Here is a 117957-nt window from a genome sequence, read left to right on the forward strand (position 1 = left end):
TAGTTTTAACACTTCTTTTTTAGATTTGGGAGGGCATTGCCTTTCTTTCTTATCTTTTATATTAAGATTTAAGGCGGTATTGTTCCTCATCTTTTGGATTTAGGAGGCCATTTCTCTTCCTTCTTTAGTTTTGGTGATGGAGTTGCCCATCCTTATTTAATGCTAGAATAATGTTGTAGAAGGAGGGTGTTGCTGCACCTTCTGTAGTTTTGGTGGGGGGGGGGGGTCTACTTTATTTAGGGTTAAGGTCCAACTGACCACACACTCCCACAGTATATGTGGTGATACATGTGAACCATGTAAACTGATTATGCCTAGGTTTTCAGACCTTGATCATGACTGTAAAAAATATATATATAAAACTCTTACCTCTACATTATTGCCAATTTCTACTACCCCCCTCCCCTCTGTGTCTAATAGGTTTCTCAGTAGTGGTTTTCTAGTGCTACCAGCTGTAGTGAAACAATCATGGCGTGATCCCAGGCATAGACAGAAAAAGCTCATAAATAACATTTATTATACATGTGTTATTATTTATCAAAACATCTATTAGTGGAGCTCAGCTTCATGAGGCAAGCAGGTGCTGTTTCTCTCTGAAAAATGGCTAGGAGGGAAAAAGAGGCTTGTTGGAAGTGTTGTGCACCTTAATATGACTCATCCTACCACAGACTACCAGCCTACCAGTATGAATTGCTTCTGCAGAGCAAGCTACACATCTTCTCTAATAAAAGCCATTTTGTTGATTAGGAGAAATGTGTCAGAAGAAGATGGAACACGTGCACCCAACACATATACCTCACACACACACACACACACACACACAGATGCACAACAGAGAACCAGGGTACAGAAAGAAGCATGTTTATCTCAGTCAGTTCCAAAAACTGCACAACAACATCTACAGAATATTTCGTTCATTGGTGGAAAACATGCCACAAAATTTACTCCGAAATGGAAAAATATAAAAACTGATTTGTTTCAATATTTAATATCTCAGATCATCCAGGCCATGTGTGAGTCCAGCACACAGCCTGCATCAGGACCTGCAGTTACAACATGCTTTTCACACAAAGGTAGTCGAGCACAAAAACGTAAAACACATGTCTGAACCCGCTAAACCTCAGCAAGACGAATCATCACTCTTCCCCAGAACAGATCTCCCCATGAGGGTTCTCTGGAACGATTTTGTGCTCTGAAGAATCTGACTCACTGCATGTTCTTGATTTATCCCTTTTCTGTCCAGTAACTAGATTTAGCTCTGAATTTCTGATTCATATAAAACTAATGAGATTTAAAACTTATGTAAAAAATGTGCCTTTTTCTTATTTTTTTCCTACTTCTTACTATTTATTACATATATGTATTTACTCACTTTTAAAATAACTCCACCCTAAGAGGATTGATTTTTTTTTATGTACAGTACAAATGTTTGAACACACCTTCTTATTCAATGTTTTTCTCTATTTCTTTATTTATTATATTTTAAACATTGTACATTAACATTAAAGACATAAAAACAATTTAGGAACACATATAGAATTACTTCTTTTTTTTTTTACAGTAAAAAAAGTGTTCGTCCTCCACAATCCCCTGATCTAAACCTGATCAGCTGAGATGGGGGTTCCTATATAACTTTAATATAGTCTTCAATAATAAATTTACAATGTAAAACATAAAAAGAAAGAAAGCACATTAAATAAGAAGGGGTGTCCAAACTTTTGCCTGGTAAGAGAGAGAGATAGAGAAAGAGAGAGTGGCCAATTGTTTTCTCTCGGACCCAAGTTTTAAACTGGCTTTGGAACACATTAAGAACCCATGCTGTCTCTTAAATTTATCAGGATATGTAAAAAGTGTTTGTAAATGAGAGTTTTTTTCCTATAAAATGTGGCATACTATGTAAAAATAATGACATTTTTACTATAACTTTGAGTTAGTGTCTTGAGTTGGTAAAACAATAATGTGCTCATTTAATTTGCCAAGTATAAATCATGATAAAATAAATTAAAATAAATGATCTTAAGACGCTATGGGTTGGATTTTATAGATTTTTTTTTTAATAGATTTTACTTCCCTTCAATGGAAAATCTCTATTTAGAGTGCGGTGCAGTCCTAGACCAGGCTTATGAAATTAAGTGAAATTAACTTGAAATCAAATTTTAAAATTTCTGCTGCCAGAAAAAAAGGATAATCAATATTTCTTAAAAGAAAATATGGAAAAAGCTTTGAGCTTCAGGTTTTTAGATATGGATACTTGTTACTTGTTTAAATGTATCAAATTTTAACATATAAAAATTGAAATGATGCACACGTCCAAATCAAGCCACAGTAAGTCTATGCATCATCTTTTAATCTTTTTATACTATAGAAAAAAACAGTTTTAGTTCCAGTTGAATAGAGAGATGTTTCTTTTACAGCATCGCTCCAAAGAACCCATGCTGGCACCATTTTTGTATGTGATAAAACAAACCTTCTCGGATTGTATTTTTTTTTGTGCTAAATGATTCAGTCAGGTCAGCTCATAGCAGCAGTAGCCCTTGTGTACCTTGTGTGTCCTTATTTTCTTTAAAGGTGTCGAGCTTCAGATTGTCTGAAGGTTCGTGTGCAGTAAACTGTAGAAGTCCATTCTGTCCTGGATTCAGCTCAGTTACGCCATAAAAAACACCTTCTCACAAAATCTCATCTTGGCAGTAAAACAATTCCAAGATCCTGAAACATCTGCAGCCCTGCTCTTCTGTGCAGAATGGATTTAAGTTGGCCAGACAGTCTGTCCGGTCCTTATGAAGGCATCTGTCCGTGTTTTTACTGACAAGGATGCATGGTCAACAGCCCTTTTTTAGCGCTACACTGTTGTGCTTAATGTTCTCCTCCAAGTGTGTTGAGTCAAAAGCTCAAACAGGTTTAACTTGTTTTAACAGAAAAAAAATTATATTATTTTAAACACTTTTTTATCCTTCAGGAAACCCCCCTTTTGTCCTTTGTCTTTCTTTTATAACACAAATAACAGTAAATATGACAGTAATAAACATTGCTAAATGTTTAATAAATGTCTCAGCTAATTATTACACAATAGTACAATCCTAGGAATGTTCGGAATAACACATTGTGAAAAAAAAAAAATTTGCAAAGTGTAATGAACAAATATCTAATTTTCAAGTAAAAACAAAATAAAAGTTAGGGTATTAATACATATTTATTACTACTTAAATGTCAAGGCAACTGTAGTAATCATAAGGTTAGATGTAGGGTTTTGTACATTCAATAGAGAATCATTAACGTCATTCAACTAAGTGTTCATTTGCATTTAATTTGCACTTAGTTGAATGTTACTTGAGCATCTATGAGGCATCAACAATGGACCATCCAAGTAAAGCGTGAGCCTATTTAGTAATGTCTAATAGTGTCCTAAATAGTGTAAAACAGTGGCGATATCATTTAACCATTTAACAATGTTTATAACTGTCATAATTACTGTTAATTGTGTTCTGTAAAGTATTACCTAATTTTTACCCAAATTATCTAATAAAACTGCAAATTTTAAATGTCAAAACCTGAGTTTGAAAATGTACTATATTGTAAGTAATTTGTGTTTTATTGGAACGTTTCAAGATATTAAGTATTTCAATATATCCAAGGTGGACTGTTATACTGTAAACATTTGATTCAGCTAGTTTTGGTTTCACATTGTAGCGCACTGAGCTTTGTGTGGTGTAATGCCATTGCAAACCTTGCCTGAAACCTTTTGAGACTCATTTCTCATTTTTTTTTACACTTTTTAAATGAAGTACTGAAGATTTAGAGGGGGAGAACAGTACTCTCTGACTCATATTTTTTCTCAAACTAGTCCCTGGTTTTTCTTAAAGATCCCACTTAAAGGTCAGAATTGTCACAGTAGACAAATAACACTTCACAGCTTTCTTTAAAGGGGTCCAAGCACGAGTCTATTCAGCTCAGTCCAGTCCTTTTCACATTCTTTAAGTGGTTCCACGCCGCCCTGCTTATCTACAGGGTCTCCTCATCATCCTCTGGGCCGCTGCTGGGCAGCGCAGGCAGCGACTCTTTCAGCAGGATATCGTCCACCTGCTTTGCACTTTCCTCTGACTCCTCTGGTATGGAGGGGGGCAGGCTGTCCACGTCTGAAGTACTTAGCACGTAGCCCGGCAGAGCGGCGTGAGCACTGATAGAGGGCGCCCCGGTGCTGCGGTACACCCTGCTGGAGTACAGTGTGGTGGAGCGAGTGGCTGGTCCTCCAGCCGCCAGTTGGGAGTGGCTGCTAGTGCTGTTGTTGAGGCCGGTCAGCACGGAGCCGTAACGGTAACTACCGCACACCACCGGACCCTTCCAGTCGAAGGCCAGGTTCCAGCGAGTCCACGTCTTCTTAATTTCTGTCTGGACCTTAGTGAGTTAGAGAGACAGAGGGCATCACAAAACCAAAAGTCAGACAGTATTAATCAAGGATTTTATTACAAATATGATTAAACGATTCAGTCGTGGTTTTTCAATTTAGCCAAAATTGTATTCACAGGGGTCTGGTTGCAGGTTAAGAATGCATTGCAAGTACATATTGTACATAATGCTAATTATACCACAGCTAGATCCGACCCTGCAATGTGATTGGCTGAGTGACGTTATAAGCCGGTAATGCACTGTAACCGAAGCTCTTCCTGTATTAATCCGCCACATACAGGTAACCTAGCAACGATGCAGCGCTTACAAGCCAAACAGCGCAGCTACAAACAGAGCAGCAATGGAACTATTTTAACTCGTGGAGTGTTTATAACCAAACAGATAGTATTTTCTCGTCCTCTTTAACGCCATGTCTTTCAATAAACAGCAATAATAGAACTGTGGTATAAAAGCAATAAGACACTCTAGTTTTATGCTATAACATGTAATATATATATAAAAAAAAGATAAACACTACTTAGCCAACTGGCTAAATTGGCCTAGTTTTCACAACCACTGCTACTTAAAGCTCATGAACCAAATCCTTATATCCTAAAGGATTAAATGCCTGGAAAAAGTATCTTTAAATTAAGTTTCTCAGAGCTATACTACCTGTAACTATGCGGTCTACAACATAGCATAGCTTACTGCATAATACACATTCTACATTTTAATAACACTTAATGAAATGTTTTATTACTGTAAATACAAACAGTCTGCTTAACAATAACATTAAAAACTGGCCTAATTTACTCTTGCTCTGTTATTACAGAAGAAAATAAATGATTTGTGAAGTATGTGGCTCTGTGAATCTACATTGTGAGTTGGAGCGAGACAAATGCTGCTGATTTTTGGTGGGAGCGTGGAGGAGCAGGACGAATTCTAGCTGAAACTGGTTCGAGCAGAACTCAAAAATCTATTTCATGCAGACCTCTAGCCCCAGGCCACCCCATAAGTCTGCCCCGGAATGCCTTTAACTTCCAACCTTTAGCCCAAAGGAGACAAAACTCGTACAAAAACTCCTTCTTCCTCTATAAACTCACCTCTCCATTACAGAAACAGTAGATTATAGACACGAAGAAGCCCTGAAAAAGAAAAGAAGAAAAAGAGTTTTAGAGAAGTGAAATTAGATGTTTAGAGACTCTTCTATGATTTTTTTTTTATGTAAAAATACAATGGCAAGGAAAAGTATGTGAATCCTTTGGAACAGCATGGTTTTCTATATAAATTTAATCTGATCTTAATCCAAGTTAATGGTATTGACAAATATAATGTGCCTAAAACAATACATTAAAAATAATTCAATTATGATCTTGCAGGTCTTTAATAAAGTCGCTCATTCAACACTCTCATTTGTTTACCCTGTGCAAGTCGCGTCACAATGCTCGTTGCTATCTTACACCCTTTCAATAGTCTATTTTTCCAGCCTTGCACCCATGCCTTTAAAATAGTGTTGGAAATCAACAATAAACAGATAAAGAAGAAAGAATAAAATAACATTGCTGCTCCTTTAAATAAGCTGCTGGCATACATTCACAGCGTGAACTCACAGGTCAGTTTCCTCTGCTGAGACACGCAAAGCCCTGCGCTGTTAAGATACCAACGTGCCAAAGTCAGAGCACACCTGCCTCTTAAAGGGAAGGTGAGGCAAGTGAAACGTTGATTGGTTTATTTCATGTTACACCCAAAACACACTCATGAACAATTAAGAGAATTAGTACATGTCTTCCTGTGCCCTCCTGATACCAAAGGCATCTCCGACACGCCCTAAGGTATGCTAACATTTGAATCTAATTAGCTTTTTTGAAGGTCATTAACACAAGAGTTCACATACCTTTTCCACTAAAACTTCTTGACACAGTACATACCAGACCAGATTACTAAAACAGTTCAGCTTATGTACGGTTATGTAAAAAGCGAAACATATTTTCTCATTCAATACAAATAACGACACTAATTAAGGTTAGTTTAATGATATTCAAACATGCAAAATGAACTAACGCCAACACTGTGTTAATTAATGCATGATTTGATCTCCATAGATTTATAAGGTATAAGAGTTCCATACCATTAAGCAGTTTTAAAAGAAAAAGTCCTTCAGTAGTATTGAAAAAATGCAAAATATGTGCTGCATTTATGAAGCAGTTTGTATTTAAAAAAGAGAAGCTTTTCTGTCCTTATTCATATGCAGTACCAAGATTTAATTGCAAGCTATTTCAGACCTTTTTTTTTTTTTGGTCCAAGCATCAGGAAATGTAAATGGTTGCCAGATCACATAGGATTTTAAAGCACTTTTAAAGTTCTCGCTCAGTGATTCTGCAGAGAAGCAGGATTTCTCTCTGAGCTCCAGCCCCCCTGCTGCACTGTACGCTGATAAGGGAACTACTGATCACAGAGCTTTTCTCTACTGAACTCAACTTAGTTTAGTGAAACGTTCTGCTAACTCAGATTCTTCACTGCTGCATCTCAGTCAACAATATGTATAGTAAGCTGAGCCATAAAAAACATTAGTAAATGAGCTGTAGCTGAATTAATTACTGTGTAATTACATATTGTGTAAGAAGTTTAGTGCCTGTGGTTCATGCTGTTTATTCCAATCTGATGTATAGGACTTCACCTATTGTATGTGTAACAAATATTTGTAATAATATGTGACAGAAAAGTATCCTCTCTCCGAAATGTTAAACTCCACAGAAGAAGAAAAAAACATTGGTAACACTTTCTATGAATCAGGTATCTATAAAGCATTATAAATGCAATCATAATGCTCCATAAACCATTCATAATGCTTTATAACACTTGTCATAAGCCTGTCTAACTACACATAAATGTTTTTAATCTCAAACATAAAATGTTATAACACCCCAGTATAAAGCTTTATATCACAAAGCGATATAATGCATTATAATATATTGGCATTTGCTGTTTTTAACATTATTTGTGAGACCTGTTTCATAAAGCTTAATAGATGTTGAGTTCACTCACATAATGCTTTACCAAAACCCACAGCAATGCCTTCCCTGTAACTGCCCTATGTTATGATGAAAATTGTTCTGTAAATGCACATAGCATCTAATTAACACTTATAAACGCTTTTCACAGACTTTAGGTAAAGTGATGAGTTTTTCCACATTACTGAACAATTTTCATTATAAAATATAGCAGTTAGAGGGAGGGCATCGCTGTGGATCTTGGTAAAGCATTATGTAAATGAACTCAACATCTATTAAGCTTTATGAAACAGGTCTCACCTATAATGTTAAGAACAGTAAATGAAAATATATTATAATGCATTATATCGCTTTGTGATATAAAGCTTTATACTGGGGTGTTATAACGTTTTGTGTTTGAGATTATAAACATTTTTGTATAGTTAGAAAGGCTTATGTCAAGTGTTATATACTGTAGCTTTATGAATGTTTTTTAAAGCTTTTTGAATGCATTTATAATGCTTTATAGATACCTGATTCATAGAAAGTGTTACCAAAACATTTAATTGGAAGTCAATGCATGAGATTTGAGATTTTATTCCATAGAACTGCCAGACTCATATTACTGAATTATGATTATGAGATTAATATAGATGCATAGTTAGAGAGTACAGAGTATGTAAAGGCTGTGAACTAAAAAAAAATGCCCATCATCCTACACTTAATACTCAGAATTAGAATTTAATTTAATAATTTTAGATTTTCTTGTTTTTTGAAAAAGTAAAAACTGAAATGTTGCATCAACATAAGTGTTAAGACTCTTTGCTGTGACACTTTCATCTTTGGGGTGTTACTGCACCTTGACTGAAATCTAGTTGTTTGTTAAACATGGCTGTGTTTTGGGTGTAACGGGAAATAAACCAATCAGTGTGTCAGTTGCCATTTCCTTTAAGATGCAGTAGCGCTCTGACTTTGGCGCCTTTGTATTTTAACAGTGTGGTACTTTTGCACATCTCAGCAGAGGATACTGACCTGCTCGTTCACGCTGTGAAGGTACGTAAGCAGCGCATTTAAGGGAGCGGCAATTTTATTTTATTCTTTGTTTTGTTTATTGGTGATGTAAAAGCTGGATTTGCAGCTGCAGTGCATTTATTTGTGCGTGTAACAAGTGGGAATTACATGCACTGAGCACATACAACGTGCACAGCGGTCCTGCATGGATAGGACAGGATTGTGCGACTGACTGTTGACTGTTGTCAGGGTTTTAATCAGTCAGTGGCGCCCCTGTATTTTCCACTGCCAAGATAGAAAGGCGTGGACGCAAGGCATGAAAATAGACTGTTTACAGGGTTTAAGGTAGCAACAAGCATGAGTGTTGGCTAGGGCCCCATATGTTATCGGGAACTGTATTAAATTAAACTCTTTAGAAGATAGTTTATGTCTGTGTGGAAGCAAAGCTCTGGAGAAGCTAATAAAAAATCTGCTGCACTAAAAGTTCCCAAGTGCACAGTGGCATTTAGTGGCATTTAACCAGTCAAAGAACAATTTGGGCACTCAGATGGTTCTTTGAGGTATCATGGTTCTGCAGTAACATGAATAGAATAGTTTGTGCAGTAATTTGCTTACTTGGCAGTGCTTCGTTCCAACATTTGTGACTTTTGTGTCTCTTGTCAGACTCCTGGAGGGATTAAAATGCCACAGAACTTTTGCGACAGTGCGTCTCTCCAAGTTCAGAGAAATCCTGCAGTCTGAGCCAATTCTGCAGAGTTTAATGTGAGCCTGAATCTTTTTCAGTCTGCGTTTGCTGCTGAAGAAGCACATGCAGGGTGAGATCTGAGGATATGAGAAGAGGATCTGCCAGAAGGCGTGAGACATTCAAACTGCTCATCATGTAGATTTCCAGCTGGGTGAAAGCACCAGCACTAGTGCTGCCTGTGGTCCACTGCCAGCAACAGCAGACTGGTTGGAGTTCCCTGATTCAGATGACTGTATTTTTTTTAATAGCGCTTGGCGAAGCATCAGGCAGACATAAAATAAATAAATAGTTTTATAAAACATTGCATTATGGTTATTCTTCAGAAATATGCATTTTTTTTAATTACAAAATGTTTTATTTTTTCCAACATGTAAACTAGGCTATGTTATTACATATTTAATACATTTAATGGTTTTACAAATACATACAATCATACCCCTTGATCTTTTTCACATTCTGTCACCTTACAACACCAAAGTTAAGTGTTATCGAGATTTTAAGTGATAGACCAAATCAATTTTGGTTGAATTCTGTGGCCTAAATGCAAAGCGCTATGTGTGACAAAAAAAAGCAACACTGCTCATCACCCTGAACACACCATCCTGTGGGGATGCTTTTACTTCAGCAGGGAGAGGGAAGATGGTCAGAGTTAATGGGAAAATAGATGGAGATAAATACAAGGCAATCCTGCCTTGTTTGAAGCTGCAAAAGACTTGAGACTGGGAGGACCTTCCAGCAAGACAATGATCCTAAATATACAGCCAGAGCTACAGTGGAATGGTTTAGATCTAATAAAATGTGTGTGTTAGAATGGCCCAGTTAAAGTTCTGACCTAAATTCTGACCAAAAGTATCTGTGGCAAGACATGAAAAATGCTGTTTACAGAAAATATCAATCCAACATGGCTGAGCTTGAGCTATTTTGTAAAGAAGAATGGGCTTAAAAAACTCAAAAGACAAAAGAAGGCAGCTGTAATTGTAGTGAAAGGTTTTCTCTACTAAGTATACATTCTTGGTTGTTTTTTTTTGCCTCAATTTTCTTAAGTTTCTCAAGTTTTATTGCTTTAAATGCTTCCAAGTTCATAAAATTGTCCTTATTTCTAATAATTTCACTGCACTGCAACAGTAGCAAGGCCTTAATTAAACATGGCACTTTGGTGACGTTTATTATATATTTTCCAATTTCCAAGAAAGGAAGAAGAAAGGTCATGAGGAGAAGAAAAAATGGCTGTTGACAGAAAAATGGATGACCACAGTGAGTGAGGGTTTAATTATCAGAATAATGAGGTATCAAAGCTCATAGATATTTGAACTGATATCACAGTTTCAATTAAATTAATAGGCTCGACCACAACAGTTTTGTGTTTCTAATAAAGTGGCCGAACACAGCCACAGGACATGGCTGCAGGAAAGAGTTGGTAGGGCACTGTCTGTATGCAAGGCACTGCTGAATCATTAATAAATCATGCAGAGCTCGTTACCCAGTGCAATCAATTCAAATTCCTGATGAAAAAGTAGCTCAATGATCTTTTTAGAACTTTAATGGAGATCTTGACTTGGTCTGGTACCTGATTGCATTAGCTATGCAAGTGTAATTAGCCCGAACCTGGAAGGAGTTGAAGAAGAGCTCGCAGTACATCCGCACCTCCCAGCCCAGACCCTCGATGGTGTGCGGCATCCCCACGAACACGATGTAGTGCACCCCGAACACCAGCACCAGCACCAGCGTGGACTTTGCCAGCTTCCTGCACACACACAAACAGACACACACATAGGGAATAAACTTACACACTCTTTACAATCATTAAAGAAAGACATACTGCACATAATTGTCCTAAACAAAGCAATTCTTAGCTTTTTTTTAATCTCTGAGTGGGTAGCATTAATATTATATAATGAAAAGCATAAACTCAGCTTACTTCATTAGGCACTAATGAAACAGCTGTTATACTGTTAGAATGATAGCATGGTTGTTTGGGGATGGATGTGTGGGTAGCATTGTTGGTTTAGCTTTATATTACAGTTTTTTTATGTTATACTTCAGGAAGGTCCATGAGAGAATTTTTTTTTGTCTTACTTTAGAAATATTAATATCAACTAATAAAACAAAAACAAAGAAAAATCATACAATTCCTTTAAGAAATATGGCAATATTAGATTTGAAATATGATAAATATTAGAAATAAAAAAAATAGAAATGATAAAAATCATAAAAAAAACATCAATAAACCTGTCAAAGTATATTTATAAACTAAGTATTAAGAACCATTAGACTAACTCTTAAAAATAAATAAATAAATAAATAAATAAATAATAGTAGTAACAATACTATCAGTATTCTTGATTTAATAATTGTATAAATAAATGAATTAATTAATAAAGAAAAAAAGAAAGAAAGAACAATAATTATCAAGCAAGCAATAAAATAAACAAACCTTTGAAAACTGTATAATATACAGTATTCTTGATTAAATAATTGTTGGATTATGTTAAGTAATAGTATAAAAAATAATAATACATACATTGTATTTATTTTGTAACTCCTCGCAAAGAAAATATTTAAGAAAATACTTGGACTATCTCTTAAAAACTAAAATCAATCAAACAGTTTAATTGGATTTAATAATGGATTAAACAGTGGTACAAATAAATACATAAACAAACAAATAAATGAATAAAATAATAATAATAATAATAATAATAAGTAAATAAATAAATAATGGAATTGAAATAAGTAAATTAATTTCTTGATGGAAAAGAATTAAGGTAAATATATTTGTATTTTATGATGCTGTATAACAGGTCAAATAGGTAGAGTTGTAAATAGATCAGTTTAATATTAAAATCACTATAAACTGCTAAAAATAGCAGCCCGTATTCTATATTTTGCTTGGCTAATACTTGCTGTAAGTCAAAGTGGAGCTCTGTCTCTGCTGGGATAATAAAACGATGACATTTCCAGGCTCTTGTGGGACTGCATATATGATATAAACGTGGGCCACGGTTCATAAAATGTCTTATATTTGGATCTAGGACTGAATAAAGAACTTCCTGTGCCCCTCCCACACGCTTCCACAGAGAATAACGGAGCACAAAAATCAGCACCCACAACGTTATAATAACAGAGGAAAGGGGGATCTGAGGGATTATACTTACACAGAAAAGTAATAAAGGAGGAGTGAGGGCAGATGTGTTGGTGGGTGTTAAGTGGGAAGTTTGGAATTATACTTTATTTCATGCTAACTCGATTAAACTTGATCAAATCAATACTTTTTTTAAATGAAAATCCTAACAATAGGTGATACATCATTATAGACCATTTTCACTTTACCTTTGGCTATAGTGTAACCCCACCCATTTATGCTGAAGTTATAAGATCAATAAGGCACAGTGCAACCAATTAAATCTATATAGCCATCTTCATTGCACAGTAACAGAGTCAGTCTATTTTATTAATTAATGGATAATGAGAGAAATGAACAGTATGTGCCTACCTTATTAAAAGAACAATTACAGCTGCTGCTTCTAGCTTACATCATGAAACAAGGTTTTGTTTATTAAATCATTACATATGTTTTTCTTCATAATTGAATTAATATACAATGCAGAAAATGTTAAAATAAGGAAAACGCCAAATTTAAGGTGGTCAAACTTTTGACTGGTACACTGATGCAGATATTTTGAGGCTCTTGTACTGGGCTTTTGTCTCACATCCAAAGGGTCTGTCATGCTTTCTGGCTTTCTTCCTGTCTCCATCTACTCTATTTGCGACATTGCACATAATATATCTATTTCTGAGGTCCCTGTTATGTGCCTGCCTTCAGTCAATCATGGACAATTTTCACAGTCTTTGTCATCTGAGTTTTAGGGCCCTGTTTAGCTATCTATAGTGCATTGGTCGATTGCGTATTGTGCAGCGGGATTTAGGGCATGACAGTGCGTCTTTAGTGTCGTAAAGGCACAAAAAAATAAGCCTTGCACGGCTCGAAACATCCAGAAGGCATAAACTAATTCTCTTAATTATTATAGGTGTTTTTTAGGCATAAGATGAAATAAACCAATCAGCTCAGCTTTTCATGCATCTCAGCAGTGGATACTGACCTGCGCGTTCTCGCCGTGAAGGTACGCCAGCAGCTCATTTTCGGGAACAGCAATGTTATTTTATTCTTTATTCGTGTCCGTGTGTTTGTTTAACAAGCAGGGGTGTTCGCACACTGGGTGCATCTATAGGAATGGACATTGACGATTGACTGTTGTCTAGGTTTATTTCAGTCAGTGGTGCACCTGTGTTTTCAGCCGCCATAATAAAAACACACCAGAAATTTACCTGAACACACCTCACTTCCAGGTCACCACACCCATCAGTGTAGATTTATTCATAAACTCCTACACTATTTTAATGGCATGGGAGCAAAGCATAAAAAATAGGCTGTTGACGAGATGTAAGATAGCAAAGAGCATTTTAACGCACCTTGTGCAGGGTGTACAATAGAGCCCTTAGAGTCTCTCTTGATTACCTGTTTGTAATTAAGTCTATTAATTCAGTATCAGTCTTTTTGCAGTCTCTCTTTGTGAAGTATTGCCATCCTTTCCATTTTGTATTGAATGTTATTTACAATGTTTTGTCAGCTGGTTATTGAACTCTACTGAACTCTAGTTACCATTTCTTCATGGTGGACTTGTCATTGTGTTGTCGGTTTGGTTGGTTACTTCTCTGTTTTTTGTCTTTATTGTGTGCGTGTGCCTGGCCTAAATCTGCCATTTCTCTGTTACTCAACTGATGATGAATGAACCAGTTCATCCCTTTTATATTTGCAAGTGTTTGACCAGAGCTTTACACCTGACTGGGTCCAAATTCCTAAAGGCTGAGGCACAGGTGTGATCTGACACGCTTTGTCCTAACCAGCCTGTTTCCAACCAATGGCTGTAAACTTGTATTGTGATGGACTGCTGATAGCTGAGAGTGACACCTGGGCTCAACAAGCTGGCAGTGCGGACCATCACACTGATTCCTGTTATTAAGGCTGCAGAATTACACGTCTCCACATCGTGTTTGCTCCCCAACTGTCCGCTAAGTTAGTGGGGGGCATGGTGCCATCAGTGGCCTTGTATCATCCCAAAAACCCAAGCCTGTGATTATCACGGCTTTGTGCTGCATGATCCGTGTTGGGCTCCTCTCCACTCCCTTCCTCCACCGTCTGAATGTGAAATGGAGGGAAAACAATTCCTCTCATCACACTGACTGAGTCATGATTCAGTCGGTAAACACGCAGCGAGGCTGACAGAAGAACAAAACGGAATGGCCATGCTGTGATCAGAATGCTTTACAGAGGCATTTCTTTCCGCTTTGGTTTCTGTTATCCACAGGCGGCTACACCTGTGGATTAAGGCGAGCCACAACTACATAAAAAGCATGAATGTAGTAAAGAGTCTCTCACCACACTGGTAATATCTAGAAGTAATGCCAATGCTGCCAGTGCTGCAATCTCTAACATATAGATCGATCATTTACACACGCTAATATAACCTAGTCTAAGTGGAAACACATTCATAATTGATTATTTCAGCAAGCCAATACATTTCCCTAAATAACTGACTGATTGATTTTAACCAATAATGGCATACTTTAATGAGTGCGTGAAAGATATATTATTATTTGCAATTTCAATGCAGCACATCTAAGTGTCGCTAACTGACAAAAACACATTACTTACGCCTGAAATGAATCTTCTCACGCACAAGTCACATTTAGTAGCTCTGACCGTGAGTGTGAAATATGGTCTATGCACATACATAAACAATATGTCCACAACCAAATACAAATACCATTTACATCGTTTTTTTTTTTTCTTTTTTTAATCATCACCAATGTACTTTTTGTGTTTGTGTTGATGATTAAAAGAGATTAAAAAATGATCATTAAAACATTTGGTAATTAAATACAGTGCACTTGTACTGTTGCTTTTGTTCTCTAAACTGCACTGTAAACAAGCTTGTTCTGGGACAAGGGGGTGGGCCTAAAAAATGTGTAATGATTAAATGAGTCTGTCTATGCTTCTGTTTTTTTAAATGCACAGGCTCTGATTAGTTGAACATTCAAGATGGACATTTCACTGAGGAAAGAGTGCTACTCAGAGAGAGCAAGGCCAATTGTGCTTTATCAGTGCTCTCAGCTCCATGAATTCTAAATCCAATCGGACAGCTCTTCAAATACAAATCATTCCACTGTCCAGTGTAAACCCCCCTCCCCCCCCCCTACAGAAGCAATCCTCTCCAGGCTGTGAAGAATGTGTGATCACATGGCTAATAATTCCTCTGCAAGCTGTGTGCTGTAGTGCGATTACAGCAGACAATGTCTTTTTAAACAACATAACAATCAAAGCATGTTCACTGATCAAATCAACGTTCATAATAATGTGGTGCATTCAACTGAATTGTGCTCTTATCAAACTTTTACAACAGCTGTAGAAGTGACTCAGCTCAATTAGTCATAAAAGATCAGGGCGATATTAGCAAGCGGTTTGTCCCATGTAGCTTGTTTTAACACGGCAAACACGCAGGTTACAGTCTGATATACTCACCTCTGAACGACGTAAAAGCTAGCATGGTTTGCGGTTAATGTGAATGCCCAATAATACACTCCTCTGAAAGAGGAAAAACTGGTTAGCCTTGTTGCTGGAGAAACTTCACTGAAATTCTTTTATAACCTGGTACTTCTACAGAGTGGCTTTACTGCTCCTTACAACCTGACTGGTAAAATTCATACATAAGGTGCACCAGATTATACAGTAAGACGCATTAAAGGTTTTTGGGAAAATTAAAGGATTTTAATACGAAAAATACGGCTACACCACAGGGTCCTATAGTGCACTAACCCCCTCCTCAAAACACATTTTTCTAAAAGCCATAATGACTATAATGTTATATTAAAATGTTAATGTTGATAAATTTGGGATGCACTAGTGTGCCTGCATTATTTGGAAATATAAATAATATGCAATAAATGATCAATAAGTCATTAATTTACTGTTAAAACAACGGTAATAAACAGTTCTTCCACCAAGCAGTGTGTATTTCCCAGAAAACTAGCAGCAGGTAAAATCAGGACATCTTTAATTATTAAAACACAATTTCAATGTCAGAGAAACTCTGACATCCTGAATCGGTTCTTTCATGACTGGATTCATGCTGTGCAGCCAATCAGCCAGACAGTTAAAAAAGTGCCCTCCATAACATTGGGGTCAAAAACTCACTTCACCTTAGTGTGCTCCTCTGCTTCACAGTTTACCCTTTTAAATAAACCAATTACAAGTGATTAAAGTACAGATTCAAATTGTTAATTTCCATACATCTTTTCTTTTTACTGTGTCCAAAACACTTTGTACATAGCTCCCTTTATTTAGGAACATCATATTGTGTTTATGATTATGTAAGTGTGCACCAGTGCTTCATTAGTGCAGACATGCAGTAAGATACATAGCCTGGCTTCTAAACTTTTAAATAGCTTCGAAATACAGAGTTCAACTTAAGAACAAGAGCTCCACTGGCAAGTATCTGTGCAGAATCTATTATGTGGCTGAAACGCAGAAATAAAAACATTATTTGACATTGATCAAACATTGGGACTACCAAAATCAAATGTGTCTTATATACTTACAAAGAAACAAGGCACTAGTGAGCTAGGGACTGGTAGCCCAAGGAAGACCTCCACTACTAATATTTGGCTACAGTGCAAGATACCAACCTCTAGCTACTCACAAAAACAAATGTACAGATTATAACAAAAACCCACATTCTTTAAAATATCTTGTGGGCAGATTAGATCAAGCTTAAAGGAGAAATCTGCTGTAAAATAAACTTGAGGTGTAGTGAAGCATGATAACGAGTACAAAATTTTGTCAAATAGCCCTCCTCCATGCAGCCCCAGCATTCTGAAATATAGGACCAGTAGCCGATGCTCCCAACAGGCTTACAATGCTCATGATAGAGGCATAGCATTGCCCACGCAAAGAAATCTCTATTTTTACAACATTAACAAGCTCAAAGTAGCTCCACACTTCATTGATAAAATTCAGATGGCCCTGACATTTAATGCGAGGCACTGAAAACTTTAAAAGATTGTAAAATTAAATCTTTTAAATGAAATGAATTAAATGAATTCCAGCTGTTGCTGAAAATGTATCTAGAGTATTATTAATGCATTTACATATAAATAATTTTGCAATCTGTTTCTCTATCCTAGCTATAAGTTTGTGCTCATTAGTCAACTTATCTTGACTTAATTTCAAAAGTTCTCATTGCCATCAGAATTCTACCAATAATGTGTGGAGCTACTTTGAACTTGTTATTGGTGTAAAAATAGTGATTTCTTTGCCTGGAATGCTAGGAAAGAATAGAGGTGGACTATTCAACTAAAGTTCATACTCATTATCATTTTTCACAACACCCCAAGTCCATGTCACACTGGAATTCTCCTTTAACCTGTATCAGAGTGATGGCAGGAGCAAAGGATGACATCTGTGAAACATGGTGGTGGGGGTGTCGTACTGTGTCGGTGTTGGTTACATACTGTATGTCTGTTACAGATAGTGGTGTTCTAGATGTTCTTCAGTGAAATAACTGCTGATGGTAGTAACAGAATGAAACTAAATGAGTAGTATAATTTATGTAAATCCCAATTTTCCACCACGAAACAGAATGGCATATCATGGAAACATGTGCCTTTGGTCCCAGACGTTATAGAAAATGCTGTAAAAAAGAAAATAAGTGAACCAGAGATTAATAATGTAAAAAGAAGGTGACGCCTGAACGAAACCACACTAACCTGTACTGTTTCCGTGTGTCGTATCTTCCAGCGTTGGTCTCCCGGATTTTGGTTGCCAGAACCCGAACAATGTTCACAAACAGGATGAAGTTGAGCTGTGAAAGACAGAACTGAGGAATCAGTGGGTTGTTAAATTGCTTACAGAAGCAGTGTGTGATATCTAATCTGCAGTTTAGCGCAGAGTTTCTTGTCTCATTTCGTTTTATCTGCAGTATTCCTTCCCAGCATCCCTACACCACAGGCTTCCATCACATATCCATCAAAAGGAACATCTCACGTCTCTCAGATGCACAGATAAATGGGCTCGAGCCATGAGCTGCTGGCTCTGGAAGTGCCAGAATCAGTGAGGAGACCTGTTCTGTCGGGGTCAGGCTGGAGAGAAAATGTGATGAATTCATTAGAGTTTGACGTTCCTAATCAAATCTCAGTCAGTCGCTCATTACAGATTGTTTGAAGATGAAAGCCTGTCTCAACGGGCCGCCGGAAAAAGACTTGGATAGTCTGAGACACAAGGGCTTGGCGTAACAGCTGGATTTAGATGAATGAGTTGTGCCACATCCGTGGAGAAGTGATCAGAAAGCAGCAAATTGCTTGTTACTTGTCCACGGACAATCAGTCCGTCAGTCACGGGTTCTGTGAGGCAGATCAGTAATGGGGTTTACACAAAGAGCTCTGAATGGCTTTTAAGTTTCATTATTTCATAAACAAAAAAGCAATTATTAAAAAAAAATACTGGAGTCTGATAAGAAGGTGGACGTTCCACTGAAGTCATGTTCAGATTTTAGGAGACAAAGGACATTCTGATCTTCAGTAGATGTTAATTGAAATTTTGCTCTGGATCAGCTTTGGTAAATTTCTCAAATCATTATAAACATTTGCACAACATAGTTTTTTGTTTCCAATAATTAATACAAACCATATAATCATTTATATAACCAATAATCCATATGGTGGATTGGTATAACTCCTGTTACACAATGTTCCAAAACTGTGTACGTATGTTAACAAACGTAATTACTTACATCCCACAAAAATGAGTACATCCCACTTTTGCTAATATTTTATTATATCTCTATAGAAATAATTACAACCCTATTACAACTCTATAGAAATAAAACTTGGATATCATTTAGAAAACGTCTGAAAATAACTCAACAAACAACCATTCATGTTTATGTAGCTGGTAACAAACACAAGTGAGTACATCTCATAGTGAACATATCCAATTGTGTTGTCCCTCCCTGGTGTCATGTGATTCATTGGTACTTTTAGGTACATTTGCCTAAAACTGACCACTGGATATTTAACATGGCACCTCATGGCAAATAACTCTCTGAAAATGAGAAAGTGAGAAATAGAATAGTTGTACATCTCATAGTGAACATATCCAATTGTGTTGTCTCTCCTTGGTGTCATGTGACTCATTGGTACTTTTAGGTACATTTGCCTAAAACTGACCACTGGATATTTAACATGGCACCTCATGGCAAATAACTCTCTGAAAATGAGAGGGTATAAAAATGGAATAGTTGTTCTCCACAAAGATGGCCTAGGCTTACCATTTTCTAACATCCTGAATCTAAGCTAAAGCATAGTGGCCAAGGTCATACAGTGGTTTTCCAGTATGGGTTTCACTCACAAAAGACTTCTCCAGAGTCGACCATAGAAACAGAATCATATCTAGAGGATGGCTTCAAAGAATAGACACATTAGTGCTGACAGCATTGCTGCAGAGGTTGAAGAAGTGGGAGGAGCATGCAGTTGTTTGTGTGTTGTATGTTTTTTTCAAAAGGCTGTGTCTCTTGCCAGGCTGCCATTGTAAATAAGAAGTTGTTCTTAAAGATTTGCCTGGTAAAATAAAGGTTTAAAAAAAACCTACATGTGAGCTTTACTATACTTTTGGTTCTCCAAACATATTTTTGCTAACTGCAGTCAAAACCTTCTATTTTACCTCCCTCAGTCCACAGAAACTATTTTCCAAAGCAAGCTTTAAAAATCATCAGCTTGGCATTTCACTCTGGAATGATCTGGAAGGGAAAGAAGCACCCCCCCCCCTCGATGCAACCTGTGAGTTTTTCACTCTGAGGGTCTAATCCTGTGCTTGTGTGTGACACCCAGATAAATCGGGTTTTACATCTTCTGTTCCGGTGCGAGCGCGCCTCGCGGCTACAGATAGTACCACGATTAGCTACAGTAATTAGTGCAAAACAAATCCTATCAATAATCTCCACATCGGTGCCTCCGAGTCGAGGTGTGTGATGTTGTTAAATACACTCTATAAGCCAGCGTGGCTTGAGTGCTGTGGAATATGATTTAAGTGAGAAGAAGCTGATGAGTTTATCTGTGTTTATATTGACGCAGCTCCTCGTTGAATCTCAAACTGCCTGTGTTTACCCGGTCTAATGAAGCGAATGAGAAAAAAAAATATATATATATATATATATAAATAAATAAAAACAGCACTAGCTGAGGGGGTTCCCCCGCTGCGTCCCCTCAGTGTCTTTACACAGCCTGAACGGTGCTGAATGTTCCATGCAGTATTACACAAGGGTGCACACATTAATGGGGGGATACCACACAAAATGGCACGCCCCAACACACAGCAATTATGCTAATGTATTTGCTACTCGGGGACTGACACCCGCCTCACGCTCCGCAGGGGCCTGGAGTCAGTGCTGTGTGATGAAGAGAGGGAAATGAAATAAATAAATAAATAAAGTTTTGGGGAAAGTCTGGGTGATTTTCTCTCCTCCTCTGGCGTGACGGCCTCAGTCTTTGAACTAGGCTTCAGGCTCCCTCGGCTCCTTAAGCACAGTTTACTGAACAGAGTCTGACGGTTTACAGTTATACAGAAATATACATATATTTTTTACCCACTTACCCCAATGGCTGTCAGAATGGGGACCTGATAGATCCATTTGATGTTCCCTGCACTCAGTTCCCAGCATCTACACACACAACCACACACACACAGTTAGAGAGAAAGAGAGCAGTAAAGAGGGGAACGGAGAGCAGCAGAGGAGGAAAACAGATAATGTGAAAGTAGAGAGAGAGGGAGGCGGGTTGAGAGCCGCAGAGGAGGCAAAGAGATAATGTGAAAGAAAGTAAAGAGAGAGAGAGAGAGAGAGAGAGAGGGGACAACATGCAGGGAAATACAAAACCAAAGAGAACAGACTGAGAGAGAAAGAGAGAGAGAGAGAGAGAGAGAGAGAGTGTGACAACATACAGGGAATTACAAAACCAAAGAGAACAGAGAGAGAGAAAGCGAAGGAGAAAGAGAGAGAGAGAGACACATAGGTTGATTGACTGACACAGACAAATATATAGATAGACAGACAAATAGACAGATGGACTGACAGACGGACAGACAGACAGAGAATGAAGAATGGGTAGATACATAGATACACAGACAAACAGGCAAATAGGAATAGTGAAAGACAGACAGACAAGGAATCGATCGATAGATAGACAGACAGAACAATATATAAATAGATCAAAATAATGCAAAACACAGACATACAGACAGACAGTTGGATGGACAGACACATAGATAGACAGGTAAATAGATTTGTCTTAAATGAGTAGACCCAGGTTTTATTATCTGCTGTGCAGGTCAGCAGTTGACTGTATCCGGATGCATTCTGGCTCAGTGTCAGCACTGCTTTAGGTATTCTCCAGCTCCCATTTGCATTTGTTTACCCCTCAATTTGTTCCGGTGTTGATAATCCGGTTAGAGATGTTTACTGTGTTGAGCGCCGTGCAGCTCTGAGGATAAGTGTCTGTTCAGATCATCATATCACCCATTAGTGGAATATTTCGAAAGGGCTGTTCAATGTACGTGAATCATTAGGTCTAATTCAGACAAGCAGACTCACATAATTAATAATTCAAGTGGCAGACGTACTTGTTTTGGTCCTGAATTACTTGCTGTCCAAATGTAGCTTCTTTAAAGTTGTGGAAAAGCATGGCTCAGGCTTAAAAGATCAGTAATATTAATTAGTAGTTTGCACGATGCTAACTGAGGATAAGGTTGCCAGATGTTCATTTTAAAGTAGGGCGTCTTAAGCAGAGAGTCCTGGTATTGCCAGACCAATATTTTGCATTTAAACACCAGATTGTCTAGATAATTGGTTCCAGCCCTTCTCCTAGAGAGCTACTCACTTCCTGCAGGTTTCAACTCTAATCCAAATCTTAATTCCCCAATTCAGACAGCCAAGGATCTCTGACTGTAGTAATTAATTGGATTAGGTTGGATGGATTAATGTTCGATACAAAATCTTTGGGTAATCAGTTCTCCAGGAGCAGGGCCCTCCCCACAGAATTTAAATCAAACTCTAATTCATCCCAGGGGGTCCACCATGTTCAGGTTTGGAAACCACCCAGCCTAGACTTAGACTGGTCTCCAAACTTGTTCCAGGAGTCTAGAGCAGTGGTCTCTAACCCTGCTCCAGGGTTTTCTTGCTCTAACACACCAACTTCAACTTAAAAAATCTTTGGGAGTAGGGTAAATACTAAAATATGCAGGCACAAGTTGAATAAACCTCTAAAATGTGTAGGACAGGGGGTCCACACATTTTAGTGGTTTCTTGATCTAAAACATCAACTTCAACTAGACCAGTGGTCTCCAACCCTGCTTCTGGAGCTTAGCCAAGTGATCTCCAACACTATTCCAGGAGTCTAGACCAATTGGCTTTATCCCTGGTCCTGCAGGTCCTTTGTCCTGCACATTTTATTGGTTTCCAAGTAAGGAAGTCATTTTTGGAGAGCAGGAGATCCTCTAGATAGTTGATTCAGGTTGGATAGATTTGGGTTCCATCCAAAGTCTGTTGGAAGGCACTTCTCTACATAATTTGGATCAAACCGTATTCTTCAGCATTAAGGTTAGAGACTTTAGAGATTTTACCCAGTGGTTCCCAAAGTTGGAAACATGTAGGATCAAACCCTTAACCATCCCACCAACAGAAAACAAGTGTGTAGCTTTTTCAGGGGGGTTTTCATATCCAGGTTTGAGAGCCACTAGTAGTCTTTAAGACCAGTAGTCTTCAATCATGAAGAATCCCCTGTCCTAACACATCAAATGTTTCCTGTTGGTGGGGTGGTTAAGGGTGTGATCCTACACGTTTTCAAGTTTGGGAACTGCTGGGTAAAATCTGGTCTTCAACCTGCCCCACACAATCTAGTAGTTTCTTGATCTAACACATCATCTTCTTCTGGAGACGGAGGATGTTTGAGGGTTCAATCCTACAAATTTCCTGCCTTCAACACACCACCTTCAAGTCCTTTTTTGAGCATTTTTGAAGCAGAATAACAATTAAAATACACAGGGCAGGAGATCCTCCAGGATCAGGGTTAGGAACGACACTCAAGGCTATTCTTACTTTAATTACTGTCAATCAGGTGACAGCTACTGGTCATTAGCAACAACGTTCCATTAGATCTGCCACCACTGACAGCTAGAAGGCACTCCTGGCAAGCTGCTTCGTCTTTGCTTTCAGAAGAAACTCAGCTTGGGTGACAGAGTGTGAAAGAAGCTCTGCTGGAGGAAGGTGGCGTGTAATCTAACAAAATGAATGAGGAGCAGAGCATGATGGCAGAGAGTCTTTTTAAGAGAAGGTAAGCTACACAAAGTGAAGATCATCTAATGTAATTACAGATATAAGTAGGACTAATGGTCTGGACACATTAAAGTGATGAAGAAATTGACAAATTTGGTACTTCTGAAGGACACAAGAAACGCTGGGAAGATGATAGTAGCAGGAAAATGGTTTAAAAGCTTGAATAGATGAAACACATATTAAATTAATATCTGCACTATTTTTACCCTTTATGTGTACACACTTGATGCACAACATTACATCCACCTATATTACACAGACAGGTCAAATATATACAGCTCTGGAAAAAAGTAAAAATAAGAGACAACTACAGTTTCTGAATCAGTTTCTCTGATTTTGCTATATTAAAGTAAAATGATTTTTTTTGTTTTATTCTCTAAACTATGGACAACACTTCTCCCAAATTCCAAATAAAATATTGTCATTTAGAGCATTTGTTTGCAGAAAATGAGAAATGGCTGAAATAACCAAAAAAGATCATGCAAATAATGCAAAGAAAACAAGTCCATATTCATAAAGTTTTAAGAGATCAGAAATTAATATTTGGTGAAATAACCCTGGTTTTTAATCACAGTTTTCATGCATCTTAGCATGTTCTCCTTCACCAGTCTTACACACTGCTTTTGGATAACTTTATGCCACTCCTGGTGCAAAATAATTCAAGCAGTTCAGTTTGGTTTGATGGCTTGTGATCCTCCTTTTTCCTCTTGATTATGTTTCAGAGGTTTTCAATTTGGTAAAATCAAAGAAACTCATAATTTTAAGTGGTCTCTTATTTTTTCAGAGCTGTGTATAAATATATGGATATAATGTGTCAACTATATCCTACTGAAATGTCTCATTCATCAGACATCTGCTATCAGGCCTCACTCAAATTCCAATAATTCCTGTCGCATTGCCACTGGCCATGGTTCATCCAATTCGCTGGATGTATAGGTGGAGGTGTTTATTCATAGACAAAAAGGAAACCAATGGAAGATAATGTGCGTATTTGTATTCATGCCTGTTTCCGCTTCATCAGACGCCAGTGGTCATAATTATGAAGCTGACAGCGAATTAAAGCCTTGAGCTGTCTAACTCTGCATGCTCTCGGGGCTGAGATTCAATTAGCAGGGTAACCTTTGATGTCAGGCTGCTATCATGTCGAATATGCAAATGACAGACAGACTTGGGCTCATTACAATGAAACAGATCTGCAATCTAACAGCTTGATTTAGCTGCATTTGTGCTGGACGTGTCTTGAAAAGTGACATAAGCTCAAAGTACGCGTCATGGATTCTGAACAGTCAGGAAGATAGAATGAAAGTAGGTCATATTTGGAATATATAATCATATCATGTCTTTTAGAAGTAGGTGATGAACAATAGCAATGATGCAATTAGTTTCCTAATAAAGAATGAAGGTTACGTTATGATTGAGGTGTTTTCTCATTAAAACGAATGAGATGCTAACATGGTGGCTTGTTTAGAACTGGAGAAACTCAAAGTCATTCCAGGTAACATTATGCACTTTTCTGGATTTAGTGACATCGCTGATGAGGATCATAAGAAGTAGTAACACAGAGCATGTGAAAAAGTACTTTTAAAACTTGTACAGGGGTGCATTCCCTTTTTAGAGCGGATAAATCGGGCAATTTTAGCAATTATTCTCTTGTGTATTCTATGTATAAATGAGTATATACTATGTATAAAACTATGTATAAACTGAGTTTGCCATTCTCCATGTTTGCAGTAGATCCTGTATCAGCACCATTAGCAGCAGTGCTGCATTTGCCCAGATAACCAGCAAAATCTGTTGTGGCCCGTAAAAAACACCATTGAAAACCTAGCAGACCACAGTGTTTTAAGAATGAACATATTTGGCATGCAGGAATCGTTGCGAAAGGCCAATGATGTCAATTATTATAATATTCTGTTCCTTCCTTACATTTAGGACTAGTACATATAATAATACATAGGCAGTCGGAGGAATGGAGGAAAATGAATAATAGCAGAAAAGAACAACTGGTTCAAATGTACTGGAGGATTCTGGAAACAAAGAATTGGGGAAATGCGGTGATGGAAAATGTAGAAATATGACATTATCTACAACATTTATTCACACAGATAGGATAAAGGAATGAGACTTAGTGGATGGTTCACTGGATACATTGATTAATTCTGTAAAGCTGTTTTTTTGTTTTACTTGTTTGCATGTGTAGAGACATGAAAGCTGTGACTAAAAATCATTCCAACAATTTCAAATAATTTCCTGTATCAGCACCATTAGTAGCAGTGCTGCATTTGCCCAGATAACTAGCAAAACCTAAAAAACCTTGTGGCCCAAAAAAACACCATGGGAATCCTACCAGACCACAGTGTTTTTTTAGAATAAACATATTTGGCATGCAGGAATGATTGTGAAAATCCAATGATGTAATTTATTATAATATTCATTTCCTTTCTCACATTTAGGAATACTAGTGCTTTTAATTTGTAATAAACATATATATATATACTGTATATATTAGGCACTGCTGCTTTAAACCAGTTGTGGTGTGTGTGTAAGTGTATGCTTTGCTGGTATGAGTTGAGTTGATACAGCAGTGCTGCTTGAGTTTTTAAACACTTTTAAACACTTAACTTCCGGACTGAGAATAGTCTACTACCTAGAAATATTTCAGCCAATAGCATCCTATAGGTAGGAGTGTCTAATGGAGTGGAGGACAGTGAGTGTTTAAATACAGTGTTTAAAAACTCCAGCAGCACTGCTGTCTCTGCCCTTTTAACACAAGCACAATACACACACTGCTAAGAATGATCCACCACGCAAATAAAAGCTGCTCTGTGGTGGTCTATCCTGTGGGGTCCTGAACATTGAAGAACAGAGTGAAAAGAGGACAATAAAGCATGCAGAGAAACAGATACATGACAAGACTGCATGCTCATATATGCTCAGTGCAGCATATAAAATGCATACTGGGTGTAGAAAAAATTATGTGGTGGCAGAGTGTGCACAAAATATACGTTTTTAAAAGGTGGGTTGGGGCATGACCCTCCACAGTTATTACTGCACCCACGGTATGCAAGCATTTAATTTATTTTTTTTTATCAGATAATATTTGCTCATTATGAGTCATTCTGTATGGTTCTAAATCATATTTAGCAAGTCATTACATTTATACAATCATACAGTTCATACTTTCCATGTATTTAAGCGAAGGTCACAGTAAATTTGTTGAACAATGTAACTTGATTAATCTATGTTTCATGATCAGAATGAACTCTAATGCTCTATGGAAGCGTAGATGTCACCTTGAATCCGCCACAGTTGCTCTGACGATCGCCCAGGTCGCCACGAAGACTGCTGGAACTCCTGAAATCAGAGAGGGAGCAGAGGAACATTACAGTAAATAAGTGGCTTGTGTTCTTGCCAGTAGGGCTCCTATAATTACTATTTAGTTTTGTCTTGGAAAGACCTACTGTGCTAATTGGTCACCAAATGGTTTTTCAAACCATTGAGAGGCACTAAGTGTTGCATGGTGGCAGCTGAGGTCGTGGGGTGTAATTGCAGAACACAAACTGGAAATGAATAATAAAATGGAAAAAAGGAAAATGAATAATAGCAGTACAGAAAAGAACAACTTGTTCTAATGTACTGGGGGATTCTGGATACAAGGAATTGGGGAAATGTGGTGATGGGGAATGTAGAAATTGGACTTTATCCACAACATTTATTCACAAAAATGGGATAAACAAATGAGGCTTAGCGGAGGGTTTACTGGATATGTTGATAAATTCTGTGAAAGCTGTTCTTTTTACTTGTTTGCATGCAGAGACATGAAAGCTGAGACTTAAAATCAAGGTTATTCCACCAAATATTAATTTCTGAACCTTTATACATTAGGATATATTGTGGCAATGCTGTCCAATGAAAAACATGTATCTCCAAAACAGCAAATTTGCAGGAGAAAAGCTTGATAAAACCTTCATTACTTTTTATTGGAGGTCAATGTAAAAAAGATTTGTTTCATTAATTTAGGAAATTTTCTATTTGTCAATTCATCTAGAAATGTTGAGACAGTGTAAGGGATGGTTTGTGTGTTCAAATTATGTAGTAAACTAAAAATCGACAAAAATATTTTTTTCTAAATTAATATGAACTTGTTTTGCTTGCATGCAGAGACATGAAAGCTGAGACTTAAAATCAAGGTTATATCACCAAATATTAATTTCTGAACCTTTAATACATTAGGATATATTGTCGCTGTCCAATGAAAAACATGTATCTCCAAAACAGCAAATTTGCAGGAAAAAAGCCAGATAAAACCTTCATTACTTTTAATGGAAAAAAATAATAATAATTTCATTTAGGAGATTTTCTATTCTTCCATTGACATCAACAATAGTAGTTTTTTCTAAATTAATATGAACTTGTTTCTTTGCATTATCTGTGGTCTTTTTTCATTATTTTGACTATTAAATGCTCTAAATTACAATATTTTTATTTGGAATTTGGGAGAAATGTCTGTAGTTTATAGAACAAAACAACAATGTTCAATTTACTCAAACATATTTGTATCTATATATTTTTAAATTATATTTAAAATCATTAAATTAATTTTATAAGAGCTGTTTAAAAACTTTAATTAAAAAATTAGATTATCTGAAGTTACTGAATAAAACAGTGTTACACTCCAACAGGTAACAGATTTTAATTAATGAATTAACATTTTTATATTTTAATAAATGTGACCTGGTGATTATAGATCTGTGTATTTCACATTTTTTTTGAAGTTTTAAATTATTGACAGACAGGGTGAGATGCGAGAGTGCAGTGGCAATGTGCTGTGCTGTTTTTCAAATATACGAAATAGAGAAAAAAGAGAATTTCAGTTAAATAGTGAGAGAGAATGAGCATCTGTTAAATTCTCAAACAGAAGAATGCCTATATCTGTTAATTATTATTATTAAGTCTGTGAACATAAAATAATTACTTATAAAAGTCAGAAATAAATTCTAAGACTAATAATATCTTACTGTTATAATGTTACTGTGCACATTGATGGGGTGTAAGATAGCAACGAGCATCGTGCCGCGCCTTGTGCAGGGTGTACACTATAGGGCCCTAAATCATCAGTTCATTCTTCCTCTGTTTGAAGTATCTTCTATGTTAAAGTTACCTCAGTACAATTACAACCCAATCACAAGTTGAGGCGAGTTACATAACATCCCGCTCTGATCAGGCTGCTCATTAAATGCACTGGGAGAGGTCAGTACAGTAACGAGGAGCTGCATAGTAGAGCATCATTAACACCACACTTCTGATTTGACTTGCAAATTGCATATTTTCTTCCGTGTGATTGTAGTTACAACACCGGGGCGATTCACGTCATCTTTTGTACAGCACTTTTACACACGTTTTTACTACCAAAGGCTCTGATTAAGCCCACACATACATTGAGGGAAAAACAGAAACACACACACACACACTTATATAAATATATAGTTTGTTATGCTGCAGCTCAGGAACTTTTCAAAAACTGAATCTGCATATCAAAGCTATCCCCATCTCTGCCCTACCCGAAGAAGCGCATCAGACCTCGAATGACAAACAAATAAAGCGCTCTTCACCATGACGGCACTTAAAAGAGAGGCAAGCTATCAAAACAAATGGAGGTACTCCATACCTGTGTGTTCTCCAGAGTTCTCCAGTGTGCTCTCTCTCTGGTTTTTACTTACAGTGGTTTGCAACAACAAACTTAAGCGTATTTTTTTATGGAGATGTTAAGTGAGAGACCTACACAAAGTTTTACATAATTGTGAAGTGGAACAAAAATGATACATGGTTTTCAAAATTTAAATCTTAAAAAAAAAAAAAAAAGAAAATCAGAAAAGTTTGACGTGCAAAATAACATTACTTATAGAGCCACCTTTCACTGCAATTCCAGCTGCAAGTCTTTTAAGGTGTGTCTCTACCAGCTTTGCAAATCTAGAGACTGAGATTTTTCTCCATTCTTCTTTGCAAGCATCTCTAAACAGCAGTGTTCATGTCTTGTCACAGAAGCTCAATAAGATTTAGGTCTTTTAGGACTTTGACTGAGTCATTCTAACACATGCATATTATTAGATCTACACCATTCCACTGTAGCTCTGGCTGTAGGTTTAGGTCATTGTCTTGTTGGAAGGCCAATCTCCTTCCCAGTCTCAAGTCTTTTGCAGCCTCCAACAGGTTTTCTTCCAGGATTGCCCTGTATCTTTATTTAGCTCCATCCATCTTCCTATTAACTCAGACCAGCTTTCACATGTGTGGTGTGTCCCCTACATGGCTTGTGGCAAAATACAAACATCTCTTCTTATTTTTTTTTTTCTTTAAACAATGAATTTCTTCTTGCCAGATTCATAGAGTGCACAACTTATAGTTGTCCTGTGGACAGATTCTCCCACCTGAGCTGTGGATTTCTGCAGCTTCTCCAAAGTGACCATGGGGGGTGATGGTGGTGGGTGCATGCAGTTCTTCTTCAGTCTTCTTTTCAAAGAAGCCATCAATTGGACCATCCAAGTAAAGTGTTACCCAGCACTCTCCTGTTTCGATCTGTCATTTTGGGTGGACGGCCATGACTTGGTATGTTTGCAGTTGTAGAATACTTTTTCTATTTTTTAATGATGGATTGAATAGAGCTCTTTTGGATATTTAAAGCTTGAGATATGTTTTTTTATAAACTAAACCTGATTTAAACTTCCAAATAATTAAGTGACTACTGAAGGCAAATTATTTGCACTGGATTTTATTTAGGGGTTTCAGGGTACTTTTGCCCGTCAAACTTTTCAGATTTTTGTTTGATTAAAATTTTGAAAAACATGTGTAATTTTCATTCCACTTCATAATGATGTGCTACTTTGTGTTGATCTATCACTTAAATTGTGGTCGTAGGGTAAAAAATATGAAGAGTTCAAGGGGAATGAATACTTTTGCAAGCCACTGTATAGGGAAATTACATTGCTTTCTGACTTGTGGTGCTGTCAGTGGTGGATTTACGTATGGGCAACATGGGCAGCCTCCTGGCTTGGCATTATATTGGGGGGGGGGGGGGGGGGGGCACACCATTTCTGCACTGTCGGCCCAGTGTATTTTTCTTTTCATTTTTTGGGGATGAGTGCTTTAGATAAAGGATATGGAATGTTCGGGTTTGGAGGAAAATGACCAAAACTTCCCATTGGCCAATGTATGCCTAGGTTAATATTTGGGAAGGTATGAAATGGAACTATGAAATGAGAATGCATATTCTACAGGTCTCTACAGTGTTCTTTAGTTTAAACCACACATTTTTTTTTTCAAACTTTAATGATGTTAAATGGGGTAGTAAATATATATCTTAACATTAGACACATTTTTAGGTCATTTTCATTGCACTACTCACACTGTATCATCTTTATCACTTAGCTGTGGGCAAATAATACAACAAGAAGGGGCGTATTTCTTTACTTCTATTTGTTAAGGTCGTGTAAGTTCAATCACTTGTTGGGTAAGACCCAGAGACCAGCAGGTGGAAACCTTTTTCTTTTTCATAATTTTATTTCTAATTAGCGTGCTTGGAGGAAAGCACAGCGGCTAGGCTCCGGTACATCAGCTCACAGACGCCCTGTGCTGCAGACATCACCATAGGAGTGATGTGGGGAAAGAGCACCATCTGCCCACCCAGAGGGAGCAGGGCCAATTTTGCTCCCTCTAACGCGGCAGCTTGATGGCAAAGCTGTATGAGCTGGGGTTCGAACCGGCGACCTCCTGCTCATAGTGGCAGCGCTTTAGACCGCTGGACCACTCTGCGCCCCTAGCAGGTGGAAACCTGATCTAAAGCTGTAATTATTTTTATCAGTAAATGTGTTTTCTGAAGGTTAGTCTGGGGAGGCTCATTAGACAAGATGAGCTGAAATAAGTGCTGATTCTCAGGGTTTCTCCTTAAATGACTCTGATCTCCAGTTGGGCACGTTCCTCCCTGTTTCTCTAAGGATGTGCTCAGGCTTATGTCTGATTGTGACCCTAAATGGTTTCTTTCCTCATTTTTGAATAAAAGACAGCATTTATGCTAATCTTTTCTGAAACAAAGAAAGGGTAATTGCATAAAGTATTGAAGTATGATGTTGGTTTGATTGCTTTAAACTGAAGAGCACTCCATGAATGGGGTTCTAGTCAAACAGGCACGGCATGATTCTGCATTTTACCTCCTTTAATGGGAAACAAAATAGAGGACATGACTGGAAGACTTCGGGCTCAATCGTACACCCTGTGCAAGACGTTTTGCAATGTTTGTTGCTTTCTTACACCCTGTTAATAGTCTAGTTTTACTCCTTGCGCCATTAAAAGAGTGTCAAAGTTTAGGAATTTATGTACATTAATGGGTGTGGTGGTCTGGAAGTGAGGTGTGTTTCAGGTAAATATCTGGTGTGTTTATTGGCTGCGGAAAATACAGGTGCACCACTGACTGATTAAAACCCTGACAACAGTCAACAGTCAGCCGTCCAATACTTTTTTAGCCACCCTGTTTAGAAACCAAGGCACCATAGTCAGAACACACATGTCGTTTAAAAGGAATGACAACTGGCACGCTGATTGGTTTATTTTCTGTTACGCCTAAAACACACCTATGATTAATTAAGTGAATTAGTTCTTAGCCTTTTGCGCGCTTCGAGCAAAACAAGACGTATTTTTTGTGACCTTATGAAACTATAGATTATTAAAATACTGCCATTTCTGTTTTTTTGGTCCTATCTAATTGTTTACAAATTCCCACCTACTGGCTGGGTCTCTGACTATTAAACAATGCTATCGATGCTGAAAAAGTGAAGGCCAATATTTTTGTTGCCTCCAAGTTTAATAAAGCCAGCCAGCCACAGTTGTCCAACAGCTCAACATGCTTGGAGGAGATCATTAACTTCAATGCTATTATATCAGCTAACAGACCCCTGTGCTGTCTAGACAGACACACCAGTTTACCCTTAAAGCTGCACTCTGTATCATTTCTACCTTAAAAAAATACTACATTATGATGCTCCACTGACTAACAGAAAGATTAGCATTGTTATCATACTATTCAAAATGCCTGATGATGCTATTGATACTATTTAGGCTCAGAATGCCAGACTTTTTATTTTCATGTGACATTTCAATATCTCTCAGCTTGTCCAGAAATGCAGGTGTAAAGTGTGTCCTTTAGGAGTGTCTCAATGAGTACACAAGACTGTCAGTGTTCATTTAACAGTTGTAATGTTGCTGTGTAATTATAATATCATACATTTAACAATGTAAAAAACACTTATCTCCATTTTTGTGGATTTTTAGTGTACGACAAAATTTGAACAACCAAACTGTCCCTCACACTGTGCTGTAATTTCTTGATGAACGGACTAATAGAAACTCCTTATAATTACCTAAAAATAACCTCTTTTTACATTGATTTCCATTGAAAGTTTACAAGGTTTTTTCTCTCTCCTGTAAAGTTGCTGTTTTGGAGATAAGTGTTTTTTACTGGACAGCGACGATATCTAGTATATCTAGTAGAATGTGAGGTTAAATGTTATAGTTGTTGTTTTACTCCTTCGCTGAGGTATGCTTCATAAACATCAGACACATCTGTGTTCAGTTTCCTACAGGTATTTCTGGAGTACTGGAAGGACTCTTACATAACCCTTGTACGTACCCAGGTGTCTCAACCAAAAAAAAATGTTTTTTCAGTGAATAAATGTTCCATCCAGCCCACCTTTCCTTGAACCTCCCCACTCTGGCACAGATTTAGATCAATAAAGGCAAGGATGTCCAGGTTTAGAAACGCTGGGCTTAGTCACCACCCATTCTTAACAAAAGAAATCCTTAAAATCCACTTGAACAGTTTTTGTTTTGATATTTAGCAGTGTTTTCTTATTTCTGAATAATTTTCAGTTCATGTCTGAACACAGAACACAATTTAAGTCCAGATTTTTTAGCCACTGATTGTTTGTAGAGATCGAAAGATAAGAAAAGCCTTGGGGAGACAGAATCGTTGAGGTTTCCTCTTGGTGAAATGTAGCTTAGAGTGTTCATGTTGTTATATAAGTACAGTATGATCCTCATTGTAAGGGTGGAGTTGTAAAAGACACCAAAAATAAAACTTAAACTTTCTGTTAGGATTTTTCTCAAAAACAAATGAAAGAAAATTCTTAACCACTGGCAACAAAAAGGAATATACCCCTGAAAGTGAAAATGGCAAATTGTGCCTTGCAGAGGAAGCTAAAGGTAAAGAATATCTCTACCACTAAACTCTATTGAGCATCCTCAAACAGAAGGTGGAGGAGCACACAGTCTCTAATATCCACCAGCTCCATAATGTCCTCATGAAGGAGTGAAAGAGTATTCCACTGGCAACCTGTGAAGCTCTAAAGAACCAAGAACCAAAAACAAAGAATCCAATCTAGTGAGTCACCAGTGTAGTCTGTATTATTAATGAGTCATACCTTCTAATTTTCAGTACTCTCAGGTGTACTCTGTATATATTAAGTTTTATTTTTACAGGTTATTTATTTGCTTTTATGTGACTGTTGTCATTTAATTTAATTCTGTTGATTAAAGCCCCACTAGGTAGAATTTCCTTGGTTTCTTATCTTTTTAAAGAAGTAAAATTACAGCTTGAAACTCACTGCAGGTGTCGCTCCATTGAGGTGTAATAGGAGGAATAGCGGTGCTCTCGTGTCTGTGCCGGAGCTCCTCTGAGCTCAAACCAGACTCTGTAAGTTTTACGAGGCGGCCAACGCTCGCGAGAACTGCGACCTGCTTTCCGACCTTTAGTTCTAACGAAACATTTATTACACACTGCAACTGTAGGGGGAGCCCACAGGCACAAAATCTCAATCCTACCTAGTGGATCTTTAATTCTGATGGTGTGGTTTTTGAAATGCATCAATGCAAATGTTTATGAAATCTTGAAGGTCCATGTGGAAATGAAGTCTGTACACAGCCCACATATTTAAGCTAAGAGTGAGGATATCCTTTTTTGTTACATTAATTGTTTACACATTACATAACATTTCAAATCTGTAGAATGTTTGTCTTAAAATATATAAGCATCAAAATCATTTTTATGCTCTAATGCACTGATGAGTAATAGAGAGTACTGCATCTCTTCTCCTGGGCTTGAAATCCTGTTAACTGTAGCTTTGGTGAAGTGTGCAGGACAGTACTCACTAAAACTGTGTTACATTGCATAACCATATTTGCACTGTAATAAGTTAACAGCAAACAAGTCCAATAAATGATTGTGAAAATACAGTAGTTCAATGTGGAGAATGATAACACAGCATTTATACAGTAATATACTGTAACTGGACTGTATTATAGCCTTCATAGTGTTCAAGTTTAGTCATAAATCAATACATTGTAAAAGTGTTATTGTTCTTTGCACTAACCACATGCACTTTAAATGTTTGGGGTCTTTAGTTGCCAGTGAAGCACTGTTAAATTCCACTCTAAATTAACAGCAGTATACTGGCAGCAGAGACACTGCAAAGTTACTGTATTGCCATTTTTTAGCCAGCGTGAAGTTACTTTCACTTACAGTCTACAACACTGTAACCAGGGTACCATTAAATAAAGTATAACTGAATACCCAATTGAAAGGGGCCCTGGTCACTTAGGTGTGGGGGACACTCCCATTATGCAAATATGCAATAGGAAAGATTCTAAGACAGGTTAGATGTTTTCAGTTGTCTCAGTTCAATTTAAGAAATATTTACCTTCATATAGAGCCAACATATGCAGCTGAAATTTAGCGCGATTAAAAGGACACAGCTGATGTATCCTTTGCGACCATCAGTTACACACAATTTACAGCACACTTCCAATGCGATGTCATTTTGATTTTTAAAAATTATTTATGAAATATTTTTGTAAAAAAAATGAAAACGCTCACATATTTTGCACCTCTGTATCAGTGTATCATGTTCACAAGTGACATTACTACAAAGCAAAGCTACAGGAGACTAAGGAGACTTCATAGGAGAGGTCTACTGAGGAGCTGTCCTCAATCCAGATATTGGAATTCTGCTATTCTGCTACAAGATCTAAAATTCTCATCAAGCTGCCAGCGTTCGGAGGGAGCAAAAAATTAGCCCTGCTCCCTCCGGGTGGGTAGATGGCGCTCTTTCCCCACATCACTCCTAGGGTAATGCCCACAGCACAGGGCGTCTGTGAGCTGGTGTACCGAAACCAAGGCGCTGCGCTTTCCTCCAAGAGCGCTGGCTGCTCGGCAATGCTGCATCAGCAGCAGCTCGAAAAGAAGCGGTGGCTGACTTTACATGTATCAGAGGAAGCATGTGTTAGTCTTCACCCTCCTGGTGTGTTGGGGCATTACTAGTGATAGGGGGAGTCCTTGGGTGGTTGGGTAATCGGCCATGTAAATTGGGGAGAAAATGGAAAAAATTAGAAATAAAAAAATTAAATAAGATCTAAAATTGTGCTATCTTGCACTAAGCTAGACTAACTACAGCAACAGATCCTTCTTTACGACCTGTAAGTTGAAGTAATTTGAAGTAAAACCTTCGTTCCATTACTGGTGCACCTTATGTAAGTACTGACCACTGAATATTGGCAACTGAACACCACAAAACCTACCTGATGGAGGTAGGAGATGGTTTTGGAAATGTTCTGACCCCTTACAGTTACTGACCCAGGTACTGACCAGTCTAGACATCACAGTTTGGCTGTAATCAAATTAAACTGCGATTCTTATGCATGCCTTCTTAATGCTTTTTCCTGCTTCCAACACACCAACACATTATTCAAGAACTGACTGTTTAATTTTTGAAGTTATGTGGGATGCATTTGATTATGAATTAAACCTAAAGTGTACTCATACCAGCTATAAAAATCAGCTGAACTTGTCTAAACTGAATGTGAGTTGAATGGAAATGTAATCACTTGATTTACATGCTGTGCAACTGAATGTGTCATTATATTTGAACAGTGGCTAATAAGGCTAACGACTTGGCTTTTAAGGCTTTATGTATAATAACAGCTTATTACCAAGTCAGCTAAAGTGCATATATAATAATCCCCTTAATACTGTACGTATTAAGAACCGTAGTTCTTGACTCGCTGAACAGCAGAACTTGTTAGGAACTTGTTGTTGGGAACTTGTTGCTTTGATTGTGAGCTGCTGATGGTGGCCTTGTCTTATTAAATGAACCAGATCCTGAAGGGATTTCACCTGTCAGTTTGTGGCATTAATTAGTTTTTGTCCCCCGTAAACATTTTAGACGAACAAGCCGTGGCAGAGGAATGCATTAACTTGACGTTGTGGAGTACCTTTTAACAAGGTGGCAACTGCCTGCTTTGGGGCTGTCCGTGATGGGGCTAAATGAACTATGTGAAATGTTTAATTAGTTTCTCCTTAAAGGGAAAGCGAATCTGGGCTTCTGAGAAATTGGAAGCTGCTTCTAGAAGAGATGAAATATAGGAGGAGATGTTTCTTCAGCAAAACACTGACATCTGAGCAAAATGCTGATTGAATTTCGATCTGATACGCAACAGTAATGGAAACCATAATAGAGGTCTCAAATCAAGCACAGAGCAATCATACTCTGAGAACAACGACTCAGCGCCTCCAAGAGAAGGAATGGCCTCCGCTTCATACTCACCCCATCCAATCAGAGTGAAGCCCCACAGGTACTTAGTGTCTGACAGGAAGGCCATGAAGATAAGGCTGTGCAGGTACAATCCCTCCACCAAGATCCAGTAGTAGTTTGTTGCCAGAAAGTAGATGAAGAGCAGGACCGTCACCTTACAACCCATCTAGAAATAAAAGAGGAGCATCAATTACATATACCTGTATATTTATACAAATGTAAATAGATTGAAATACACTGCCAGGCCCCCCCAAAAAAGTCGCCCCCTGGATTTAAAGCAGCTCTAGGTAGGATTTTCTTGATTTTTGATCTTTTTAAAGAAGTAAAATTACAGCTTGAATCTCACTGCAGCGCTCAATTGAGGTGTAATAGGAGGAATAGCGATGCTCTCGTGTCTGTGCCGGGCTCCTCGGAGCTCAAACAAGACTGTGTAAGTTTTCCGAGGCGGCCGCAACCAACGCTCGCGAGAACTGCGACCTGCTTTCCGACCTTTAGCTCTAACTGTTCTACAAGGACTACTGGTTCATTCTTTACAAACTAACATACAGACACTCTGGCAGAAGCTGGAAAGAGACCGAATATGTCTGTGAAAGCCAGAAAACGATAAAGAGAAACTAATCCACCTGAAACATTTATTACACTCTGCAACTGTAGGGGGAGCCCACGAGCACAAAATCTCAATCCTACCTAGTGGAGCTTTAAATAAGTAAATGATGTGGGGTTGAGGCTGCAGAGGGTCAGGTCTAGGTTCAGCAACTGTATGTGCTGAAAGAGTGAGGTCAGCTGACTACCTGAATATACTGAATATAGACCAGGTTATTCCATCAACATTCAATCAATTTTTTCTTCCCTGATGATATGGGCATATTTCAAGATGACAATACCAGGATTCATGGGCTGGAATTGTGAAAGAGTTCAGGGTTCAGGGAGCATGAGATCATCATTTTCACACATGGATTGAGAGAGTTCACCACAGAGTCCAGATCTTAACCTCACTGAGAATCTTTGGGATGTGCTGAATGGAGAAGGCTTTGTGCAGTGGTCAGACTCTATCATCATCAATGCTGCTGCAAGATCTTGGTGAAAAATTGCAAAAATGCAACACTGGATTGTGTCACAATAAATCTTGTGACATTGCAGAAGCTTATCGAAACAAGGCCACAGTAAATGCGTGGCTCAGTCAAAGCTAAAGATGATCCAGTGAAATATTAGAGTATTTGCCTTTTCTTTTGTGGCGTTTTAGTTTTTTTTTGGCCAGGCAGTGTAGGACATAACCATCAAAGCTAAAGGCATTCCAGCAAAAAAAAAATGAGTTTGTGACCTTTTTTTTTTTTTGGTGGCGACTTTTTTTTTTAGCCAGGCAGTGCATATGCTCAGACCTTCTGTTCAGGGGCCATAAGAGCACCAGCTCAGTTACACAGTCACAGTCAGAGGTGGAAAAAGTACTGAAAAAATTGTTATTGAGTAAAAGTATGCCATTGACATCACCAAAATACATTCTAAGCACGTGTCAACAGTCAGGCGTTAATTGGTATCTTGGCAGTGAATTGTCCACAGGCATGTTCCCAACGCCAATACACCTCCACTTTTCATGCACACATGGACACACAGCAGCTCACAAACCCATTGTGAAGGCTAGTTTGCAGCTATGCAAACATTTACAGCCACAATAAACAGAATACTAAATAAAATCTAGGTAATTGTTATTTTACTTAAATGTTCACACTGTGAACAAGCAGGTCAGTTTCCTTTTGCTGAGAAGTGTAGGACACATCCATGTAGCTGTGTTGATGATATAGCAATTCGCCAAAGTCAGAGCACACCTGGCTCTTAAAGGGAATGGCAAGTGACATACTCACACGTTACGCCCAAAAGAAACCCATGATTAATTAAGAGAGATAATTAGTAAATGCCTTTTGTGCATTTTGAGCCATGCAAGGTGTACTTTTCCCGTCGTTATGATAGCAAAGACACACTGACACGCCCTAAAACAAGCTGCATGTGCACGGTTGACTGCTTGCTTAAATATAGCTAAAATAGGGCCCTTTTGATCCTTAGGAATTTTTTTCACTAATTCTTTTTTTATGTTTTTCCTCCATGCATCTACTGTATGCATTCATAATTGATTGGCTGCAGAAAATTGTTGAAATACATTCACAGCAAACCAATCACATGTTTTCTGTCATGACACAACAAAATCTATGCAATGGGATACAATAATAATCCTTACTAAATGTACAGTATGGTTTCACTGATCAATAAATCAAACTATTAAGCAAATAACAAGCAAAGGTCACAGATCTTTATAAGAACAATGTTTCTGTGTTCTAAAACACAGAAGATAGTGGAAGAGAGTGTAACCAGGATTGCTCTTATGTTCTCCAACCAGAATTCCCTCACTCATTCAGAGTCTCTTAGAGTTTCTCCCTACATCGTAATGCAGATGGCATGGTCTGATCTAGAGAGAGCTGATTCTAAAATCTGCTTCTGCCCAAAAAGTTTAAAAACTAAAGAAGAATAATTACTTTAACCATGTGTGACTGACCAGCTCACTTAATTCATTTACTGCAGGGCACAGCCAGAGACAACGACCAGAGAGACACCCTGTAACTGAATAATTGAGGGAAGATGACAACCTGTCATTACATTTAATCTAAAAACGGCTATCAGCTACAAATATGCTCTTTAATGAAGCAATTAGTGGATGGCTTTGACAGCTCAATCCCAAAGTGACTCCATGTGGCACACATCACACATTAAAAGGTTTTGGGAGAATGTTTTTCCACTTAATAAGCAGATTAAAAGAAATATAATGAAATAAAAGCTAAAAATGAGCCTTCCTTAATGGCCTCTTCTCTGAAATTAACACCTGAATGATTTCATAAAGACAAAGGCAGGATATCAATTATAAAGAAATTACTTTTTGAGCATTTTCCCGCACAGAATGTTCTACCACTGTGAACTGTCTTAACTGTCTTAATTTAGCTTCCAGCGCAACAGGAAGAAAAACAATTTGATTGTATCTACCAGAAGGTATCTGTCAACATTTATAATAAATAATAATGATCCTTATTCTTCCCAAGCATATGAGCTTATTATTTAGACTATTAAACAATGATTTGTAGGACATGGACATGTCATATTGGTAAAAACTCAATGGCTTTGCCACTGTCAAAACGTCACAACTTTCAACCCCAAATCTAGCTTAGGCTACAGGTCATTGATGACTGGATATAAAGACCAGAATTAATGGTTCTGTCAATCATACAACCACCACCATGTTTCACTGCTGCTGCTGATGTAGTTTTGTATTACTGTTGAATGAAAAGGCTTGAGGGTCATCAAATCAATTCAAATCACATCACATTTTTTTTTATCTATTTATTGTAATTAGCACTTTACTACCTTACAATCCTTTTGGTTTGTAATGCCATCTATCTCTTACACTTTCAAACACTCGCTTAATCTAAGTGTGTTTTCACACCTGTAGTTTGTTTCTTTGGTCCGAATCAGTTGATGAGTTTATTTACTCAGGTTTTCCCCCTCGGTTTGGTTTGTTTTCATACAGGCAAAAACCTGAATGCACCAAAATGCACCGAAATGTACCAAAATGCACTACCGCTTTTAAACTGTATTTTTAATAGCTAGCATGGCGTCAAAGTAGTTGCTGTAAGTGAAGTTACATGGACGTGAGCAGCGAATGTGGTACAGCGTTTGTTCATAGCTTTGGTAATCATCTGTGTAATAAATCATGTTAAACTGCACCTGAACAGCCGTTTAGCTCAAATATGAGGAGTGTATTTGATAGTCAGTTCAGATCAAGACTGGATCATGTTCTCACCACAAATGGACCGCTCTGGAGTTTGTCTGGAATCGGACCAAGACCACCTCCTCTTGCGGGTTGTTTTGATCCGCTTCTGAACGCGTTTACTGATTTTACACTTGCCCAAATGAACTGCACCAAAGTTAAAAACGAACCAGTTTTTTTTTTCACCAAACCAAATAGTGCTGGTGTGAAAGCGCCCTAAGTTTCAGTACGAAATGCAGTTTCTTAGATCTTCTCCTGGGTTCTTTTGCGACTTCCTGTTGCCATTTCGAATGCACTTTGTTAGCTCAGCCCCTTTAAGAATGCTATAATCATGAAACATCAGTCAGAATCTGTATATATCTACTGAAAGGTCATGTAACTTGATTCTGGACTAAATGTTTTATGGAATTCAGCCTGTGATTATGTTTATCCGTAATAACACAAAGTACAGGAGGCGGCACCTGCTGAAAGAGATTTCAGCTCTGCAAATAGCCGGTGACATTTTCATAACCGATATGGTTCTGTAATTGCTTACTTCCAGTTTGTCTGTCATTACCCAAATCTAATAAAAAAAGCTTCTTTTTTTTATCAGCGCAGTAAGTGCTGAAGATGTGAGAGAAGTTGCCCTCCCTCAGCAAGACATTTCATGTCTCACTTTCAGCTCAGGAAGGTTTTTGGAATCCACGCACCTTTCTAAGAAGTGCAATCACACTTACAGCAGCTACCGTTGGTGTGAAATTATTAACAGAAAAATGTATCATCCAATTTCTTTGTAACACACAAACCAGGCTGATGTGTGATGGTTTCATATCACAGCGGCATTATTGGAGCCAGATTTGTCAATACAGATTGAAAAACTAGACAAGGTGCAAGGTTCTACCCATTTTCATATCATCAAATATCAAATCGTAAAAATTATAAAAAAAAAAAATAAAGCCATTTCCAGTAGGAATAATGTACAATGCATCACTGACATCATTTTAAACTGTCAGCTACTGACCCCTGACCCACCCATCTGCATGTCACCACTTTCAGAGGCACACTGCTGCTGCTGTAGCTCAGCTAAACAGCTCTCCCTTCTGCCCTGCCCCTAAACCCATACATCACCCATCACTAGCATTTTTCAAATTTGAGCTGAGGGTGAAGTCAGATAAAATCAGGGGGTTTAGTTACTCTTTAAAGTTGATGTTATTGAAACATGTTAACATGTTGTGTTCAATAAAAACATGCAAACATATATGTTTTTTTGTGTGGTATTAGTTTAAGCAGACTGTGTTTGTCTATTGTTGTGACATAGATGAAGATCAGAACACATTTAATGACCAATTTATGCAGAAACCCAAGTAATCCCAAAGGATTCACATACATTTTCTTGCAACTGTATCTATCTTTAACTTTGTGCTTTTCAGAAATTAGGTCATCAGTTTCCCGCTTAGCTACTATACACAGTGACACTTATTTGGATCAGTAGTGACCAAACGTTTGTATGTCACTGTAAATGCAATTCAGAGCACAACACAGCACGTTACGCAATCGATAATGTAGAAAAACAAACGTACGAAAAAAACAACTCATAGAGCACTCCACAGTATGATCACCAGCACTGACTGGAAGTGACTTAAATTGAACACTGTGTGACCATTTCACCTCATTGATTTCACCGGCTGTGAGCACAGCACTGCTGTAATATCTGTAATCAGTTCGGCGAGATTCAATTCCATGCCTGGATGATAGTTAGGAAACTTTTATCACATGCAGGCATGTTTCTCTCTTTACCATGCTGTCATGTCAGAGTGCACGTCCATCTATAAATAGTTGCTGGAATTATAACGCAGATAGCCACGTCGCCATGACAGGCTTTAATTGAATTTGAGTTTGATATGTGGAAATGAAACTGGTACATATTATAATAATAAAGCTTTTCTCCGACTGAGACGGATGTAGGGCTGATAGCAAAAGGGCTGCAATGTGTGCTGCGTTTCTGTGGCTTCTACACGAGCTCTACATTCATGGAAAAAAAATAAAGATTTGTTATGAACTCAGTATTTTCTTCCACTGTAGAACATCTAAGTTTAGAGCCAATCACTGTTCACATCACTGGAAAGGTTCTGTTTAAGTGAGGCTTAAGGGAGGGAGGTTCAACAGGACTGGCAGCCAAGCCTGTATACAGGAAGCCTATATATTTATCCTAATTATCCACAACATTTGGTTAATTGGTAGACCTTTAAATGTAAAGCCATTGTGTTGCATATTTAATTGGCACAAATGCTAATTATTCTAAATTAAGTCAATTGAAAGGTAAGTAAGCACTATATTGGTGGTCAAGAGTGTGTGTGTGGGCGGGGTGTTCATCTGTTTTGCTTTCCGGAATGCCACAATGATTCTGAGTTATGTTACAGTGAATAAATAAATAAAATAAAAGGAATCATTTGTTTAACATTGCTTTTTTTATTTATTTCAACATAAATATTATGGAAATAATATCCTATTTTCATCCCAATTTAGCCACCCCAATTGTCCCACCCATTCCGCTGCTAGTCAGCTGTATATCCCCCATCACTAGTGATGTCACAACACAAGGCGGGTGAGGACTAGCACAATGCCTCCTTTGATAACTGTGAAGTCAGCCACCGCCTCTTATGGAACTGCTGCTGATGCAGCATTGCGCATTCGAAGGAAAGCACAGCGTCTCGGTTCGGTTCATATACATCAGCTCACAGATGCCTTGTGCTGATCGACATCACCCTAGGAGTGATGAGGGAAAAGAGCACCATCTACCCACCCAGAGAGAGCAAGGCCAATTGTGCACTCTAATGGCAAGCTGCATGACCGGGATTCAAACGTTTTTTTTTTTTTTTGTTTGTTTCACAAATCATTCCTAAGCAGTAAACAAAATCATTACATAATTGGGAATAAAATGCTGGGATGCTGCCATGCTTGATTCCATTGTGCAGATTTGTATTTTTCTAAAGCTGTCATAGAAGCTAAGCTGCTGTTTGATTGGCCGATAAATGTGTTTTCTGATTGAAAAAAGGTCTCAATTTGCATTACATGCATAAATACACAATAAATAAGAAAACACATCATGTCCATTGCAGTGGACACAGGTTGTATAAGGGTTAAAATAAAGTAGTCCTTCAAATGACCTAGATTTGATGAATCATGCTTGATATGACCAGAGAGGGATGTGAACCAATGGGGTTAAAAAGAGCTCATTTAATTGCAGCTTAACTTCCAAATGTCACTTTCTGGGAAAAAAAGTGAAAGCCATCACACCTGAATCTACTCAAATTGAGTTTAATGACGTAAAGCTTGACCTAAGGCTGATGACTTCAATTATGTTAGCTTTTTTTTATAATGGCTCATATCAGTCATTCATTCCTGTTAACCCTAAAAAACAGACAGCACTTGAAAATTTAACATGCAACACATTCCAGTTCCCTGCTGGGAAAGAAAGGTCAACCAGTCGAGAGAAAAACTACAGTATTTTAATCAAATAAAAATGCGACATGTAAAAGTATTCCATCCCTCTGAACTCTAAAATCCCTTGATAAAATCCAGTGCAATCAGTTGTCGTCAGAAGCCACTTATCTAATAAGCTGATAGAGTCCAGCTGTGTGTAATTTAGTCTTAGTATAAATACACCTGTTCTGTGAAGGCCTCAGTTGTTGGTTTGTTAGAGAACACTATTGAACAAACAGCATCACGAAGAGACCAAGGAATAAACCAGACAGATTAGAGATATAGTTGTGGAGAGGAAGTTTAAAGCAAGGTTTGGTTATAAAAACAAATCCCAAGCTTACAGCATCTCAAGGAGCACTGTTCATTTAATCATCCAAAAAAATTCAACAACCTACCAAACCACACAAACTGACAGAATGAGTAAAGACAGCACTGGTCAGAGAAGCAGCCTAGAGGCTCATGGTCACTCTGGAGGAGCTGCAGAAATCCACAGCTCAGGTGGAAGAATCTGTCCACAGGACAACAACAAGCCATGAACTCCACAAATCTGGCCTTTATGGTAGAGTGGCAGGAAGAAAACCATTGTTGAAAGAAAGACATAAGAAATTTCCATTTGCAATTTGCCACAACCCATGTAGAGAACACAGATGAGGCCAACGCTGAACTTTCTGGCCTAAATGCAAAGCACTATTTGTGGCAGAAAAGTAACACTGCTTATCACCTTGAACACACCATCCCCACTGTGAAACATGGCGGTGGCAGCATCATGCTGTGTTTTTTTCTCTTTAGTAGATACAGATAATCTGATCAGAGTTGATGGGAAGTTTGATGGAGTTAAATTATTTCAGGGCAATCCTTGAAAAAGAAAACCTGTTGGAGGCTGCAAACGACCTGAGACTGGGAAGGAGATTGACCTTCCAGCAAGACGATGACCCTAAAAATACAGCCAGAGCTACTGTGAAATGGTTATGATGAAAGAATATATTCATGTGTTAGATTGACCCAGTCAAAGTCCTGACCTAAATTCCACTGAACATCTGTGGCAAGACATGATAAATGCTGTTCTCAGATGCTCTCCATTCAACCTGGCTAAGTTTGAGCTATTTTGTAAAGAAGAATGGGAAAAAATCTCGAGGTCTCTAGTCTCTAGATGTGCAAAGCTGGTTGAGACATACCCCAAAAGAAAGAATACTAAGTATCAATATCACACTATTGAGATTTTCATTTTATTAAAATTTTGAAAATGCTACTTTGTGTTGGTGTGTGTACCATCTCAATACAATACATTTAATTTTGTGGCTGTAAGGTGACAACATGGTATGAATGAATGACTTTTGCAAGCCACTGTATAAAAATAATACAGTATGTGGCAGCTTTGTTTTTCTCTTGTAAAGCAAGCCTTCAGGTTGTCCACTGTCGCACAACCTAATGGAACTAAATAATGCAACGTTCTACTGCTGACTCTTGTTAACGTGCGGCAACACACTCAGACCAGGAAGTTCTGGCCTAAAAACAGAAGTAGAATAAAATACAGGGTATAGGAAAGTATACTCTGTCAAACTTGACATTCTAATGAGCAAAACTCAAAAAATATATACAAGTGTCAAAACAGCACAGCTATAATGACAGGAGTTGTGAGTTGTGACATTTTAATTATTGTAGGAAAGACAAGTTAATGCAGGTACTGACAGAAATGACGTAACTATGGCTTGAGCAGTGATGTATAGAATTCCTCTGACTTTGCCTACAGCTAATCTGAACCTTGAGTCTGTCAGTGTGTTGAGGAACTGAATTCATGGCGAATTGATGTGAGATTCGAGGTTATAAAAGCATTCCTTAGAGAGAGCAAGGCAATAAAATAAAGAACCAGCCTGAACACTTAAGGTCAGTAAAACCTGTTTAAAATAAGGCTGCCTACATAGGCACTTTTTATAACACATTTACAAGCATAGAATAATGTGTTTGTAAAGCAATACTACTTTGAATACCTATCCCTCCATCATGGACACCAGCATTGTGGATGACCCCACCCATCCCTCACACAGACTCTTTGCACTGATGCTGTCTGGCAGAAGATACTGGAGCATCCAAGCCTCCATCACCAGACCCTGCAACAGCTTCTTCTCTCAGGCAATCAGACTCCTCAATTCCTTAGAGAGGGAACTGAAGCACTTTATGTTGTCTATATATTGTACTGTTTGTTCCATGTTTCCCAGCATGACATACAGTAAGATGTTTTATGAAATCAAATGATATTAACAGTGTATCAACATAAAATATGTAAGCATTAAATGTTACAGTAAATCTGTATTTTAAGGAAGACAAATGAAGGGATTATTAAGTTAAATAAAGCCTGAATTATACATTTATACATTATTTATTCACTTCGCATTACACTCTATTTAGTCTGATCTCTATTATTGCACAATTGGGGGTCTGTTATGTGGAAATCACTATTAATTAGTGTATTAAATGTTACATTAGCTATTAAGTACTTTGTTGTTCTAATTATCGAGTATGATTATTACCTAAATGTGTATATGATTAGTGTGTAATCACTAATTTGAGACAAAAAAAATATCAAAAGAATCATATTGTGTCTCCCATTTACTGGATTTAAATTATAATGTCAATGTGACAAGAATGCATTTAGTAATTATCCAGGTGGTATTATAGAAATTATAGAAATACTATTATAGAAATTGCTAATTATTATTGGCCCCTAAAACCACCCACAAATCTTATTCTAAATGTCTAATTAATGCTTTATTGAGCAGGCAACAATACCATCAAAAGCTCTTAATTTGCGTTTCTTAAATAATTGATTAATATCATGTTGTTAGTTACATTAAATGTATGTATTAAATGCTTGCAAATATAGGTCTTTAACATCCACCAGAGGATTTAGAATGATCCTCAACAAAAGATATCTACATTACTATCTAGAAGATCTCATCACCTTTACAGAGCCCTCAATGTTTTTTTTCGTCTGAAGTAAGATGGCTAATTAGGTCCCAAATTAGGTCCCAAATATGGTGGGCCTTACAAAATAAAATTGCGTGAATAGAACCAGCCAGAATAGAACCAGCTGATTACCTTAGCTTTGAACCCAGAGAGGGCTTTGTTGCTTTTCTTGTAGTTTAATTCAGAAAAAAATCCCTGTGAGAACTTAATCTGGCCTTGAGATTCACCTCTAACCTCAAAAGGTCTGTTGTGTGGATTTCCACAGCCTTGCGGTAATTAGATCCTATTGTGATGATCAAGTCAATACAGAGAGTGTGTAGTGTTACAACACGCTGTGTTTTCCAGAACTCTCTTCGGGGACAAAGAAAGCTGTCGAAAGGTAAAATAAAGGTTGCTGCTACTCTGTCCATCTTCCCAAAAAGAAACAGAAGATGCAGAATAATTAAAGGACACAATTTGACCTGCCTTAGTTACTGTTGCTACAGTGCTACCAGACTTCCTAGTTAGCAACCTTTCTAGCACAGTACGTCTGCAGTTAAAAATAAAAGTGCTATACACTGGTGCGTGGAAATATGAGTGAGTATGAAGAATATGTCAGTGGTTTCTTATATATATAGTTCCTATTTGGGTGCCACAGTGGTGGTGCAGTTGCATGTGCATGCGTTTCACAGCTCCAAGGGTCTAGGATTGTGGGTTCAATTGATAGTCCACAATGACTTTTGCCAGCAAAATATGGAAGTGTAGAACTTTTTTAGGTCAATCAAGACTTTTGTGGGTCTCTTCTTAACTCCTTAACTCCTTCAGAGGGCCGCCATTGGCAGTCCACATTGTGTTTAACCAATGAATTCCAGGGCTGTATGAATCTTTGGTCTATCCCAACTGGGATAGTGTTGGTATTGGTTTGGAGTGAAGCTCTTACAGTCATTTAGAAGATCATCATTGCCAGTCCACACTGTGTTTAACCAGCAAAATATGGAACTGTAGAACATGTTTAGGTCTATAAAGACTTTTGTTGGTCTTGGAGTTGATTAGAGATGGAGCTCTTCTTACCTCCTTAACTCCTTCAGAGGGCCGCCATTGGCAGTTCACAGTGTGTATAACCAATGAACTCCAGAGCTGTATGCACCTTTGGTCTATCCCAACTGGGGTGGGGTTGATGTTGGTTTGGAATGGAGCTCTTAAACTTCTTTAAAATGCCATCATTGCCAGTCCACACTGTGTTTAACCAGCAAAATACGGAACTGTAGAACATGTTTAGGTCTATAAAGACTTTTGTGGGTCTTGGGGTTGATTTGAGATGGAGCTCTTCTTACCTCCTTAACTTCTTCAGAGGGCCGCCATTGATGGTCCACAGTGTGTTTAACCAATGAATTCCAGAGGTTTATGAATCTTAGGTTTATCCCAACTGGAGTGGGGTTAGGATTGGTTTGGGGTGGAGCTCTTAAGTCACTTAGAAGGCCATCATTGAAAGTCCCCAATGAGTTTTACTAGTAAAATATGGAACTGTAGAACATTTAGGTCTATCAAGACAGTGGTGGGTCTTGAAGTTGATTTGATATGTAGCTCTTCTTAAGCCCTTAAAAGGCTGCCATTGTAAGTCATTCATGTGTTTAAACAATGAATTCCAGAGCTTTATGAATCTTTGCTCTATCCCAACTGGGGTGGGTTTGGGACTGGTTTGGAATGGAGCTCTTAAGTCATTTAGAAGGCCATCATTGCCAGTCAGTAATGAGATCCTATTTCTATTGTGTTTAACCAGCAAAATATGGAACTCTAGAACATTTTGGTCTATCAAGACTGTCGTGGGGCTTGGAGTTCTCCTTAATTCCTTCAGAAGGCTGCCATTGGTGGTCCACAGTGTGTTTAACCAATGAATTCCAGATCTGTCTTCTAAACTGTTTATCAGTGTGTGTCATGTTCATCTTTTATAGTCAAACCTAGATCTTTTCAGTCTATCAAAGAAATGAATGGATTGGACTGTATCTTTTCTTTGATTTTCTACTGTAATGTGGATTTTCACACTGGGTAATCCCAATCCTTCACCTCCTCCTCTTGTGATGGTTTAGGAAATAGGGAAAATTTCACACCTCCTTTTCAAATCTTGGTTTATTTATAAACCTAACATAAACATTTCAGCTCAGCTACCGCCGGTGTTCTTTGATTGGACCACAAGAAATAAGGGTAATAAGTCAACCACAATGTGACGCTATGCGAATTTAGTGTCTAAATTGAGAATACAAACACCAGCTGTCTTGCAGGTTGATTGCAGCGAGCATGAGCCTCCAGCTAAGTCAGCAGCATAAAGCAGGCAGTCTCCAAAGCCTATCCACCCTCACACACTGGCATACCTCCTAGCCATTCCCAGGCGGCTGATAAAGGAGGACTAAAGCCGTTGGTCTGGGCATACAGGCTGTGCTCATCTCTTATTGGCTGCTGAGGACACGGTTACAGCTGAAGTGTCAGTGTGGGCTGCATGTAATCAAAAAGAATCCTACCCAAATGGCACCAGGGACAATTGAGGGTTTTTTTCTTTCTTTTTTGGGGTTAGAGAAGCAGGACCAGCCAAAGTTGTAGGTGGTTATTTTTTAAAAAATGGAGAGAAATGAAAGAAGCAACAACCCACATTGCCTGCAAGGAAAGCTCTCACAGGAGAGGTATCTGTTCAGCTGAAGAGGGGTCTTGGAGCTCTGGAGGACTTGGACTTGTTCTTGGCTCACTGTAATCAAGTGCACTCTGTGTCTTTGAGCTCTGCTTGTGGCATGTGCACTCTGGTTGTTTTCTTGGGAAATTTCAGCACTCCATTAAAAAAAAACATGAATTCAGTGAAGGAGTGGAATATATTTAGTGGAGCCTTCTTGAATAAAAGGTTTGATAATGGCCCTTGAATGAGGTGAAGGAAGTCATTTAGAGTGAGGAAATTGACTCAACCAGCCCAGCACTCTATAGAGTCAACACTGTGGGAATTACCACTTAATTAACAAACTATAAATTTAGCTTCAGCTCTTTTTAATAAGGCTATTCTCAGACCAGCCCAAATTACATTTTTGGAAAATCTAGATTGTATCCAGATCATTTTTTAAAGATAGCCAGAAACCACATGCTAACCGGTTAGTTACTGATGCCAAGCGAAATGGACAATAATGTGGCAGTTGTGCTCAAAAATCACTTCTTATATTAACATTTTTTTATAAAGAGAAGGTTGTCTTCTATTAGAAGTTTGACTCAAATCAAAAGAAGTATATTTGACAGCTGGGTCGGATCGAGACCAGATCACATTCTCACCAAACATTCTCACCAAACAGATTAAGGTGGAATTTGGGGTCAAACTTGGTCTCAAAATAAATTGTGTTAAAAAAAAGAACAGGCAATACCATGCTTTACCAGAACAATCAAATATGGAACAAATTATGCACTGAGGACATGTATCAGTCAAACACATGCTCTCTTCTGATTGGATAGATGCATTGGGTTGGACGAATTCATGGAATTTTTTGCAACACGTCGCCCGGACTCAACATGCTTAACGCCCAGGATGCACTGCACAGCTGCGTCTGAGGGAACCAACGTTTCCCACTGAAAATGAATAGGATTTATCCAAAAAAATGATGAATAAAAGAAATGATGAATGATGAATGATATTCAATTGTAATTGTGTTTGCAATCAATGCAGTTTGTGAAGAAGTGCTCGTTGCCGGGACAGCAATGTTATTGTAGAAATGCCATATAGAGCTGAGCTCACAATTGGATTTTTGAAGTAAAGGAGTAAATGTCCAAACACTCGCTCACTCAATATTTGGTTCTTCCAGACGTAAAAATTCAATGTGATATTTTTGCCAAAGATAATAATTTTAAATGGCTTTTTAATTTATTTAATTTACTCACATATTGAGAGGTGTCCACTGGTGCCACGTCCACCGCATTAGTGAAGTTATTCATCAACACGGCATCAAACTCCTGAAGACCGGCGCTGGTGTGCACCACTCGGTCCTTCACAAAGATGCTAACGGCTCTCAGCATGAAGGACACGAACAGGTGCATGTGGATGTAGTTCCGTGTGCAGTGTAGACGCCTACAGAGAGCACAGACATTACAGTTAGTCCAGCCAGAGGAACATTCTTTATTTCATTTTTTTTTAAATATTTTATATAAGCAATACTGGTAAATGCAAACAGCTAGCTGGTTCCTCATTGTAGCACTATTGACCGGCGTTTACTTGCGCTGCTAACCACAGCTAGTGCTACTGCTAAAATACTGGAATTCTAAGCTTACTGTAAATAAACTAAAGCACTTTAATTGGTTAAATAAAAGTTTTTCAGGAGAGAAATTTGTGTAGATTGAAATGCAGTGCTCATTTGACTTATTTTTTTTATTACAAGTTTGTTTACTTAGGCGCCCCCAGTGGCAAGACCTACTGAATTAGAAGGGAAACATGGAAACGCTTTTGTTCCTTACTAGTGTTGCTTAAAATGTGCCTTATGTATTGATAGTATGCATTATAGTCCATAACATAAGGTAGTGAAACTCAGAATTAAGAACTTTTTAAGATTTTTTGTTAAAATTACAAACAGTAAGTTGAGTTATTCTCAAAAATATAGTGCAACATTTTTGAAAACATACTATTAATTAATGTCCGTTAAAAAAAAAATAATAATAATAATAATAATAATATATATATATATATATATATTACCAAAATAGCTTTGTGGGTTATATTTTGAAGAGTGTAGGCAGTAATTCAGAAATTTTAGACATTATAGTACATTCTATACATTCATTTCTTGCTATCATTCACTATCATTTTCATTACCACCAATGCTACAGTCTTCTGTATTTCTTGCAAATGAAGGCCCGTCTCATGAATTACCCAGGCTAGATCAGGCTGGATGCCAAGGTTGTTCATTTCCAACACACAGCACTCAGTGCCAATGTGTACATTTATCTCTTTTAGCCCGTGAATGGCTCAAAGCTCATTAATTTTAATCAAGCATGCTCCAAAAACCTTAATACCCCTTATTATCTTCCTTTTTAGACAGAGTGCCACGATAATGAGCTTAAAACTGCACTCTTCATCTACGGGCTATTCTATTCAGCCTCACGCTTGTTTACAAAATGACCTTCTCACACAAAAGGCTCTTTTTCGAATGGTCCAGCCATGATTGAGCGACAAAGAAGACCAGGGAATAAAGACATTGCTCATAGCTTCGCTTTGACTTCGGTCAGTATAAAACGTGAGAAGCTTTCCCCACACCTGGGGTCTTTAGGAAGCATCTGGAGAACGTCATAGACATTGTTTTAATCATGAGTCCCTTGAAATAGAAATGTTTCAAGTAGCCATAACTGTTTGACTCTCCCTTGTTTGAAGAGTCCCTTGGGTTCCCCACTCTGTATAAATTAGAGTATTAAAATAAGCACACTTTCATCAGACTCTGATTCTCCAGTTCTCTTATTTTATCTAATGTATCATTTTTGAAAAAACATTTATTTTTATCATTATTTGAAGTCTATATGAAGCCTGCATTTTCATAGACTAACAAAGGATCAAAGCCCATGTTATCATTGTTAATCTAAAGCTCTCGATTGGCCTGACATGCTGACTGTTACTCTGGAACCAAGAGCACAGGCTTCGCTGGAGGTTCAAAGACTGTTCAGTACGTATGTGGACTGAATAATGGCCAATCAAATCACATGTGAGATTAAATTAGCATTTTGTCTTTGGCACCATGCTGATATCAGTTTTGTACTCTTTTGTGCACCCTTCATATCTCACAATATTACAAATACACCCAAATAACACCCACAGAACTTTCTGAGATACCATAGCAACCACTTAAAAATGTATAGTGCCTGCTTTTGCAATTATCTGACAATGATTAGCTCTTACCTGCATTGGCATAGAACCTGTCTTAGCACCACCTAGAACACATTAGTATTTCATTTACAGAACCACAGCAATCTCGCGATCAACTAACAATGAACATCTTAGCAACCACCTTAGGAAAGATGTTTTAATCATCTGAAGAACAATAGAAACCCCTTAACCCCTTAACTAGCAGCCAACAAGAAACACCATAGCAATACCATTATGTACATCTACCCAGCATCCATTGTTTAATTTAATTAGATTATTATTATTATTTTTTTTACATATTTTGGTTAAATATAAGTTATTCACCTCAGTTATGCAATATCAAGTAAACACCTAAAGCAACTGCCATTGCAACCACCTAGACCCTAGCAACCACCTTAAAAACCTTTTTAAGTTGCTGTCTTAGAAATTACCTGGAAAAACAGAGCAGTCATCTAGGAACACCTTAGCAACACTAAAGTACTCACTTAGCAACACCTTAGCAACCAACTGAAATGCCATTGTAACTGTCTTATCAACCTTAAACTTGAAACACATTCTCAACACCAAAAAGCCTAAACTCAGCAGCACCTTAGCACCCACTAACCCAATGCTAAGCATTCACCTAAAATACCATAGCAACTGCACAAAAACAACCTAGGAACCAGTTGGAATATCATACCAACCACAATAAAATGATCAACTTAGTATTCACGTAGCAACAATCTAGCAACAGGAAGTGGAAACCTGAACATAATATTAAATATACACCTGGAACCGGCCAAAGTTTGACTGTTTTTAAATGAATGCAACTGTGTGGGATAGTTAAACCAAGTTTAAGTTTAGCATATTGAATTTAAACTGAATATTTTCATTTGCACAGACAGCATTCCAATTAACTCTACAGGTCTGCATGTGTGTCCAGTGTTGTAACAAATCCTCCCCTGGGCCTCCTTAATCCCAGACACAAACAACTGCCAGGTGAGAGACCAGTGCCAGACCTGAAATAACCTGAAATAATTCAGTCCTGAAATCCGTTATTTCAATATTACAGCAAATACATTACTACAAAACAGAGAAAAGGCTGTTAAAATAGCCACAATAGTGATAAAGTGGCCTTTATATAAAGATTATACAATTCCCACTGAAGTTTTTAATCATATAGCAGGACCAGAGTGGCAGTAAAATCAAATTTTACAGATTTTTGGTTGTTAATTTTCACTTTAGCAATGGCACAAACAAGTCAATTTTTTTTTAAATGTTTAAAAAATAGTTAAAAATAGTAGTTACTGTGTTTTTAAGAAGCCTTTCTACTTTTAGCATCCTGACCACAAAAGAGTGTGTGTTTATGGGACTGGAACATATGATCTCCAGCCATTTACAAGCAGTTAGACAGCTTTCCACTTTAGAGCTGCAAACCAATGTACATTTTTTGTGTGTCCAAGGAAGAACAGAAAAGTAAATTTACTTTCACAGCTATAGAGTGGCCCTACAGTCTAACTGCTGATCAAGTGTGAAGAGATCATAAGTTCAAATCCCAGCACTGGTTTAGTGCTCAATTGTAAAAATATTTCCAATATGGGAACATCATGTGATTGGTGGTATTGGTGGTTAGTTTACATTGTAACAAATGATCTAACAGATAAACTTTAAGGTTTTTGGTGTTTATGAGATTTGAACTTAAACTTGATCTCCAAGATTTCCATTTACAAGCAGGCAGTTAGACAGTAGCTCCACTCTAGATCTAAGGACCTGTGTATATTTCTGTGTTCAAGAAAGAACAGAAAGGTAATATTACTTAGAACTGTTTTATATGTAGCATAAATTCTCTGGTGAAAGCTCTGGACTGGCCCATGGTCTAAATTCAAATTCCAAAAGGGTCCACCCTTCAACTGTTCCACTGTCAGTAACCTAGCAGTCTGGGGACATCATGTGATTTGGGATGTTTGTTTTTGGTGGATAATTTACTCTAAAACATATGCAAAAATACAGGTCAAATTAAACTGTTTCAGAGAGACCATAGAGACGTATGGTCTCCAGTCATTTAAAAACAGGCAGTTAGACAGTAGCTCCACTCTAGATCTAAGGAACTGCATACATTTCTGTGTTCAAGAAAGAACAGAAAGGTAATTTTAATTAGAGCTGTTTTATATGTAGCATAATTTCTCTGGTGAAAGCTCTGGACTGGCCCATGGTCTAAATGCTGCTTATCGAATATTGGATCATACATTTAAATTCCAAAAGGGTCCACCCTTCAACTGTTGCACTGTCAGTAACCTAGCAGTCTAGGGACATCATGTGATTTGGGATGTTTGTTTTTGGTGGATAATTTACTCTAAAACATATGCAAAAACAGGCCAAATTAAACTGTTAAACTGTTAAATACAGAGGGACAATAGAGATGTATGATCTCCAGTAATTTACAAACAGGCAGTTAGACAGTAGCTCCACTCTAGAGATAAGGAACTTTGTACATTTCTGCGTTCAAGAATGAACAGAAAGTTAAATTTACTCAGAGCTGTATTTTTATGAAGTGTAATCTCACAGTTCTGGAGTGGCCCTACAGTCTAACTGCTCCTCATCCAGTGTAAGAACATCATAAGTCAGAGCTCTGTGCTTTACTGTCCAAAGGCTCCCAGCAGAAGTGAAAAATAAGAGTTAGGAAAACTTTTGACTAAAAGTTTTTATTAAGTTAAATCCACCACTATGGTAGACTGACTAAAGCTTATTATTAAGCTTATTGTTTTTTATTATATATAAAGCCATTCAAACTGGGCTTCAGAAGAGTTAGGCTGAAACCTGGGTTTGCTGGCCGTGTTAAATACAACACAATCTTTGAGCCAAATCAGAAACAATAAATAATATTGCCAGTTTTTACCAAGCTGAACTGATTGAATTGAATTGCTAATGAATTTGTAAATAATCTCCCCGACTTAACCATCTCCCTTCCGTCCCATGAACATGATCTCGAGCACAAAACAGAAAATCTACAAACTGTGCTCCGCTCTAACCTTGACCACGTAGCGCCGACAAAAATAAAACAAATCAGGGATAAAAAGCGTACATTAAAACAAACCGCTCGTAACTTTGAACGTAAATGGCGACACACAAAACTAGAATTTTTCCGGCTAGCATGGCAGCATAGTCTCACAGACTACAAAAAAACCCTAATTAAAACAAAATCCCAGTATATTCCATTGCTTATTGAGAAAAATAGAGACAATCCTAGATTCCTTTTCACTACGGTTGCTAAACTCACCGGCAGTCAAAAACAAACTAGCTCCGTTATCCCTGTCGACATGTTCTTTGATGTATCCATGTCCCTGTTCTTTGATGATAAAATTAATAGCATTAGACAAAAAATTCAGTATCACCCCAAAAATTTACTTATAGATATCGATGAATGCTGCTCCAGCTCTGAGACACACCTAGAGTGTTTCAGCCCGGTTACAGAAAAAGATTTACTTAGTGTAATTAACTCATCAAAATCAACATCATGTATATTAGATCCAGTACCCACACAATTATTTAAACAGGCACTGCCAAAGGTGGGAAAATCGTTACTAGAAATAGTAAATTCATCCCTTAGCATGGGCTACGTACCCAATTCTCTCAAATTGGCGGTCATTAAGCCCATTATCAAAAAGCCAAATCTGGACCCCCGCGAGCTTGCTAATTATAGACCAATTTCTAATCTTTCCTTTATAGCCAAAATCCTAGAAAAAAATGTGTTTAACCAGCTGCGCTTGTATCTACAAAGTAATAGTATGCATGAGGTTTTTCAATCTGGATTTAGACAAAACCATAGCACTGAAACAGCTCTACTTAGAGTAACTAATGATTTACTTTCAGCTCTTGATAGGGGCAGTAATGCCATCCTTGTACTGCTAGATCTAAGTGCTGCCTTTGACACCATAGATCACGCTATTCTACTTGATAGGTTAGAAAATCTTATAGGAATTAAAGGATCAGCCCTCACCTGGTTCAGATCTTATCTGAGAGATCGATTCCAGTGTGTTTACTTAAACAATGAATGCTCTTATCAGTCTAGAGTAAAATATGGTGTCCCTCAAGGATCAATACTGGGTCCATTACTCTTTACTCTTTATATGCTACCACTGGGTAAAATTATCCGTAGGCATGGTATTAACTTTCACTGCTATGCTGATGACACGCAACTTTACATATCTGCTAAACCCAACGAGGAGCTCTGTATAAATCAAATAACAGACTGTATTAAAGACATTAAAAATTGGATGACACACAACTTTCTCTTACTTAATTCTGATAAAACTGAGGTCCTTCTATTAGGTCCTAATATTGATAAAAACATAAATGTTAATACTGTAGACATAGACGGTCACTTAATTATACCTGGTAAAACTGTGAGAAACCTTGGGGTCATCTTTGACCCAATTCTTTCGTTTGATGCTCACATATGTAGCATAGTCAAAATTGCATTCTTCCACTTAAGAAATATAGCTAAAATCCGCAGTATACTCTCTCTGGAAGATGCTGAGAAGCTGGTACATGCATTCATAACCTCCAGGCTGGACTACTGCAACACGTTGTTGGCTGGAAGTCCACATAAATTACTCCATAAACTCCAGCTAGTTCAGAATGCAGCCGCAAGAGTGCTTACCAGAGCTAGAAAGTCTGATCACATTACACCTATTCTTTCATCCCTACATTGGCTACCTGTTAGATTTCGTATAGATTATAAAATACTTCTCCTGACGTATAAATCCCTCAATGGTCTGGCCACGCATTATCTACAGGAACTCCTTACTCCTTACAATCCGCCGCGTTCACTCCGCTCCCAAGACGCTGGCCTGTTATTAGTCCCGCGTATTAGAAAAAACTATGCAGGAGGAAGAGCGTTCTTTCATAAAGCTCCCCAACTTTGGAATAGCCTCCCTATTAATATACGGGACTCAGACACACTCTCAATCTTTAAATCTAGACTCAAAACATTTCTATTTGCTCAAGCTTTTGAGTAATGTCTCATTACAATTTTCTTCCTCTTACAGCTTATCCAGCAAATATAAACCCTGTCCTAATCATCTGCTTTCTCTTTCTCTCCCCATGTCCTGAGCTGCTGCTACCAGTGCCCATCCCACTCCAGCAGAGTTTTATAAAACCATTCTAACCCCTTTTTCTTCCCTCCCCCCTCTGTTCTCTCTCTCTATCTTTCTCACATGTGCTGAGACGCCTGGCCGGCCGGTCTTCCTGGATGTGTCCGTCTGTGGTTCCAGCTTTCAGGAATCAGCCCTGTCCTTCTACTCATCAGAATTATTTCACAACCCTTCTAACTTCTGCTTTTTTTCTCTTCCTTTCCTTTCTGTTTTCTCTATCTATCTCTTTTACATGTATGGAGATGCCCTGTTCCTGATGTTCCCAGCCTGGCTCTCCACTGCCCGCTGTGTTGTTATCCGGCTCTGCAACCCTGCACTGATTACCATTAACACACTCAGTATCTGTTTCTGTATTAGCCATAGCTCTATAGTTTGTGCCCATCACATTCTTATATTCATAAATTAGTACCTGTTATATTAGCCATAGTTCACATTAATTCTCTGTACTGTTTTTGTTCTGTTATTTGTTTGTTGTTTGTTGTTTGTTTGTACTGAGCGGGTCAACCCGAGTAGGATGGGTTCCTCTGACTGAGTCTTGGTTCCTTCCAAGGTTTCTTCCTCTTAAAGGGAGTTTTTCCTTGCCACTGTGTCACCATAAAATTGGCATCTCTGTGGTGCTGCTCATAAGAGGCGTGGACCTGTTTTTCCTGTAAAGCGGCTTTGTGACAACCTTTGTTGTAAAAAGCACTATATAAATAAAATTGAATTGAATTGAATTTAATTGAAAGTGGAGCAACAAAGATACCAAGCTAAATTTCATGTTTATGTCAGAATGTCTACTGCCATGTGAAGATGCCTGTAGCCGTGATGCAGGCTAGGCACTACAGGAGCATCACTAATAGATAAATGCTGTCTCAATGCCAAGTTTATCATACCTCAATCTGGCACAGGAAATTCAGCTCATTTTTACCTTCCATTACCTTCAGTTTTTGCCTTGAGTTCAGGCCTCCACCACCCAAGGCTGAAGCTGTCAGACACTGATTCACTCAAATTTGTTCTCCTCCATCCTGAACATTAATTCACTGTTTGGAAGCCTCAAGCGAAGGGAAAAGGCATTTGTTTGGCAACCGGGCCAAAAACCTATTTTTGGTGCTTTGTTTTTGGCCGATATAGAGAAACATCTCATTTTAGTAATTGAGGGACTCTTTTCTGTACTGGTCTCAGACAAACATCAAGACATTGAATGAAAAACAGGAAATGAAGGCAGTGGAGGTGCTCAAGATAGCACTACCACTGTTAATTAGTTTTTTTGTTTTTGTTCATAGCCTTTGTTGGCAATACTTGGCAGGACAAACTATCTGGCATAATCTGGTGGCAGCTCCTCAACTACTGTCATTATTAAATTCAGTTTATCAGAATCAGGGCTGGTTCAAGCATATCTAAATAGACTGGGTATTACTATTTTTAAGAGTGATCCAGGTCTGATCCTTTGTTTTTACTACTGTGCTTTAATACAGTACATTAATAAACACATGCTCAGCTTGCGTGTCCTTAGAAGAGTTTAGAGTTCTCAGTGAATTATGGCAAATATAAAACAAAACTGTGAAAGTGAAAAAATGGTTTCAGTGGCTGTAAATTCTGGTTTCAGTGGTTTTAGGACAGTTCTTGAAGTTGATGGGCCCTATCATACACCCTGCGCAAGGTGCGTCACATGGCTCATTGCTATCTTACACCCTGTCAACAGTCTATTTTCACGCCTTGCCCCGGCACAATTGAAATAGCGTCAGAGTTTAAGATGGACCTGGTGGTCTGGGAGTGAAGTGTGTTTAGGTAAATATCTGGCGTGTTTCTATCTTGGTGACTGGAAATACAGGTGCACCACTGACTGATTAAAGCCCTGACAACAGTCTACACTCAACAGCTCAATCCTATCTTAGCCATGCAGGAGCGCCGTGCGCATTGCTTGCCCTTAGACACACCTCTGACAAGATCCAAACACACATCTCTGACAAGATCCAAATGATAACAGAGAGATAACTGGATCAGAACTCCAAAAGACCTACAAAACATCATCCAGGTTTTTTGGCATGGTCCTGTTTGGCAGAGGTCAGTGTTTCAAGGAAGGACAACCAGTGAATCACTGATGACGAGAACATGAGCATCCAAGACTTAAAACTTACAGAACTTAATGGACCTGCTGCCAACATTAGTCTCAGTGCCAGATTTCACAGGACACCTTCAGAGCAATTTACATACAGAACGAATCATTCTGCTGAGGATGCAGCACCTTTGGCTCTTCTCCAGGTCTAAACACATTCGGATGGCAGATTATTACAGTAGGTGTCCTATTATTGATCACAGATCAGCCTTTAAAATGACTGTGCCCTCCAATATTCTTCAAGTTTCCTCTCTGAAGAAAAGTTGGACTGATGTGTGAAATGTAAATAAAAGAAGAATAAAAATAAAAGAATTTAATGGTTTGCAAATCTCATAGACCCATATTTTACTCACAATAGAACATATTAAACATTTATTAGATGTTGAAGGGCTCGAATATCACCAACATAGAATAATGTTGTTTTTAAACACAAGGATTTCACCAGAGACTATGAATCTTTTCATGACATTATACAGCTCTGTAAAAAAGAGACCTCTTAAAATGTTGAGTTTCTTTGATTTTACTAAATTAAAAACCTCTGAATATAATCAAGAGGAAAATGAATGATCAAAAGCCATCATACCAAGCTGAACTGCTTGAATTTGTGCACCAGGAGTAAAGGCATAAAGTGATCCAAAAGCAGTGTGTAAGACTGGTGGAGGAGAACATGCCAAGATGCATGAAAACTGTGATTAAAAAACAGGGTTATTCCACCAAATATTGATTTCTGAACTCTTAAAACTTTATGAATATGAACTTTTTTTATTTGCATTATTTGAGGTCTGAAAACTGAAAAAAGCCATTTCTCATTTTCTAAAAATAAATGCTCTAAATGACTTTTTATTCGGAATTTGGCAGGAATATTGTCTAAAGTTTATAGCATAAAACAACAATGTTCATTTTACTCAAATATATACCTATAAATCACAAAATTAGAGAAACTGATTCAGAAACTGAAGTGGTCAAAAACATTTTTTTCCAAAACAGTAAATGGTTACTTTCTTTACATTGAAGAACATTTTTACCAGAACTGTTCCATTTTTTTAGTAGTGAACCATTTAAAATGATCTTTTTATATACACTCATGTAAGCTATTGCAGCTGTTTTATATTAGTACCAGTAATATAATATTTGTTTTTTTCTTTTGTTGCTCTGTTTCCACTAGTGCATTGCTGCCATTAATCTCATCTATATGAGTTAATGTTTTTTAATGAAATGGTAAAATCCCACTTTCAACATCTGATATGTATTCTAGGCTCTGTTGTAAGATTTATAAATCACTGCATTCTATTTTAATTCCCAACTGTTGGAAATTGGGGTTGTAGATGGTTTGTTTGAATGACCTTAGAGAATACAAGTAAATAATCTTACATCCAATATAAAAGTTTTGATCAGAGGGTCACCTCTTCGACCTGCTGCTGTATTGTCTTTGGGAGTCACATAGTGATTTTAATTTCATTACTGAGTATGCTGATGAATCTTCAATAACTGGATTTATTACTTCAGGGAGTTTATATAATTAAAGGCAGGAGATGGTCTAAAGGAGGACCTAGTCTACTGGTGTGTTCCAAATCTTCATGAATTGGATATCGATAAATCCAAAGATATGATAAACAACAGTTTCAGCCAGCTGGGAGTTAGAAAACAGTACATTGCTGTAGAGTTTTTTTACAGTCAGTGAATATTAATTTGTTAGTTCTGAAGGCTAAAGTGCAGAGAAGAAGACTCATACTCTGGTTCCAGTGGAACTTGGCAAGGATTTGCTATACTAATCAGCAGGTGAAGAGGTGAAGAAGTTGATGAAGTTGATGTTTTGGAAGCAGGACAAACTGTTTGAGACAATTTGACAAAAAACAAACTTCAATGGATAGACATCTGGGTCAGAACATGTCTATGACATCATTATTGACTTGTGTCAAAGTATCTGCTGCTTATGTTATTTTTGGTGTCAGACACCACAGAACATGTTCAGAGATTTTGTGGAATCCATGCCTCAACAGGTCAGAGATTTTTGGCCTCAGAAAAGATTGATTTTTAATATTATGACTGTGGGATGTCTTGTAGCATCCCACAGGGTTCAATTTTAGGGCCCATTAAACTGATGGTAATTATGACAGTAAAGGATAACAGTTTTAATACAAACAAGTGTGGATTTGATATGAGTTCATGAGTTTTATTTAGGGTTCATTCAAACTGTATTGATACTGTATAGCTCTGGAAAAAAAAATAAGAGATCACATCAGTTTCTCTGATTTTGCTATTTATAGGTTTCTGTTTGAGTAAAATGAACATTGTTGTTTATTTCTATAAACTACAGACAACATTTCTCCCAAATTCCAAATAGAAATATTGTCATTTAGAGCATTTATTTGCAGAAAATGAGAAATAGCTCAAATATCAAAAAAGATGCAGAGCTTTCAGACCTCAAATAATGCAAATAATTCATAAAGTTTAATAAAGAGTACAGAAATCAATATTTGGTTGAATAACTCTGGTTTTTATTCATAGTTTCCATGTATATTGGCATAATCTCCTCCACAAGTCTTACACACTGCTTTTGGATAACTTTATGCTAGACTCCTGGTGCAAAAATTCAAGCAGTTCAGCTTGGTATGATGGCTTGTGATCATGCATCTTCCTCCTGATTATTTTTGAGAGGTTTTAAATTTGTAAGTGGTCTCTTATTTTTTTTCCAGAGCTGTATCCCATTGTTCCGAGATATGAGTCTGGAGAACGATGAATGTGACCTGCAAGCAGATTTAGAGTCTTCTACCGAGGTGTAAACCACAATTCTGTGAATGTTTTGAAACTAGAATGAAAAGGACTTGGTGAAAAAGTAACCTGAACAAGTCTGAGGTGAGTGTTGCTTTTCTGACTACTGCAGCTGGATAACTGACCTTATCAAGAAGATGTTTTTAGAAGAGTTTTGACAGCATACTGTCAGTCCAACATCACTGTGGTACAGAGAGGCCAGAGGAAAGGCATGAGGAGAGGCTAGAGGAGAGGCCAGAGGAGAGGCAAGAGGAAAGGACAGAGGGGGTCCATTTGAAGGGGTTGAACTGGATCTTTCTCTTCCTCTTTTTCCACTAGGAACATATTTGGCAAAACAACTGCAGGAAACTGTTCAGTAACACTTCCTATGAACCCTGCATTTATAATGCATTATATGGCATATATAATACATTATGAGAAATGACATAAACTTGCATAATAACTAATAATAATTTAAAGAAAATTAAATAACGTTTTACATTTTTTTTGTTTTTTTGCTTAGGATAGGTTTGATCTCTGTTGTGAATCGAACCTCTGTCCAAAGTCAAATCTCTGCTGGGAGTCAAATCTCTGTTCTGATTTAAATATTTTTTGATAGTTGAATCTCTATTGTGAGTCAAATATCTGTTGTAGGTCAAATCTTTGCTGTAGGTCAAATCTTTGTTGTAGGTCAAATATTTGTTGGCAGTCAAATCTCTATTGTGAATCGAATCTCTGTTGTGAATCGAATCTCGGTTGTGAGTTGAATCTCTGATGTGAATCGAATCTCTGATGGGAATCGACTCTCTGATGGGAATCGAATCTCTATTGTGAGTTGAATCTCTATTGCGAATCAAATCTCTGATGTTAGTTGAGTCTCTGTTATGAGTTGAAATCTGTTGTGAATCAAATCTCTGTCGGGAGTCAAATCTCTGACACAATTCAAATCACTGTTGTGAATCAAATTTCTGTGGTGAGTTAAAACTTTGTTGTGAGTTAAATCTCTGCTGTGAGTCAAATCTCTGTCACAAGTCAAATCTTTTTTGTGAGTCAAATCTCTGTTGTCAGTCAAATCCCTGTTGTGAATCGAATCTCTGATGTAAGTCGAATCTCTGATGTGAGTCGAATCTCTGATGTGAGTCAATCTTTGTTGTGAGCCGAATCTCTGTTGTGAGTTGAATCTCTGTTGTAAGTCAAATTTCTGTTGTGAGTCGAATCTCTTGAGTCAATCTCTGATGTGAGTCGAATCTCTGATGTGAGTTGAACCTCTGATGTAAGTCGAATCTCTGATGTGAGTCGAATCTCTGATGTGAGTCAATCTTTGTTGTGAGCCGAATCTCTGTTGAGAGTCGAATCTCTGATGTGAGTCACAGTTCTGTTGTGAGTTGAATCATTGTCATGAGTTAAATCTCTGTCGGGAGTCGTATCTCTGTTGTGAATCAAATCTTAGTTGAATCTCTGTCGGGAGTTGAATCTCTGTTGCAGGTTGAATCTTTGTTGGGAGTCAAAACTCTTTCATGAGTTGAATCTCTGTGGTGAGTCAAATCTGAGGTGTGACTCAAGTCTCTGTTGTGAGTCCAATCTTTGTCATAAGTTGAATCTCTGTTGTAAGTTGAATATCTGACATGTCAAATCTCTGTTGTGAGTTGAATTACTGTTGTGAGTTGAATCTCTGTCATCCCTCAATCCTGATCCTGGTGCTCCCCACCTGCTCTGATAATTTATGTCTTTCCTTCCTCCAAACACACCTTATTCAACTAATCAGTTCATTTAAACCCCTTTCAGAGTTGTAGGGGGTGTGTTAAATCATAAATGAAAACTATAGAAAGTGCAGAGCTGGGTGGCACCAGGTTCAGGATTGAGAAAACACTGGGGGTTAGAGGCTCTTCAAACTCAATTATCTAATTATCTCCATTACAAACCAAGTTCTTTATGGAACCAAATGTAATTGACTATGGCTTTATGTTTAAGAGTATATTAAAAGGAATAACACATACGGTAACTAATGGCTTTTTATGACTCAAAAGTGCAGTGAGTATTTTTTTTTTTACTCTTATGATAAAAGCAAAAGTAGTTGTCAGCAGGAACAATGCTGATTGGGGCGTATAGCACAGCCCTTAGCAGACTCCTCTGTTTTTATGCTTTGTTGAGATTCTTCTCTCTTTGTTCTGAACACATACCGCCTCACACCCTTCACATTATTCAATTTCAAAACATTCAAAATCGAAATGACGGCTTGAGATTGGAATGAATAATGTGCACTTAAACAGCCAATCTAACATGTTTTTTTTGTCAGCTGTTTTTTTTGTTTTGTTTGAACATTTGCTATCAGCTCGTTCCATTAACATGCCGTTACGTCCCTGGATGTGTTTTGTTTCGTCTCTTTGTTTCGTGCCTGTGCTTTTTTGTCTCTGCAGCTGCTTGGCCAGATGCTGTGCTATTCATTTGAATTGTGTAATCTATAAAAGGTCCGGGCTCAAATGATCTGAAACGACATGTTGAGGAGCTTTAAAAGGGGAGCTGGTTCTCCTCTGAATTGCAGCAGGTAGCAAGATAATATTCTTTTGTTATTTCCTTTTTTTTTTTTTACAAAATTCCATAAATACTTGAACGCACTGGCCAGCAAGACAAGTGCACACTAAGAAAAGTAAGTACAGATTTTTACTTAAAAGAGTACAAATACAATACCTTATATTGAGGTACCAAAATGTACCTTTCAGTAAAAGTCCTTTTTTGTACCCATGGTTTTTGTGCCAGTAAAGATTATAAATATTATAAACATTATCATCAACTGAATATGGCTCAAAAACTTGATGATCCAAAATTGTCTGGCTTTCAAATAAAAAATGTGCAATTAAAATATTTATTGTTTATTAGTACAGTGATACAGAATACTGAATGTACCTTTTGTCTGGTTAAATGGTACAAATTTGTACTTATTTCTGTTAGAAATTACTTTGTACTTCAGAGGGAACAAATCTGACCCTGTAAAGACCAATATTGTACCTTTGAGGGTACAATTATGAAGAGTGTACCTTTGAGTACAAAAAAGTACTCATATCATACCTCTGTTTTTTAGAGTGTGGGTGGCAGCACTTATTTATATATATATATATATATATATATATATATATATATATATATATATATATATAATTTTTTATTAAATTTCTTAGTTCCTAGCGGGAAATTTAATCTGGATCGAATCCTAAAGCACAGCTGCTTTGTTTGATTTTGATTTGATTTTGTAGTGCTGTATAAATACATTTTCATTGAATTTATTTAATATAAAGCTTTTAAATGAAGTTACTGAAGTCACAGCTCAATTAAATAACATACGTCAACATACTGTGATTGTGGTTTGATGGATGGTCATTTGTAGCAATGTCGTAAAATGTTGTGCATTTTTTAATAATAATGAAAATATCACTGGTTTACCTTTTTTGTCACCCACAATGTTTAAACAAATGCACAAGCATGCTGAATATTCTAAATATTCTGAATATGCTAAGTCTTCATTCATGTCTATTCATTCATTGACCATACATTATGTAATAACATAGCCACCCACACCTGTGTCACACCTACAGTACCTGTGTCTACCAGCGATTTCCCAGCTCTGGACTCCATTGCCCAGAATGCCCCTCACACTGACATCACCCATTCACTCTCTCACATTCAAATGACTTTTCAAATGACACCTCCTAAACCACAATCACCTGAATATTGACTTCACCTGTTTCACACACTATATATACCCCTGCACTTCACTATCACCCACTGAGTATTTGATCTGGTTTTGTCCTTCGTCTATACAGAGTTTTTTTTTCTTGCCATGTTTTATTTTCTCCTGTGTATTACTCTTTTTAAATATAGATTTAACAAGTTTGTAGTGCCACACTTCGACCTGGACTGCTTTACTCTCCCTTTATTTGTGTACTGCCCTTTTTATTTCATATTTCATATTTGCTTTTTGATTTTTACCCTGCATTTTGTTGATCACATTTTTGGGCTACCCATTTTTTAATAAAGCCTTTTTATTCTCTCATTGAGAATTCTTATCTGGCCCTGACTCTAAGTTTAAATGTTAAATACAGAACAGAACAGAAAAAGTTTAAGACCTTTTGCAATGCCAATAGAGGACGATTTGGTAGAATGACCCAAATGTTAAAGGTACATTTACAACTCCTCCCTTTCAGAACTGCTTGCTAAGGTTACATTCCCAACGGTTCAATAGACAAGGGTGAAATGGGACTGGAGCTGCCTCTGAATGTTTAAAAAGAGCTTTCTGCACAAAACACAGGGCAGACTAGGGAAGGCTAAAAGAACATAACAAGGTCTCTTGAGTAAACTGTTCCTTGGTTTGTAATGTAATTAAGAAATGGCAGTTAAAGTTCACAAAAATGGTGAAGGTCAAGCTGAATTCTGAAAGACCAAAAACAATTTAAGCAGAGAGAACTGCTTTATATGATTGTTGCTTCAATTGCGTATTCCAGTTACAAACCAACAACATATGGGCAGAGGAATGTTAAATTTTGATCATTCACACTGCCTTGCCATGAGTACGCTGGCCACTTTTCACTCTCACTCACAAGATAGCACCTTATCGCAACTTATATGGGCTATATAGATATAGGCATTGCCAAGCAATCCCCCAATGTACATACTGCTGTCGATTTTCAACTTCTGGAATGTCAGCATTAAGAAAAAAAAACTTTAGGAGGATTTAATTCAACTTTAAATTATACTATTGAGTGGGACTTTAGAGACCATCTGAACAATCCTTATGTATTAAACAAAACAAACAAAACTGTGGATTAATTAGTTATTAAAGGTAGAACGTTTTGGCTGCTATGAGCAAAGTTTTGTTTGGAGGAAAAGGAAGCAGAATTTCATAAAAAGAAGAAGACCACTCCGAACGTGGATTGGAGTGGATTGATCAGGTTTTGGGCTTGTGTCGCAGCCAGTGGGGTCCTACTTTATAAGCGTTTCTAATAACCATGCAGTTACACAATAACAATCAATTTAATAACAATGTAACTACGAGTTAATTATGCATTGCTACATATTTATTCAACTGTGTTGATAATGTAATTGCACATGTGTTTTAACATTAATTTGAGCGGATTTGGGTGGATGTTTCTCCAACAGCTCTTGTCTGTTATGCAATTTTGAAGAATATGCATAATTATTTGGATTTAATCATGGCAATATGGACAAAATATTCAGATACTCATGTGTAATTACATAACCTGTGCAAATATAAGCATTCTGTGACAATGTATACTTCACCTGTTGTTACAATGTTATAACATGGATTATTAATGTGTAACTGCACAGTAAATCGAGACACCAGTGGCATGAGATGAAGAGTACATTGACAGAGATGGCTTAGCTTATCCTCATCATAACTGACAGCAATGGGGAAAACCATAGTTTTTTTGAGTGGTGATCATTCAACATGTACAATGACACAAATTCTCCAATGGCTGGATGCAATCAAACCATCACAGCAATGATTCAAAATGTAGTAAAAAGTATTTTCTGGAAACAAACTCTTCTAAATACCCTTTCAAAAGAACCAATAAGTAAGCAATACGTTTGCGCACACAGTCTAAACACACAATTAACACCAATCTCACAAATGATCTCTTACCTAAAATATCCGATGATGAGAATGGCCACCAGTAGAGAGCCAAAGGACACAGCATAGCCCACAGTGTACATGATATGAAGCCTCTCGAAGAAGACTTGCTGTAGACAGAAATGGACTTTAGTTGGAGAGGAGATTCATATGCAGAAGCTAGAAGACACTTATGCAGAATGTGGTCTCTAGTGTATTGCTCTGCTTACGTACTCGCTCTCTGTTTGGTCCTGGGGACTTTATGCACTCTGTGTAATTGGCCCATGTCTTATTCAAGCTTTCTCCAAGCAGCCAGGAACTGTTCGAATCACATCTCCGGTAGGCATGGCCTGCAAAAACGAAGCATAACAGTGTAAGAGTAATATATTACATATTCAAATTCAATTTGGGGTGCATAGATCCCAAGTATGAGTACCTTTTTTTTTGCGCTCCGGATTTTACGGCTCATTTTATTAGACTTTAGTAACTAGTAGTAGAAACAGGGGTGTCGTTATGTGTTGCTTCTAAATTCACCTGTAAAGCTAAGCTAGGCCAAGTAAATAAAACTCAAAAAAAGTCAAACAAGTGCTGGATGTTAATCTACACCGATTTCTCTCCTGAAAACTGTTTATTTGGGTGAGTAAAGCAGCTTAGATTTCCACAAAAGCTCGAGCATTAGCATTAGCAGCTATCCGATGTTAGCAGCAGGGTACAGACAGATAATACTCACCACGGCCAAAGAGCTAATGCTAATACTGAGAGCTAGCAGCTAATGCTAATACTGCTGGAGAAATAAACTGAAACTCCTGTATAACACTGTACTGCATTGTATTGGCTTTACTGCTACTTACAACCTAACTGGTAAAATTCATAAATAAGGTACACTGATGATTTTTTGGGAAAATTAAAGGATTTTATAGTCAGAAAAATACAGTACAAGTATGTGTATTTTTGTACTAGCCAATACCATTACTAGTTTTTACTCAGAATTAAGTGATTAGAAGCATTGGATACGATTGGATGCTTACAAAATTCACATCTGCATTCAGTGCATGAGATCATTTTTGTTCTTTAGTGTTCTTTAGCCTCTATATAAAAGAATGCTGCAAAAGACATGGCACTTGCTACAAGTTTCTGTCCCATGACAAATGGCATATCATATAATATGTGTAAATCAGTCTTATTTAGACATCTTGTGAAAAGTAAAAAAAAAAAAAAAACTAGGGCAGTGGTTCTTAAGCTGTTCTTCAGGGACCTCCAGATGTTCCAGATGTTCATCTACCCCTATCCTTTGGAGCATAACTCCAGCCTGGACCATCTGTAGGTTTTTGATGAGCAGATTAATATGGTCACTCCACAGTTTAATCAACATTAATTGGTAAAATCCTCTTAAATTTGAAAGTTAAACTGATCCATACCTGCATGGTTAAAGTCATAGATGTATCTGGGGCAGGGCACTTTGGCCAGAGTTCCAGGGTACCCCCGTGGCCAGCAGATCAAGCCGTCCCACTCTGCAGGGCACTCGTCCACTTTTTTTTTTTTAAGAGAAAAGAGAGGAAAAAAAAAAAACATTAAATACGCTGAAATTACACTATTCACAGAATTCAAGTGATTATTTAATTTTGTATGCCTGAAGTGCTTGTTATGCATGCATTATAGCAGTTGGTGTGGCACAGTGGATAACCCCACCGTCTGCTTATGAAGTACCGCATTATGTGGGAGACCAGGGTTCAATTCCCAGTCTGGGTGACTATACTGTGATACACCAATAAGAGTCCTTGGGTTAGACTCCTAACACTACATTGGCCTAACTTCGTAATAAGAACAAACTTGTAAGTCACTTTGGGTAAAAGTGTCAGATAAATGCCATAAATGTAAATGTAAATTATTTTTGTAATGTTTATTATTTTACAGTGACGTTCCATTGTGCCATTTCCAAATGTCTATATAATTGAACATTCAAGAAAAAGACAAACAGAAAACACACTTTACATTGGGTCTGATGTGGAATGTTATATAGAAACTTCTGTTCTATAGAGTCTGAATTACTCATAGTGAATCATGAATGGAACCATATGACAAAATGAATCATTATAACACCAAATGGTTATAAATACACTGCCTGATGCCTGAGACCATTTTCTGTAGTTTTGAGAATGATTGAAACAAAATTCAGTTTTTTTTTTTAAATTATATTCACGGTGGAGGGATACACGCATAGTCATTTACGGCAAAAAAGTTATTTATTGTGGATTTATTACCACTATTTTACCTTCCTTCCTACCGACCTGCTTACCGACCTGCCTATCTAGCATCTCTTAATATAAAATGTTGTTCTATTCCAATGTGTTACAAACTGTGTTGGAGCATAAATACAAACCATCTGGAGGTTTCTAATTAAGGGTTTTAACAGTTGCATCACTCATCTAAATATATCCCTCATTTAGCTCATCTAACTACAGTACCAAGTCAAGTCAAAAGTTTGGAAACACCTCCTCATTTAATGTTTTTCTACCTTGTTGATTTATATTAAAGACAAGAAAACCTAAAACTTAAGGGACACGTTTGGAATCATGTAGTTAACAACAAAAAGTAACCCAAACCCAACTGAGAACAGCGTGAAGGAAAAGCAGCAACTCCTAAAACTATTCCATATGACTCTACCTCATGAAGACACTGAGATTATAATACCAAGAGTGTGCAGATCTGTCCTCAAAGCTAAACGTGGTATTTAGAAGAATCTAAAGTCTATATGCGCTGTATGTTTCGACCAGAGGAGGATGGGTTCCTCTTACGGAGGTTCCTCTTCCTCTTAAGGTTTCTTCCTCTCAGTCTGAGGAAGATTTTCCTTTCCACTGTTGGCACTATCACTGTGGTGCTTGTTCATAAGAGGCTTGGACCTATATCTCTGCAAAGCTGCTTTGCGACAACACGCTATAAAAGGCTCTATGTAAATAAATTTGAACTAAATTGTATTATTTTGCCCTTCTTTTTTCTTTGGTGCTCATTACTTATCTTTTAAACGTTGCATGCTTGTGGAGGTGGCATGTCTGTGATTGGCTAATGGCCATGCACTTTGGATACTGTCCACCAATGCACTCAATTCAATGGTTAAATACTTTAGTCAGGTTCTATTCTAGTTTTTTTTTAAGTGGCCCACATACAGAGTTATCCACCGGGAATTGTCCTGGTACTCCCCACGGTCATTAGTTCCTGCTATAACTACTGTATAAATATGACTTTCTGAGAACAGACCATGATTACTCCAGCTGGCAAAGTGTGCAGATTGGACTAAACACCCTTAACCTCAAGTGAACTTCCGTGACATTGTTGTCGTTCCCCCTTGGGTTCTATCCAAGCTGTGAGCTGGTGTCAAGCACAGTACTGTGCAATTTAAAATATCTCCAAAACCTCTAAAGCTCTCCTCATGAGAGTTTAATATTATTTATAGTTCTCATCAGATCAACACCTGCTTTGGTAAATCAGCTTAATCAGCTTAATGATGTTAAATTAGGTGAGCTGATTTAAATAATGTGATTAAGGGCCTAATGTGACTCTCATATCTATACTGTTAGATCTAAGATCTACAGATCTTCTGATATCACAACCATGCATCTTAACAAAGCAGCAACACAAACACAAAACACAGTGATGGGGTATAAAATTAAAGCAACACACAACACTCTTTCTTGCTCTCTCTCTTTCTCTCTCTCTCCTTCTCCTTTTTTATGTCTCAGTTTTTTTACTTTACCATTATTTATTTCTTCTAAGCTGGTCTTTTGAAGACGTTAGGAGCCTTAAAGTTAAAATATGGAAGTATATAAATACTGTACAGCACCAGTCAAAAGTTTGGACACACCTTTCCTCATTCAATGTTTTTCTTAATTTCTTTTTTAAATTTATTTTCTAGATTGTAGATTAATATTAAAGACATTAAAACAATTAAGAGACACATACAGTATGTGAATATTTAGTAAACTGTAAAAAAGTGTTTGTCCTCCACAATCCCCTGACCTAAACCTGATCAACTGAGATGGGTGATTTGGGATGAACTATTGTTGCCATCCATGGAAACCTGGTCCTATGTGAAAAAGTTATTGCCACCCCATGAATTAACTGTGATTAATCACATTTCTTAGAAAGCTGAGTTTAATTTTCTGGCAGTCCTGAACACTGCCAGACCTGTAAAATCAAGAAAATACTTAAATAGAACCTGTCTGACAAAAGGAAGCAGGATAAAAGCTCTCAAAAAGCAACTCAACATGCCTCATTCTGAAAAACAGTCATTGTCATCTTTCAGTCTAAAAAAGGTTATTTCTAAAGCTATGTGACTCCAGTAAACCACAGTGAGAGCTCAAATTCACACATGGAGAAAACATAGAAGGCTGGTGAACCTTCTTAGAAGTAAACAGCCTAAAATTACTCCAAAAGGGCATGGACAACTCATCCAGGAGGTCACAAAAGAACCCAGAACAAAATCTACAGAACTGCATGTTCTCACTTGCCTCAGTGTTAATTAAAGGTCAATGTTAATTTTTCCCTTTTATCTCTTCCATTTATATGGTTAACACCCAACTATGAGCACCCTAAATCACACCTACCTCTTTTATTTACTGTGCATGCAGCCTGTCTTGTTTGTCTGTTGTTTTATTACAATTGCCCCCAGCTTTTATCTTGACTGCACCACAGATTTAACCAGGCAATGGATTATGGTTTTGTACAACCCTGTATGACTGAATTAAATGAATGCTGGGTTATGAATTCCACAACTCCTGCCACTCAAACACATCCCCCTGGATCCCAAGGAACTGGGTGGAGCTCCATCACTGTTCCACTGCTTCACAGCTCAATACTGGGGTTTTTTCTACTCTTACTCACCCACGCATGGCCACGCTGAGCTGAACTCACTCATTAGAGAGGCTGTTCTTTTTTATTCTCGCTGTTTAAAGATGTTCCAAACTGTTGACTTTTTCGACTGTCTAAAACCAATATTTCAAGCTGTGGCTGTGATCTGAATTCATTTCTTTCAGCCTCCTGACAGAGCTAGCGTGCTGCATTTTCACAGATTGCTCTTGATGTTAGTTTATGCACACACATGCAAGTCGTGTTTTGTTTATGCGCAGAGGGACTCCAAAAGCAGACGTTGAGTGCAGGTGCTCAATGATGCCTGCGGGCTGCAAGATCGGCCCTTAAAAAAAGGCTCATTCTGAAATGAAAAGTCATTTGCCTATAAATTCTCCACTAAATTGCTGTGCCTTGCGTTCATCTTTTGATATTTTTAATCCATTTAGCTGAAATATTCTGTACAAGGGATAATGTCACACTCTTCTATTTCCCAAATGGGTAGATGTATGTATGGAGGCTACAGGGCATGTCTAATCGATTACAAGGTTTTGACAAGTTCTTACGCTACAGTCCCTAAAATCCAGCAGAAGGTCTTTTCCATTTGTTAAGCAGGAGCTGAATGAGGACACACAGTTCTGTCAATACAAACCCATACAAGCCCACTTACACACACATTAAACCCACTGACAGGTGAAGAGAGTGCAGTAACATCTGTACTGATGATCTGGTACCAGTGGCACCTGTCAAGGGGCGGCATATATTAGGCAGCAAGTGAACAGTCAGTTCCTGAATTTAATCTGTTGGAAAAACGAGAGAAATTCACAAGTGGAAGAATCTGAGACACTTTGACAAGGGTTTGACCGGACTGTGATGGCTGGATGATTGAGTCAGGTCTCCAAAGTTTGTTGGGTGTTGCTGTGTAAATAATGCAGTGGTCAGTATCTACCAAAAGTTCTCCAAGTCAGAACAACCAGGGAACTAGTGAGTAAGAGACAGATAGTGTGCTTTCTGATTTGTGTGACATTTTATTATATTTATGATAAAGACTTTAGACTACACAGACATACAATCATATTTTCCATACATTTTACATACATATATATATATATTTTACATACATATATATACATATATGTATATATATATATATATATATATATATATATATATATATATATATATATATATATATATATATATATACATATATATATATATATACATATATATATATATGTATATATATATATATACATGTACATATAATTATATAAAATTAATTTGTTTATACACTTATTAATATGCCATATCATACGTCTGTCTTTGTTAAAGAGCATAATACAAAGTATTTTAGCATGAAAGCACGTATTTGTTATGTGTAACAGTCTCCTACATCATAACAACATCTGCTGTTTGTAGCAAATCAAACTGTGTGAAAATTGTGTGTAAATTGGAGCTGACGTTATCAAGACTTAATTCTTAATTACTTGAATGTCTTGCCTTTTTCACTAAAGGGTTTGAGAGCATCAGTTGTGTTGTAAAGGCACACAAGCTGTTACACGAAAGAAAAATAGAATAAAGTTAATGTTTTGCAATCAATTTCAATAAAAGGCAGGTCATGCAGCAAGACAGTGACCCTAAGTAAACAGGTCGATCTACCAAAGAATGGTTGAAGAAGAATAAAGTTAATGTTTTGGAATGGTTAAGTCAAAATCCTGACCTTTTAATAGAAATGTTGTGGAAGGGGGGGGGGGCAAAGGTTGAAAGCAAAGGTTCCCATATTTTTGCTACTCATTTGATCATTTTCCTCAATAAATTAATTATAAAGTTTAAGATTTTTCCCTCATTTGGTTTAACTGGGTTCTCTTTATCTACTTTTACAACATTTAATTTTCAAGCCATATTTCAAGCAGCACTGTGCAATCAAACCACAGTATATTACACTTATTATGATATGCTATGTTAGGTATTGTGGTTTGGCTGAGCTGCAAAGTTTTTTGTGGGATGGTCATTAGTTTATTGCTTCATTGTACTGTGTTGGTTCAGTGGTTTAGGGGTGTACCAGGGGGATTCGGTGCACAGCAGGTCTACCACTAAAAACCCAGAGCTAATAGAGCACTTTATCTTCATAAAGGAATTAAATGGGTTTTGAGAGAAACACCAGCTGGAAACAAGAAAATAGAGCTTAATACCAGACTCTCCGGTCCAAAACCAGACACCTGGCAACCATGGGCAGAGCTAACAGACAGTAACAGTAACAGACAGATGGAAAAACATAGTTAATTCAGTACAAATTAATGTTGTTTAAACCAGATAATATACTCAGTGAGAAGATATCCAAAAGCAAGCTTAACTGCATTACAAACATTCATGTTACTACATGTTAGTCACACTATATTTTTATTTTTGTGAAAATGATTGAAAACAGCAGCGTCAACATAGTGTACTTAGCTTAAAACTGGTCTATTAATGTTGAACACACCTGAGACAGTATACAGAATGTAGAGCCCAACATATACCAGGGTTGGACAATGAAACTGAAACACCTGTCATTTTAGTGTGGGCTAAAATGGCTAAATTGGAGCAGCCTGGTGGCCAATCTTCATTAATTGCACATTATTGCACCAGTAAGAGCAGAGTGTGAAGGTTCAACTAGCAGAGTAATAGCACAGTTTTGCTCAAAATATTGCAATGCACACAACATTATGGGTGACCTACCAGAGTTCAAAAGTCTTTGTGATGTATAAAGAGCCACGGTATCCAGGGTAATGTCAGCATACCACCAAGAAGGACCAGCCACATCCAACAGGATTAACTGTGGATGCAAGAGGAAGCTGTCTGAAAGGGATGTTCAGGTGCTAACCCAAATTGTATCTAAGAAACATAAAACCACGGCTGCCCAAATCACGGCAGAATTCAATGTTCACCTCAACTCTCCTGTTTCCACCAGAACTGTCCATCGAGACAATAAATTATTGTGTTCTAAAACCAGGTGTTTCAGTTTCATTGTCCAATCCCTGTATTTCATGTTTTATTTCCTCAACTTCATTTTATTTAAAGTTTGGACAGTTAGTCCCAAAGATCCCACATCCCAAAGATTCTCAATGAGGTTAAGATCTGGACTCTGTGGTGAACTCTCTCAATCCATGTGTGAAAATGATGATCTCATGCTCCCTGAATCACTCAATTCCAGCCCAATGAATCCTGACACTGTCATCTTGGAATATGCCCGTATCATCAGGGAAAAAATCCATTAATGGAATAACCTGGTCTATATTCAGTATATTCAGGTGGTCAGCTGACCTCTTTCTTTCAGCACATACTGTTTCTGAACCTAAACCTGCAGACCAACTGCAGCATCAACCCCACATCATTTACTTACTTAAATCCAGATGGAAATTTATTTTTTTGTGCAGGCACTGTCTGTTAGTTCCAGTTTCACAAAAGCACCTGACTGTAAAGATCCTCTTTACTAGTAGAGAGGGTGTTCTGTGTGTTTCTCAACTAAACTATTTAAGAATATTCTCTGTGTTAAGATTCTTCAGGAGTCCCAGTCCAGTTCTGTGCTCTGTTTTATATTACAGTTTAATTAGCTGATTATTACCAGCACTTAATTGTCACGCGCATTCTCCCTGTAATTAGCAAAGCTGTTAGCGACAAAGACCGTTGAACTAACCAGAGACGATACTCAGATTAAATGAATACTAAATGAAGATGTGCTTTGTCATGTATTAGGAGTATCATTTGCATATGATGAAAGTGTTTGTACAAAGCATTTCCTCTGTAGGCACAGAAAACAATGATGCTGGATGAAGGCAAGAAACCCACTGGAAGAAAAACAGATATGTCCTTGCTGACCCAAGCGTTTCTCTGAGGGTTGCAGTAAAACATCAGTACTGAATAGAGTATGGATGTTAATGCGACTGAACTGCTGGAATGACATTTTTGAAGAAGAGCACCTGCTGTGAACTGCTATTAATTATACATATGAATCAGAACTCCTTCTCCATACAGATGTATAAATATATATTTTTAAAAAGTATAAAAATGGCCCAATTATGTTTTCATTTAATTATCAATATGTATTATATTTTCTGATGTGCCATCAGTTACTAAGAAAAAAAAAAAACATGCTAGGTTCAGGCATTGGAATGTCTTGACAGCAGTGCTTTAGACATAATGTTTTTTCTAAGAATTGTCCATTATGAAGCTTATGAAAAAACTCTTACCCTGCAAATTGCCCATTCCCTAATCATATTTCCACATCCCTGGCTGCCAGGTACGGAACACAATACCAAGAAAAAACACAGCCTGCTGCAGGCAGCCATATTAATATAAAGCTCAAGAGGACTACAGGCGGATGCCAAGATCCAATCCTATTTTACCTCTTGGCCCTACAACTTAGCCCTACTGTTAGGGCTACATGACCCATCCAACAGAGATTTTTCTAAGGGCTATAAGAATCACTGGCAAGATGGCAGCACGAGCGACCAAAGAAACCAACAAATTTGTTATTATTTTTCTAGATAAAAATTACAATATACCAATATATATTACTATATTGTAATGTATAGATTAAATGTTTTGTGTTAATTTTCTTCATAATAAGTATAAAAAATTCTATTATAGTTTGTCTCAGTAGCAAGCTAGCTCGCTTACGTACCCATTCCACCTTAAATGGCCCAAAAGATGGCGGATACTGCAGCATTTAGGGTGGAACAGATTAATAAAATACAATAAAAGCTAACTTAAGCTCCTCATCACAGAGGAATTAAGAAAAGGGCAATAATAATTATTTGCTGCACCACCTGCCCCCTTTCTGAAGACATACAATGCCCTAAAGTTAACTAGCTAGTTAAGTTACAGCTGGGTTGCTGAACTTTTGCACTCCACTGCTATATATCTGTATTGGGTGCATGAAAGATTTTCCCATTTTTTAACTCTGTTCCAAGTGGAAACATTCCAAATATTTACATTTACCGACTTATTCTTATATGTTTAGTGTCCTTTACCTCAAGCAAATCTAAAAACTGTTTTCAGCACCCTCAGGAACAAGGATGTCCCAATGATTTTGTCGATAACAGCATACTGTCTCTCCTGAACTGGAGCTGTTTCATCTCCAGCACCTTAGGGGTGCCACCCAGGTGGTCTCGTAGCACAAGCCGCATCCATGTCTCATCCACCATGGGTGGGTCTCCTCCACTGGTAATGAGTTATACAAGCCTACAGATTGGACTGTGCCCAGTCTGCCCCAAACCACATGTTCAGTGTGGAAATAAAGACTGATGTGACTGGGGATTGCAGCACTCAGCTGTAGGACAATTGTTTTGGTTCTGGAGGAACTGGATGGTGAAGATGTTGACTGCAGTGCTGCAATAGCACCAAACCAGCCTCAAACAACATCAACAGAACCTTTTCCTGCCCAATCCACTCTACCTGAATAAAGCTGAGTGAATGTGAATATTTAAAAAGCCAACTGGTCCAGCGGTCTAAAGCACTGCACCTATGATCGGAAGATCGCTGTTTCGAATCCCGGTCAAGCAGCTTGCCATCAGCTGCCAGAGCCCGAAAAAGCTGAGTTGGCCTTGCTCTTTCTCTCGTTCTTTCCCCTCATCATTCCAAAGAGTGATGGTGATCAAAACAAGGCGCCTGTGAGCTGATGTATCAGAACCGAGTCGCTGCACTTTCCTCCGAGTGCGCTGTGATGCTACTCTGCAATGCTGCATCAGCAGCAGCTCGAAAAGAGGCGGTGACTGACTTCACATGTATCAGAGGAGGCATGTGCTAGTCTTTAGCCTCCTTGTGTTGTAGCATCACTATATCAATACACAAAATAAATCCTTTTATTTTGGAAATTGACAATTGAATTGTTAACTCCAGTGACTGCAGAAATCATGAATAGAGTAGTGTTTCTTTAAAATGAAGTCACCACAAGTTTAGTGCCTCTGCGGGCTGGTTGCAGTATGTTGTGTGGTTCCACTCATCCCAATTTTTTTCAATGATAAAACATCCACGCCCCTTTTTTAAATTTTACACCCTTTTTTTTTTTGGCTTTTTATTTCCAAGTAAAATTCCAACATTTCTTGTATCTCCAAGACAGCAACTTTCCAGGAGTGAGATAAAACCTTTTTTACTTTTAGCGGAAGTCAATGTAAAAAGAGTTGTTTTTTTCAGGTTAATTGGAGAGTTTCTATTGGTCCATTCATTAGTTAATTTTGACACAGTGAAAAGGACATTTGTGTGTTCATTATGTTTTGGCGTTGTTGGTACTAAGCATTTGAATAGTAGTTTTTAAGCAGTTACTTGTGTAATTTGGGGAGGCTATTACTATAATTGCTTCACTCTAAGACTCTAAGGGCCCTACCGTACACACTGCTCAAGGCATGTCACAATGCTCTTTGTTATCGTACACCCCGTCAACAGTCTATTTTTACGCTTTGCACCCGCGTTGTTAAAGTAGCATCAGAGTTCAGGAATAAATCTACCCTGATGGGTGTGGTGGTCTGGAAGTGAGGTGTGTTCAGGTAAATTTCTGGCGTGTTGCTATCTTGGTGGCGGAAAACACAGGTGCGCCACTGATTGAAATGAACCTAGACAACAACCAATCGTCAGAGGCCATTCCTATAGGTGCGCCCAGCCCTGCATACACCCCCGCTCATTAAACACACATACACATGGATGTGCTGCAGAGCACAAACCTGACTTTTAACTCAACAATTGAAAAGTAGAATGAAGAATAAAATAACATTGCTGTTCCCTTAAACGAGCTGCTGGCGTACCTTCACAGAGTGAATGAGCAGGTCAGATACCAAAAGCGCCAAAGATAGAGCGCACCTGCCTCTTAAATGGAATGCCAAATGACACACTGATTGGTTTATTTCACGTTACACCCAAAATACCTTAATGATTAATTTAGAGAATTAGTACGTGACTTTGTATTTTGAGCCACACAAGACCTATTGTTTAAACCCTCACAACACCAAAGACACAGGACGCATCCTAAATCCAGCTGCGCCATCCACAATTGACTGGTGCTCAATAAATCACTAAAATAGGCCTCATAAAGTCTTCATTAGCAGGATCAGAACTGGAGCTCAACTCTGCAGGGTGGTAGAACTTCAGTGCCACCATCACAACACAAAAGAAACTTGATTAGTTCTTTAAATCTTGAACTATTTCAACTGAGATTTCAATACAGACTTAGCAGACATGGTATGTTGGTTGCACTTGAAAAAAAAATGCTTTTGTTCCACTGAAGCCTACCAACATTACAAGGGGTCAATTTGAAAATAACAGCAACATAACTGGGACAAGAGTGCCATTGTAGCCTTTGAAGACCAGTGTATAATAAAATATACAGCCACTTTCTGAAGCACTTTGAAAGAATTGCAAGTTGCAAGTGGAGACAAGATGTGCACAGCACTTTTCTTGGCCGGTGACAGTGTGTTCCGAAGACAGCCGGCTGCAGTTTTCCCCTGAGGTGATGAAGCAACAGGGCTGCAACTGTACTCACTTTTAAGACGCTAAAAACAATGCTGGTCAGTGTCACTTAGTTGAAAATGTCATCATCGGTTTCATCCACGGAACCAACAACCTGCAGCCAAAAGTCTACAGCAGGGGTCGGCAATTAAGTTTGGCCCCGGGCCAGATATTTCCAAGCCATTACGTGGCGGGCCACAAAAAAAAATCTGTTTTGAAAAAAGTGCAGTGGGAGTGCTACAGACTAGTAGCTCTCCAGTCCAGAGGGTTGTTGAACCCAATTCCAGAACTGTTGATCTCAAAGCAGGTTAAACCAAGAAGAAAGGAAAAAATAAATAAATAAATACACCGCTCCTCATGCAGGATCGAACCTGTGTCATCAGGGTCGCGATCCAATACACCAAGCTGCCCCGGTCAGTGAATTGAGACACGGCCAGAAAAAAATGTCCTTATAAGGAGTTAGGGAGCCCAAGAACGGGCGGAAAAACAAGAACCGGCGGAAACTAAAGTCACTCCGAGCGCGAAAGAGAGAAACACGGGAGGAATGTGAACAAAAGTTCTTCAGAGAAGGATTTTATTTAATATTTTTTTCATTATCGTTCATTATAGTTTATGCCACCTACTGCCAAACCCTGATCTATAGTCTGTCCTCTGTGTTTACACACCATTTATAAAGGCCCAGGATTAACTCTAAGAACCGAAGCCACCTGCCTGCTTTCAGTTCAGCATGCCGCATTAAAAAAGCTGCAAAACAGCAAGCAAAGCATGTCTGCAACTCTTATGCGATTATGTGCAACGGCTTTGAGTTACAATATTTATGCTGGACAGATACAATTACTGGGAACAGGCCGCCTATCTAAAGATAATAATACTACATAGGCATAAATAGAACAAGAACTGCAGGCTGTACCAACAAGTTCCACACTGAGTAAGCAGAAAAAGCAAGAAACACAAGAATGAAGATGAATTTGGCTTCTTATGAGCCAGCTCCTGGTTCAAGTGTGCTGTTTGCCTTTAAATGGTGCTAGAGTTAGAGAGCAACTACAGCTGGAGTGGACTATTCTAAATCTATTCTATTCTAATAAATAATTGAAGAATGGCAGATTCAAAGGCTTTAAGTAAGTTGTGTTTCCAGGCACTAAAGTAATAAACATAAACTTTTCATTTCTACACAGTAAACTTGTCAAGGTTTACAATGGAACAGTTTAAGTGTTAAATCAATACAATGGACCCTATCTTACACCCTGCGCAAGGCATTTCAGGTTTATCATATACAGTGGTGTGAAAAAGTGTTTCCACCCTTCATGAGTTCTTATTTTTTTGCACATTTTTCATCCTTAAGTGTTTTAGATCACCAAACAAATTTCAATTAGTCGAAGACAACACAAGTAAAAAACAAAATGTAGTTTTTAAATGGACGTTTTCATTATTAAGAGAGAACAAATGCACAACTATACGTTCCTGTGTGAGAAAGCCATTTCTAAAGTTTTAGGACTCCAGAGAACCACAGTGAGAGCAATTATCCACAAATAATGCAAACATGAAACAGCGGTGAACCTTCCCAGGAGTGTCTGGTCGACGAAAAATTACCTCAAGAGTGCAATGACCACTCATCCAAGAGGTCACAAAAGACCCCACAACAACATCCAAAAAACTGCAGGCCTCATTTGCCTTCCTCGTCTGAAGGACTCTGCTAATATGTCACCAGTTAAGCTTTTGTTAACAATTCAAACCCAAAATTCATTTAATTAATTTATAAAGCCTTTCTCAGACGGATTAATGTTACCTAGGGAGGTGGGGTACTGTAGTTTTACTACAGGGTGCCAAGAAAATTTATGACTGATTCACATTGATAAGAAGTCTTAGCCTAAATGACTGAGTTGGGAGTGGCTACTTGATTTATGCACAGCTGTCAAGTCCGAAAACACATGATACTAACCAATATTATGGTCCCTATTTTAGTGATCAATAGTTGAGCTATTAATCCGTGCACCGTGCAGATTGATTTAGAGCGTGTCAGTGTGTCTTTGCTATCATAACCACAGGAAAAGTACACCTTTTTTACTTTGCACTTCACTTTTATACCGGCAAGCATTTGTTTCTATGCAATACTGGTAGCAGCCTAAGATTTAGTAAATAATTATAAGATATACTATTAGTACCAGTAGCTAATGTGTAGTAGTTATTAAAGGTAACATTTGCTATTTGTGGCTTTGAGCAGTTAATACATTTAGTTGCTAATTACAACAGTTTAATTGTATTAAATAACATTTCATTTGACAGTTTCACACCAGAAAAGTGAAATCATTTGTTTCAAATGTTGCTGGTGGATAAAGTTGCACAACAACTGCGGTCTGCTTTAGTAACTTGTATACACTTCTCTGCTTTATTTATTACTGTTTTTTTGGCCTAGAGGGAAGGTCCATTTGTGAGCAAGCAAGGTCCTGACCTCAGAGTGCTTCTGATGGTGCAGCAATTGAATTGTGTAATTTACCGTAAAATGGTGTTTGTGAGACCTGAACTGGCCTAGACACACAAACACACAAACACACACTCAACCAGAATTTACACAGAAGCTCCATGAAAGGCACAGTCTGGAAGTGCACAGTATTCATGCCAATCATTTCTGGTCATAGCACAACAAACATAAAATATTTGACAAAAACAGCCATACTTTTAACACATCTTTGATTTTAGACTACATACAGTACTACTACCCTACTATAAGGTTCTATGTAACACTGAAAAAGGTTCTCTACCTTAATTGGTGGGTGCTATTTAGAAACATCCAGAAACGCTTTTCCACCAACCTGAAAAAAAAACCTTATCCAGACAAATGGTGAAGGTTATGTCTTGTCATGGTTGTATACAACCATGAATAACTTTGTCATGCAATGGTCCTCAATCCTGGTCCTGGTTCCTCCCTGGTCAGCACAAGGCAATGTTGTAACATTTTGCCTGCTTTGCTGTAAAAATATGTCAACATGAGCCATAAAACGGGGACCATGCAGCTTGATTTAGGGCGTATCAGTGTGCCTTTGCTATCATAACGACAGGAGAAGTATGCCTTGAGTGGCTCAAAACTTGCAAAAGACAAGTTTTTTCATTAATCCTGAATGTGTTTTGGGCGTAACATACAATATGCCAATCAGCATTTCACTTGCTATTCCCTTTAAGAACCAGGTATGTACTGATTTTGGCATATTGCTATTTCAGTGGTGCAGCTACCTGAACGTGTCCAACTCTTCTTCGCAGAGTCAACGTCATGTGCTATGTTTTTTTTTTTTTACTGCTGTGTGTCCATGTGTGCATAACAAGGAGGGTGTACAGGTGTTGGTGCCTGTGTTGACAACTCATTCCAAAATAGCAATTAACGTCTGACTGTTAATTTCTGTCTAGGCTGTGTTCAATCAGTGGCGCACTTGTGTTTTCCATTGCCAAGATAGCAATACACCAGAAACGTACCTGAACACAGCTCACTTCCAGACCACCATACCCACTGATTTTCCTCTCATGGCGTAAGAAATAAGAACAAGTGATGAGCTCTACTTTTATTAGCTGCTTTATGGAACTAACACAGCAATGCAATGTCCTCTCTGTTCCCCCTCAGTGGTTAGCTATCTGAAAAGAATGTACCTGACTGGCCCTTATCCACTTTTTTGATGGACCTAGCTTTAGCTTTTAGCCTTTCAGCTACTTCATCAATAGCAGTGCTAACTCTTGTCAGCTTCTTTAGCCTCAGGACTGTTACAGTATGAAACTGTTTGAGGTTTTGTTTCTGCTAGAAATTCGTTTAAAGGAAGCCCACACAAAGCTCAGTGTTTAAAGTTCATGGTTTGTCATTCTTCATACTAAACTCTCATTACTCAACCATGCCAGGAAAAATACCCCTGAAAATACATTGTAGGACACCTTTAAACAGGAAAAGAAGTGTATATGTCTTCTCTTTTTTATGACCTGACCTTTGAAAGTTCTCTACTTTGTTTTATAACGATAGCCACTATCTGTAAGAACCACTTAACATCTGTACAGAATGTGTTTTTCAAACGTTCCCATGTGGTGCTGTTCCATTTGACACAGGAAATGTAAAAATTAAAGCAAATTAGCCCAAATTACTGACTTGTAAAAAAAAAACTGTTTTTATTACTGCTGTGTTCTCTTATAAGGTTCATGAAATGGTTCAAAAGGAAATTGGGATATTAACATGCTAGGTGAGCAAAACCAAGTGAAGATAATCAGCTAAATGCTGGGTAATGGGTCGAGGTGAGAAAAAAGAATATTTGTATGTAGGCCAAACAGATTTGGGGCCTGCCAATCCATTAGCGCTGTACTGTCACTGAGTTCAGATCTTGGTGATTCATTCAAAACAAAGGGTGTTTTTCCCCAAGTTTGCGTGTTCTGCTGCTCTAATGTTTTGTAAGTGTGACGCAAAAAGAAACAAAATGCCTGAACCAAAAAGGGCAAGGAGGGGTAGATGGAAATACTGTTGCCTGAGAAAGTAATTCACCATTAAAAACAAAAGGTTCTTTGTGGCTGATAATATGTATTGGGGGCTTCTAGGTCCTTGACGCCAGATCTATATTATCCAACCCAAAAAACTCTTGGATCCCTTTGAATCCCTGGATACCAGATCTTATCCAATGGAAAATACTGGTCATGGAAACCAGATCTATCTTGAAACCTAATGCTGAGTGAGGATACCAGATCTATCCACACATCGAATCTTGATTTAACATACCGGACATATCCCAATGTTGAGTACTGGTCCTGCATACCAGATCTATTGTGGTGTCCAACCCTGATCCTAGATACAGTACCAGATCTTTCATGAACCACAGTCCTACTCATGGATATCGATCCATGAATATTTTTCCAAAAATGATTCTATAACCAAGATCTGTCCTGATACCCAATCCAGATCCTGAATACCAGACCCTTCCTGATGCCCATCCCTGATCCTAGAAACCAGATTTATTTCGGTGCCAAATCCTGACGTTCAAACCTGATCCTAAGTATCATATCAATCCTGAAACCCAAATCTGGTCCTGGATACCTGATCAATCCTGACACCAAGTTCTGGTCCTGGATAGCAGATCAATCCTGACACCCAAATCTGGTCCTGGATAGCAGATCAATCCTGACACCCAATTCTGGTCCTGGATACCAGATTAATCCTAACACCCAGTTCTGGTCCTGGATACCAGATCAATCCTGACACCCAATTCCGGTCCTAGATAGCAGATCAATCCTGACACCCAATTCTGGTCCTGGATACCAGATTAATCCTAACACCCAGTTCTGGTCCTGGATACCAGATCAATCCTGACACCCAATTCCAGTCCTAGATAGCAGATCAACCCTGACACCAAATTCTGGTCCTGTATACCAGATCAATCCTGACACCCAATTCTGGTCCTAGATAGCAGATCAAACCTGACACCCAATTCTGGTCCTGGATACCAGATCAAGCCTGACACCCAATTCTGGTCCTGGATAGCAGATCAATCCTGACACCAAATTCTGGTCCTGGATAGCAGATCAATCCTGACACCCAATTCTGGTCCTGGATAGTAGATCAATCCTAACACCCAATTCTGGTCCTGGATACCAGATTAATCCTAACACCCAGTTCTGGTCCTGGATACCAGATCAATCCTGACACCCAATTCCGGTCCTAGATAGCAGATCAATCCTGACACCCAATTCTGGTCCTGGATACCAGATTAATCCTAACACCCAGTTCTGGTCCTGGATAGCAGATCAATCCTGACACCCAATTCCAGTCCTAGATAGCAGATCAACCCTGACACCAAATTCTGGTCCTGTATACCAGATCAATCCTGACACCCAATTCTGGTCCTAGATAGCAGATCAAACCTGACACCCAATTCTGGTCCTGGATACCAGATCAAGCCTGACACCCAATTCTGGTCCTGGATAGCAGATCAATCCTGACACCAAATTCTGGTCCTGGATAGCAGATCAATCCTGACACCCAATTCTGGTCCTGGATAGTAGATCAATCCTAACACCCAATTCTGGTCCTGGATAGCAGATCAATCCTAACACCCAATTCTGGTTCTGGATAGCAGATCAATCCTAACACCCAATTCTGGTCCTGGATAGCAGATCAATCCTAACACCCAATTCTGGTCCTGGATAGCAGATCAATCCTAACACCCAATTCTGGTCCTGGATAGCAGATCAATCCTAACACCCAATTCTGGCCTTGGATACCAGATTAATCCTGACACCCAATTCTGTTCCTGGATACCAGATCAAGCCTGACACCCAATTCTGGTCCTGGATAGCAGATCAAGCCTGACACCAAATTCTGGTCCTGGATAGCAGATCAATCCTGACACCCAACTCTGGTCCTGGATGGCAGATCAATCCTGACACCCAATTCTGGTCCTGGATACCAGATTAATCCTAACACCCAGTTCTGGTCCTGGATACCAGATCAATCCTGACACCCAATTCCGGTCCTAGATAGCAGATCAATCCTGACACCCAATTCTGGTCCTGGATACCAGATTAATCCTAACACCCAGTTCTGGTCCTGTATACCAGCTCAATCCTGACACCCAATTCTGGCCCTGGATACCAGATTAATCCTGACACCCAATTCTGTTCCTGGATACCAGATCAAGCCTGACACCCAATTCTGGTCCTGGATAGCAGATCAATCCTAACACCCAATTCTGGTCCTGGATAGCAGATCAATCCTGACACCCAATTCTGGTCCTGGATAGCAGATAAATCCTGACATTCTGACTTTACTTTTAGGGTTTGGTAGATCTACATAGCCAGGATTGGACACTGACTAATGTGTCTGTTTATGGTTCTCATTTTTATACCAGTATATTTGTAGCCAATTGTATCCAATTACACAAACTCCAATTACACAAAAAAGCTTTTCCGACTGTTTTATCAAGATTGTTGAAATCTGAGAGAAATGTGTGAACATATGTTTCGAACAAATACTCCACTTAACTTTATTTTCTTTTATATCAGACCAGTGAATCATGTTTAGAGCTGCTCTATATTTTTTTTGTTTTCCCACATGGGTTATGTGAACAAGGTTAGTGAGGACCAAATGGAAAAGCTATCAGAGAAAATTGTCAGGGTCTCTTCACTTACCTGCGAGGTCATGGCTAGACACCGTCTGGAGACACTGCAGTCTGGCATCCAGCAGCATCTGCACCTGTTCTTCAGCTGTAATCTCTCCATCTGAGCCTGCCTGTGGGAACACAACAACAGCTTTTAGCCCTCATCTCACAAAGACAGTGATTGACAGCCATATTATATGGGTTAATATAAATAGAATGTGTCTATTTTATCTGTAGCATAGTTGTTTATATTCCATTAACACTGTGTACATTTTTTTTTACACATTTTTCAAGATACGCCCTAAATCAAAACATCATTACACATACAGTTCACAGTTTTTTGCTTCATTACACATACAGGGAGGGTTTTTTGCCATATCTGCCATGCTGCCTGGTTAAGTTGACTAATTCTTTTAAATGTATTGTTTTTTTTTTATTTGAAAATGTTCTGCATTGTATATTAACACAAAAGTCATTCAAATTACGAAGAAAACTTGGAATTATTTAGCACCACTTACTTAGAGCTTTGTACACATAGGCTGGATTTTCTCAGTCAATTTTATAAGATAGAGTCACCTGGAATTCAGGCTTTTCAGTTAGAACTTTGAAAATATCCTTAAGGGCAGTCGCAAATAACATCAAAAACGTTATGTCTCAGGTCTTCTTTTTTCTTTAGTTTGCTGTCAAAGTCGCATTAATTGAACTGAAAATGTCAGATATAATGTGTTTCCGCTGTTTACACAGCCATACTAACATGCTCCCAATAGGCTATCACAATGCTAGTGATAGGGGCATAGCAGTGCCCATGCAAAAAAATGGCTATTTTTACACCATTAACAAGCTCAAAATAGCTCCAAACCCCATTGGTAGAATTATGAAGACTCTGATATTTTAAATGAGGCACTGAAAAACTTGGAAGTTTGAAACTGCACAGATAGTTTATTGAAATGAAGGTCAGTCAATGCGAAAAAAAAAACTTTAGGAAATTTGAAAATATCAAGTGCGGTCGCAAATAACATCAAAAACATTATGATGAAACTGGCACTCATCAGGATCGCAAAAGGAAAGGTAGAGCAAGAGACTGCAACATAAGTCTTCTAATATTAAACGACTTGACTTGATATTATTGAAAAGTTGACATCAGTCAATCGGTCAGTATTTATGAGATCTATTACCTTGTTTTTCTGCCACTGAAGCCCTCAAATCACTGCTGCTGACAATTTCCTCATTTCTTCACTAGTCATTTTCCACTATACTCATGTCTCAGGTCTTCTTTTTTCTTTAGTTTGCTGCCAAAGTCGCATTAATTGAACTGAAAATGTCAGATTTAATGTGTTTTTTCGGTGTTTACACAGCCATACTAACATGCTCCCAATAGGTTATAACAATGCTAGTGATAGGGGCATAGCAGTGCCCATGCAAAAAAATGACTATTTTTACACCATTAACAAGCTCAAAATAGTTCCAAACCCCATTGGTAGAATTATGAAGACTCTAATATTTAAAATGAGGCACTGAAAAACTTGGAAGTTTGAAACTGCACAGATAGTTTATTGAAATGAAGGTCAGTCAATGCAAAAAAAAAAACTTTAGGAACTTTGAAAATATCCTTAAGGGCAGTCGCAAATAACATCAAAAAACGTTATGATGAAACTGGCACTTATCAGGATCGCAAAAGGAAAGGTAGAGCACGAGACTGCAACATAAGTCTTCTAATATTAAATGACTAAGCTTGATATTATTGGAAAGTTGTCATCAGTCAATCGGTCAATATTTATGAGCTCTATTACCTTGTTTTTCTGCCATTGAAGCCCTCAAATCACTGCTGCTGACAATTTCCTCATTTCTTCACTAGTCATTTTCCACTATACTCATGTCTCAGGTCTTCTTTTTTCTTTGGTTTGCTGTCAAAGTCGCATTAATTGAACTGAAAATATCAGATTTAATGTGTTTTTGCTGTTTACACAGCCATACTAACATGGGCGTCGCTCATATAACAAAAATACGAATTCCCCCTGCACTTATTTCTATTGTGTTGTGAAGAAATCCATTCCATTAAATCGATAGGAGAATACAAGTCCACTCCAGGTTTTCTAGGTTGTGAACAACAGCTCACTGCATGCAGGTGAATTGAAGTGAATGGTCAGTGCAGTCAGTGTATAGAAAGTAAAGGTACAGGTTTTTGGAAACTGGAGGAGGTCAGGTCAGCCCTATTGCTATCTCACAACGTCCAGCTTTTGCTAAAACCTAAATTGGGGAATCTTGAATTAAGTTACTTTTGTAGGAAAAAAATAGTTGTTTAACAACTTGCAACTTGCCATGACTTGTGGATTGTGGATGCATGCATAATAGAACATATAAAATAATTTAGCTGGAAAATAGGGGTGGGCGATATGGCCCTAAAATAATATCATGATATTTCATGGTATTTTCACGATAACGATACTCTTTTCAAGAATACACTACTGCAACAAATAAAAATTTTATTTGATTATTGTATACGATTTATGTCACACCCCTACCTGAGATATTAAAAAATACAAGAATTTGATCAGATTTGTAATAGAAGTCAATGATCCAGAATGTCATGATACTTATAATGCACTCCAAATATCTCTATAAATTTAGGATTAAAGTAAAATAAATGATACTGGACTAATGATAATAAATAATCTGTATTTATAATGGGAAATGAGAAGAGTGTGATTTTTTTCTTTTGCTAAAAACAGTCAAAAAGTAGTACCCTGATATGATAATTAGGGGTTGTTGGCGATATTATCACGTACGATACGATATGGCACACCCCTACTGGAAAATATTCATGAATTCTGTGTAGTCTGTAATCGTATGAATATGATAAATAGTCATATTTTTTTTAAGTTATGAAGGTGACAATAGGCACAGTATTCTGATAAAATGCCACATGACAATAAAAGAGAAAAAAATGCATAAATTACAACATTTTCTACATAAACTATGGAATGCAATTCTCTGAGTAGAACTCGAAAAGTAAAACGTGCTGAGCTCTGAAGGAAGATGCTGAAGGCTGGTTCAGTTTGCTTATCCATCCATGAACTGTAAAATCAAAGTTGTGTGTTGCCGTGGCTACCGGAGGAGAGGTGCTGAAGGTACAGGAACACCCTGATCTGTCAGCTATAAGGAGAGTAATGAGAAGATGTGCAGTGTCTTCATTCCGCTAATACCATCAATAATTTGAAAGGCATAATCACTGCCTAGCCTGTAACAAGTGCTTTTGATGAATGTTTTCTATACAGAACAATAGGTTCTATATAGCAAGGCCTCGCAGGATCAAGATCTATATTCAATTTACCTGCGAATGATAACCTATAATTGAGACATATGAGACTGTACAAGACATTGTGATGCATATTTGCATTAAAGAAGAAATCCAGTGTGAAATTGAGTTAAGGTGTAGTGAAACAAGATAACGAGTATGAACTTTTGTTGAATAGCTTACCTTCGTTTATCCTCAGCATTCCGAAATACAGCACTTTTAGCGATAATGCTCCTAATAGGCTATCACAATGCTAGTGATGGAGGCATAGCAGTGCCCATGCAAAACAAAAAGTCTATTTTTACACCATTAACAAGCTCAAAATAGCTCCAAACCCCATTGGTAGAATTATGAAGACTCTAATATTTAAAATGAGGCACTGAAAAACTTGAAAGTTTGAAAGTGCACAGATAGTTTATTAAAAAAGACTGATGAGTACAAATAAATTGGTAGGCGATGAGGGAACAAATTTCAAAATTAATGGATATTAGTGGAAATGCATGATTGTTATAGAGATATTTTCAGCAACAAAAATAATTTATACATTTCCACTGAATTAATTTTGCAATCTGTTCCCCTATCCAACCTATTTATTCATACTGTGTGTATACAAAGTGTTTTTTAACAAACTATTTGTGCACTTTCAAAGAGTGCCTCATTTTAAATGTCACCTCAGAGTTCTCCCAGCTACTTTGTGTGGAGCTACAGTACTTCGAGCTTGTTAATAGTGTAAAAATATTGATTTCTTAGCATGGGCAACACTATGCCCCTATCACTAACATTGGAAGTCTGTTGGGAGCATCAGCGCTAAAGGTGCTATATTTCAGAATGCTGGGTGTGAATGGAAGTGGGCTATTCGACAAAAGTTCACACATATTATCATGTTTTACTACACCTCATGTCCATTTCACACCGGACTTCTCCTTTAAATTCAGTGATATGGAGAATGTAGGTATTATATAAGTGTTAATTGGGTCTATGTTTAGCTTAATGTAAGGAACACATTTATATCTATTCATACAAAGAATAACTATATATATATATATATATATATATATATATATATATATGTATATATATATATATATATATATATATATATATATATATATATATATACATATATATATATATGTATATATATATATATATATATATATATATATATACATATATATATATACATATATATATATATATATAGTGTGTTTATTTAATTTATATTTTGTACCAACTGATCACCCGATTTCCCTTTAGTAATTCCCCAACCTCAATTAGCATTAGCATAAATGCACATTAATTTATATTTTAATGCAATATTACTGCAACCTCAAATTATCATGTTTTAAAATTATGGCAACCTCAGTTAAACTCACCATTATTGCATGCTATTATTACAATATCAGGTTCATTTATTTATTTATCATACTGCCACCTCAATTTGTTTGCAATCTCAAATTTCCCTCAAATTTACAGTTACTATATATAGTAGCAAACAAAAGTTTGGACATACTTAAAATTTCATTATTTAAAAATGTTCTAATCCATATTATGGAAAGAACTACTCAAATAAGTAAAGGAACTAATTATTTTAAAGTGGCAGCCCATATTAATTTGTTTCTAAACTGAAAGCAGGAGCATTTCTGAGTGGTGAAGGGATAAAATATTGTGTTTAATGGTACCAGAAACGACGTGCTGAAACGACAATCCTTGCTATGCCTAATATATATTTATTCTAAAAACTGGGGTGTCCTGTCGCTTTTCAAGGAAGTTCTTCTGGCCACGTCACACATCTTTATGTACTTACATCACATGTTCAGCCTCTAAAAGAGGATCGGCTGGTGGAGCAATGGAGACTTCAGAAGGGGAAATTCAGAGCTCAGCAGCTCATTCACTCATAGTAACAACAAAGAAATAAAGGAGTGAAGTTCCTAACTAAGCACACGCTTTCTCTCTGACTAAACATAACCTGGAATCGGATTTATCCGCTCTGAAAGGAGACCACATCACACCCGCCCAGTTTAAAATGATTCTTCCACATCCTCTGTGCAATGCTAAATCCCCCAAATCCCAAAATGTATGGACATCAATTTTAAGAAACGAAGGTGAGTCAATCCAAAACACTTCAAGCATGTGTATGTGTGACTTAACATCACTGCAATATCATTCTAACTTATTATTACTGCTCCCTATATCATTAATGAATCGTTAATGAACCATTTTAATATTACTCAAAACATCAATTTTGCACCCTCAATTTGAATGATTACAAAGTGTATCATTATTAAAATATTTAATATATCATTTAATATAGAATTACCTGATCATTTCAGCTTAACTTTTCATTACATTTTCTTTACTCCAACTTCTTTTAAAGAAAAATATCACCTAAACCTAACCTAATTTGTTATTTAACTTATCATAACTTTGATGCCAGTAAAACAATGTCATTATTAAAACTCCTATTACCTAAATCCAACTATAATTTCCATGATAATTACAAATTATCATTACTGCCACCTCAATTTCATTTACTCCTCCTTAAGCTTTTGTTTACCTACCATTCTTAATGTAGCTCTAGCTTCTAAACTCCTTTGCTTTGGGCATCTGTGGACAAAACTGCAACTCCTTTGACAGGTAATTCCAGAGTGCATGTTTCAGTCAATCCTAAAACTCTGCATCATCACTCTCTTCATATTTCCCTGAAGTCTTGTTGTAGTGAAGTCTGAAAGTCAACATCTCACCTCCATTATTCTGCTGATGTCTGTGTGTATACACAGAGCACATTTATATTCCAGGCCCAGGCTGTAATCGTCCAGTACTGCTACAGTAAATATTTGTGAAACATGAAGATAAACAGCTTTCTATTCTTATTCAATATTAGATATTGGAAAAAAAAATAATTAAATTTAATTGTCTTTGTCTGTGCAGTAAATTAAATGAAAAATAGAAGAGCACTTTGGATCTTCAAGTGTTTTTTACAACTGAGAATATAGGGCATATATGATATTAAAGTATATATATATAGTTTGCTAAAGATCATGTAGACAAGTCAGAAGGTTATTTGTAGCTTTAACATTTAGAACATTTAGATAATGCAGACTCTTTAGTGCTCAGTGCAATGATCACTGGACCATCTGACAATCATTTTTATCAAAACCTGATAAAAAAAAACTCTAGTTACAACAACAGCTCTCTCACTGACAGGTTCTTCAGAAATCTGAAAGTGGTTCTTCTGTGGTTTTACTCCAAAGAAACCATGTATGGCATCTCAGAGCTCTGTTCCCCTGAGAAACTGGATCCAAATCGCTTTTCTATTCAGCAGAGCTGATGTAATAGTATGCAAAAGGGATACGGCAGCAGTGCGTAGATGTTTGTTTGTCTGGGGAAGTGATTCATAATCATGAAAAAACATGTAGGTGCACTGTTTCATGTCTGTTTAAACACACATGGACTTTTAATTCATTAAACTGCCCACAGTACTTATTACACACAGACAGAGTGTAAAATTACAGTAATTAACTAGCAGCAGTTTTACCAGAATTTCATTGCTATATTTCTAAATATTACTCACTTATTTTGACTTAGCTGAACATTTGTGGCCACATATGCATTCAAACCGAGATCTTTGAGTTGAACCATCTTATAATAACTACGTTTAGTCTGTTGCCATTGGCAGCTTCTTTTCCATTGGCTTCTGGCACAATCTATTTGCATACTGGGTGGTCAGGGATGGTTTGGAGAGTCATGTCATCTGCTGGTGTTGGTCCACTGTGTTTTATTATCAAGTCTAAAGTCAGTGCAGAGTTTTCCTGGAAAATCTTACAGCACTTCATGCTTCCCTCTGTGACAACTTTTATGGAGATGCGGATTTCATTTTCTAGCAGGACTTGGCACAGTACCAATTGTTTTTATATAATATTCTAATTTTCTGAAATACTGATTTTTGAGTTTTCATTGGCTGTAATGGTGAGGGTGTAGATGGATGGAGCATTACAGTGTGTGAGCATTTGACATTCTTTAAACCAAATATGGACTGGACTGAGAATGCATCGTACAAGTTGTTACCTCCCACAGTGGACAGTACAGTGGGAAATAATGATCAGCAGCATGTGGTTAGAACTGTCTCTGCACTCTATTCTTCCATATCTTCATATCTGTCAGTGAGCACTATAGGTTGAATATAAAATAAAATATAAAATGCATTCTAGTGCATGTATTGTTCACATTTATATGTAACGTTCTTCCTATCTATTGCTTCCCCCACTCATTCTACTCTAAACCTTCACCTCTAACACCTCTAACCTCTAGCTTCTAGCCACTTAGCATTCCCACTTCTCTTTTATCTTCACCTTTATCATCAAGAGTCCTATGATCTTAAGGATGACCTGGAAATCAAACAAATTTGCCAAAGTTCTGCAAAATGTCAGTCACATAATGTAATATTGCGTCTCTAATGGAAATCCAAAAAGGCTTGAACAGACTTCAAAGTCACGCCATTCATGGGTTCTGCCAGCTGCACTGAAGACAGAGCTTCAGTGATGGCACACCGAGCTCAAAGCAGATGTTCACAAGCCAATACTTAACAAAGGTTAATTCTGTTCTTTAAAAAAAAGACATTATTATATAACTTATTTAAATTAATTACTATATTGGGGTAAATGACTACACATTCATCATGGTGATTAAAAGGGGGGCTGGAAGACACAGCCGGTATGCAAATAGATGGTCCCAGGAGCCAATGGGAAAGTGAATGTTTACCGTTTCAGGATTGCACTGGCCAAAAATAAGGCACACTTTAATGTTCAATAGACATTTTAATCAGTATCGCTCAACTAATCAATGTCTGTAGTATTTAAGTAAGTTGTGTTAACTGAGATGATTCAATATGTAAGGCAGTCACTGTATATATTAGAATGTATATACAACCTTTATTTATTTGTTTGTTAATATAAATCATTTAAACAATGTTTTCTAACATAGAAAGAACCATTTAACCAAATTCAAAACCATTTATTAATACAAAAGTTCATTCAGCCTGTCAATATTCTATGAAGATCCACTGCTTTTACTAAAGAGCACTCAAATAACTCTTTTTTAAAGTATGCTGGACGTACAGTATGCAAAATATAATATAAAATAAGGTCTGGAAGCAATTAGAGCCAGCTGTTTTGTTTGTATCAATAAGAAGTTGATCACACACACACACACACACACACACACAGGCTGTGGATTTTTATTACTGGTTCTATTATAGAATCAGTAAACACTCAGATATGGAGCTCTTCGATATTTTCCAGATGTTGTTCTTTACAAAACAGCCCCACATGTATATTTATATGTTTACAGAATGAGCAAAGCCCACTTTATACCCAGGCCTGAGCTGCACAGTGCATATAAAATAGATATGCTGTTGATCCAAAAGCTTTTTAATAATCCATTACAAGAGATTTGAATTGAAAATTTCTGTTCTGTAATGGATAAGGGCAATTACTCTTACATTTTTCAACACAAAAATAATGGTGGCAAAAAGAATTACTAAGCAATATCCACCAAAAATATCTTTCCAATGGTTGTGTTACACCTTTACACAGCGTTCGTCTTGTTTTTTGGTCCTTTCTGCTCCTGTCTGGCATGGTTTTGTGGCTGTCATGTCTCCACTTTAGCCCCGCCCACCCTGTCATTAGTGTTCCCACCTGTGTCTAGTTTGTAATCCAGCCCCCTCATGTTTGTTTTCTTCTGTTCTGTCTTTTAAACTTAAGTATAAAAGTAATGTAGGGACATTAAGGACAAACACTCCTGTAGTGTACTACACTCACCACCATAATGACTATTGATATATTTGGGATGCACTAGGCTTCTTTTTTCAGTTGCATATACACTGTGAACCCATAAGTTGTTTGAACTTAAATGATTTAAGTCTGTTTTACATAAAATTGGATATTTCTAAACAATACTCAACTATTTTGAGTTAGTTGAACATTTGTGGGCACTTATACTGTACTATTCAAACTGAGATATTTGAGTTGAACTAACTTATAATAACTGAGTTTAGTCTGTTGCCATTAGTACTTTGTAATGTTCACTTAAAATAGTTGAGTAATAGGGGCGCCGAGTGGTCCAGCGGTCTAAAGCGCTGCCATATGTGCGGGAGGTCGCTGGCTCAAATCCCCGCTCATGCAGCTTTGCCATCAAGCTTAGAGGGAGCACAATTGGCTCTGCTCCCTCCGGGTGGGTAGATGGCGCTCACTCCCCACATCACTACACTGTAAAACCCGATAAGTTGACTAAACTCAAAGCTTTTGTTGTAACCGATTATAATAATACATTTTAAGTTCATGTAATATACTGTGGTAGGCCCCTGGGGTTAGGGGCGTACCCACTGTGACCCGGAAGGAGGAAGCGCACAGATAACACAGACACGGGGAGTAAATGAACTCAAAACATACCTTTTATTGCGGCTTTAAAACGCCCTCCACCACACCCAAAACAAACTTAAACAAACATATGGCCCAATGGGGCTCTAGAGTCTGTAGAATTACTTTTAGTTCCAGTTAAAGGTCCGTGCAGCCTCAGCCCTCAGCTCCCCAGTCAAGAGTCCTCCTTTCAGTGAGCTGAGGCTGAGTTTTTATACCTGTCCCAGCCGGCTGCTTAATCAGTCCTGAATGCACACCGGCTGGGACAGACATGGCTGTGAGTTCCGGCGTGGGGCGGACCCACGGTTCCCCCGCCTCCTCACGCCACAGTCCCTCCCCCTAAGCTTCCAGCCACCAGGGTCGAAGGTGAGGCGTGACCTGGTGACTGGAGCGAACGAAGAGAGGTGGGGTGAGGAGAGCGGGGGATGCAGTTCGTTCGCTTGGGCCCCCCCCTCCAGAGAGAGGCCCGTGGAGATGGCAGTCCACCTCCCAGCCTTAGTCCCCCAGCCTCGCGCAGCGGCGGCTCTCGGCAGCCGCGGCGGGAGGTGCGGCGGCTCTCGGCAGCCCCGCGGCGGGAGGTGCGGCGGCTCTCGGCAGCCCCGCGGCGGGAGGTGCGGCGGCTCTCGGCAGCCCCGCGGCGGGAGGTGCGGCGGCTCTCGGCAGCCCCGCGGCGGGAGGTGCGGCGGCTCTCGGCAGCCCCGCGGCGGGAGGTGCGGCGGCTCTCGGCAGCCCCGCGGCGGGAGGTGCGGCGGCTCTCGGCAGCCCCGCGGCGGGAGGTGAGGCGGCTCTCGGCAGCCCCGCGGCGGGAGGTGCGGCGGCTCTCGGCAGCCCCGCGGCGGGAGGTGCGGCGGCTCTCGGCAGCCCCGCGACAGGTGGAGCGGCGGCTCTCGGTAGCACCGGGACAGGTGGAGCGGCTGCTCGGGGCACCGGGACAGGTGGAGCGGCTGCTCGGGGCACCGGGACAGGTGGAGCGGCTGCTCGGGGCACCGGGACAGGTGGAGCGGCTGCTCGGGGCACCGGGACAGGTGGATGAGCGGCGGCTCTCGGTAGCTCCGGGGCTGGATGAGCGGCGGCTCTCGGTAGCTCCGGGGCTGGATGAGCGGCGGCTCTCGGTAGCTCCGGGGCTGGATGAGCGGCGGCTCTCGGTAGCTCCGGGGCTGGATGAGCGGCGGCTCTCGGTAGCGCGGCGGCTTGTGGAGCGGCGGCTCTCGGTAGCGCGGCGGCTGGCTCGGCCTCGCTCTTGTCAGGGCCGTTCTCCCCCCTCCACGACTCCGACTCGGCCGCCGAAGAGTTTCGCGGGAGAGGCGGGGCGGAGTCGGACTGTGGCCCGGGCAGAGAGGCGCGGAACTCGTCGTCCTCCTCCGGGCCGACGCAGCAGCAGCAGAAGTCCGGGCCGGTGTGAGCACACTCGGCCTCCCGGTGTCTGGGGCTCGGACACCACTCGCACCAGCCGAGTTCGGGGCGAGGCGCCCACTGCTGCTGCAGCCGCCTCTCGCTGGCGTCCTCCCACCGCTGACGGAGCCACTCCGGCAGGAGAGAGGAGAAAGGGAAATCCTCAGCGTCACCGCTGCAGAGCGGTGGAGAGTAGCTGGGGGCGGGCTCTGGCTCGAGGAGTATGGAGGCGAAGGGGAATTCCCCGGCGTCACACCAGCGAGGCGGTGAGTAGCCGGGGGCGGGCCTCCCCTTTTTTCTCCCGCGAGGCATTATAAATTTATTTATTTTTCCGGGAAAAAAAAAGGGCAAAACAAAACTGAGGTGTGGCTTCGGGCGGCCAAACAAAGGCACGCTTTGAGTCCACCACAGCCCCGTGTCGTGCTCCACTCCGCGGCTTCCTTCCAACCAGGTCACTGGACCCCGCCCAAAAGGGGCGGTGCCTGCATTCTCCACCACTGTGGTAGGCCCCTGGGGTTAGGGGCGTACCCACTGTGACCCGGAAGGAGGAAGCGCACAGATAACACAGACACGGGGAGTAAATGAACTCAAAACATACCTTTTATTGCGGCTTTAAAACGCCCTCCACCACACCCAAAACAAACTTAAACAAACATATGGCCCAATGGGGCTCTAGAGTCTGTAGAATTACTTTTAGTTCCAGTTAAAGGTCCGTGCAGCCTCAGCCCTCAGCTCCCCAGTCAAGAGTCCTCCTTTCAGTGAGCTGAGGCTGAGTTTTTATACCTGTCCCAGCCGGCTGCTTAATCAGTCCTGAATGCACACCGGCTGGGACAGACATGGCTGTGAGTTCCGGCGTGGGGCGGACCCACGGTTCCCCCGCCTCCTCACGCCACAATACTTTTTAAGTACAGTGAACTTAACAAATACATATACATATATATTTAAAATTAATATTTTCCTGAACTTGTATTTAGTCTTCTTTCTGGTTTCATTCAACTATTCTTTAAAATACTCATTGAAAAGTAGATGAAAGAAAACAGTAAAGAATTAAAAGTACTGAGAGCACAGCGAGAACACAGAGTTACTGCAGCTCAATAAATGATGCTTGTTTTACAGCCTACAACACAGAGACCAAGTATTAAATCATAATATATGATCTACAAGTTTACAGTGTACAGGGTGATGTCCGCAACACAGGGTGTCTGTGAGCTGATGTACCGGAACCGAGTCGCTGCGCTTTCCTCCATTGCCACTGGCTAGTCGGCAATGCTGCATCAGCAGCAACTCAAAAAGAAGCGGTGACTGACTTCACTTGTTAGTCTTTACCCCCCTGGTGTGTTACCCTCCTGGGGCATTACTAGTGATAGAGGGAGTCCTTATGAGTGGGTTAAGTAATTGGCCTTGTAGATTGGGGAGAAAATGGGGAAAAAAATAGAAATAAAATTATTTAAAAAAAAAATAGTTGAGTAATGTTTGGAAATATCCAAATTTGATGTAACACAGGCTTCATTTATTTGCGTTTACAGTGTAGTTACTTGTCACCTCTGCTCTGGCATTACATCTACAGTATGGAGCAGCTAAGGTATTTACAAAGATAATAAAGGTAAAAAGCACTACAGACATATTGCTGCATTACAGGTCTTTGTCCTTGATATTACACAGCAAAAAAACAGATCAAAACAGTTAAAACATTTAACACCTTGCCACAGTTTCATTTTAACTCACATTTTTTGAGTTTGTTCCCTGATGTGTTACGCTAACTCTGAAAAGAGTTAAAAAGTAAATTAGAAGAAGATAAGTCTATTTATATGACTATTTATCAATTGTGAATATTTATCAAAGTGAGGATCTTACTTTGTCACAATTTACAGTAGAGAAGATGGAGACTTGCTCTTATAGCCTACAACATGCTGGCTAGGCAAACAACCATTATATAAAATTATATATTAAATACAATGCAATACCCAATGAAAGGTTGTCCTGGTGGGCAAGACTACACAAAGATGGTAAGCTAGGTTGAGGGAGAGGAAGGGGGGGACCACAACCATTATGCAAAGTTATTTAATTGGGCAGAGTTTATTTAAATCTTTAAGGAGTTGGGCAGTATTTATTGAGTTAACACTGAAATATTTAAGTTTGTAAAATAACACTCAACACCATTTAAATCTGAAAGAGTTAAAATTACAGTCTGAGAGAGAAAATCAACTATGAAATTTAAACGCTCCATTATATATATATATATATATATATATATATATATATATACACACACACATGTGTATTGAACTGCAAGATTGTTTTTTTTTTATTTTGTAACCACTATTCATAATTCTTCAAACTTTTGTAAACCCAATATGCAAGTTATTTATGTAACCCCTTAAACTCAATGTTTTTTGTTATTTAATCATATAGATTTTGTACACAGTAACTACTGCAAATGTTGTGATAATTGCAATAAAATATAACCTAACCACTAGGAATTATCCACTAACAACTTAAAATTAAAGTAACCACCAGTAAGGTAACCACTTTGTATTATCCAGCCAGTACTATGAATCATAAGGTTATACGATCATTTGTATTACGAAAGTAATCCCAAGGATTTACTTCTAAATTACAAGATAAACACTACAAAATTTCCAGTACTCAGTATTTATGCATAATAAAGTAATCACTGTGACTTATGAAGTAATCACAACTTATCCAATAACTTTTTGCTTAGTTGAAGTTTATGTAAATCAGCTTGCAAGGAGGAGTCCAAAGCAAAACTAGAATCATCTAATTAACTCTTGACAAGTTGAGCACAGCTGTTAACTGAAAGAAATTCCAAGTGACTCTACCTCATACAACTGACTGAGAAAATACTAAAATGTGTAAAGCTGGCATCTAAGCAAGAGGTGCTACTTTGAAGAATATAAAATATAAAACATATTCTGGTTTGTTTAACACACTTTTTTGTTTAATAAATAATAATGTTTTTTTTTTCATAGTCATTTAGAAGACTTTGTAGCTTATCTACAAAGCAGATTTATTTTAATTATGATAAAAAACGACTGAATTTAAGGTGTGTCCAAACTTTTCAATGGTACTGTATATGTTGCAATACTGTGTTCATTACAGTAACACCATACAGTAACACCATACAGACAATATCATTACAATTATAAGCCAACATATATTAATCATCCTCTAACTTCTATAGAACTGATATATAAGCAATGTAGCAATGTAAAAAACAACACAAAAATATGTGAGCAAATATTATATAGCGCAATTTAACCAACCGGTAAACAGCACAGCAGCACGTGCCTGTAAAACACGTTGCAGGGATCATTATAAGTGAGCAGACTGACCTGCACGTCCAGCAGCTTCCACAGCAGAAAGATTTTAGCAAAGTTCAGCAGAGCTGAGTTTCTCATGTTTTAGAGGAGGAGGAGGTGGAGGTGGAGCTGCAGCTGCTGAGATGTTAGAAAGTAACTCACAATCTCCCAAAGTCCCAAAAAACAGCATGTTCCGTGCGCGCACGTGCCCACATCACTTCAGTCAACCACGAGACAGATGCGCGAGTCTGATGAGCCGCAGCAAAGCCGATCCAGAAGATCCAGTCCATTGTCCAACTGGTCCTCACTTAAAGATCCGTGGATACGGTAAAGGACCGCGGTGGAGCAGCGGAATCTGATCTCCTTCGCGGCTGGTTCCCTGCTGGCACTACTGGTTGCCACCTACTGGTTCCAGAAAAGGCACTGGGAAGAGCACAGAAAGCGAGTAAGGAGAAGTTCCGAGCCTGTGCGCGCAGCCTTTGGTTTCCCGCTATAGTGGCGAGGGGTGTGTCCATTCACAAGAGTGACAACAGCACCCCCAAACCCCCCCTCGACTGAGACATCCTACTGGATTCCACCGCAGCCAATCCAGAGCCGAGGATGCAGCGCGAGGCACCGTAACTACAAACAGCGGCGCTATAGCCTCCAGAGCGCGGCCGGTCAGTGCGCCGCTGTCCGCGGTGCTGAAAGCATCTCCACGCCGCAGCGACACCGCTCCCAAGATTAAAGGTTCATTCAACATTGAATTATGTTTGGATTTTTAAAAGATAAATCAACACTGACATTGCGATGTTGTTTAAATGTCTTGTCAACATTTAATAAACGTTCTCTTTACATTCTGAATTGTACATTCTTTAAAAATATCTTTCTTCATTGGTTTAACTATAAACACTGAAAAAACAGTAGTTGTTTTCTATTTTTAACACATGCTAAGATGTTTGAAGTGGTCTTATGATCAAAGTGTAAAATGCAATATATATATATATATATATTATCATATCTAATACATTAAGTGATTTTGTGTTTTATTCAGAAGGACTAACATTGTCTACTTACTGGCCAGTACAACTCAATAAAATGAGTTCAGAGAACTTCCACCTCAAAACACAAAAATCTTGTTGAGCCAATAAAAAAATGAGATTTCAACCAACCTTTACTATACTGCATGTATCAATTCTCTAAAAGTCTAAAAAGTGTTGGTTCATACAGCTTTTTCCATAATGCTCCTGGCACCATATATTTGCATATTGAGTGTGGCCTCTCCCTTACTTACCAACTTTGTGTTGGCCATAGGCATGCATTAGTGTAACATATGTGTTGATTCTCAGATCTCAGGCTGTAAAAGCAAGTTACCTTTATTCTGTGTTCCTAGTTCTCGGCTTGGAGCTACAGTGTTCATTCTTGTCTTTCTGCAGTATTACGCTGTCAGTATTGGCAGTTCTTTAAAAATATGGTAAATATGTTGATATTTAGATGAACTAAATCCCTTAAGCCCACAATACTTGAAAAACAAATATGGTTGAGTTAATTAAACTATTGTTGTGTGAACAAAACTCAACTTAAGTTGAATAAACTTAACTGATTCAAGTTATTATCTAGCTTTGACTCAGTTAAATTGAATAAACTTAAAATTGTATATATTTCGAACCTTACTAAGTTAATGCAAAACGATGACATGACTGACTTAATTTGAATTAACTTAAAATTCTATGTATTTACAACTTAACTGAGTCAAAGCAAAATGACTGAGTTGAGAAGTTGAGCCTATACTTTATTTTTCAGTACAGGTATAAACTTCAAGTATTTTAACACTATACAGTTTTTAATATTGGACCTACAACGGACATTATTTCAAACACATTTCAATGTAGAAGGTCAATCATGTGCTAGCTGGAATAGAACTTTCAGAGGAAGGTTCTACTCCTGCTACCACATAACCGGCCTCTTGTGCTTTATTGTTCTAGGAATGTTCCTGTATATTACGTCCCCTAGGGGTAGGACGCAATAAAGGTTTCAAGTGAGTGCCCACTCAGCATCAGACCAAGCAAAAACAACTCAAAATAATTAAGTAAAATTTTATTTTGCTCTTAAATTACACATTTGACCATTTTGCAGCTTCAAAACTTAAGGGACACAAAAAGACAGGATTCAATAACTTCAGGGTGACCCCAGGCCAAAACAACAAACAAAATCATCTAAACAGAAAGAAAACATTTAACTTACCCTGTAAAAAAGAAAATAAAATACAAACAAACTACCCTGCCTACTCTCTTCAAAAAACAGAGACAAAAGGTATTAACAAAAAAGGCAGGTCACCCCTACGAATCCTAAAAACTTAACAAATCACAATAAGCAAACAAACAAAACAATACAAACAGGTTTGGTCTGTGCTGGTGGGCCTTCACTGGAGCAGCACATGTCAGCTCAGACAAGGAAAAAGGTGCAGCTCCCTGGACTCTCAGACAAAGAGGTTTTTCAAATCTCCCGCCAGTAGATCCAGCCAATAGAATGCGAGCATGGGCGGGGCAACAAACAGCTAATTGCCAACAGAGCAGCCAATCACCAAAGCAGCCGACCTGAGAACAGAAAGAGAAACAGATCTCCAAAACTAAAGGGACGTAACACTGTAACTTAAAATCGATTGAAACATTTAAAGATATGTGTTGATAAGTAGATAAACTAAATTCCTTAAGCCCACAATACTTGAAAAAACAAAAACTGTTAAGTTAATTAAACTATTGTTGTGTGAACAAAACTCAGCTTAAGTTGAATAAACGTTAGCGCGTTAGCTACGTAAAACATGGCGAAAATATCTCGTCTTTATTTTCTTTCATTGGATCATGAGAAAACTGGAACGATAGTTTCTACACAAGATAAATAAAGGCAACATTTAGTTAACGTTCTCATATATTCAGAAGAGAAGGTTCGGTTTAATAGAGCCCCCCCCCCTCCCCCCTCCCCCCCCCCCCACACACACACACAAAAAAAAAATTTTTTAGCTGGGTAACGTCTGCGGAACGTCTAAACGCCAGCGCGTGTACCATAACCCTGGATTAATTGTTAGTTATGAAGATGAAGCGCGCGGTGATAGAGCTGTGTCGCAAATAATTAGGATCCTCGTCGCGCGCTGATATTCAGGAGAATCACGCGCGATGAAGCGGAGTCAGCGGCGCAGTCTCGCGGTTCATTCTCCACACACTGGGTCACGAGACGGTGAGGAGCTGAAGAGTGAGCTGAAGAGATCATATTAACCCTTTCAGACCCTGCATCCATTACAATTGTCATCATGTATTTTCTTTTTTTTTAATGTTTTGTTGCACATAACACTGTTTGAGAGATGTTGTTCATCAGAATAGACAATGAACCAGCCAATAAACACGTTTATAAACAAATAAAACAGTAATTCGGCCCACTGCAAAAACACTGAAAAAAAGCAATTAAGGTGAAGTAAAAGCATTTTTCTACGAATTTAAAGTAATGTAGAACACTTTCTAATCATGTTTTACTGTCTAGATATGGTTTATAAATGAAACTATGCTGTTAAAATGATACGTTGAAATTTTAATGTAAAAAATATATATATATAAATGTTGTAAGAAGATTTAGAGTTAACTGTGAAAAGGTTAATAAAGTCCCTGCGTAACTGGATTTAGGGCATGAAGGTGTGTTTTTGGTGTTTTGAGGGTGAAAAATACACTTTGCATGGCTCCGAATGCAAAATTATTATTCATAGGTGTGTTTTGGGCATAACATAAAATAAAAATCAGTGTGCCAGTTGTCATTTCCTTTAAGAGCCAGGTGATCTCTGACTTTGGCATGTTGGTATCTTAACAGCACAGCCTTTTTGCATGTCTCAACAGAGGATACTGACCTGCACATTTGAGCTGTGATGATACTCCAGAACGGAACAGCAATTTTATTTTATTGTTTATTTTATTTATTGTTGAGGTAAAAGTCGTGTTTGCACTCTGCAGTGCTCTGCATGGCGCACCTATAGAAATGGACAATTGACTGTTGTCTAGGTTCATTTCAGTCAGTGGAGCACCTGAGTTTTTTAGCTGCCAAAATAGAAACACATCAGAAATTTACTTAAACACACCTCACTTCCAGACCACCACACCTATAAGTGTAGAAAAAATATGCAAATCCCTCCTCAAAAACATTAACATTGACATTGTATTTGTTACAAACTGTAGATCCTCTCCATATATTTGCTGCTCTAAGACACTTTTTCATTGACAAGGCTTTTGTACCCAATCTTGGTTGGAATCAGCTGTTTGAAATGCTTGAAATCACATAATTATTTTAATGTATTATTTTTTTAACCTAAATTTTCCCTTTCCCAACTAACTTTTTTAATGTGTTGCAGGCTTAAAATGCTTTTTTTTGTCAAAAAAATAAAAATAAAATTTGTGTTTGTATTACATTAAGCCAACTTTGTATTTAAGTTATTTACTAATGGAAGTAGATTACAAAACTTTTATTTTTATTTTCTTTTTTCTATTTCTTTTGCAGGAGTACTCAACACAGTTGGTAGAAGTTGGAGCCATTAATAAATAAAAAGGCATCCAGCAGTGACCTGTGGAGCACCGGAACTTCTCTGGAAGTTATGTGGAAGTTCTCCGGAGTACCTTTAGAATGGGCTGCAGTTGCAGAACTAATTATCCAACATGATGCTCTCACAGCGAGATGCAATCAAATCTTCACAGCAGTGTTCCAAATTTTAATATGAGATCTTTTCCAAAGAGTAGAGACAGTTAGTGCAGTAAATGGAGGATGGACGTCTGTTTAATACCCTTAAGTTTAATGTGTTTCTACTGAATTTGCATAACATATTTGTGCTTTAAGAAGATGCCCATTGTGTTGCTTTACTGGCAAATAAGCAACCTCATTAAAATCCACAGGGCAGCGACCCTGCTGTTCTTTTTGTAGAAGTGTTTCCTAGTGTTGTTTTCAGCGAGGCATAGAAAGAGCAATAAACTTAAAAAATGTCCTCAAGAAGGGTTTGCTTGTTTACTCAAGAGCTCTTGTGTATGTATGATGAAAGCCCACTTACATCTATTTGGAGAAATGTAAAAGCGTCTTTAGCTTACAAACTGATGGAAACTTTTTGCTGCTTCAAAAACTTAAAGTACTCTGAAAATATATAGTTTTCAGTGCACAAACAAACTTTTGTTGTAGCAGAAAATAAGAAAAGAAATTAGGAGTGTAAGTTTTACAGTTTATTTGATCAGATCATGGCTTTGCATCCATACAGAAATCTGATATATGGCAATACACATGAATATACAGTGCCGTAAAAAAAGAAACAAACATTTCTATCAAACAAATACAACTTGAGAAAATATAAAATGTCGTTTGAAGTGATTTAATTTATTAAAGAAAAAATATCTGGCCCTCTGTAAAAAAATAATTTCTCCCAAAAAATGAACTGTGAGTAACCACATTTAACCACATTTCAATTTAATTGTCCAGGTTACTGATTACAGCAGACCTGTAGAATCAAGAAATCACTTAAATAGAACCTGTCTGACAACATGAAGCAGGATAAAAACAAACACAATATACCCCGAACAGATGAGAAAACAAAGTCATTGATCATCTATCAGTCTGGATAAGGTTACAAAGTCGTTTGTAAAGCTTTGGGACTCCAGAGAATCACAGTGAGAGCTATAATTCACAAATGGAGAAAACATGGAACACTGGTGAACCTTCCCAGGAGGGACCGGCCTACAGAAATGACTCTAAAAGGGCATGGACAAATCATCCAGGAGGTCACAAATGCACCAAGAACAACATCTGAAGAACTGCAGATCTCACATGCCTCAGTTAAAGAGCTTTGGAATAATATTCTGTGGACTGATGAGAAAAAAGTGAAACTATTTGGAAGGTGTGTGTCTCATTACAGCTGGCATAAAACTAGCACATCATTTCAGAAAAGGAACATCTGCACAGGGATTTTTTGATAATTAAACAGTGTTTGTTTATCTGTAAAATGTGTAAAGTGTGATTTAAAAAAGCAAAAATAAAAGAAATCTGTAGGGGGCCCATACTTTTTTTTTTTTACAATACTGTAGACAATATAGCCGAATGTTTGGGTACACCTCTTCTAATGAACGCATTCAGCTACTTTAAGTGACCCCTTGCTGACGTGCAGATGTATAAATGCATATGCACAACTTGTCTAGTCCCTGTAAAGAAATACTGCCAATTAAATAGGGGCAGATAAACATGAACCTAGTAGCACCATGCCTTATGCAAGGCGTAGGAACATCATTGAGCTGTGGAGCAGTAAAACTGTGTTTTGGAACTGTGTTTTTGTTGTGGAATGATGGTGCTCTTTACAATACTCTGGGGAGTATGTTGTTGCTGGGGAGTTGGGGATATGGTTAAGTGATGATTTTCCAACAACTTGAGCACATTAATGCTTTTAATTGCTGAAGGCAATCAGATCCTCAGCAATGAACAAATATCTTGTAAAAAGCCTTACCTGGTCAAAAACCTTAACTATGGCTTGGAATCACCTTTGGGTCTCTACTAATTTTTTTGGTTTCGTGGTTTTGATCAAGTTTCAATTGAGAACTAATGCTGGCAATTTTTTCTAAAGAATGAATTGCATTGGTTTGTGGGTTTATTTGGTTGCTTGTGCCGCCATCTTCGTTTCTCATAAGCTCTGTTTTGATTGTGTCCAGGGGCGTCGCCTGGCCTGGGCTTCCGGTAGTCCCGAATCGTTTCGCTCAGCTCAGCTGTATTATTAATGAGGAGACAGGCCACTGGTCATGTGTGAATGAAACATCTCTTAACCCTAATCACGGAGCCAGTTCAAGGATAATGTTCCGCCTTTCAGGAGAAACAGCCAATCAGCTTGCTGGTTTTGCGGAGCGCAGTGAGCTATTGGGCAACCAACCCCCCTGAGTTCTTGCAGGGGTGCAGTGATGATGTCAAAACATATATGGATATACAGAGTTTTTTCTAAACTAAATGTAACAGAGCTAACCGTGTAAACTGAAAAATCTATGTAATTAATCTATGACCTGATCAGCCAATAACTATTTCATTTTCAAATAGTTTTTATTAATTTAGGATTGCAGGACTTACTGTAAGCATTAAATAAAGAAAATTAATATTACTAAACAGTTAGCTAGAAGCTGGATATAATGGATAGCCATAATTTAGTACCATACTTAGTTCAAATGCGTTTCTCAACCGTGGTCTCTACCCTAAAATTGTATGTTTTTCCACCAGATTCAACTGATCAGCTAATAAACTACACATCAGGATACTTATTGTAATATATATATATGTAATTAAATGGGCTGAGCCCCAGATCATACATACCCAGGCAATGCTCCTGATTGTGTCTTGGATAAATTTCAGCTTAAAGGGTCATTTAACCCTAACACTACACCTACCGGTCCAGCCTAACAAGAATCGGGACACTACCTCAGGGCTAAGTGGTAGGACCAAGGGTGAAATAGGACTGGACCTCGAAGTCTCTAAGTATTTAGAGATCAACATCCTTTGTTTTTTTACCATTGTTGCTTGCTATTGTTCTTGTTTTCTTTCTCTAATAGATAGTCTTAACCAAAATTCAACCTGTTTTTAGACACACCAAACCTCCATTGTCTTTAAGATCAACTGAAGGGATCTTGGAAAAGTCAACTCCAGATTTATATATTCTGCTATCTTTTTTAGACCTAGGGCCTGGATACATCTCTTTTTATGTGGAAGCTTTTGCTTTGGCTCTAGAACTTTGCTCAATATTCTCAAAGATGTAATGTATCCAGATTCTGCAGTCTCTCTGTGAGAACCCAGCAGCCTGAGGAATCTGAATCATTTACTCTGCAGTTCTATCAAAGCTTCAACTTCTTGCCATGAATACAAAGATTGATTTATGGTTTTGATCAGTGGAGGCTGTCAACGTGCAGGAATTCTTCAAGGCATGCCTTTTGTGGTGCTGGCAGCTCTTGTATTTGGCATTCATACATATCTTTGTGTCTTGTATCTTTTTCTCATCCATCCATCTATCCCGCCATCCATCTATCCAAAATCATCCAAAATAGGCCAGTCACAAAAATTGCATAATCAACAAATAACTTATCATATAGTTCATGGACTTAACTTATTTTAATTATTTTTTTTATATTTTTAACTAACTTCATTGTTGCCCATTGTGTTTACTTACCAAGGTGTCACGTCCTGGTCTTGTCTCATGTCTCTGTGTGTGTGTGTTTCACGCCGTCAGGTTGCTGTTTCTTTATTTTCTGTTTTGTAGGTTTTTTATGTTAGTTCCAGTAGTCCTTTCTCTTCATGTATCTTGTCTAAAGTTTAGTTTTTGTTTATTGTCTATGTAAATAAATATATTACCTGCGTTTACGTCTGCCTCACGTCCTCCCTGCTGCTGCTAACCTGACACAAGGAGAGCCCATTACCATAATAGAGCCAGGATGTCAGCTTTGTTATATATTTACAATATTTTTTAAATATTTAAAAGATTTTATATTCCAATTCCAATGTCTGAATATTTTTAATAATTAAAATTCCACTGCTATTTAAGAGCTATGTGTATTGCAGGAATATGCTATTATATTACCATATAATATGATGCCACTGATGTGTAAATATCTGTGCCATGCAGTAGTTCTAAAATGACAATATTGTTTACCACAATATTGAAAACAATATATTTTATATCTGTAAAAATTGGATAATGCTTTTTATTTGGCATATTGACACCAAAGCTAACAAGTTGCTTAATTACTGTGAATATATAAATTGATCCACCTGATTCGTTTATTAATTGTTTCATCTTAAAAAAAAATCTTGAGACACCGTAAACTTCTTCTTAAAAGTATTTCATATCTTGGAATATTTATATTATGAAGAGTGATTATACTATATCATTCTAACTTGTGCAACTTTTTTATGACCAAGGTGTGAATTGCTACTTTATTAATTGTTACTATATTGTGATTATCATGCCATAGCTTTATATAAAATATGAAATAGCATAAAAAAACTTGGGCCTACGTCAAAGCCGGGCTTGACAGAGCCCAAGGAAAGTGAAGGGTAATTTTATTGTTTTAAATCTTTGATCTGGTCATAAACTGTGTGTGCCAGTTAAATACTAGCTTTCTGTATGGTAGAACAAAGCTTCCATTTGTTCAAAGTTTAGAATACATTTCTTAATTTTCCTTCACTTTGAAGGTAGAGTTGAAGCAATCCAAATCAATTGCAGACGGAATATTCTGATGTTCAGCCAGCTTTTGATGTAGTCTTCTTCTTTACCTGATCAAATTAAAACTTTATTTTAACCATCACTGACAACTTTACAGCTTTACAGACATAACAAAGGGTTCAATTCCAATTGCATACTAACTAGTAATACTTATTTGCACTGGCGGACTCAAGGGAGGTGGTCAGGGGTGGCAACTACCCCTGCCCATGTGCCTCCTTGCCCTAAAGTGCCCTCTAGAAAAAAGAGAAACAAATGAGTCCACATTAGAGTGCCGCTTCTTATTTTTTCTTCTTTTTTTATTATTATTACTTCTTAGGTTTGGGGGGGGAGCAACTTATTACTTCATCAAGTATTGTAATACGTTTATTACAAAACTGGACTGTGTAAAACATTTTAATCAATAAATAAACAAAAATATTGTACAAATTGTAATATACATATAAAAACAATCTCTTCTTTCATGAAGCCATCATTTCTGAGGTATGCTTGAGTTAGAATAGTTAGAATAGGGCTATGGGCCATACAAAACTTGTTCATAAAGTTCGTTGCACAAAATCACTCTCACATAAAGAAATCTCACCAGCTCTATTCTGGCCAGTTTCAGTCCTTTTCAGAATAAGCTGTTTAAGGGCTTTTATGCAAATAAGATGCTTCTGGTCACCGAAACAGTGTTTACCAAAACAGCAAACATGCTAGTTCATGCTTAACCTCGACAGAAGAACAAAACTCATTATTTAAAAGTACTTACATATATCTTGTCTGCTGACTTACCACAACAGTAGATATAGATCCCTTCTTCAGACAAAGTCTGCTGTCTAATACTGCTGTGTACTGTGTAAGGTTTTTAACCAGAAGAATAAAATACTGATTCTGCAACTGATCTAGAGGGTGGGCGTTGACAGGTGAGAGGTGGTGTCAGGGTGGTTCTATGCAGGTTTCGTTATTGTGACGTCACAATAAGAGAGCCATCCAAACGGCTCAGAGAAGGAATTGGTTTGTTTCATGCTTGGAGTGTTGAAGTGGAAATACAAAAGCGCACAAAAAGTTAGTTTTGCATAATATGTTTCCTTTCTGTTACAACTAGTGACATGAATTAGATTGATCTGCCAATCAGGGTCGAAGGACTTTGTCAGAAAACATATATATGAGTCTTTGCAATCTTTAAAGACACACTTATTTTAGGATTTGAAAGACAGAGTAACATTAGGGAGATTCATTAGGGGGGAACAAATGCTACATTAATACCCTTGATCTTAGAATATATGCTGGATTAGCCGGATGTCTGCCAACCTTTCACTCTGTATGTGGCTTTTAGAGCAGGGTGAGAGGCATTAACAGAACAGAAAGATGAGAGACTTGAGGAACAACTTGAAATGTTTAATTGCTTTTAAAGGCCTTGTCACAGTGCCCACAAAAAGCAATTAAAGGAAAATCACTGGGTACAAATTTTTCTAAAGTGACTGGGTCAAATTTCGCCACAGTCTTTTAACAAATCACTGATTCTGCACACACTCCAAAACTTCACTTCTGTTCCTCCGCCTCTCTGGCACTGGAGTGCTGGTCAGAGCAGATTATTTCCAGGCCTATGATTAGAAAGTATTAATCATTTGTTCATTATTTGCTGTGCAGGGAATGTATAATCTTTCCTCTCCAAAGCCAAAACTCGCCCCAAAAACATCTAATTTACACATTCATCCTAATTGCAAAGAACACGTTGTCCTCTAGTATGAGAGCTTTCTCCGGTCTGGTGAATAATTGGCTCTTTCCTTGTAATGAAGAATATATTCCAGCACAGCACACAGAACTTCCAGATGATTAGAGATGTAGTTTCTTAGGAACCTTAAATAGCCTTCTTCACTTGTTAAAAATTTATGTATTCACCTTCGATACAAAGCCAACTTTCCCCTGCAGTTTATCATTTACTTTTAGTAATTTTAGTGCACTCAGATGGCATTAATAATGTCTGCCTCAGTTTTCAAGATAAATCCAGAATGCTTGATCCGATTGCAAGTTGGGGCCTTGTCCTGTATCTTGTCAGCCTCCGTGTTTTTTCCCCTACTTTGATGGTGCTCATAGCACATGGCTTTCTGTGTCTCTCCTTGTCTCTGCCCATGTCTTCAGTGCTCTCATCTGTGTTCATTTGTAGCTCCACCCCCTCATTACCTGTTCCCAGGTGTTTCCTTTTTCCCGTTTCCTCCATGTGTATTTAAGCCCCTGTGTTTTCAGTGTTAGGTTGTCTGGTCTTGTTTGTGTTCAATGTCAGTCAGGCTGCTGTTTCTTTGTTTTCTGTGTTGTTAGTTTATTTAGTGTTAATTCTAGTAGTCCTGTCTGTTCTTGTATCTTGTTTTTGTTTGTTTTCTTGTAAATAAATTACCTGCATTTACATGCTTCTTGCGTCCTCCCTTCTGCAATCCCTGACACTTTTTACTGGATGCACGCTTTAAGGCTATTCAGCGGTGTACAATAATTGTTATTGCACACCTCCGCTTCACACCTCAAGCATTAGAATCCTTCAACAGACAGGAAGGAGCCTGGATGTGTAGAATGTGCTATTTGTTAATTGAATTAAGTCTGAAGCACCACAGATTAAACCAGACCAAATTGAATTAACATCTCTTGCTTGGCCAGGTCTACTGAGGTAAAAGAACATCATTTTAAATGCTGAATCTGGAATGTATCTTGTTTATTTGAAATGTCAATGTGTTCATGTTTTTGTTTAGTATCATTTTATTTGTCTAAGTGCGAGAAGTACAATGGAAGAACAGTGATGAAATGCTAAAGATAACCTAAATGTGACATTTCTGATCCTATCTGCTAAAATATGAGCTATGCTGATTCTGCTGTAGCTGTAGATCCTGCTGTAGATCCTGCTGTAGGTAGTACATGACGGCACGTAACGTGACTATAGAACAACATTTATGGAAATACAGCAAAGTACAAATAAATGCAGCATTCTCTGTACTTCTGTTTATTATTATGTCTATTTTAAGATCAATTTACAAACTAAGCATGTTACTTTATTTTACCTGCTACTGATTTCTGTCGTCAGAAAAGGTTTGAAATTAAATTTTCAATGCAATGTCTCGTTTATATTAATATATAAAATAAAGCAATTACATGTGTATGAAAGCAAAGTTTGTATCCTTTCTTTCTGGAAGATGAGATTTAGGCAAGATTTATGGTCTGTGTTCCTAGTGCTAGTTCCTAGTGTTTCAGAGTGCTTCCTGACAACAGTTAGTGTTAAGCATAAGCTAGCACAAACCCTCCAAGTATATATTTTTATTGCCAGATTTTTTTTTTTGTTTAAATCTGGCAAAAACTAACCAGACACTCCAATCAAGCGAATTCTGGGGTCAGTGAAGCTGCAGTGATTGCAGGATATTTCTGACTAGGCCTCTCAATGCAAGCTTTAATAAAGTAAAGAAAGACCCAGAGCCACTTAAGAACAAACGCATCTGATTTGCTGCCAAAATGCACTTTCACATTTTTTAACCCCTTAACGCCTGTTGTTGCAAATATGCGACTAACCGTTTGATTCAATCAACCTGCCAAGATAGCGCCTGCATTCCCCCAATGCCTGTTAGTGCATATTCGCCACGGACCTAGGAACCTTTGACAATTTACAATTCAAATGAATCTAGAATTCAAATTAATGAAATGTTTCCTGTAATATTTGTGTATATTGTGTTGGTGACAGTAATTGGTGTTATTTATTATTGAATGCCTGCTGTTGGGTGCATAAATAAAACATTGATTTTTCACTGTTATATTACTCTGTTATTGTTATCTTAGTATGGACCATTATGTCTGCTGTAGCAAATTTGCAACATACCAAATTTACCCCAAATAGACCATATTGCCTGTTGTTGCAAATTTGCAACATACCAAAATTTCTATTTATTTTTGTGCAAAAGTGAAATTAATAATCTCAACAATATTTACTATCTACTTAAAGGTAAAACACACATGAAACATTTTTTTCATATACAGCTACATTAATTCAGGCGTTAAGGGGTTAAAATAAAGTTTTACTTTTAAATAGAAAAATTCTACCTGTTTCTGATATTGAGTGGAAAACATAAGTTGTGATCACAAGAAAACAACATTTGATATCTTGCGATCGCAACAAAAATTGGCTGTAATCACAAAAAAAAAGGTTAGATATTTGTTTTCTCAACAATGGAAACAAAATGTTTTGTACTTGTTTCCACCACTCCGCCTACCTCACCTTAGGTTGTTTTTTACTAAACCTGATTGGACTTTCTGAGAAAAACAACACCCACTGTTTTTCTGACTTATTCACAAGCAACTGAGATACATTCACAACTGTCAAATACCTCATGCTAGGGTATAACACTTTTCATAGCAGGGAGATTTAGTAAGCCTATAAAACACAATTTCTTTGCAGTTGCCTCTGCAGGTGAGATTAGACGCCGTGTGATCTAATGGATTTGAACTGGTACATTTATGTCACTTTGTGTAATTGTGCTGCACATGGAGCACATAAGTGGATAGACTATTGATAGATTTCAAAGCAGGGGTCCTATTATGATATCATAAATGTCACATAGGGAGGTGAAGATATGTAATTTTACTGCAGAACTTTTGTAAAACTAATGTTTTAATCGAATGATTTTCACAGAATAAGAAATTTCGACATAAATGACTGAGATGGGAGTGGCTACTCCATTTATGCAGTGCCATTACCTTCAAAAATGTGTAAGATATCCAATCTTATAATCCACGTTTAGTAATAATAATAAGAAGCTTTAGTATGGAAATACGCAGTTTCATGTTCATAACACGTATAAGCCAATAGAATACACCACCATAATGATTAAACCTATAGCTGCTGAAGCATCACATTTCTTAGTCCTTTGGCTTGTGCAGCTTGATTTAGCTTAAAACGGGAAAAAGTACTGTTACTAATAATTCTCTTAATTAATTCATGGGTGTGTTTTCATTTTGTTTACTGTTGATGTAACAGTTTGCATAGCTGCCAACAGGCATGCACTGCTGTGTAATCATGTGTGCGTAAAAAGCCGGGGTGTATATGCGTTAGGAGTCTGTGTCTAGACAATTCACTGCCAAGAAATGCAATGAACACATCTGACAGTTGACAGCTGACATCTGCCTAGGTTCATTTTAGTTAGTGGTGCATGTGTGTTTTTCCGTTGCCAAGATAGCAATATGCATAGAAATGTACCTGAACACAGCTCAATTTTGAGACAACTACGCCCATCAGAGTAGATATATTCACAAGCACTGTTGCTATCTAAATGACTGTTTGTGGGGTGTCTGATCATCTGACCATCGTGATGTGTCTTCTGCAGGAAGTAAGATAGGGCCCTGTGACTCAGTAGGTTAAGTTCATATTTTTGTTACTTTTTAAGATAAAAAGAAAATGATTTGTTTGTTCATCAACAATTAGCCCCACTCTGTCGGCACCCCTTTAGTTAAATTAGTCAAACAACACTTAAGAATTACTAAAATTCTCAAAGCTACATCCAAAACATAAGGGTAATGTTACATGTTTTAATAATGCAACGTCTCACACACTTCCAAAGCTGGTAAATATTTAAAAAATACTTTTTTGTGAAGTTGACCTTATGATTATAATAGGACATGACCCTAAATCAATCTACACAAAGCGCAACTGACCTGTGCGCTATAGATTGCAAAACTAGGGCCCTATATGTTTAGTGTACTAATGTGCAGTTTGGGACACTTTAAAAACTCCATCATTTAGCTTTTATTTGATTTTTGTTTCATTTGTGATTGCTACAGTAATGAATGAAATAAAACATTAGATATAATTAATTTCGGGAGTCTTTTACTTGTATAATTGAAGCATTGCTGTTTTTATCTGGCCAGAATTTTTGTTTTGTAAGCTCTGGTGTTGTTGCTAGGTTATGTGCGTATGTATCAGAGTAATACATGAAGAGCTTTAGTCAGAGTGCCATTACTGTGCAATAT

The 117957-nt window shown here is 38.0% G+C and overlaps 1 protein-coding gene across 1 annotated transcript; it reads right to left on the bottom strand.

The window, feature by feature from the left end:
- Positions 1-860: 860 nt before the first annotated feature.
- pth2ra (parathyroid hormone 2 receptor a) lies at positions 861-103451 on the bottom strand. Its single transcript, XM_022680483.2, has 13 exons — positions 102777-103451; positions 88352-88451; positions 70303-70413; positions 69119-69234; positions 68918-69015; positions 51315-51501; positions 37211-37364; positions 26861-26921; positions 20834-20900; positions 17953-18047; positions 10735-10873; positions 5487-5528; positions 861-4392 (listed from the first exon to the last, which is right to left on the bottom strand). The coding sequence occupies exons 1-13, from the start codon at positions 102840-102842 to the stop codon at positions 4000-4002; spliced, it is 1629 nt and encodes a 542-aa protein (XP_022536204.1). The 5' UTR covers positions 102843-103451; the 3' UTR covers positions 861-3999.
- Between the last annotated feature and the right edge of the window lie 14506 nt (positions 103452-117957).

This window comes from Astyanax mexicanus, chromosome 11 (genome assembly GCF_023375975.1).
Source record: "Astyanax mexicanus isolate ESR-SI-001 chromosome 11, AstMex3_surface, whole genome shotgun sequence".
In the NCBI taxonomy this organism is placed as follows: Eukaryota; Metazoa; Chordata; class Actinopteri; order Characiformes; family Acestrorhamphidae; genus Astyanax; species Astyanax mexicanus.

What these genes read in the sequence shown, in the direction of transcription:
- pth2ra (XM_022680483.2), bottom strand. Translation starts at nt 102,842, where the DNA reads ATGAGAAACTCAGCTCTGCTGAACTTTGCTAAAATCTTTCTGCTGTGG. An exon ending in CAGGACCAAACAGAGAGCGA is followed by an intron (nt 69,016 to 69,118) that starts GTACGTAAGCAG and finishes TTCTGTCTACAG; the next exon opens with CAAGTCTTCTTCGAGAGGCT. An exon ending in CTTCACTCTGATTGGATGGG is followed by an intron (nt 26,922 to 37,210) that starts GTGAGTATGAAG and finishes CTCTGATTTCAG; the next exon opens with GAGTTCCAGCAGTCTTCGTG.